We start from the raw sequence: 144,179 nt of genomic DNA on the forward strand, positions 1-144,179 counted from the left end.
AATGGAAAGGAATGGTGGTGTCAGTACTAACCTCCTTAATAATAGTGGCAGGAGTATTGATAACGGTGGGATGTTGCATAATCCCCTGTGTGAGGGGACTGGTCCAAAGGCTCATTGAAACAACACTAACCAAGAAAATGTCCGTGGTAGATCATGGAGAGAGAATGAATTTATTGGAAATGGGAAATGAACTGGATTATGAAGCAGATAAAACAGTGGAAAAGATGCTCCAGGAATGTGAAATGTAAGGATTTGTGATGGATGTGTTAACAGCAAGTTAAAAAGAAAAGGGGGAATTGTGAACAACAGGTAAAGATGCTGTTAACACATATATCTGTACACCATAGAAAAATAGCCTAAAGTTAGGTAGACTGGATATAGTCAGGCACATTGATAACCCACATTATGGAAACAACTGTGATTTTAGTCACAAACATAGGGCATAAAATTCGCTGCTGCTAACAGAGCAATAGTCAGGGACAATAAAAAGATTGCCTCTGGTGTAGGAATAACACCAGACGTGTGGTGTGCAGTGAAGCGTACACCACATCCTGAAGGAATGTACGAGGTCCAAGTTATAAAAAGCAAATGGTATACAAGATGTGTTGTTTCTACAACTAAGCATAAAAGGGGGGAAAAGGTCACTGAGATAGTCGGGACAGCAGTGATTAAGTTGGCGAAGGATTGATTACCGCCAATCTGAACTGGACATGTAACAGTGTTAGACAAGACGGATGAGTTTACTAATGCATTCTTGTGATAACAGGAGACATTGTTAGATGGGGAGTAGAGGGGATGGAAACTTGGGGCACCTCGAGCCAATAGGGGAATGACAACACATAGATGGGACAGGGACCACCAATTAGGCGAGAACAACACATTGCAAAGCCATTACAATGCTTGTAAAAAAGTATAAAATGTGCTGCAAATCTATGTAAGGTGTGCCTTTTTTTTGGACACCCGGTTTTGCAAGAACGTTAAATAAAATATCTTGCTCCTTCAGAACTTGACTTGACTAAATTGTTTGACTGTGAGCTGCATTTCTCACACATGTGTCACCTGAATAGGTTGCCTTTCATTGGCATCGTGGCCAAGGAAGGCAGGGAGAGCATACAAGTTGGTGTGCATATGTGACCATTGCGCACATTTGGGCAATTGCCATGAGTGGTACTACTGCATTGCCTTCCAGGCATGTGTTGCAGTTCAGGCACATGAGGCAGGGGACCACTTCCTTATCACAATGTAGGTTCCGATTCGCTGCAAAGTTTGAGTGTCTGTGTTAGCATGAGTTCCCCTAATGGAACACCAGCTGCCTGACTTGATGAGCTTTCAAGTAGCGCATGGTGCATTCTCTCTTTCTGAAAAACCCCAGCACTTAGTAAATTCCATCAACCCACAGCCAGAATAATGGAACATCCTTGGACCTGGGGACAGCATCCCTCCCAGCAATCAGTATACTTCCCCAGCCCAACGAACAGCCCGAATATTGGAATAAGCCCCAGCACTCAGTAATCTCCCCCATCCCATCCAGCAACTTTGCAACACCGGGTTCCATCATCCCCTCCTGCACTCCAAGTGCTGCAGCTCCGTTCCACTTATCTCTTCGCTCCTTTTCCGTGCCGTCAGGTCCCGACTTTTATTGAGGAGTTGTAAACAACGCCGGTGTGACATTATGGCGGGGCGGGGCGGGGGGGTGGTGGAATACTGCCGTTACGAACTCGCTAATTGTATGTAAAGGTTTGGAAACACATTTAAATTGCCACCATGTCAATTTCCAGCACAAACCCATTCGCACTAAATAACTTAGCCTGGGAGACAGCCTGAGACCTGGGCGCTTGGTGCGAATCCCGCTAAAGGCCTCCCACACTACTTGAGCAGCAGAACAGGCTGGGATAATCCTGGCCTTATACTTTAAATTATCTATCTAACTGCAACTTTGAATAGAGCTGGAGTATTAGCTAATTAGCTTTTCTACCTGGATGCAGACTCATGTTGTCTTAGATATTGCCAAGCAGATCTACTATAAACCACTATGGTATCAGCTTGCAGCATTTTCTAAGATTGAACCTGACAGAGACAGCTGAGTCTGCAAGAATCTGAGATAGAATCAGCTTGTCTTTATTTTTCACCACGCAGAATACCGATGGAATACCGATTGAAGAGGCCAGATTGGCGAGGATATAAATGATGCTGAAAGATTCGTATTATCTTTCGCGAGAGGGAGAAATGTCCAGGATAACCCTCACTGTGACAGTCAATTAGGGGATTCAAAGTTATCCTACTGGTCACGGAAAAAGGAAGCAAGTCATTGGGAGTTGAGAATAGCTTTGGACGGATTCCTGGAGAATTACTTGCTGACTTAGGGAAAGAATATCAACTATGGAGAGGAATATTTGGTTGTTTTAAAAGTTAAATGGGGAAACATTTTTGTAGTGCAGAGCATCATTTTGCTGCTGAAATTATCTCCAGCCCGTGTTGTTTTTAATTTGAGTTACAGTAAAAGTCTTAAAACTTGAAATCTTGTCACATGATCCTGCCAGTCAATCACTGGAAATGCAAACATTATTTAAAAGATATTGACGTCTACAGAGATCATAAATCTTGAAAAAAAATCAACAATCGGTACAATTCATACAAAACCTAAAATCAGAAGTACCGGATATTTAAATTTCATGATTTGTTTAAGCATCTTTAGCTATAAGATACAAACAAAATCACTTATCCTCTGCATGTCCTCATATGTTACAAATAAGATGCTGAGTTGATCTTTATGGTTATAATATCTCTAATGTGGTCAAACCAAGATCCAAAGACCCCACTGAAAAGGCAAATAAGTATGAAAAGTAAATGGCGCAGATGAGGTCAAGTATGTTTTTGCCTCTTGTTAATTCCCTCACCATCTGGCACAGTCCTGGTCTAGCTGCTATGTCCTTTAGGACCTCGGCAGCTCAGGCTGTAGTGGTACTACTAATCCACTCTTGGTGCTGGACATTGAAGTTCCCCTACCCAGAGTACATCCTGTCCCCTTGCCACTCTTAGTGCTTCCTCCACATGGTGTTCAACATGGAGGAGTACTGATTCATCAGACGAGGGGGGGCAAACAATACGTGGTAACCAGTAAGTGACCTGGTGCCCATAAGGTTATAGGGTCCAGAATCTAAGATGAAGACTCTGAGGATAATTCATCTAACTGTATACTATTGTTCCGCCAGCTCTGCTCGGTCTGTCCTGCTGATGAGAAATTTTCCCATTGTTCATTTCACCCAATCAAATTTAACCAGCTCTCTGCGAATACCTTTGCTTAAGATTTTTATTTGTGATTGGAATATGTTGAGGGGCTGAATAGCCTCCTCTTGTTCTATGGAGTCTGTAAACCCTTAAACAATCAATATCAACTTTATTGCAGAAATAAAACCTCACTAAAAATATTCAGTAGAAACTTATATATATCCTTAAGTATATATTGTGTTCAGTACCATAAAGGATTGTTTCCAAAATATATTTGACAATTTCAAACAAACTCTTAGCACGTTAATATTTTTGGTAAGAGCTGAGCAAAATTGTTACAAATAAGTTACCATTTCCTTCAACAAATCCTTCCAGAAAGTGAGGAAAACCTTTGGTGCCTTCAAATAACAACAGTATTGGTGATAGTAGTATGATGACACAATCACATCCTTGAGATTTTTGGCAACATAAATAATCTGGATAGGATAACAAATACAAAAACAGAACATTCAGATAGTTGGCAGCTGGATTTAGTACAATCTATACTGGATCATAATGGCCATTCAACTATAATGCCTGCTTGATAATAAAGCGAGGAAGCAGAATTTTCCCAAAAGAATTCCATGGGGTGATCATACAATCTCCCCCTAGTTGTTTAGTAAAATGAGGTGGTAAGATCACAAGAGGGAAAAAAATGGGAATTGTGCCTATTTTTCTGCTGGTTCTCATATTATCAACACAACAAAAAACAGAAAAAGTTAAATGCGGAAACACTTCCTTAGCTTAGATTATCACTTTGCTGCTGAAACTCTCTTTGTTTTTATTTTGAGATACAGAAAAAGTCTTAAAACCTGAAATCTTGTCATCTGATCCTTTCACTGGAAATACAAACATTGTTTAAAAGGTATTGGCCTCTATAGAGATCAGAAAGCTTGAGGGAAAAAAAACAAATTAACCATCCAAACAATTCCTACAAAACCCAAAATCAGAATGTTAATAGTATCAGATGCTTAAATTTCATGACTTATTTAAGCTTTAACTATAAGATACAAAAAAAACACTTACCTTCTGCATATCCTCATATGTTACAAAGATGCTGAGTTGATTTTTATGGCTATGCCAGTCTCTAACATGATCAAACAAAGATCCAATAAAGGCTGAGAAGGCAAATAAGCATGAAGAGTAACTGGTGAGGATGAAGTCAAGCATGTTTTTCTCTCTTGTTGGTTTCCTCACTACCTGTTGCTGCCCCAGTCTAGTAGCTATGTCCTTTTGGACCTGATAAGAAGACTCACAACACCAGGTTTAAGTCCAACCAGTTTATTCGATAGTAATCCCACAAGCTTTTGGAAACGGTGTTCCTTCGTCATGTGTGTGGAAGGTTCTGATCAGAGAAAGGCATATAAAGACACACACAGTTTACAGAATACTGATTAGAATGCAAGTCTTCGCAGCTAACCTGTCCATCACACAAGTCTCCCATCCATTAACTCTGTCTACACTTGCTGCTGCCTCAGAAAAGCAGCCAGCATAATCACAGACCCCAGACATACTCTCTTCCATGTCAGGAAAAAGATACAAAAGTCTGAGATCACATACCAACTGCCTCAAGAACCACCTCTTTCCTGTTGCCATCAGACTTTTGAATGGATCTAACTCACACTAAGTTGATCTTACTCTACACTTTAGCCATGACTGTAACACCACATTCTGCACTCTTTCCTTCTCTATGAGTTGTGTGCCTTGTCTGAATAGCATACTTTTCACTGTATACTAATAAGAACATAAGAAATAGGAGCAGGAGTAGGCCATCTAGCCCTTCGAGCCTGCCCCGCCATTCAATAAGATCATGGCTGATCTGTCGTGGCTCAGTTCCACATTCCCACCCTCTCCCCATAACCCTTAATCCTCTCACTTATCAAAAACCCATCAACCCGTGTCTTAAAAATATTTAGCGAGGTAGACTCCACCACTTCAACGGGCAGAGAATTCCAGAGATTCACCACCCTTTGAGTGAAGAAGTTCCTCCTCAACTCCGTTCTAAACCACCCCCCCTTTATCTTGAGGCTGTGCCCCCTAGTCCTACTATCCTTTCTGAGCGGGAAGAGTCTCTCCACCTCTATCCTATCCATCCCATTCATCATCTTATACGTCTCAATGAGATCTCCCCTCATTCTTCTAAACTCTAACGAGTACAAGCCTAATTTATTCAGCCTCTCCTCATAGCTCAACCCCCTCAACTCCGGTATCAGCCTAGTAAACCTCCTCTGCACTCCCTCCAAGGCCAAAATATCCTTGCGTAAGTACAGTGCCCAAAACTGCACACAGTACTCCAGCTGCGGCCTCACCAATGCCCTATACAGCCGCAGCAAGACCTCCCTACTTTTATATTCAATTCCCCTCGCTATGAAGGCCAGCATCCCATTCGCCTTCCTGACCATCTGCTGCACCTGCAAGCTGGGTTTTTGCGACTCATGCACAAGGACCCCGAGGTCCCTCTGCACCGTCGCCTGCTGCAGTTTTTCGCCACGTAAGTAATAATCCTTCCTACCATTATTCCTACCAAAGTGGACCACCTCACATTTGCCAACATTAAATTCCATTTGCCATTTCCTGGCCCATTCGCCCAGCCTATCTAGATCCTTCTGCAGACTCTCCACGCCCTCTGCACAATTTGCCGTTCCACCAATCTTGGTGTCATCAGCAAATTTCGACACCCTACACTCGGTTCCCTCCTCCAGATCATCTATATAAATGGTAAATAGCTGAGGCCCCAGCACCGACCCCTGCGGCACTCCACATGTGACAATAAGTCGAGTGCATGAAGCCGATTTTAATATTCATCATCTTATATAAATATCATTCATGAGTCCCAGACGCTATTGTCTGGACTCACTTATCTGCTCATTGGTTGAGGTCCTCAGCGGCAAATGTCACTATGGTCCTACCAACAGGGACCAGATGGGAGGAAGGCCATTGAAGCATCCTGGGTGGTCGGGAGCAGAGCTGGGGGGCGGAGCCTGAGGTGGTCTGAAGGGGGTGGATCCATGATAGGGGGAGGTAGGGCATGAGCTCCGTAGGTGAGGGGCAGGGAAGGGGGTTTCTCTGCAGAGGGGATTTGGGGATTGGAATCAGCCAGATGGCACTCGGATGGGGGGCGGGGTGGTGGGGGTTGGGGTGGAGCGATGTCAGTGTTGTGGTGACAGCAATGGTGTCCCTAGAGCTCAGCAGCTGACTTCCTAGTGATAATAAGTTCTACCCTGCCCCCTACAGGTGAGAATCACATCTGGATTTTTGTTTAATTAAGTGGCATACGATTGCAACCGGCAGTTCCCCCAACAATTCAGCAGGATCTCTCCCGTTTTCATGATAGTTTGGCACTCAGAATATTTTTGGTAAGATCACGCCAAGCGTAATGAAGTCTGAAAATGTTGTGTTCCACACCGGTTCTTTATGCAATCTTTCTCCAGTTTTTCTGATAGTAGGGGGATTTATGCCGGGTATTGGGACATCAGGACCCTCCCAATGAGTCGCCTGGTGGACCCTCTATGCTTTTTCCTTGCATGTTTCCCCCCCGCCCCCCACATGTCCACCTCCCTGCACTACCCCCTCCCACATCCCCGAGCTTACATAGGCATCCTCTTGCCCAGGCACTGCCTGGAAATGCCCTCGATCACCCGGGAACTTCAATTGCCTCCAATCTCCAGGTATGGTCATGACATCTGGTTTCGATTGGTGGAGACCAGTACTGATTCTCGTCATTGTGCGTCCTAGTGGCAAGGGGAAGATTCCAGGAGGCTGGAAATGCCATGCAGTAACAAGGTTAGTCCGTTTAACTTGCGTTAATCAGGGCCAGGAGGATAGCAAAGGATACGAATCAGATTTTTATCCTCACTCAATCTTCTCAACCGGTCGCCCTGTTCGACTGGCATGGCGATCCGTTAAGATCGTACCCAGGAACCAAGACCAAATTTCTGAGTTTTATTCTGATTACATAACAGACACTGGAAGCAGGAGTAGGCCATTCAGCTTTTTGAGCCTGCTCCACAATTCATTTTAATCATGCTGACCATCTAATTCAATATCCTGATCCCCCTTCCCCCTTATGCCTTGATACCTTTAGCCCCAAGTGCTACATCTAATTTCTTGAAATCAGACAACGTTTTGGTTTCAGCTACTGTCTGTGCTAATGAATTGTACATATTCACCATCCTCTGGGTGAAGAAATTTCTCCTCATCTCAGTTCTATGCAGCTTACTCCCTTATACTCAAGCTATTAGCCCTAGTTCTGGACTCCCCCGCCAATGGAAACATCCTTTCTGAATCTACCATGTCTAACCCAGTTAGAATTTTAGTTTCTATGAGATCCCCTCTCATTCTTCTAAACTCCAATGAATATTATCGTAAACAACTTAATCTCTCCTCATATGGCAGTCCTGCCAGCCCAGGAAGCAGCTTGGTAAACTTTTGCTGTACTTCCTCTGTAGCAAGGATGTTGGCATTTATTGCAAAGGGACTGAAGTATAAAAGTAGAGAAGTAATGTTGCAATTGCCAAGGGTGTTGGTGAGATTACATCTAGAGTATTGTGTCTAGTTTGGGTCTCTTTATTTGAGGAAGGACCTGGTGGCATTGGACGCAGTTCAAAGGCAGTTCACCAGATTGTTCCCAGAGACAAAAGGGTGACGTATGAGGAAAGATTAAACAGTTTGAGCTTTTACTTGCTGGAGTTTAGAAGCATGAGAGAAGATCTGATTGAGATACATAAAATTTTAAAAGTAAATGTAGACCAAATGTTTCCTCTTGTGGGGCAATCTGGAACGAGAGGTCACAGGTATAAATTGAGAGGAAGTAAATTTAAAACTGAGATGAGGAGGTACTACTTCTCACAGAGGGTGGTGAATTGTGGAACTTGCGATCCCATAGCGTGATGGAGTCTGAATTGTTAAATGGTTTCAAGAAGGAGATAGATACAAGTTTAAAAATGATAAAGCGATATGGAGAACAGGTGGGGAGGTGGATTTGAGACCAGCGAGAGATCAGCCATGACCTGGAGCAGGCTTGAAGGCCTGAATTTGCCTACTTCTGCCCTAATTCTTATGTTCCTATAATTACAGGTAGAGGCAAGATAGTCATCTAAAATTAGCTAATCTTTTCTCCATGCCTACATATCTTAATACTTTTCATCTGATTCTTCAGCAACACAATCACAATTTCTTTTCACAAGTTCGATGATTGAGAGTTTGTGGCTCAAGGCAAAAGGAAATCAATGTTATTTTGATCTTTCCCAGTGATCACAGCTTATGGTGGTGAAATAATTATGTTCTTCAATTATTAGCACAGCATCCAATTGACATATTTCATTGAATCAGTGTTATTGTGGTGCCAAAGTAAACTCCACACGTTGAGATGTTACTTTCTCAAGGGACTAAATTAACTTATATCAGAAGTTCCATTCACTTAGCAAACTGCACCAATACCTTTACATTGCTTTCATCAACCCCCACCACCCAATTACAAAATACCTCTTAATTATAATTAAGAACTACATTATAGAAAACAGTACAGTATTCACAATGTGTTTGTGCAAATAAACACATTAAAAATCAACTAAAAAGATAAACTATTGTATATTAACTGGACACACATTGTTGCCAATATTTGTTTTTAATATGTGTATTAGGAACAAACTACAAATGGATTGGACTATTCAGTAATCATTTCACCAGCAGAGGTCACCATCTACCATTTAAAAAAATACAGGTTCTTTTTGCAGATGCACAGTACAGATGAATTTTGAGGCACGTTTGGACAAATCCATCAGCACATGTTGCAGCTTATGTTGTCTGACTTTTTTTTGAGATGGAAGATAGTATGTCATAAATATCCCTAATCTCTTTCCCAGTTGCCAATAGTCTTCAAGGACTAATTTAATTACATCTGAAAGATTGGGCGGGCGAGTAGATTTATGTATTACACCAGATATGGATTTCCCATGCCATTATGCACGTGGAGTCAAAAATAAGTATACACTTCGGTGCCAAAGTTAGTGTACGAGAACTTGCAGAACGGCAGACATAGTTCTGCCTCTAGTCCAAGGCATACAATCTGTTTTTATATTTGCATTGTAAATTCCAGTGCTCACATTTTTTTAATGGAGCTGTGTAATCTTACCACACTGTAATTATACCCTCAAACCAATAATGGTTCAGAAGTTAAACAGGCTGGATGGAGGTGGAGGAAGAAGGTAGGGAAGACCCCATTCCCACCGCAATGTGGCTACATTCAAAAATCCAAGTGAATAGTCCAGTAGTGTAAAACAATTAGCACAACGTTGGAAATAGGGAATCACAAATAGTTCTGCCTTTGTCCGTAGCTGGTTGGTACAGATATCTTGTCTACTTCCTTTGTGGTGACTTGGCTGGATCGCTTATATAATGCAAAGGATGTTACATTACAGTACTTCGGCTGTGGAACTGCCTTAAATGGCTTTTACTGCTTCTTCCAAAGGATGTAGCCCTTTTTAATCAATCCTGAATTTTAAGTAGATAACTTCTGATTGAAGCGTTCTTTTCTATCATTTCAGTCTAACTCCTCCTTCCTAAACCATCTCAAGACTTCTTCTAAATTCAATGTGTGTTTTTCAGGCAAGCTATCAGTGATCGGCACATTGTTCAGATAAATGACTACGTTCAGGGACGTCTTGCAAGAGACTGTATCACACACTGGAAAGTGACACTGGCGGATAAGACTCCAAAAGGCAACTTTGCATATTGCTACAATTCCTTGAGCGTGTTGATTGACACCAGCTTTTGCGAATCCTTATCCAACTGTAGCTGCTGATAGGCATGGCTGAGATCCAATTTATTATACTTTAAACCTCCTGGTTGCTTAAGCATTGAGATCTTCAATTATGGATGGGGTGGGTACCTGTCAATCTGTACTCCTTTATTGACAGTTAATTTGTAATCCTACAAATTCTTACTGTTCAATCCAGTTTTAAAATGGGGACTATAGGTACAGCTCATTCAGAGAATTGTATGGATATTATTACCCAAATCTTCCAGTTTCTTTTGCTCTTCATCAGATGATAGAAATCAAGCTTAAGGCATGATGCAGACCTGAAAAAAAAAATTAGGCTTCACTCCCTGCTCCACATAGATTTTATCTCTAATGCCCCATATTCATCCTAATTGTCTAGGAAGATCTTGAATACTTTTACAGGTCCTGAAAACCTCCATCTCCCAGGTTTAATATTTCCAACTGGTTTAGCAGTATTTACTTTAACCAATCAGATCCCACTAAACAAGGTTTGTGACCTTGATTACCAGGAGTGGCAAGTGTCTGGTTCTGATATGTCACTGTTGCCGTGCCTAACATTTACAATGTCTCTCCAGTTTGCCTGCATAAAATGCCTGACTCACTTTGGCTTAATGGTTGGAATCCTTTTTGAAGGTAACAAAATGTTGTTCCTCTATGACTGTAGAATACTACCCTGTATCAACTTCCATCTTGCTTAGCTGGAGCTGTTTTAGGGTGAATGACTCAGATCCCTTGGCAGGCTCTTCATCCAAATTGTTTAAGGGAGTGAAACAAAGAGTTGCTGACTTTTTGCAGCCATTGTACTGGTTGATTTGCTTGGCATCATGCCTTTAAGTGACCTTTCTTCTTACACTTGAAGCACACAAAGTCCATGCATCAATAAACTTCTTGGGAGTGTTATCCCCAACATCGAAAACACACTTCAGCCCTGTTGTACCTATTCCTGGGCTATTCTGCACAATAGCCATTTCCTGCTACAAGCCATTTATCTCATTTGTAAATCTTGCAACTCTTACAACCTGCTCTGCACATTCAGTCCCCTAGGCCAGCTCCACAGATTTTTAAGGTGATTTTGGTCTCTGCCAGTAACGTATTGTTCATTATTAAATTGTTTATACTGCAGACCAGGCTGTTCCTTAACATTTCTGTTCATGCTGAGCCAAATTCCGAGTGTTCTGCCAGTCCCTTAAGTCTTGCCATGAAGACTGAGACTGTCTCCCCTGACTCACGGATTGCCATATGAAATTTGTATCCTAGCATACCACGGTGGTGGTGGTGTTGGGGGTGGGGGCATTTCAGGCAAGTGGTTAGATGCTTTTTTGACTCTGGTCGAAACGTTTTGGGGTGACCTTACCAACCTGCACCACCGGCTGATGGGCGGGATGAGCTGGTAAGATTGCAAGAGAGCCAAAACATAGGGCCCGTGCCCAATTCTCATCTCTTGCAATTGTACTGGCATTGGGTATCTGGCAGGATCAAAATATTTCGATTCTATTTCAAATCAAATTGGCCGAGGAGGGCAGCAATAGCAATGGGGGCAGGGAAAGGCGGTGGCAATTGGTCAGAGGGCAGGGGTAGCTGGGTAACTGACAGATCTCTTTGGTCTGTGCTATTGCACAGAACAGCGAGATCTGCATATGCACAATGGAATCATCTGCTGCAAATTGCTGGCTTTTGGCAAACTTAGGCCTGTCCCCTCCCCCAGCTGGTGGGAAAACTGATGTTGCTTCATTTTTTTCTCAAAGTAAACTCACCCAAAAAAAGGTATGATTCTCTCCTGTTTACATGCTCCTTTGGCACTTAGAATTTCTTTGGTAAGATCACAGCCTGTGTGTCTGGAGCATTTTCACTAAACTTCAAGTCTGTGGGCCACAAACTAAGCAAAATAACCTTTCACTTTTCTTCAGCAGTTATTGCATTCATTCCAAAGAAGCCTATGTATTGTCAGCCAAAGGGTTCAGTTTTTCCAATTATAGGCATTGTACTAAATACTACTTCTTTGTATTCTTGACACTCAAGTCTCCTCCCCTCTTGCTAGACATTGTGACCCCTTGATGTTCTGCCCCATCACCAATGTAATAGATCGAGGGCAACTCAGTGTGGCTTAAACAATAAAAGATTTTATTGCCAACAGAAGAAATATATATGTACAACAAGGTCTGACTAGATTACAAATGTGACTGCTCTGTTCAATTCCCTGGCTCCAACTGAAAGTCCCTTCTTGACCCATGGTCTGCCCTCTCCCACTGGTTGGCTCAGTTTCCCACCGGGATAATCCATAGGATCCTTGAGAAACACTTTCCTCTCAAAAAGGACCATGCTACTACACCCACCGAGTTCTAATTCACTCATAGGATTTGGGCATCTCCTGGCCAGCATTTATTACCCATCCCAATTGCCCTCAAGAAGATGGTAATGAGTTCTTCGTGAACTACTGGAGTCCCTGTAGCTTAGGTACACCCACAATACAGCTGAGGAGGTGGTTCCAGGATTCTGACTCTCAAATGAATGAACAACACTAGATTTCCAAGTCAGGATGGAGAATGGCTTGGAGGGGAACGTCCAGGTGTTCCCATGTGTCTGTTGCTCTTTACACAAAAGGAAAGCCAGGATAGTTATACATTCTTAAAACTTCATATTATTGAAAATGTTATTTTATCTTTTAGTGATTTTATCACCATTGGGGTACGTTTTCATCTTCACTACCTTGGCGGTAATCTGTCAGAGATATTATCCACTCTCTTTTCGTTCATTTATTTTAGTGAAATTTCTATGAAGGCCACATGATCCACTTCACACACTTACCACTCAAGCAGAAAAAAATTTATGCTGTAGGAATACTGAAAGATGTCAAATGCCAGAGACTGAATTTTTTCAGTTAGAAAAGAACACACTAAGAAGATCAGTAAAGTACGATGAATTATTTTCAAATGATGTGCCAGAATAAATGTCAGGTTTTATACTGAGACGGAAGAATGAAAATACAAGGAGTAATGACAAAATAAATTCCTTGGTGCCTCACCAAGTCCTTTGAAATCACAATGAAGTTATTACTGCTGTTGAGTAAAAATTTATGTTAATTGAATTTGTGTTCCAACACCAGAACAAGGTAGAAATGACAAGCTTCAAGAGATACAATGATTGAAAAGCAAAGTTTTGCTGATTTGAATTATATAGCCATCATACTTTAAAACATATTCCATTTGGTAAAGAAGAAATGATATCTTCCATATTGGCTCCATGGGCATTCTCTCATCTTGGTTCCATCACCAGTTAACTGCTTTCTTTGTCTAATTCCTACATCCATCCTAAGTGAGAGCTAAGTGGGATGAACATAAATACATTAAAAGTTCTGCAACCTATAAGTAAACCAATGTAAGCATTACTGTATTTCATTAATCCACCATATGATTAAGAATAAAGAGGCTTTTAAAAAGGAGGATGCCTGGTTTCATTCATGATTAATTACCACCCCCACCCTATCCCTCACCACTGCAGTAGCAAATTGACTGCAAACAAAATATGTTCAAGCCTGGGGGAAGCCTATGGTTCCCTGTTGCTTTCGTCTTGGCAATGCCTTGGCTACTATTGACTCACCAACCAATCGGTACTTTTATCTCCTGTAATATAAATTGTTGAGATGATTTGAAATTTGACATTGCGTTTGTCATGATGAATACAAGACAAACGTATTGAGCTATGTCTCTCTTTTCAGAAATATTAGATAGTGTAGGCCTTATTTGGGTTGCAATCGGTTAGCAATGCTCTCGCCGCTGCCAAGTCTGTGGAATTGGAATACATGTTGAGATTTATTAATTGAAGTTCATTCCAGCATGTTTTTAACTCATGGATGTACCTCTTAGCTCAGTATAATTTGGTCCAAGTATGCTATACCTACAAATCTTTGGCAATTTAACCATTCACACTCATTCACTCACTTCTTCAGACAAATTTACAGAGCCTAGATACACTTTATACAACATACCACAGTACACCTATCGGGTGTTATGAAGTTATATGCAATTTCAAGATTCATCTACAATTTGTACAATATATATTCATCATTCACACACATTTGAGATACGAGGCAGATGATAAAAGCACCGACAGTACTTAACACAGGTTGTTCTACTCTAAACTATCAGCTCCCCGTTATCAGCACAAACCTATTCAATTGACAATGTACAAGAATTGACACTGAAAAATGCACTGGCTAAACAGTATGACTTATTATCTTTTACTTCGTGTGTTATATAGTTAGCTTCTCAGCCGAGCTCATTCTTATAGGATCTTGCATATACGAGTCCACAGTTAAATCCCTACCCGAATGGACAGAAGCTTCCACCTATTTTGGAGGTGTTATTCCTCAGATACAAACATAAAGACAAAGCCATTAAAAAATGGATATTTGAGAGATGAGGTCTATTAAAAATCTCTATTGTAATGTCTCCAGAACTTTTACATATACTTAATTGGGGAACTTTCCATGAAATCCAATTATTGAAAACCTATAGGTATATACCACAGTATTTCAATGTGCATACCACAGTATTTCAATATGTGCAGCTGAATATCATGACAGCATTTCACATTCCAGCATGCTTTCCAAGCAAAAAGAATGATCTGTAAATTGCAGAAAGTTAATCCAGTCAGCTGAGTTGCAGCTCATTTTAGTGACAATGCCACCCACAGTTTTAAAGTAGTTCTTAGCCAGACTCATTGATGTGATAAGCTTTAACTTTCATAATCCAGTTTAACTAAAGTTCCCACAGCCAACTTTACTCTTGGGGCAGTATAGGTGTATGCGACTTACCATATTAGAAAAATGAACTTAAATCACATTTCAAACACAATTCACTCTTTTTAGTTTGGAAATTGAGCCTATTTTGATACATTGCACTCCAAAAAATAAAACATAGCTCGTGTTTAAATGGTATTTTGATATGCTTCACTTCTTTTGATCATAGATTTCACTGCTGACATTTTCACAATGTTGGTGCTCTAAGATTTATTATATATCCTCAAATTCTGGGCTGAAAAGGTATTTTTAATTATTGACAGAGGGAAGTAGAGCTGATTAAAATATAGTGGGTTTTGTGATGCCACAAATGACAGATGGGGAAAGGGGCTGTTTAAATTGCAGTATTTGGCTAACAAGCAACAAAATAATACAGAAACATGATTAAAATCAAGCAATAGTTTCAAACAGTTAGTGTTAGATGAATTTCATTCAAATAGCACGATTTTACCCCAGTGAAATTGTTGATCATATGTTGAATATCTCAAATGTTCAGTTAACTAAAGGACAGGCATACAAAATGGACTATTTTAAGGATCAAGGCAAAATGTTGACTCAGTCTGATGTGGTCTTTTAAAATATGGTTGGTGGCTTAACGTCAGAAAAATTGACAAACCAGATTGCTATCCAAATAATCAATGCTTCTGTTGTGTATAATCTATCAATGCAACAAGGATAAAGGATGAGGGGGAAAAATTGCACCAGATTATCACAGCAACTGATTTCTATCAAATAACTATGACTTTGTCTTTTCCGTCATCTTCTAGGGCTTAAAACAGGTGATAGTTCATTAAATATTAGACGACTCAAAGATTAACTTCTGAATTTCATTTTCATCTTAATTGTTTTCCAGGTTTCCTTTCCAAGCCACAAGGTTGATTTAGTGTATTTTGTTCAGTAAATTTTCTCCACACCTTGCCTTCACTTTGACTCGCCAGACACAGGTGAACTTGACACAGAGTCAAGGAATCCTGATGATTTTCAGGTCATTTGATTTAAAGCTTTATTGACACACAGTCTTCAGTATAAATGTTCTTTCTTGACACGTTATGATGCATCTTTCAGCTCTGGACTCTCTGTTGGCTCAGGTGGTACCTCTGTTGATGGCGTCTGAGTTCCTTCTGCTCCTTCTTTATTCAAAATAAAAGCAATGAGAAAAGTTAATAGTGCCTTTTGTCTACTAAACTGAAATTTGGATCTTAAACTAATTTGTTGTTGAACAGACTAGTGAAAACATATGTAAAAGCCACTATTTCTTTATTTCCATGTTCATTTCACATTAGTTGGTATGATGTGCAGTTTTATTTACTAAGAAATTACTACATCAATTTCACCCCATCAAATCAATAATCATTTATCCACCGAACCATCCTCTAATTTGTCAGCAAGAGCCACACTCAATCACATAAATCTTATGGGCATGAGATATGAGCATTTCTAAGATATGAACTACAGCATGTATATCATAGAAATATCACAGAAACCCTACAATACAGACAGAGGCCATTCAGCCCATCGAGACCGCACCGACCACAATCCCACCCACGCCCTACCCCCATTTCCGTACACATTTTATCCGCTAATCCCTCGAACCGACATCTCAGGACACTAAGGGGCAATTTAGCATGGCCAATCAACCTAACCCACACATCTTTGGACTGTGGGAGGAAACCGGAGCACCCAGAGGAAACCCACACAGACATGAGGAGAATGTGCAAACTCCACACAGACAGTGACCCAAGCTAGGAATCAAACCCAGATCCCTGGAGCTGTGAAGCAGCAGTGCTAACTACTGTGCTACCATGCCACCCTTACATTTATTAGACCGTAGGTTTTTAAGTTTGTAACTTTGGTAATGCCTATTTTCACTTCAATTTGCATCATTCTTTTCTTCAGATTCAGACTAGCTGGAGTTTAGTGTGGGGGTCAGTTGAGCTTAGATGTTTGGTTAGTGATGCCAACAGTGCAGGTTCAATTCCCATATTGTCTGAGCTTATTCATGAAAGCCTGCCTTCTCAATCTTGCCCAGTGTGAGGCCTTCAGGTTAAATCGCCACTTCAGAAAGGGGAGAGCAGCCAATGGTCATCTGGGACTTTGGCAACATTAGTTCAGTTATACATGCACCCGATGCTGATCAGTACCTCATCTCAAGCAATTCCAGGTTACGTGAGCCGAGACATTGGGTGTATGTAGACTATTTAACTGGAGGACAGATCTTTCATTGATCCACATGCAAATGTTAGCCCTTTCAGCAAAAATCACAGGATGGTGACCAGGAACGCTGGCTGACATTTTTCGACAGCATAAGAGCATAGCTCGAGTCAGGCTTGTTGGACCAAATAGTATTTATCATTACCAATCCAGCCATCATGAAAGCAGTCTTATAATTCAAAAAGAGAAAACAAATAAATATGAATTATAAAAAGGCCAACTGGAATAATGTGATTCTACTTGGGCTGGCATATCAATTGCCTATGACACTGACTTGAACAAATCTCTCTGAACTGTAACAGAAATTTAAGAAAGAATAAAGGATATCCATATCAGTGACGTGACACTTGAAGAAATTCCGGACATTAAGTTATTGATTTTTAAAATCTTATTTAATTCAGTCTTACCTGATTTATTAATACATGCAGACATGTAAAAAAATTGAATTAAAAAGTGAATTCATTCCACTTAATACATTGATATTCAGGGCATTCACAGACTGTTTATCTGGATTATTGACTTGTAGAATTGAAAAGTCTCTTCTGACTGCCATGCTATAAACAGTTCAACAGGGCAGATTCCCCTGAGTGTCTGTGCACACCTACTGTGATCAGCTTTAATATGCTATATAACAACATGTGATCGAGTTCAAATGAGGGGAGAGATTTTTAAAAGTTTGAAGCAGAAGGGAACTCGGGCAGAAGATTTTAACTCAAAGCATTACACTGTGCAATACATTATCAGGAAAGGCCACTGAAGCAAAGAGGAGTTCAAAAACAGTTAGAGATCAAGGGATATGATGAAAAATTGGGTAGATAAATTGGATAATCTTAACAAGTCAGGCAAATTGACTTTCCTGTTCTAAATTCTGTTTCATTAAATTGATGACCACCATTTTGCATAAAAGCAACATATTTTTAAAGTTGTGAAACTGCATTTAAGCCATTCATTTTAAGATAATCATGTGCAGAATATTACAATGAGCTAACAGACAAAATGAAACTTTTCATACTATGGTAACAAAGACTAAAAGTTAACTTATCTGGGGGCAGTAGTTTAAAAAAATACAATTGCTGAAGGAAAGCAAAAATTTATTAAGGTACTCAACTCAGTGACCGCTGCACGTTGTGGGCAGAAATCTACTGAGGACAGAAACACACTGCCATAATGCTGCCTTAATTCTTCTGTGCAGAATAGCTAGCTAACCAGAAGGCACCTATCCTTCATGAAACTATACACTGCAAAGTCAGTACTATTAGAGAGGGGGGGGGGGGGGGGGACAAAAATTAGAATACTGTAGAAGTAATAATACGATCTTCAAATCGCTTGTGTACAACATAACTAAAGATAAGGTACTTAGAAAACAAACAGTTCATTTTTAAAATAGGAATTTAATGTCTTGGAAGGAAAAACCAATTCACATGAGCAAACTTAGTTTGCTGCTCTTTGATCCGGAATAGTGACTTGTAAAACTATTGCTTCAGATGATGAAACCACTCAGTTCAAACAATGGAATTTTCATTTGAACTGGTAATTTATTAGGTAATAAATATCACAATATAAAGTAGTAATTACAAAAATAGCTTAAGCATATGTAAAATATATTTATCCGTGCCCATAGTTACACAAATTCCCCTCAAAAGCCACACACAATGACTGGACAGAAAGTAGACCATACCTGCATTAATAGAAAGTTCTGCCAATTTCATGGGAAGTTCTGATGGACTGACTCCAGCAGGCGAGCCTAGGATATCAGGCAAAGCATTTCTTCGGCCCGTCCGTCCTGACGTAGCGAAGTCCAGCACAGGCTCCACCTCAGTCATTGCAACAATTTGTCTTTATGTCACCTGAAGGTATATGAGAGTAATAAGTCCTTCTTATTTATTTAGGATCTTCAATATCATAAGACATTTCAAAGCATTTCGTAGAAGAAAAAAATAACCAAAGGCTGAGATGTGATGGTAGAATTACAAAAGAAAAATCAGAAATAAGCTTTTAGGAGACTTCTGAAGGTAGGGAAAGTAGTAATGGAACTGATTATTGCTGAAGACTGCCAAGGTGATTCAGAGAGAAAGAAAATAAAAGAGACAGAATCAGGGGAGGTGGAGGCACATACTGAAACAGGATTGGATCATAAATCTAGGCCTAATACTGTTCAACAGCCACAGGATATTAGATGCACCATCTATTCAACAAATACAACTGATTCACATTGAATCCACAGCCCCAGTATTCGCAGCAGCAAAATTATATTCAGCTGCAATCTATAATCTTATGATCTGGCATAACCTTTACTCTGTTATTAACTAGATCAACCCTAGTTTAATGAGTATAAGACAGCAGTAGTTCTAGGAATATCTAAAAACAGGCATGATTTAATACCCAATTCTCCCCAGCAGTAACTTTAAAAGGTGGGGCCATTTAATCAGCTATAAGTAGAAAAAACGGAAGGGTCCCCATCCTGCACGCACTGCCCTATTAACTACAGGGTGGTACAGCCTTCCCACCCAGCCACTAATTGGGGCTCTTAAAGTGAATGGTACCAATCGTATTACAGTAGGAAATTGAGTATTTATGTGCATATAGCACTTTCTGATATTAGAAGGAATTTTTACAGGTTATAAATTTTACAAACAAAATCTCATTTACAGACAAATTGGATCACTTCCATGGTTTCTTTCAGTCCAAGTTACAGCTTAGAGTAAAAGGGCACTCATGCAAATTATATCTATTTTTAGTCCAGGTTTTGAAAATCTGGATGACACTGCAGTCTTGCACCATTAGCATACAAGGTAATTAATAGAAGCTATCATTGATGGCTGTTAACCATTTAGAAGTACGATGCTTAAAGAAGGCATATGGTGATCATAATTGACGGCTAGATTTAAAATAATCAATTGTACAACACAAATTTGCTGGTTACGATGTAAAACATCATCATCTATGTCAGCAAGAATCTGCCTTGTTATTTTTAATTTGCTTTGGTGGACTCTTTAGCATTCTGCAAGAATTTGTTAAAGAATCTAATGCAAATTGATGTAAGCCTCCAATTTTATAGGCAGATACTCATCATTCAGTGGAATAGATTTTACGGTTTTAAGTGTCACTATGCAGGCTCTCCAAGAACATGCAGGCCATTTTCTCATATAAACATTAAAATAATAAGGCATCTTTTAAATGAGTCTATCCTCAGGTGGGCATAAAATATCTCAATCATGTTGCAGAGTTCTCCCAGTTTTTGGCTGAAGGTTTAACTCTCAAAGTCCAGAAATATAGGTCATTTTGTCATTCATCTTATTATGGGACCTTGCTGTGTGAAAATAATTGCCTTATTTGCCCACGTTGCAAGCAACTCAACTTCTAAGTATTTCAATGCTATGAAGTGCTTTGGGACAAATAAACCATGATGTGAAAGATGTTATATTTAATTTAAACTTGACACAAATCGAGTGTCATTAACAAGGTGCAAGATTGCCATTGTTTTCATATTTAAACTGAATTTGTTCAGCAAATACAAGACATTTAGAATTTGTATCATAACTAGATTGCACCAACGGTTGTTGAATTATTAATTCTGAAACATATTGAAAATGAGTAATGATATACTTTTCCCATTTCAAATCACCCAGTTACATGCACCAAGTCATTCAGTAATGATTAAAAATCTTCACAAAAATTTATCCATCGAGATGAATGAATTTTAAAGGCAGTCGATGTTCCCAAAATTGAATTGTTTTAAACCTATCAAGTAATCCAGTTGCTATCCAGTAGATAGAATATAGTCAGATCTTTTATGGCGTTGCGAATTATACTTGTAGCAGTGTTATGTCATTTAACACAACAAATATTAATTTGCTCAGGTACATAGAACCACAGAAAAGTTAAAGCACAGGAGGTCATTCAGCCCATCTTGTTCATGCCAGCCCAAGAATACCCAAGTGCCCTTTCTAATTCCACATTTCTGCACCCAGCCCATAGCCTTGCAGCTTACAGCATTTAAAGGTGCATATCCATGTATTTTAAAAACAGTTTAGAGTCTCTGCCTCCACCACCAACTCGGGCAGTGAATTCCAGACATCCACCACCCTCTGCATAAAAAAGTTCTTCCTCATGTACCCTCTACACCAACTGCCACTTATCTTGAATTTATGTCCTCCGGTTCTAGAATTCTCTATCAAGGGAAACAATTTCATCCCATCCACTCTCTCTCTCACCTAAATTTTGTACACCTCTATCAAGTTACCCTCAGCTTTCTTTGTTCCAAGGAAAATAGCCCCAACTGTTCTATCTCTCCATCACAGCTGTTCTTTTCTAGCCCTGGCGTCAGATATATGCTGACTCTGTATTACAAATCAGGAGATGCAGTTGTTCCTTGCAAGTCCATGTAATCTATTCTAATTGCTGGACATGCAGAAATGAATTAAGATCTTATCTGCTGCTAAAGAGATGTTCTTTGATAAGTAAATGCAACTATAAGTTAGATTCAAAAGGAACAGATTAGGCTAGTCAGGGGTCCTTTGCAGGAGAAAAAAATACATATACGTTTTGTAGCAATATACACACAAATACATTTCTGGTCCATGTCAAATGTTCTGAATTAATTTCTGGCCATTTGTCAATGTTGTGATTTTCTGGTTATCATGGTAACTGGCAAAATGTACTACAGAATGTAACCATAAGAAATAAGAACAGGAGTAGGTCATTTGGCCCCTCAAGCCTGCTCCGCCGTTCAATCGGATCATGGCTGATCTGACATTACTCGTTCCATTAAGTGACACGGTGGTTAGCACTGCTGCCTCACAGCACCAGGGACTCGGGTTCAATTTCTGGTTTGAGTCAATGTCTGTGTGGAGTCTGTACATTCTCCCAGTGTTTGTGTGGTTTTTTTTCTGGATAATCCAGTTCCTTCCACAGTCCAAAAGATGTGCAGGTTAGTTGCATTTGCCGTGCTAAATTCTCTGTTACCTGAACAGGCACCAGAATGTGGCAACTAGGGGATTTCCACAGTAACTTCTTTGCAGTGTTAATGTAAGCCTATCTGCAACACTAATAAATAAACCTTCTGCCCTTTCATCTTTAACCTTTGTATAAATAGCATGCATTGTGGGTTAATGTGTGAATTGCATTTATTACTTTGCTGATCTCATGTGTGTGCCATTACATTTCAGAAAATTACAAGAATCAGCTCTGAATCCTCCACAGCCTTTCCACTCCCAATGCTGGTGTTTTTCCTGCACCTTTCTCACATCCATGCAGAGCTACAGCCTTCTTTCCAGCCAGCTGACTGTGAGGTCAGAAATGTGACTGATTGAGTGAATTGATGCTGGTAGCAGCCTCGTTAGATGTTAGTTTATAGGAGCATTAGAAATGTCCAAGAACTGTGGGAGACATGGGTTCCAGGAAAATGAAGCATGTAATTTTTTCCAAGAAACAGGAGCACAAATCAATGGCACAAAATATTTCCATTAGTAACCGAAAACACACATTTAATGACGCTGAATTTGTAACACTCACTACCTTCAGATGGAATATGCTACAGTCAATCTTACAAACATTGCAACTATACATCCCACACTTTCATTCAAAAAAATGAGAGCAGACGTCATGTCTCTTCAGATAGCATACCCAAATGGGTATTGACGTGCTCTGCCCAGACATGGAGTTCCATGCTAATCTCACCCTGTTGGCACAAATCATTGTTAGTGGTGCATTCATTCAGCTTGCAAGGCTCTTTCAGAAAAGCTTGTTCTTTGTCTACCTGATTTCTTTTACCATCAATTTATCTCATCAGCATCAGACTTTCTAAATTCTGATTTCATATTAAATGTCCAAGAAATTCTAACCATCTCTTCCTGATCTTGGTCCGCAGAGTTAAGCCTCAGATTTTATCAGCACCTCTTCATTGGTAATGTGATCTGACCAATATGTGTTCATTATTTACCATAACTTTGCAGCCCGAATTCTTCTCTGTATTGCTTCACCGAACATCCAACTCTCACTTCTGCATGTCAAAACTGGTGCGATTTTCAGTTTTGTTTTCATGGCTAATCTTGAATCAATCACCATTTCTTTCATTCTTTGAAATTCATCTTTGGTCATTCCAATCCCTTGGTCTTATTTCTTAGTCTCACGTTCTGTCCAATAGAAATGTAAAACTAGCAGCAGGAGGCGGCCTTTCGGCTCTCCTCCACCATTCATTTTGATCTTGGCTGATTATCGATTGTTAATGTACTAAACATACGTAGGTTAAAAAAATGCATCTACCCGTTTCTAATTCTTCATTCTGATCTTATAGTGAAGTATGATTTTCTTTTTGAACACAACTAGACATTTTGTTTTCTTACAATTTAGGATCGTACAATCCTGGCAGTGCAGATGGTGATTATTTGGCCCATTGAGCCTGCACCGACAACAATCCCACCCAGGCATTAACTCCATAAATTTACCCCACAAATCTTCCTGACACTAAGGGGCAATTTGGCACGGCCAACCTAACCCAGACTGTGGGAGAACCCACACAGACAGTCTCCTAAGGCCAGGACTGAACCCAGGTTCCTGGCGCAGTGAGGCAGCAGGGCTAACCACTTTGCCACGTGCTCAGCCCTTTCTTCCCCCCTCACTTCCACTCAGCAAAAAGAACAGTGTCATTAGTGTATCTTATATTAAGGATGTAACTTCCAACTAATAATCCAGCAAGCTCTTTAATCATGCTTGGAATATTTTCATTATACAAATGGAATAAATGTGGAAGAAACAAACCTGTCTGACCCTCTCTTAAATTTCGCACTGTCCATCACCAAGAGTGGCTCAGCAGTGCCACTTCTGACTGAACTGGCTAATTCCTAATAGATATTGCTGCTAGACTGAGGAACCAACAAGAGAGAGAAAAAAAAACACAATCTCATCCTCATCATTCTACCCATCATAGATGCATCTGTCCATGACAGAGTCAGTGGAAGTGACCACCACATAGTCCCATCTTCATCCTGAGGAAAGCCTCCATCATGTCTTGCACTATCGTGCTAAACATGGTAGACTGCAAACAGATCTAGCAACTCAAAACTGGGCACCCATAGGACACACTGTGGGCCATCAGCAAAATTTTAAACAACCACAATCTGTAATCTCCCATTCTATCATTGCCACCAAGCAAGCGCATCAACCCTGGCTCAAAGAATGCAAGACAGCATACTGGAGCAACACCAGACATGCCTAATAATAAGGTGAAGCTACAACATAGCATATTTTTGTGATGCTGCAAAATCTGAACAGTCTTATGATTCATAAAAAAAGTCCTTGTACTATCAGAGATGCCGTCTGTTTGCCTAATATCAAAAGCATGCTGCCATTAACAGAAGCATCATTCTTGCTACAGATGGCATGCAATCAAAATAATAATGCCATTCATTTTTTGATGCTTAGATGCATGAGAGATGGCCAAAATGGAATGAAGGGGAATGGCTTCTGCATGATAAAATAGATACAGAATAATGAGTGATCACAAGACAAGCTCAAATCAATCCTTGTCACAGTGCACTGAAGCTCCATGATCCAATATCATCGGAGTCACAATCGAGAGTTGTTTTTACATCCTTCTGCAAAATGGGGTTCAGCTACATACAAGATTGCAAAATGTACACCAACTATGGCTCAATTATAATCAAAGAAATGCCGAATCATTAGTTATGTTTCCAATCAACAAAGCCTTGTGATGTTCCCACAAACTTAGGTTATAAAAATCAGTCAAAATTTTTTTTTGCTTTAACATTCACTGCCATACAGAGATACATACAACTAAAAACTCAAGGCTGGGAGGGGATTATTTGAGTCAGTACGTCGGATAAATAAGCAACTCAGGACAAAAGAACACTTCAATATTAGCATTTGAAAATGGATGTAAATTGCAAACTTGGAGCAGAAATCTCAATATATTTTGATAGCTTTTTCAGTTTGCCCAATGAGAAGATGATAAGCAAAGTTGTACATCATCCCGGGGGGGATAGCTCCTGTCGTTACCAATATCAAAGTGTTCAGTAAGTAAAAATTATTCGAATAGCAAGATTTGAATGCTTAACTGTTTGCCACTATTTCTTACCATAGCTACATTTATATACAATATATATTCACCACGCTACACAGATGCAAATAGTCACACCAGGGCACAGACAAACAAAGACAAATACAGATAATGCAGAAATGCTTGAGGGATAATTTTACAAGCTTGAGTTCCTGTTTATCCTGCTTGGGGTATTGTCTATGAGCAATGCAAAGTGAAAATCTGGACACACGCGGCCCACAGTTTACCAAACATTGAAAAGGGTGGTTGGCAAATTGTGAATAGCAAATATCAAAGTCTTGAATGTGGATGAGTATCTCTCCTGAGGCACTGACCTGTAAAATGACTCCTTAAACTTGTATTTATATTTGAGATTTTGAAGCCTTGCGTCTGACAGAAAATAAAGCTACAGCTCTCTGAAAATGATGGCATTTAACTCACTGCCCCATTCCCACCATCACTATATCAGGCAGCTAAGAGAGCCCATCTGTCTGGCAGTGTGTGATTTTAAAATGTACAAATCAGAATCCTTGATGTTATCCAAGATGTGACCACAGATCTTGAGTATCAGCACTAAAGTTGGTCTACGCATAAGCTGTGAGAAGACCTAGACAACAATGACTGATGGCAACAAGGCCCTCATATCACTGTTGGGTAATACTGCATCAGGAATGTCGACCAATTCCTCTACCTAGGGAGCAATATTGTCCTTATACGCACAAGAATGGGCAAAACAATTTCAAGGTCTTCCAGCAATTTCATACGGTCTGGGTATCCAACACAATACAACCATGATCTGTGACTTCATGTCTGCAGTAGCGCCAACTTTAGTCAATGCCAGTAACACACGGAAGAGAATGCAAAGGTGTCACATAAGTTGCCTATGTAAGATCCTGGCAATACATGGAGAAATAACATCACCATGAAAAAGTGCTATAGAGAACTGGCGAGGAGCACCTGCAGGACATCATGGCGAGAGGACAGATATTTCAACTTCTGGACGTACAGGCAGTAAAATGGACATCAAATGGAAAAAGAAGATGGAGACAGCCAAAGAAGACTTGAAGTACAGTTAAGAAGCAAGATACCACCTGAGCTAAAACAAAATAAATTGCAACAGACTGGGGCTGGTATTTCTGTAAGTCATTTCCTCTTCTCCCAAAACCCACCTTATGTTATGGTCAAGACTACTGCATTTGTTTACCCCACCTCCATCATGTTTTACATGGATAAACATTAATTTTTGTCCTGTGAAGCAAAAGTTAGAGTATGGAACGTTTCAACAGAAAAATAGATTGAATTTGGATATATGCTCAACATGAAACAAAATCAGAAAATGCTGGAAAATCCCACCAAGTCTGACCGCAATGATGGAGAGGGGTTAGAGGTAATATTTCAAATTTGGATGTCAGTATCTGGGGGAGGGCTCTGACGAAAGGTCATCCAAATTTGAAACATCTGCTCTATTCTCCCCACAGTTGCTATCAGACCTGAGATTTTCCAGGATCCACAGTATTTTGCTTTTACATATGCTCAAAATGTTGTTTTTAATGCAAATCGTTTAGGTTAACAGTCAAATCCCATTAAGTGCAGAACCACCTAAGTTTGAATAAGATCAGTAAGTCATGAGAAATAGAAAAAAAAACTGCAAATTCTGCATAGCTGGAGGTAAAGAAACAAAATGTTAGAAACATATGGTAGTTCCTTCAGCGCCTGGAAGCAGAAAGATAGATCAATCTTTTCAGTGTAGAACCTGCCAGCTTTTATAATGGAAGCTATCTTTTCAGTGTAAGAATGATAGATTTGCAACAGAAAGCAGGAAGGTAGTGTTGGGTGACACCCAGCTTGAGGTTTAAAAACCTGATTGCAGAAGATGCCTGGTGATTCACAAGATTGATTATAATTTAAACTATCATCATGTGGTAACAAAAAAACTGAACATCAGATAATGAGAGAAAGTGCTGGGTCAAAACAGAACTTAGAATCTAAATAACGATAATATTAAAAAGACATTAGATTAACATGTGATAGTATCCACAAGACAACACCAGTTTATTATTCTGGTTCTGAAAAGAGAGCTCACTAAAGTACAATGACATATTGTTCCCTACAATCTGATGAAGAATTTAATACTTGTATGCAAAAAAATTGGGTGCACAAATCATTATTTGTTTCTATGCTACATAAGACTATAAGACATAGGAGCAGAATTAGGCCACTCGGCCCATCGAGTCTGCTCCACTATTCGATCACGGCTCATAGTTTTCTCATCCTCATTCTACTGCCTTTTCCCCCACAACCTCTAATCCCCTTATTAACTAAGGCCAAGATAGATAGGTTCTTGAAGACACTCAATGACCTGGCCTCCACAGCTTTCTGTGGCAAAGAGTTCTACAGATTTACCACTGTGTGGCTGAAGAAATTCCTCTTCATCTCTGTTTTAAAGAATCGTCCCTTTAGTCTGCGATTGTGCCCTCTGCTTCTAGTTTTTTCTACTAAGGGAAACATCCTCTCCATGTCCACTCTATCCAGGCCTCGCAGTATCCTGTAAGTTTCAATTAGAACCCCCTTCATCCTTCTAAACTTCAATGACTACAGATCCAGAGTTCCTCATATGACGAGCTCTTCATTCCAGGGATCATTCTTGTGAACCTCCTCTGGACTCTTTCCAAGGCCAGCACATCCTTCCTGAGGTATGCGGCCCAAAAGTGCTCACTATACTCCAAATGGGTTCTGACCAGAGCCTTACACGGCCTCAGAACTACATCTCTGCTCTTGTATTCTAGCCCTCTCGACATAAATGCTAACGGTGCATTTGCCTTCCTAATTGCCTACTGAACCTGCACGCTAACCTTAAGGTAACAGAATATTGACCTTGTCATATTTTATGTCAGTTTAAACATTAAAAGATGTACTGGTACAAAAACAAAATACTGAGGATGCTGAAAATCTGAAATAAAAACAGAGATTGCTGCAATTACTCAGCAGGTCTGGCAGCATCTGTGGAGAGAGAAACAGACTTAGATCCATGACCTTCTGATGAAAAAAGTGAGTGACCTAGACATTCTATATACTGATGGACCTGCTGAGGTTGCCAGCATTTTCTGTTTTTAATCAGGTTAATCAGGCTATTTCCCCGGGTTGAAATGGTCGCTGCAAGAGGACACAGATTTAAAGGTGCAGGGAAGCAAGTACAGAGGTGATGTTAGGGGTAAGTTTTTCACTCAGAGGGTGGTGAGTGAATGGAATCAGCTGCCGTCAGTGGCGGAGGAGGTGAACTCGCTGGGGTCTTTTAAAAGACTTCTGGATGAGTATATGGGATTTAATGGGATTGGGGGTTATAGATAGGTCTATGGATTGGTAGGTATTGATGTGATCGGCGCAACTTGTGGGCCGAAGGGCCTGTTTGTGCTGTAGTGTTCTATGTTCTGGTGTTGATGTGGTATCAGTCTCTTCTTGACAACTTAAAAATGTGTTTCACAATTGCGAAACTTTCACCTTCTGTCCAGACATCATGAGGAACCCTCAGAATGAGGATCCTGCTGGGAAGTCAGAGAAACCAACGTTTTTTTTTTAAATCAGTATTTGACATTACAATTAATGAAAACACAATTCTTTGACCCATAAAAAGTCCCTGTGAAAGAAACTATGCTGTAGGAAAGCTCATTGGATTATTAAAGGTTGCGGGCAACATACAAATTTAAGGTCAACCCCTCCATTGTTGAATGGAAGGAGGCAAGGGGAAGAAAATAGCTCTCTGGCCCAGGGAACCACTTGTACAATGAAGAGCTTCCCACAGCAGGATGTGTATGTGCGACTTTGCTTCCCCTCATAAAACGTTCCAAGTCTTAGCTTTACTGACAGATTGCTTGCTGAAGAGGCAAAGCAGGTCAAACCAAAATGTACAATCTGCATAAGCTTTCAAAACCCAAGCTTCCTGTCATCTAAGCAAGCACCAATCTTATTTCTTGTTTTCCCTTTTCAGCCATGACACTGTGCTATACCATAGTATTAGGTCCTTCACAAACATTTCAGAATGTAAGTCTGAAGATAGGATCACTGGAGGATGCATCAATTGCAGTTTATGTCACATACTTGCCAGCAACTAGCTCAGAGGCTATAATTAGCATAGGCCTGGGAGCAAGGAGACTGCTCAGATTCTTGGTTAAAAAAAATGTATGCTATGGGAAAAATTCAAACAGTAGGAAACATCGAACGAGACAGAAAAGCAGGAATGTATGACTTAAAGACTGGAAATTGCTGATGCAAATTGTTCAGTGGTAAAAGATTTGAATAGCAGAAGACAATTCCCAATTGCAAATTAAGTTGGGGGGGGGGGGGGGGGAAGAGAAGAAGAGTATGCAAGAGCAGTGCTAAAAACAAATCATCCAGGAAGCATATTCAAACATACAGTATAAACTGTTTAAAACTGCGTCACTAAAGAGAAGGCACTGACACATTAAAAAGGGACACCAATAGTACCAAGATTAATCTAAAATTAATGGCTTCCTGGACTGAATAGTATTTGCTACTCTCCTGAAACAAGCAGTGTGTTCTGTAATACCAAAGATATTCATGTAAACTCATTACAATTTTTCCATATCATGTCTTCAAGTGTGCTATTTATAAAAAATAAAGATTTTTTTAAACAGCTTTCCTCGTGAAACCTTCTTATTTTTAAAGTGCCAAATTGATTAAAAAGACTAGTTTCCTCCTGAATGAAAAGACCCTCCGAAATTCGCTGTTGTTTTGAGCGTACACATGCCTAAAGTCATTAATGCAACACACACACACCCCTCAACCCAATTTTCAGCAAAAAACATTTTATATTTAGAAAGCATCTTGTATGTAGACAAAGCACTTCAGAGCCAAACCAAAAAAAAACAATGGACAGTGATCCAAAAGGAGAAACTAGGAAAGGTGAGTTGTAGGAAAGATTATAAAGGGTTGAGGGAGAGATATGGATCAGAACTCAGCTTGGGATCAAATAGGACATCAGGATTGCTAACAGTCTGACTTAGCTGGACAGAATTGTGGCTCTTGCAAAACTAAATGTTGAACTAGCAGTCTGACTGCAGAGCCAGTGGAAGGTTGAGCTGGGTGTCAGTGTACAGATGGAAGCTAATCCCATGCCAGTAGACAGTGCCACTACTGGTAACAAATGGAACAAGGATGTTATTAGAGTTTCAAGGAGAGATTTTCTTGGTAAATTCTGAAGTTAAATGATAGGAGAGCTGGGGGAAGAGGCCATTGCTGGTGTTGATGTTGCTACTATTAAATAGGCAGCAGAAGAGCAGTGTTGGTTGAATGTCAAAAGCTTTCGGAGATCAAGGAGGGATCATGCACCATGTTGACAGCCATAGGGAACATCATTAGTGACTTTGGTTAAGACCATTACAGTGTTGTGGGAGGGGCAGAAACCTGACTGGAGAGATTTGTACAGATTCAGAAGGCATCAACAATTTCAAACTCGGGGGGGAAAGGGAGTTTGTGGAAGGGATAGTAACTTGCAAGGATGGAGGGATGCAGGGTGAGTTTAGTGCCCATGAAGAGGTAACTATTCAGAAAATGAAGGCTGAAATGTTAAATTTGTTCTTTTAAAAAAAAGGGTACATGGGTATGTACGATTATGGAGACGATTGCCCAAGCTGTTAGACCTGTGCCAGCTCTGTAAAAGAACTTTACACCTGCACCCCAGAAAGTTCATTCAAGTACATATTCAATTGCTTTGTAAAAGTTCCAATCAAATCCAATTCCACAAAACTGTACTCTTTAATTAAGTATGACAGTGTAAAGGGCTATGCCAGCAGTTCCTTGAAGACCAAAGTTACACTCCTCCTGAAAAGAAAGATCACAGCTGTCCTTCCAGAAATGTCTCCATGATAAATGCAGATTCTTCAACTATTTTCAATTAAAAAGAAAGACTAGTACGAGTTTAAAGTTTATTAATATCACAAGTAGGCTTACATGAACATTGTAATGAAGTTACTGTGAAAATCCTCCAGTTGCCACAATCCAGCACCTGTTCAGGTACTGTGAGGAAGAATTTAGCATGGCCAGTGCATCCAACCAGCATATCTTTCAGACTGAGGGGAAGCTGGAGGACCCAGAGGAAACCTATGCAGACATGGTGAGATCGTGCAGAGTCCGCACAGACAGTGACCCAAGCCAGGAATCGAACCCGAATCCCTGGTGCTGAGAAGCAGCAGTGCTAACCACTGTACCACCGTCACATGGTGATCCCCATAAACGTATTGGCTAAATATTCTTACTATTTGGCATTTTTAAGTTTTGTTAATGCTTCTTCCATTTCAGCAAACTTCTAATTAAATGCCTTTTCATAACAATTTTCCACAAATTTCATGTTCATACAAGTCTAAATGTTCCCCACTGATATTTTTCTGTTTCTTAAAAAAGAATTTAATCACAATAAAACTTGACTCTGAAGGACCTTTGATAGTCTTTGCAGTGTCTTTATGCCTACAATTTGTCAATAAGATTTTCCCATCCTGCGGCAGTGAATGGAGACTAGGCTGGGTGCCAAATTCTTTGACCTCGCTGCAGTGGGATGGTGATGTGAACAGCCAGTAAGATTGCACCCAAAGAGTGTCAGATAATATCTCCATCTTAGTTGCTAAGATATTTTGATATAATTGGCACTGACAAGAAAAGAAAAACTTCAGTGACACTTTACACCTCAAGTCCATCAACGTTCTGTTCATTATCATTGCATATTGTCAGTGTTGCTTGCCTTTGACTCTGTTATAAACAGCTCTCAAGACAAAAAAAACACATGGGCCTTTCTCGACCCTCCTGACAGAGAAACCTTCTAGTTTGACAATGCTGGGTTCCCCAGCAGCACAGCTGGCAAGCAATGCAAATGCCCATTGTCTTTGACAGAACTGGAAGACCCCAGTGGTGGCCAATTGCCAGCCACCGAAAATCCCACTCTCTCATTGTGGTGTGTCTGGAAAATCATGGCCATTGTATTGATAGCACAAGGAAATGATCTTGAAGGATAAAGCATCAGACAAGTAAGATGCGTTTGGATCTGATAGGGTAACCACAGCCCTGCCACATCATTTAACAATTCATGTTGTCAGATGGACAAAATTGCTTTTTAACTCAGCACCCTCCATCAAATACTCTTGTTATTTGCTTTCTACGTCTGTTTATTGCTCAATACAGGCCTGGTTAAGTATTGCATTAGGCGGACCCTGATTGACAAATCCTCCTCCCTCTGTATTCAACTGTTGGCACCAAATGTGACAAATGTGCAGTCAACAGTTGAAAATAACGTCTGTTATGCTTATCAACTTATGGACTCAGAAGAACTGTAAATTTTAAATGGCACAACTTAAGTATCCCCACATTCCATTATTTATAACTGACTGTGGCTTGTGATTTTTGATCACATCGTCATTCTTTGAAACACTTCATAAATTTCAGTATTTCTGTCTGTGGAGTTCCAGTATTTCCAGCTGGGCTGGTGCTACATGAGCCTTAAGGTACTCTTGTCTGCAATGAAATTAGCAGTTAAGATATTATTTTCTTCACATATTTTATGCCTCCTCCACCACCTTAATTAAACATTTGAGAATTCATGGTTTTCCAATTTTCTCTTTTAAGCTCATCAGCTTTTTTTTTTTACACACCTCAGTTGGATCACTAAAAAAACAAATATAATGCAGCCTCCATTAAAACTGCGGATGTGTTGGAACCTCTGACACAAACATGCTGATATTTCTCCAAATTGCGATGATGGCATTCTCTCGATTATGGTCATTACAACGACTATAGAATGGCACATACATTTTCTGTTATAGCATTTAAATTGGAGGAATAAGTAGTCATGTTATTTTAATTATATAATCTCTCTGGTTTATTTACTGCTCATATACAAGGAACCAGTTGCTCATGAGGGATTTGGTAAACACATTGTGGGTTCATTCATTGAGACTAAGCACACGAGAACAGCAATACATGGGTATAAAACTTGAAGACATCAGGGTTTTGTGTGCCCTGCTCAGCAAAAATGAAAAAAAATCTGGATCACATGACATTGCGCTCTGATGACACCCCTGCTGATATCCCTTCAAGGCATAATTACAGCATAAGCAATTATTCAAAGCTGACTACAACTTCAACTCTATTGCACTAATAGCAGCATTGAGAGGGCATGATGAGGTGTAGAATTGATGGGCTAGTCTGAAAAGTAACAATGAAAATGCCTACAAGAGTCCCTGCAATGCCACAAATTTTTGATTGTCATTGGTCCTGCCATACGCAAATAACATTATTAAAAATTCGACTGATTGCTTCCAAATGTACAGTTTTATTATAGCAAGACTTTTACAATTCAACTGTGTGTCAGTCATTTAATGTAGAAGAAAACTACAAATGCATGGCAACATCTGACCAAGAGAAAACTTTGAAATTTATAGTATAAAGTCTCACAATACCAGGTTAAAGTCCAACAGGTTTATTTATTATCACGAGCTTTCAGAGCACTGCTCCTTCATCAGATGAGTTGTCCCCACTCACCTGATAAAGCAGCAGCACTCAAAGCTCATGATACAAAATAAAAATGTTGGCCTTTAACCTGGTGTGCCCACCCCAGTCCAACACCGGCATCTCTACATCTTTGAAATTTATGCCTTTAGGATTTTAAAGATTTCATAAATGTTATAATAGTTCAAAATTTCCACAATCACAAAAAAATTAACACCATTTGTAAATTGTTCTAAAACATTGATTCCAAAGCTACATTCAATATCTCATTTGGAGATGTATAATTTAAAATGATCATGGGACGATGCATTCTCCTTACTGTTTTGTTTGTTTCAAAGTACAAATAAAACAGAGTTGTTTGAATCTGTATGTTTCGGATTGAATGCAAGCCTTACCATAAGGCTAGTTTCCTATCTCCTTTTCTTTGGAATACCAGGGACCAAATTGATAGCCATCATGAGCAAGTGTATTTCCCAACTATGAAATCAGAGGTATCAAGATACCAGAGTCACAGTTTTACACAGTTTGTGATTAAGATCAGAAATAGGTCAGAAGCAAACCAACAGCTATATATATATACACTATGAAAGGTCTGACACTGGGAAGTTCTGAAGAATAAAAGGGACCTTGGCTTGTTTGTCCACATCTCTGGTGGCAGAAAGGCAGATTAATAGGGTCGTGAAACAGACATATGGCACACTTGCCTTTATCAATCAGGGTATAGAATACAAAAGCAGAGAGGTCATGATGGAGTTGTATAGAACTTTGGTGATTAATTTGAGACATCTGCAATAGCCCAAGCTCGACCTGGTCATCTTTGCAACTTGTGCAAAACTGATGATTCGATTTTATTTTTACAGTCAGCCTGTGTCATTAATTGCTGTCCACTCTGAAAATATGTACACAAAAATATGAACTTTGTCATTTTTCATCCACATTTATGCATAGCATTTTGACTGTTTGCTTACTGATTACAAAATAATAACCTCATGTAAAATTAAAGTATGCTAGACTCCAAACTGAGCGCCAAGCTGAAATCTTCCCGTAGGCCAAAATTCATGCAGGGGCTTTGTCTAAACAGTAAATTTCAGCTAGACTCAGCTGGACTATTTGAGGAGGAAGAGAAAATTAATGAAGCTTAATTAATGTTCATGACTCAAATAGGAATTGCTGGTGGTATCCGTGGAGATGCCTACAGGCTGGGCTTCCAGCAAAAACATCATGCCTTATTCAAATAAATGGAATATCTCAGCACCCTGTACAATTGAGCTTTTAAAAAAAAATCAACCAAAGATCACAGAATCAAAATTCAGGACAGCAAATCTAAAAGTTGTAAAGTGCCCTTTGGATGGCTTTTATCATCAGCACATATCCAGCACTCTTCTGGTTTTCTGGTCCTTCAGCCCCAATCACCACAGCATGGCAGACATAACTAATGTAATGTAACCTTACTCAGTCTTTCATATTTTATTAATATCTGTGCTTGTGACAGACACTTTGAAATTAGAAGTTACACCCAGTTTCATTCTGTGGATTCAAAGAAGTATGCAGCAACAGCTAACGGTTAGCTTTAGTACGTAATGGAGAACATGCCACTGTCTACATCAATGGGATGAAGTAGAAATGGTCGAGTGTTTAAGATTTTAGATGTCCAGATCACCAACATGTCCTGGTCCCCCGATGCCAACGCTATAGTTAAGAATGTCTACTTTCTCAGAAAACTAAGGAAATTTGGCATGTCAGTTACGACTCTCACCAACTCTTATAGATGCACTACAGAAAGCATTCTTTCTGGTTGTATCACAGCTTGGTATGGCTCCTGCTCTGCCCAAGATTGCAAGAAACTACAAAAGATCGTGAATGTAGCCCAATCCATCATGCAAACCAGCTCCCATCCATTGGCTGTGTCTACACGTCCCACTGCCTCGGAAATGCAGCCAACATAATCAAAGCCCCCATACACCCTGGACAGACACTCTTCCACCGGGAAAAAGATACAAAAGTCTGAGGTCACGAACCCACCGACTCAAGAACAGCTTCTTTCCCACTGCCATCAAACTTTAAATGGACCTACCCCACACTAAGTTGATCTTTCTCTCCACCCTAGCTAGGGCTAAACACTACATTCTGCACACTCTCGTTTCCTTCTCTATGAATAGCATGCTTTGTCAATATAGCATGCTAGAAACAATACTTTTCACTGTACACTAATAAATGTGACAAAAGTAATAAATCGGCCAATTAACATTCCGATCAAGTCATTGTTACTTTAAATAGTTAACAGTTTACAAAATCTCATGAACATTCTGGGGTTACAATTGACCAAAATCTCTGGAATTCTTCTATGAGCAACAATTCCCAGACTCCCAGAATCTCTCCACTAGTTACAAGGCACATTTCAAGAGTGTGACAAAATAATCATTTGCCTGGATGACTACGGCTTCAATTTCATTGCTATTCACTTATTTTTTTTTACAGTAAGAATTTGTGTTTATCTAATTTCAGTATATTGGAAAGTCACCATTCTGGATATTGGTTAATTAAGATGAACAAAGTTGCGGGGGGGGGGGGGGACAGAGAGAGAAGAGAAAACATTTCTACTCTTTGGAGTGTTTGGGACTAGGGAGCTTAATCTGAAAATTAGAACCTTTCAAAAGCGAAAAGGTGAAACCATGTTACAGTACATTGTGAACTTTCAGTCAATACTTTAAAAAAAATAGATGGCCAAGGATCACCTGATTTCCTGTGGATTAAAACATTCCACTGACTCAAGAGGAACAAAATGACCTTTCCAGATTGAGGTTCACTCTGACTTTTCCCGAAACAGTTCAAAAAGGCAATTTCAAATTGAATGGATCATTCAAACCAAACAGCGTCAGCTGTCTCAAACTCTCAAGATGTGAAAGTAGTCACACAGGATGTATTGTTGACTGAGCCGCCCACCTCACTTGGAAACAGACTTTGAACTTGCAAAAGTATACAATTTAAATCGAGAGAGATTACCAAATGCAGCAGTAAAGATATGGACATCCTGGTAGGCGAATCACAAAATGCAGATCCAGCAGGTGATTAGGGAGGCAAATAGAAAGTGGGCATTTATGGAATGGAATACAAAAGAAGTGTGCAGAGGCGAGAGCAAGCTGGGGATCGGATATTCTCGTGGATTGGCCTTTGGAAGGCTCAATTCCCAGTCCAGGAAAAGGCGAGCAGCAAATAGGTGACAAAATCATAAAGCAATAATTAAAGAATAGATTCAATTTCCTGAAAGGCTGGAGATGGCAAAATCAAAACATCTGAGGCATCTGGTATTGGGCTGGGGACAAATCAGCAGAAAGCCAGGCAGTCTGGTACAAAACCTAACAAATGGCAATCCCAGATTGGCCTCCTGTTTTACACTTATGGATGGGAGCCATTCTAAACCTGCCTATATCCTGACTTGCTATAAGGTTGGTTCACCATGACTCACTTTGCTCCCTGGCCTACATTGACTCCCAGGCCAGCAATGCCTTAATTTTAAGCAACTAATGCTTATACAATATAATAAAATGACCCAGGATGTTTCACATGAGCATTGTATAGCAAAATTGGATAACACATGGCAATATTTGGCAGGTGGCTTAGAAGGAAAAAGTCTGAAGGAATATTTTAAAGGAAGAAAGGAAGAGAGTTGGAAAGGTTTAAAGAGGGAATTCCTTCGAGAGATTAGAACTTAGATGAAAGTATGCCACCAATGATGGAGTAATTAAGATATGGGATGCTCAAAAGAGTAGAATTAGATAACAAAAGGTTATGAAACTAAAAAGGAGATTACAAAGAAAGGGAGGGACAAAACCATGGGAGGGATTTGCAAACAAAGATGTAAATTTTAAAATCAAGACATTACTTCATCTGGAGCTGCATCTTCATTTTCAAATCCATCCATGGCCTTGTCCCTCCTCATCTCCAGCCTCCCACAGCTTTCCGAATTCTCGGCAATCTTCCAATTCTCAAATCCCTCCATCATTGGTAGTTGTGCCTTTAGCTGCTTAGGTCCAAAGTTCTTGAATTTCCTCTCTCAAACCCTTCTCTCATCACCTTTAAGACACTCCTTAAAAACTTACTGCTTTTGCCATCTGTTTATAACAAGAGCTGTAGGCTGCCACCACATGTTGTTTTACAGGTTCTTTAGTCGTCTCAATTAGGTCTTGAAACTTGCATATTTAAACATGAACCGTTTATTACTAGTCTTTACTTGCAGTTCAGAGCTATACTCCTGCATGGTGCTGGTACTGCCATGCAGGTAGGCTGCTTACTCAGAAGTGGACTGTTCTTTCAGTCTATTCCCATGTGACTCTACACATCATACATTGGGCAGCGCACTTCTCCAGCCCCACATTAACTCTTGCTGTGCTGAACAATTTCACATTAGTGACATTTGGGCTCATTGCAACAGCACTTACCCAAATATTTCACATGATTAAATGTCAAATTTTGTTTGTACCCCGTAAAGCACTTTGGGATGTTTTATATATCATTAACACAGTAAAACAAGTTATTATTCATACCTCATATTGTACTGTGGAAAATATTGTTAAAATCAGTTTTTAAAATGAACTATGTAGTCAGTGAAAGCAATAAAATACGTATTGACCCAAAAGTTTGTGTTTTTAAAATTACGTGTTGATTTTTGCATCGATATCCAAAACACATACAGTAGATTGCAAAGAAATACACTTTTTTTCTTCTCAACATCAAGTGTAATTGACTTACTGCTATGCGTTGAACTAACTCTGACTCACCCCAGAAAGAACTAAACTTGGGTCATAATTATTTGAGGTGTGTTATAATGATTTGAAATACAAAGACAATCATTAAAGGCCTTTACTGTCCTATAAAAGAAGCTAAGTTAATCATTTGTAAGTATACGCAGATTGAGCCAACCAGCAATATTAAGTTGAAATGACTCCTTCTAAGCTCATGGTGGCCTAGATTGCGAATGTATGAAACAAAAAAAGGTATCTTGACACTCCTGGTAAATTCTGGTGTGGAATTGTAGCAGTTGTGATGATGATACGTTCTCCAAGCTGGGAATGGTGTGATCTGACATCGCCAAATATTTCTTCCTGCAATTTCTTTTTGTTAGTCCAACTAAGCAACATTGAGTAAACTTATCAAATTGAGATGCAGAAGAATATACTTATTGCAGCTGCTAGCAGAAGACTTTTCAAGCCATTTAAAGCAAGCTTATCTCTATTGTTCCACAAGCTTACTGTTCTTGGAAAAACCCAGCACATTCCCATTCCTCCAACTAAACAATAAATCAGTTCAGTCCTGTTAAATTATAGGATCTCTACACTGCAGAAGGAGGCCATTCGGCCCATTGTATCCGCACCCACTCTCTGACAGAGCATTCCACCCAGGCCTTATCACTGTAACCCCACATATTTACCCTGCTAATCCCCCTAACCTACACATCATTGGACACAAACACAATTTAGCATGGCCAATCCATCTAATCTGCACATCTTTGGATTGAGGGAGGAAACTGGAGTACCAGGAGGAAACCCATGCATACGTGAGTAGAATGTGCTAACCACTGTGGCATCATTCTGCCTTCTCATAGATAGAAATCATAGAATCCTACAGTGCAGAAAGAGGCCATTCAGCCCATCGAGTTTGCACTAACTACAATCCCATCCAGGCCCTATCCTCATATCCCTACATATTTATCCACTAATCCCTCTAACCTATGCATTCTGGGACACTAAGGGCAATTTAGAATGGTCAGATCAACCTAGCCCGCACATCTTTGGACTGTGGGAGGAAGCCGGAGCACCTGGAGGAAACCCACGCAGACACAGGGAGAACGTGCAAACAGACAGTGACCCAAGTTGGGATTCGAACCCAGGTCCCTGGAGCTGTGAAGCAGCAGTACTAACCACTGTGCTACCGTGCGGCCCAAAATATGTATTTTATTGCTATCTATATATGTCATGAAGTGTAAGCAATGCTTAAAATGTGCATTAATCAGTTTGAGACTTCAAGATGAATGCCACATAACTTTCTCATTCCTTCCAGGATAATAAAAATTGAGGTTACATTTGCTGAGTAACTAGGTGAAAAAAATTGCTCAATATGCACTGTCCTTTACTGGTACATGTAAGCTTCAGTAAATGGATTTAAGCTGTTAAGATTCAGAGTTGACTTAAAATGATATTTCCCACTAAATCTCAGCAGAGACATCAAGCTAAACCCAAGCAAATCTCATTTCGCGAGCACTGATTAGAAACAAGTTGTTTTTAACATTCACAATTATAACCAAAATATTTCACAATCAATTACCACCAAGCCTCAAATAATTATCCCTTTAAATAAACCACAGCCAATGATGATGCAGTTCCCAGCTGGAGAATAATTGTGCAAACAATTGTCAAACAAGGTTAAGAATTCAAAAGTTCGTAAACAAGATTTTGAATATTTATAAAGAATTGAAACCCATCCTTGAATTATATTTTTCTGCAGATAACTTGCGAGGCAGTACATTGGAGATCCAGTCCAATTCACCACAGATACAGGACAAGCACAAGGACAAGTGCTCGAATTGAAAAGTTTCAAATGGTGTCCCATAACAGGCCTATGTATCTTTGCAGCAACATCACCACGCAGGATGAAATATAGAACAAAGAAAAGTACAGCACAGGAACAGGCCCTTTGCACTAAGTCAGAGTCTATCATGATGCCCTAATTAAATCTGCCCTTAGTCTGTATCCTCCTATTCCCTCCCTATTCTTGTACTCATCCAGATGACTCTTAAATGTTACTAATGTACCTGCTTCTACCACCTCTGGCAGCGCACTCCAGGCACCCACCATTCTCTCCATATAAACTGCCCCCATACATTTCCTTTAAATGTTCCACCTTCACCTTGAGCCTGTGCCCCCTTGTAATTGACACTTCCACCCTTGGAAAAAGGCTCTGACAATCCAGCCTGTTTATGCCTCTCAATTTTGTAGACTTCTATCAGGTCTCCCTTCAATCTTTCCAGTGAAAACGATCCTGGGTTATTCAACCTCCCCTCATAACCTACATCCTGGTAAATCTTCTTTTGTACTTTCTCCAAAACTTCCATATCCTCTGGGAGTGTGGTGACCAGAACTGCACGCAATATTACAAAAGCAGACTAAGCAAAGTGTTAAACACAGAACATGCAAATTGATTCGAACATCAGAATGCCACCCTTTGCTAATTCCCGATACACTCTGCTCAATTCTGTTTCCACCCATTTGTAAAGAGGATTTGAGTATATACAGGAGGTGCAAAAGAAAATCTGGATGTCCGGCTCCCAGAATCTTAACATAACTGAACTTAGCAAATGTAATATATTCATTTTTTAAAATGCTAATCATCCTGTTGTGGCCATCTAAGATGGCAATTTGTAAAGCACACTGGGACAACTGGGCAAGAACTAAAATGACAGGCTGCAGTTTAAAGACAGAGACAAACAGGCTGCAATCCTGATGACTGAATAAACAGGATATGGGTCATCTCTAGGATGAAAAAGACTTTCTGGTCACACTGGCTTGTTTACCAGACATAAGGGCACAGTGACCCTTTATTTAGGAGGGAGGTATGTGACCTATGAGCCTCCAGCATCTACAGACACAGCCACTGGGGACACACCCAGAGATAGGTGTGGTAGCACCTGACTGGACCCTTCTCGATCGGGCGATCACATCCTGATTAGTTGATTGGCAATGGCCAAAAGGGGCGTGAAACCAAACAGGGTATAAAGGGTGCTGCGCAACCAGAAATCTCTATCTGACCCCACAAACGAACTACAACAATGGTGACCATCGCCAGCGACGACCAGCACGAGGAGAGCCACCACACCCGAGAAGGAAGAAGGAAGACCAGAGCCAGAGTGCCAGACCAGACCAAAGGACTAAAATACGCAGACAACTACTGAGACCAACACACAGATAAAGGTCAATACCTGCTTGGGTACTTGCCAGTCACGCAAAGTTAAGACAAGGTCTTGTATTGGACTTGAATTCTAGTATTTTCTGTAAGTTAACTTATTGTTGGTTGGGTGGGTGATTATTAATTGTGTGGGTTTAAATAAATATTAACTCTACTAACAAGACGTCTATTTGTAGTTATTTGTCCACCGTATAAGGGTTAAAACAAACTGTGCGGCAAGCACCACTGTAATTCCCTTCTATTCTGCAGGTGTGCAGATATGCAGAAGGCTATATAATCAACAGTTTCACTCCTGTTCAAGGAGTGCAAGTCAAAATCTGAAATTGATACCCTGCTGCTGAAAAGTAATGATTCTACAGTAAGCTGAAAGAAAAGCTCATCATAAGCAGCAACACAGATCTGTAGGTGTTGAAAATGAAAACATTCAATACCCAAGAGCTATAATTAGACAGCAGGAGCAAATCAATCAACTCTATTGCATGCAGAAAAGACACACGTCAACAAGGAATATAATAGGTATCCAAAGGAACAGAAAACCCTTACTGTTAAATTAGATGATACAAATCTCCAACTGAAGCAGTTAAAAAATGTTTCTGCGGAAGCTGGGACCTGTACAAGAAGGACAGGTTGTTCCTGAACTGAAGGGGCACCTATATATTGGACAGGAGATTTGCCAATTCTATTTTGGAGGGTTTAAACTAGTGTGGTAGTGAGGGGTTGGGAACCAGAGCAGGTCAGTAAGCGTAGAGACTGGGAAAAAAGTGAGACGAAGATAAACATAGCCCAAACAGCAAGAGTAGGCAGAGGGAAGCTGCAGGGTTCAGTGGGATTGTAGGTCTCGAGTGTGTTTGCTTCTCAATGCAAGTAGTATAACAAGTAAAACAGATGAATGTAGAGCCTGAATTACCAAATGGAATTATGATGTAATTGCAATAATGGAGTCATGGTTAAAGGACAGGACTGGCAGTTTAATATTCCAGGATAGTGTTGTTTTAGACGGGACAAAAGGGGAAACAAAAGAAGTGGGGGAGTTGCATTGCTGATTAGGGAACAGATCACACCAGTGTTGAGGGAGGAGACAATGGAGGAATCTTGTAGTGAGACATTATAGGTGCAGCTCATTAATAGGAAGGATGAAATTGCAATGTTGGCAGTACACGATAGACCTCCCTACTACAAACAACAGAGGTCCCAGCACTGATCCCTGCAGAACACCACTGGTTACAGATCTCCATTCTGAAAAACACCCTTCCACCATTATTTTGTGTCTTCCATAACCAAGCCAGTTCTGTATCCATCCAGCCAGCCCACCCCAAATCCATGTAACTTTAATTTTTGTAATGGTCTGTCACTTGGGACTCTGTCAAATGCCTTACTAAAGTCCATTCACAGCCCTTTCCTCAAATTTTCTTTGTCACCTCTTCCAAAATCTCAATCAAGTTGAAGAGACTTGACCTTCCCCGTATAAAACCATGCTGCCAGTCACTAACTAATCCATTTTCCTCTAAATGTGCATATATCCTGTCCCTCCATTTCTCCTCCAAAAGCTTCCCCACCACTGTGAGGCTCACCAGCCTATAATTTACTAGCTTATCCCTGCTTCATTGCTCAAACAAGGGAGCAACATGGGCTATTCACAGTCCTCTGAAACTTCACCTGCGGTTAAAAAGGATGTGAAAATATCTGTTAAGGCCCCAGCTATTTCTCCCCTTGCCTCTCGCAGTAATCTAGGATAGATCCTATATCTTGGGCACTCTACACTTTCTCCTTTGGCATATTGACGTTCTTTAGAGCATTCACATACATATCCCTGATCTCAACATCCATCATGTCCTTCTCCTTGGTGAATACCAATACAAAGTACTCATTAAGGATTTCACCCACTTCCTGTGGTTCCACGAAAACTTCCCTCTATTGTCCTTGAGTGGGCCTATTCTCTCGTGCGACCCTCTTGCTCTTAATAAATACATAAAAAGCCTTGGGATTCTCCTTGAGCCTGCTTGATAAAGACATTTCATGGCCCCTTTCAGCCCTCCTAATTCCACTTTTAAGTTCCTTTATACTTTTACTGTACCCCTCTCATCAGTTTTTACAGGCCAGATCTACCGTGTGTGTCCTTTTGACTAAACTTACAATTTCCCTGGTCATCCAAGGTTCCCAAATCCTGCCATTTTCATCCTTCGTTTCTGCGGGGACATGCCTGTCCTTAAAAAGCCTCTCACATACCACAAGTAGATTTGCCCTCAAATAGCTGTTCACAATCCACATTGCCCAATTCCAGTCTAATTTGGATATAATTGACTCTCATTCAAAGGCCATTCTTGCTCAAAATCTTACGGAATTATGGCTGCTGAGCCCAAAATACTTCCCTGCTGAAACACTGATCACCTGGCTCGGTTCATTCCCCAGTATCAGGTCTAGTGTGGCCCCCTCCCTGATTGGATTGCCAACATACTGTATCAAAAAGCCTTCCTGGACACACCTAACAAAACACCATCCGAGCCCCTAGCTGTAAGGGATTCCCAGTTAATAAGGGAGAAATTGAAGTCACCCACTACAACTACTCTGGCTATGAGAGGAAAGACAGAGGCTGGAAAGACGGAGGCTGAGGAGAGACCTGATAGAGGTCTACAAAATTATGAGGGGCTTAGACAGGGTGGGGCTTTTTCCAAGGGTGGAAGTGTAAATTACAAGGGGTCACAGGTTCAAGATGAGAGGAGGAACATTTAAGGGAGATGTATGGGGGAAGTTTTTCCCACGCAGAGAGTGGTGGTGCCAGGAATGTGCTACCAGAGGTGGTGGTGGAAGCAGGCACATTAGCAACATTTAGGAGGCATCTGGATGGGTACCTGAATAGGGAGGAAATAGAGGGATACAGACCAAGTAAAGACAGAAGGGTTTTTTTTTGAAGTTTACTTAGGGCATCATGATTGGCACAGACTTGGGGGTCCTGCGTTGTTCTTTTTCGACTGACCCTAGAAATTTTGACAGGGTCAGCACCGAGGCAGTTGGGCGAGAGGGAGTCTCTAATCATTCCACCCAATCTCATTTGCACCACTGGAGCCACAGGACATTTACTAAACTGGATAGATTGGCAGGCAGAGGGGCAGAAATAGGAGTCAAAACAGATGGAAGGATGTAATTATTGTGCTATCTTTGAAAGATCTCTATTTGAGACAATCTTAACTCTCATAATTCAGTCCGATGCTGAAGGATGTACCTACTTTGCTTCTAAAAAACTTGAAATCTAAGAACAAAAAAAGTAGAACTTTTCTCCAGACTCAAAACACCATGGAAAGGAAACCAGCAATTTTTTAAAAGACACAATATTATTTTTAAACATTGATAAAAGGCTGTATTCAGAAGCATTCCATGCAGCAGCACCCACTCAAAAAAAGTATTTACACTGAAACTGCTCAACATCACTGCCCTCCCAACATACATTTATAAAATTGTTCAAATGATACACAAGGCCACACTATCAGTGAAAATACATTTCATGTCTGACTTTGAAAAAACAGCAGCTCCCTCCAGTTCATTTATTTCCTCCTAAAGTATACAGTTCAAGCATGTCATCTGTTTCTGAAATGGCAGCTAAAGCTGTTGTCAGGTCAAATGAAAGAAACTGGAGCCAGGCCAGCTTTAAAGTTCACAGCTTAGTCTAATGTTTGCAAGATGAATTTCCACTTGAAATATTCTCAAATACTTAAGGGTGCAAATACAATTAAGCCACAGTGCTGATTTCATCAAACTCATTACTGCTGCTATCACCTCGCATATACACATGCACAGCAGACCAGATGCCCTGTCCTCTTGGATGGGTACAAGAGATGTCCTGGTATCTGAAGAGCAAAGGAGATCTTCACAATATTGTGATCAACATGCAATGAGAAACAGATTCTCTGGTTACTTATTGCTGAATGTGGGATGTTACTGTGTACATGCTGCCATGTTTCACTACATTATGATGTGGAGATGTCGGCGTTGGACTAGAGTAAGCACAGTGAGAAGTCTCACAACACCAGGTTAAAGTCCAACAGGTTTATTTGGTAGGACATACCACAAACTTTCAGAGCACTACCCCTTTATCAGGTGAGTGGGAGTTCTATTCACAAGCAGGGCATATATAGACACAAACTCAATTTACAAGATAATGGTTGGAATGTGAGCCTTTACAGGTAATCAAGTCTTAAAAAGGTACTGACAATGTGAGTGGAGAGAGGGGTTAAGCACAGGTTAAAGAGGTGTGTATTGTCTCCAGCCAGGACAGTTAGTGAGATTTTGCAACCCCAGGCAAGGCGTGGGGCACTCGCATTCCAACTGTTATTTTGTAAACTGAGTTTGTGTCTTTATATGCCCTGTTTGTGAACAGAACTCCCACTCACCTGATGAAGGGGCAATAATCTGAAAGCTTGTGGCTTGTGCTACCAAATAAACTGTTGACTTTAACCTGGCGTTGAGAAACTTCTTACTGTCACTACATTATAACAGTAATTGTACTTCAAAACTAAAGTGTGTGTGTGTGTTTATTTAGATGTCCTGGGGTAATGGGCAGTGATATATAAATGCAAGTTAGTAGCTAGTGACAGCAACCTGGAAATAGGTCACCTACTTGTCCACAAAAAGAAAATAAACTCAATTTAACATTTTTCAGAATAAGTGAGTGTTAGCAATTTGAGACAGAAATTTGCTTTTGTTAATATGGTCACAGTTAATGGGTACATTGATAAATGACATTTTCTAAAACACCTATCGACTGAATTTAAATTTGTTTGGTCACGTTCTATGCTTCTAAAAAGTGCATTGGGGGATGGACATACTACTTTTAAAAAGCAATATGAAATATGGACGCTGTGCCTTCACAAAATAGATTCCAGAAAGTCAGGTGATTTCTTCTGACATCTCTTGGAGCTGTCACAAAATGTAAATGGCTTTGCCAAGGACTTGTTGATTACCTTTCACCATTTCAATAAAGGAGAATTAAAGACCAGGACAACATCTAGGCTTAGGGTGAAGAATGGCAAGTAATTGTATGTCACACCAGTGCCAGGCAATGACCATTTCCAAGAGGGAAAATCTGACCATATCCCCTTGAAATTCATTCATTTCTGAATCTCCCACTAGCAGCCTGAGAGTTAACATTGACCCAGAAACTTAACACAACCAGTCGTATAAATAATGTGTCTACCACAGCAGGTCAAAAAAATAGGAACTTTTTCACCACCCACTCCCTAAAGACTGCCCACCTTCACAAAGGCATATGTCAGCTGTGAGACGGAATACTCCTCACTTGCCCAGATGAGTGCAGCCCCAGTGCTCAGGAAGCTATCGAGGACAAAACTGTCTACTTGATTAGCAGCGATCCACTACCTTAAACATTCACTCCCTCCATCACTGACACACAGTGGTGTACCATCCACAAGTGCACTGCAGTAATTCACCATGAGCCTTTCAACACCACCTTACAGGACAAGGGCAGCAGACATACCGAACAACAAAGACCTGCATATATCCCTTCAAGCCACACATCACCCTGACTTGGAACTATGTCACCATTATTTCAAAGTCACTGGATCATGATCCTGGAATTTCCTTCTAAACAGCACTGTGGGTGTATCGACATCACATGGACTGAATGGTTTAAGGCTGTGGTTCACCACCACCTTCCCAAGGGCAATTAGAAACTTAGGCAATTAATGATGGCCTAACTCAGGATGCCCACATCCCAGAAAAACAATTGAAAAAAACAAAAACTTGAAATCAAAAATGGCCCCATGAGGATGGTACTTAAGATCAGCCAGTCAGGATGATCATACCTAGAATTTTTGATAGGATATCAATATTTCCCGCGTGCCAATTGGTTGACGGAATACAATACCATCGTCACATCACTGAAACTGGCTGGAGGGGGAGCCAATACCTTATTAAGTCACAGGGCAACCCAGGAAGACAGCCTGGGACCAGCACCTCAAAGGGATGGATACACCACCCAGGAAAAGGAAACAGCCTTGCCTTGAAAATACAGTTAGCCTTGACAGTGAAGAGGGCTAAGCCATCGTATCCACAAGATTATATACAAGAGCTCAGCAACAATTTCATCTGAAGTAGCCAGAAACATCCCAACCTCCATCTGTCTTTAAAGGAGCCACGAGCAAAGCCTTTAGACATTTAACATTTTCAAACACTAAATTAAAGTGATCTGGTTCCTTTTTACCCTTCTAGTAACACATGTGCATGTTAGATCTTTGGAAATCAGCTTTTCTTGGGTGTATGCGGGTGTTACTAGCGCTTATATTCTAGCTGCTGCAAATGTTTATCTTTCTTTTAAAGACTTATGAGAATGTCTGCTCTCAACACTCAAAGGGTTGAAACATGCCTCCAAAAATACATCTTATTGCAGTCAAGGGATGAGAAACTTATCTCCCCCATGTGTAACAAATTGTTGAAAAACACAATTTAAGTGCCAAAGGTAACATATGAGAGCCAAAACTGCATTTCAGAGTGAAAATGGGATGCATTGGTTTTTAGTGTAGTGTCACAACTATTAAGCGTATGTAACCTGCTGCTAGAAACTTGAAGCTTTATGATTTGTCCTGGAAGCAGGTGTTTACACCTAACTCTCAAGGCTTCTTGACTGTCGAGTTTAATTTGTGAATTGCCAAGTTAAGTGTGTCAAAACTTTGCAGGGTTCTGAAGTTACATTGTCACTCCAGTAAGAATGTCGTGGAACAGTCACAAGCTGTGTTCTAATGAAGTCATATTTAAGACTCGAAAACGTTAACTCTGTTTCTCTCTCTACAGATGCTGCCAGATCTGCGCAGTTTTTCCCCAGCATTTTAATATTTACATTGCAACTTAAATTAAACTGGTCCTCACCTTACCTGGAACATCCCACGAGATAATCCTGAACGGTATCAAAGACCGAGTGAGAATCACAGACTTGGGGTGGATTTTCCCTCCACTGCGATCTCCATAGCGAGCAGGACACAAACAATGCAACGGTTCGTTGACCTTTGGTAGGACTTTTCAGCCTTGGGGCGAGCACGGCTAGAAAATCCACACTCGACGTCAAAAATGAAAGCGTCCTATTCAAGTACTAACCTTGACTAACACAAGCAATTTTGATTAAAATAATTAGCACCCCTCCATTGAACAACATACGTTTCAATATCACTCTTTGTTTTGTGACAATGTTTGCTCAGTGACATATTTTCGTGACTGTGCACCAGTTATTCATTAAGCTTTTTCATAAAGCATTTATATCCTAGCTAATGAGTGCATTTCCTGCCAGAAAAATGCAGAAATCCCAAAGAACAAAAAACAAACACAGCCAACTACCTTAAACCACTTTATTCAGAGATGTTTTAAACTTTAAAGTTTATTTATCAGTATCACAAGTAGACTTACATTAACACTGCAGTGAAGTTATTGTGAAAATCCCCTAGTTGCCACACTCTGGTGCCAGTCTGGGTACATTGAGGGAGAATTTAGCATGGCCAGTGCACCTAACCAGCATGTCCATCGGACTGCAGGAAGAAACCAGAGCACACGGAAGAAATCCACGCAGATACAGTGGGAACGTGCAAACTCCATACAGACAGACAAACAAATGACCCAAGCCAGGAATCAAACCCTGGTTTCTGGTACTGTGAGGCAGCAGTGAACCACTGTGCCACCATGCTGCCCCAGGACATCAATGCAAATTATTTCATTGCAGGGTTTTGGTTATTCTTGCAAATATTCTCTCAACGATAAACATGAAAGTAATCAGGTGAAATGCAATAAAAGGTCAAATAAAATGCCAAGTTCAGTAATCCAAATCATAAACAAATAAAAGGTTGATGATCCCAGAGCTGGCAACTATATTATCACCAAATTGAAGGCTGCAAGGTTTGGCAATAGAATTTAATTAAACATCACTGTTATTATTTGACAGAACGTGGGCATTGCTGCCAAGGTCAGCATTTATTACCCATCCTGAGATGATAGCACAATGGTGGTGAGTCACCTTCTTGAACTGTCAAAGTCCATGTGGTGCAGGTACACCCACAACGCTGTTCGGAAGCTACGTGCAGTTGTAGTTGAATATTCAGCTGCCAGGGAGTTCCAGAGGGACAGAAACAAGTAAATCTCAAAACAAAGACACATGAGGGGATATTCATAGGCGGTGAGCTAAAAAGCATTGCTATTCACTGGCAGTGGTCAAGAGACATGGCGGAATCAAACTTAGTAACTGCTTTTGCATTAGGGTCTAATTAGAGTGAGGAAATTAGTAAAGAAAAAGTACCGGAGGAATTGTGACAAAAGACCAACAAGTTCCTGGATCTGATGGCTTACATCCTGAGGTTGTAAAAACAACAGCTGCAGAGATAGATGGTGCATGATTGTTATCTTCCAAAATTCCTTACATTCTGGACGGTCGCAGTAGATTGTGGAACGTGGTAAAGCTAACTTCCATTCAAGAAATGGACAGAGAGAGATTGAGAGGGAATTAGAGACCAGTTCACTGGCAGTTTTTGGGAAAACGTTGAAATCCATTACTAAGGAAATGGCAACAGAGCACTTTGAAATATCATAATATGATTTAGCAGTCGACATTGTTTATGTGAAAAGGAAATTATGTTGGACAAATCTATTTTGAGGATGTAACGGGTAGGATTGATTAAAAGCAAACAAAAACCGATGGATTTTGTACATTTAAAATTTTCCAAAGGCAGTTGATAAGATGCCACACCTAAAGTTATTGCACAATACAAGGGCTCATGGTTTTAGCATAATTAGTATCTATACAGGAGGATTGGTTAAAGGACAGAAAACAGAGCAGGAATAAAACAGGTCATTTTTAGACTGATAGATGTTACTAGTGGGGCGCCATAAAAATTAGTACTCCGGCTGCAACTATTTAAATTCTATTACCTCTGTGGGATATTTACCTGAGTCCTTGGTGCTTTGGGACAACAGTACTAACCACTAGAAAAAATAGAAAGTGTTGGTCTTCAAAGGGATTAGATCTCCTTGCAGTTAACTTGAAGGTACATCAAGTTTAGAAAGGTAAATTGCATGTTGGCCTTTATTGCAAGGGGACAGGAGTGCAAGAATAAGGAAGACATATTGCAGTGGTATGAACTTCGGCGATACCAAGTGGAGTACGGTGTATAGTTTCGGTTTCTGTACTCAAGGAAGGATATACTTGCTCTATCTTTGGAATTCTGTACGGCAGCTGTGGATATTCATTCAAGACTGAGGTCATTAGATTTTTGGTCACTAAGGGAACAAGGATAGTGGGATAGGATGGAAAAGTCAAAGGAACTTCAACCATGATCTTATTGAATTGCGCACTCGAGGGTCTGTATTTCTTGTCTTGCACCTGCACCCATCCAAGCAAGTGAAGAGGAACAGCTTCTGTCTGTTCACCCAAGCACATTTTAGCCAAACGTAATGCAGGTGATAATGATTTGCTATAAATCAGTTATTTATAGCATGCAGCTTTTGCTTGTTTGGGCTGGCCTTCAAATTTATAGCTTTTAATTCATTATGATTAAAAAGGAAATCAGATTTGTGACACGGTCAATCTGTGGCTGACTTGGCCATTGACCACTTGCTGATATTTAACTGCAATATGTTCGATCTCCGCAAGTTTTGAAACCAATTGACATTGATCAAATCCTTGACCACCACAGTCCTGCACCTTTTGATAGCTAATAATCCCCACTACTAACGCGATTGCCATTTGTTAACAAATGCTGCTCCTTAATATGGCTTTTTATTGGAACACTGAACAACTTTGAACCACCAGATTGCCACGAGCATCATTTGTATTCAAGGAAGCTGAATGCAAAATGCTCACGTGCCCTTGCTGTAATTTTTGAAAAGTGTGGCTTTCAAAAGTTCTCAATCCATCAGGTCTCATCACCTGCACCAAACCAAAATGCCCTCATGAAAGATGAATTTTTTTTTTCAAAATCGGGCTGCTAAAGGAGCTTGCGTAATGTAATAATCAGTAGCATCTCACCTCTGGAATCTGCAGGTAAACCACAGAGTAATTAATGGGACAGTATTTGTTGGCTGATGGAAGCTTTTGTAAAATGATGTGGGCAATCTCAATCCAATTTCACAATTCAAAACAGATGATTTGGATTTGACAGAAACAGACAGAGATTGGTATTAACTTCTGTATTAGGGGTGTTGTGAGACCAGAGAAAAAGCACACTGTTGAAGCAAAGTAGAAAGGCATTTTACTCAATATTTTTTTTTACTGGTTGCATTCTTTTTAATGTGGAGATTGAGAACCTGAAACTTAATGTGTCATATTACTCCCCTCGCTTTTCTTTGGTAAATACCAACCTCACCTCAAAAAGATGTCTGACAGCTGAGTAAACACAACACAAAACCTGTTGGAACACGACTTAGGCTACCAGTGCAGGAATCACTTTTACATTTCAAATATTTGTTCATTTTTCTTTCAACAGGAATTAATTCCAATATTATTTGTGCAGTTAATTGTTTGACCATTTGAAAAGATTAAGACATGATGCTAAAGAAGAAATGCACAGGTTTTTAGATTGCCGTGCAATCCTACATGTTCTACAGAGGGCCACCAGTTCTTGGGCATTTGCTGTTATTTAATAATACTTGGAAATTTCAGATGGTAGCACAAGTGGAAACTGCACAGCATTTCCTCTACATGGTACCACAGTGTCAGAGATGTCTCATATATAAGTAGCTCAATTCACAAAATAGACTTGTAGTTATATACAACACCTTATTACTCCTCTCAATGCCAATTTCAACAAGCCATTTGTCTTAAAAGTAGTATTAGTCTATTTATAAAGGAGAATTCTTCAACTTTGACTTCCTGGGGGTCAGGTGAACGTTGAATCAGCTCATCTCATCTGAGAGACAAGATCTCCAACATGCCAGTACTGCACTTGACAGTCAACCTAATGTCACGTACTAAAGTGAACTTGAACTCAAAAGCATACGATTTAGGCTAAAGTCTTCATCAACTGACAAATTTATTGATAGTAAGAAGTCTCACAACACCACGTTAAATTGGTAGCAAAAGCTACTAGCTTTCGAAAAGCTGCTCTTTCACTAATTCAACGCCAGCATCTCCACATCAAGTTTATTGATTACAGAGGAAACTTGACTCCTCCTTTACATGCAAACCCAAGAGCAAATAATGAATCTCTCAGATTTTACATAACCATTTAAACAAATAACTTTTGTATTAATGCTAAAATTAAAATGGTTAACCAAAACGAACACTTTTCCCCCCCAAATCTACTGCAATTTCTTTGGTCGTCTTAACCATTTCAAATCGTACCTATGGATAACACTGTCCTTCAGAATGCTGATCTGAATGAATCCCTTGGTGAATCTCGATGACTGAGAACAGGTTACTAAAAATTCTAAATTTGCATAGAAAATCTATGTGTACCAGCTAATTTCAAACACACCAATGTTTTACAATTAATAAAAAATTAACTATAGTTAAGAAAGCCCACCAACACCTCTACTTTCTCAGAGGACGAAGGAAATTCAGCATGTCAGCTCCAACTTTTACAGATAAACCATAGAAAGCATTCTTTCTGGAGCCATAGAAAGCATTCTTTATAGCAGGAGCCATACCAAACCGTATCACAGTTTGGTATGGCTCCTGCTCTGCCCAAGACTGCAAGAAACTACAAAAGACTGTGAATAAAGCCCAATCCATTATAAACCTCCTATCCATTTACTGTCTACCCTTCCCGCTGCCTCGGCAAAGCAGCCAGCATTATTAAGGACCTCACACACCCTGGACATTCTCTCTTCCACCTTCTCCCGTCGGTAAAATGATACAAAAGTCTGGGATCATGAACAGCTTCTTCCCTGCTGCCATCAGACTTTTGAAAGGACTTACCTTAAGTTGATCTTTCTATACATCCTAACAATGACTGTAACACTACATTCTGAACCCTCTCCTTTCCTTCTCTAGAATGGTATGCTTTGGCTGTATAGCATGCAAGAAACAATACTTGTCACTAAGCTAATACATGTGACAATAATAAAAAGATCATCTGATGACTGAAGTACCTTGGACCAAGTTTGGCAACTCCCATCTGGACAGTATCACTGGCCTTTCTGCCTGCCATAATTTGGGGTGGAGAATCCCAGCCACAGTACTGAAATAAATTGACAGTGGGGTATTCAAATACACGAGCCAGATCATCAAATCCCCAATACTATGGCCGGGATTCTCCACCCCCATTCTGTTCCAGGAATTAGGCTCATAAGAGTAGATGGAGGTACCTCAGACATATACCCGTAAGTTTGATTATGTGGCGTCAAACCCAACATCAAAAGAAAGGCTGCCACAATGATCCACAAAGCCCTGCACCACGAAAGCCAGTCTATCATGTGACAGCACCAGCCAGTTGTGGGCTGTCAATGGGAATTGCACACATAGAAAAAGGTACAACTTGTCCCGTTCCAACACTAGGCCAGTTTCAAAATTCTCTCCAAAGTTTGTTCACAACAGTGCCTGAGAAATCAATCCTTAATTCCAAAAAACTTCCCATTGATCCAGGAAGGCGGACAGCTAATTGCAGGGACATTATGGGTGAGCGGAAACTACAATAGAAATTGTTTTGAGCATTTCAGATGAAAGTTGCCTGCCAGGTTGTTGATTTTAATTCTATAAACAGAGTGGTCACTGAGAAGTAGAACAGTAAATCAAGTTCACAGCGAGGAGCCAAGGAATTTACATGGATCTGCATTGATAGTTCTTAATTGATGTTTGCATTTGTTATTCCCAACACCCAATTCTCTGAAGGAAGACAGTTCCACCACCTGACAGAGGTGCAAGCCGAGGCTTAATGATAGCACAAATCCAGAGGGTGTTGGTTCCTCTATGACTTGTGAAAAGGGTAAACGATCCCTTCTCACCCTGTCTGTAGTTATTGGCAGTAAGAAGTCTCTCAACACCAGGTTAAAATCCAACCAATTTATTTGATAGTAAACTCAAGCTTTTGGGGTTTGCCCCTTTGTCAGGTGAATGGAGTGTTCTGGCCTCAGACAGAGCATTAAACAGCACATACAGTTTACAGATTACTGATTAGAATGCAAATCCATACAACTAACCTGCTATATGTAGTTAGTGGCCACATTATCCTCAAGGTCCTCACCATTATCCAGCTGAGCAAACTGCATTCACCTGCTTCAATTGGTCATATACATACAGAGAATTCCTCCTATTCCTACACTGTTAACTCCGGTCAGTCCGAGTGGCCACTTGGTAATTCAGGCAGATAACCGTAGCCCCAACCCTAATCAGCAAGCTTACAAACACAAACTTCCTGCTCCATTGAGATTGGACACAATTACAAACACAGGAATTCTGTGGTACGCGAAAAGACCATTACATCGATCATATTTTAACAAGAATTGCAGTACCGAGCTGCCTTTACATACATCTCTCAATCCTTTTCACCAAAAACACATGCATTGCTTCTCCAACCAATTTAGACAGTCCACTTCCAACATCCTATCTTGCAACAGGTGTTCTTGCTTTATTGGAAAGTAATGAGAGCTGAAGCTGTTTAGTTCCACTTAAGAGAGTACAAAACTGAATCCAAATGACCATTGTGACCTGCACTTATTGTTGTCATAGTGACAATTCTTCAATTTTGTCCTGTTAGCTTGGATGTTGACTATTTCTAGTGTAAAATTCATATCCCCCCTCCCCACAGGTGTCTAATAATGGCATCACATCGTGTTCTGACTTACATAGTCCAGTTACACAAGCAACTTCATAACATCTTACACTCCTCACAATTAAGGGATGATATTCAGCACAGAATTCAAATTACAAACAAATTAATTGTCCACTCCGGCTGCCTCTTTGGTGTGAAAATTTATCTCACACTTTTAAATGCTGGAATTGTGTTGCAATATACAGAATACTTGAAGTTTACCATTAGGAGCAGCTGCCCCCAATTGAAGTATTAGGCCTTTTTGGTTCAGATCCAGTGCAGCATCTGTTGTCATCAGTCTAATGTCCGATATGCCCCTTATCTGGGGACCATATATTAAAATGATCTTTTGGAGCAAGGAGATGGAACAAAAGCTTGTTTTGAAAAAGCGTACACAGTAGGTGTTGGGGAAACTGAAGGAGTCCGTGTACTTACTTGGCAGTTTTGGAAATAAACCTACCTGAATATACAGCCTGGTTTCACATACAAGGAGTGGTATTAAGAACATAAGAACATAAGAAATAGGAGCAGGAGTAGGCCATCTAGCCCTTCGAGCCTGCCCCGCCATTCAATAAGATCATGGCTGATCTGTCGTGGCTCAGTTCCACTTTCCCGCCCTCTCCCCATAACCCTTAATCCCCTCTCTTATCAAGAACCCATCAACCTGCTTCTTAAAAATATTTAGCGAGGCAGCCTCCACCACTTCAACGGGCAGAGAATTCCAGAGATTCACCACCCTTTGAGTGAAGAAGTTCCTCCTCAACTCCGTTCTAAACCGCCTCCCCTTTATCTTGAGGCTGTGCCCCCTAGTCCTACTGTCTTTTTTGAGCGGGAAGAGTCTCTCCACCTCTATCCTATCCATCCCATTCATCATCTTATACGTCTCAATGAGATCTCCCCTCATTCTTCTAAACTCTAACGAGTACAAGCCTAGTTTATTCAGCCTCTCCTCATAGCTCAATCCCCTCAACTCCGGTATCAGCCTAGTAAACCTCCTCTGCACTCCCTCTAGGGCCAAAATATCCTTGCGCAGGTGCGGCGCCCAAAACTGCACACAGTACTCCAGCTGCGGCCTCACCAGTGCCCTATACAGCTGCAGCAAGACCTCCCTACTTTTATATTCAATCCCCCTCGCTATGAAGGCCAGCATCCCATTCGCCTTCCTGACCACCTGCTGCACCTGCAAGCTGGGTTTTTGCGACTCATGCACAAGGACCCCGAGGTCCCTCTGCACCGTCGCCTGCTGCAGTTTTTCGCCATGTAAGTAATAGTCCTTCCTACCATTCTTCCTACCAAAGTGGACCTGGTCACAGAGGATGTACATTGACTGTTAAATAAGAGAATTTGTCTCAGTCTTCTGAGGGAAAAAGAAACTACTGCGGGCGACCTCAAGTACAGAACGCAGCTGTCAGATTGCAAGCTTTGACCATCCACCAGTTGTTTCCGAGTCTGACCTGTACGAGCAACGGAAAAATAAGGTGAATATGTGGACAAGAATTACCTCCTCATCCCAGAGGAAGCAAGGTGCAACCTTGACTTTGTCATTAGCAGAAAGTCTGTGATTAGCAGCAAAGTATTTTCTAAAATGGACAGGGAAAAGCTTGGATACAAAGAGGGATTAACCCTTCCAGTAAAGGTTTTGAATAAGTTTTACAAAATAGTTGGGTTGTTGGAAGCATATGAGGCATGGTCAACATCTGACAAGTTTTATGAAGAGAAAGCATTCAGTCCATGGGAATAGTACATTAGGGACTTCAAGTGGTATGAGACACCAAAAATGTTTTGCCTTGAAATCCCAGAATTCGTATTGGCTTCCAACTTGCTGGGCTGGGCATGCATCTCTCATATCAATATGCTTTTGAATTTGATAGGGTTCAATTTCATGGTGAAGACTCTTGTTAGGCTAAAACAGAGTTGGGGAGGAACTTCTTCACTCAAAGGGTGGTGAATCTCTGGAATTCTCTGCCCGTTGAAGTGGTGGAGGCTACCTCATTGAATATATTTAAGTCACGGGTAGATAGATTTCTAACAGACAAGGGAATTAAGGGTTATGGGGAGAAAGCGGGAAAGTGGAACTGATCCACTTCAGATCAGCCATGATCTTATTGAATGGCAGGGCAGGCTCGAAGGGCTAGATGGCCTACTCCTGCTCCTATTTCTTATGTTCTTAAATGCCTACAGCTCAAAAAAAAGAGCTTTTGGGAAAGCAGTCATTTCCAGCTGTTTTCCTATCAAAAGCAGGCAATTCTGCTATAAAGCAAAGGATGGACCAAGTCCATAGTTGCCCAAGTTTGAGATTACCAAAACATTAACTGCACACCTTCAGACAATTTGAGAATCAAGACAAAAGCCAGCCTTGGGTTGGTGATTGTAGGCACAAACCAGAAAACTGCAATAATCGCTGTGGTTCCAAACATCATTGCACAATGAATTACCCTCAAGGAATCGTGCTATTGAAACATAGAACAGAACAAATCATTTGTGTGCTGACACTTGGAGGCAACTGCCATGAAGGAATTGGTGTTTTTAACAGGGAACTGGAGTCCAGTGCTTACAGATAACTAGCACCTTGTGTATCATATAGTCATAATTTGTGGGGCAGAGCAAGGAGGGACAAGATACAATAGATTGGGAATCACATAATCTGATTCTGTTGAACAGGAAGACACTATTCTGTTCAGAGATCAGTTACTCAAAATGGGTCCCCAGATATCGTACCTTCCAGAAGGTTGGACAACTGGGGGGATGCGACAAATGTGGGATGGGCAGGAAAATCTAAGCAATGGCTAAGTGTTAGGATGACGGATAAGCATTGAAGGCCATGGACTGAGTGAACAAAGACTGGCAAATGAGACAGTATTGCCCAAAGATATAATAATGCATAGCGATGAATCCCAGCTGAGGGGACACATTCATGTACAGTGGATAGAGCCTCAGACAGGGTACATGGGTCAGGATGAATCCCAGGTAAGGACAGGTTCACTCATGGTGAATAGACCTCAAATGGAATCCAAAGGAGATCTAAAAAGTAAAAACCAGGGAAAACTTCAACAGGCAAGTGATAGTTGGAAATAATTAGGTACTTTTCAGAGATCCCAAATGGGGATCAGTCAGCATGATCACAAAAACATTACAGGCGGAGGATTACTTTAATTCATGCATGGAGGATGTTCACCCCACCAGTCAGGTGGGCTGGGTCCTCAAAGATATGGATGATTTCAGGGATGAGAAGGAACAACTGTAAAGTCTGGGTTAAACAGTTGGATTGGCTAGGCACATAAAACCAGACCCAAATCTTTGGTGTTCTTGGACTGAGTACTATATTTTCATTTGTTCAGGAGATTTGAACATTGCTGACTGGGCCAGCATTTATTATCCATCCCTGATTGCCCTTGAACTGAGTGTTAGGGCATTTAATAGTCAATCACATTGGTCTGGCTTTCATGGAACTCCAGAACCACAGCAGGCAAAGGCAGCAGATCTCCTTCCCTAAAGGATATCAGTGAACCAAATGGATTTTTATGACAATTGACCACGTTTCACTGTCATCACTCAACTTTAATTCCACGTTTTTATTTGGATACAAATTTCATTATCTGCCATGGTGGGATTTGAACCCGAGTTCCCAGGGCATCACCCTGGGTCTCTGGCTTATTAGACCATTACCAAACGCCACTGCCTCCCCCTTACAATGTAGCATCCTAAAGTCCAGGGCATCTTACAAGTGAAGAAAAAAAGTGCAGAAATATAGACGCAAATTTCCATCTTAGGGTAAGCCTAAGAAAATAAAATTGATTGCATTGAACGACTCCTCTCATATCATCAGATTGTTTCAACAATAGGATCACATAGTAAAATAAAATTAGGGGTATTTGGAGGCAAGTTCCAAAGATGTGATTTATTTCTCTGTAGTTACCCTGCAATCTTGGAAATAAACCTGTCTGGAGATACAGACTGACTTCAGACTCATTCTGTCCTCAGGCATACAAGTAGTGGAATAAACAGTACTAATCTGGAGAATTTAATTCATACCAGTCACCAAGTCTGACATTTGGAAAGTTCAGATCCTTTCCTATGGTGGTGATATTTCTATATGTATCATGAGCAGCACCAGGCGTTAAGTGCAGGCAAAAAAACAATAAGAACATGATCTGACACAGCACAATCGCCATGACTATTTACTGACTGAAAATTAACTGCCTCTAGCAACTGAAGACATTTTGTTCTCCCTCAATGGCTCAAGTATAGAGCAGTGAGTCGGCTATAAGGTTTAAAATGCTGTTAGCTGTTCTCAGTCAGGGTGTGAAAAATGAGAACAAGATTCTCAGCTCTGATGCCCTCTGGAATTGAATAATTCTGCTGGCGCACATTTGCCAACTCTCAAGACAGACCAGTTGTGCAAATATGCCAGAACACAACTGGCACCTGTGCAACTATATTGGAGTAGTCAATGGCTTCAGGTTTGCAGCTGGAGAGAGACAAAAAAAAACGAGGGGCCACTTTTCAAATCAGCGCTGTTGAGGATTGGATTTGGTTACAGAAACCACTATACTTTCCTTTTCAATCCAACTTGCAATTCAGTTCTTTACTCCAAAATATGCATTCAGTATTTCCTGTGTTAAACCATGACAATACTCCAAAAAGTACTTCAATGTCCGTAAGACATTTTGAGACATCTGGTGATCATGAAGAGCACTCTATATATGCAAGAATTTTTTTCTTTATATGTCTTGTGTAGGTATCATTTGCAAGGAGGGTAGTGAACACATTTGGATCCTATCACGGCACCTTTTAAAAAAGTTACTTTCAATTGCAGGAGTGACTCTGGTTAACCCAATTGCAAAATACTCCCAAGTTAGAAAGATTCCCTGAAATTATTTGGCATCAGTATCCAAACAAGCTGCAACAGGTATATCATTTCCATACTTTAGTAAAAAGTAAAGGCTTTTGCCAAAATCCCTCCAGCTTCACAGGCACATTGTGGCTTGCAAAAATCAGCCAATAAAATGCAGTAACATAGCAGTTAGCTGCTTCTCGACAGTTCCAACGTGCCACAGTGAAAAACCACACCGACCTCATCAGAAGACAAACACGGGAAACGATGGACAGAGTACCCTTCATCGTCCAGTACTTCCCCGGAGTGGAGAAACTACGACATCTTCTCCGGCGTCTTCAACACATCATTGATGAAGACGAACATCTCACCATGGCCATCCCCACACCCCCACTTCTTGCCTTCAAACAACCACACAACCTCAAATAGACTGTTGTTCGCAGCAAACTATCCAGCCTTCAGGAGAACGGTAACCACAACACCACACAACCCTGCCACAGCAACCTCTGCAAGACATGCCGGATCATCGACATGGATCACGTCATCTCACGTGAGAACACCACCCACCAGGTACATGGTACATACTCTTGCAACTCAGCCAACATTGTCTACCTAATACGCTGCAGGAAAGCATATCCTGAAGCATGGTACATTGGGGAGACCATGCAAACGCTACAACAACAGATGAATGAATATCGCTCGACAATCACCAGGCAAGACTGTTCCCTCCCTATTGGCGAGCACTTCAGCGGTCACAGGCGTTCGGTCTCTGATCTTCAGGTAAGCGTTCTTCAAGGCAGCCTTCACGACATACAACAGCGCGGAGTCGCAAAGCCAAGTTATGCACACGAGGACAGCCTCAAGTCACACTATCTGTAACCTGCATGACTTGCCTGGGCTTGTAAAATCTCACTTACTGTCCTGTCTGGAGACAATACACATCTCTTTAACCTATGCTAATGCTATCCCCACTCTCATTATCTTCATTTTTAAGACATGAATAGCAGGTTAGTTGTAAAGACTTGCATTCTAATCAGTATTCTGTAAACTGTGCATGTCTTTATATGCCCTTTCTCTGATCAGAACCTTCCACACACCTGACGAAGGAACATCGTTTCCGAAAGCTTGTGGGTTTACTATCAAATAAACTGGTTGGACTTGAACCTGATGTTGTGAGACTTCTTACTCTACTTGAGCTGCTCAGAGGTTATATATTCTGGGCTAACACTTGCAGTTGAGAATTCATTGCTGTTTGCTTTATGAGGCAGATAAATGTGCTAAGATTGAATAGGTTGCTCAGTTTTGATTGGGACTACTGCAGCCACATGCAGAGTTGCATCAGTTTATATTTTATTTAAAGCTCATCCATGAGATGTCGCATCACTGGCTAGGCTGGCATTAATTGCCATTGAGAAGGTGGTGGTGATTTGCCTTCTTGAACCACTGCAATCCATGTGGTGTGGGTACACCCCCAGTGCCGTAAAGAAGTCATAGAAACCCTACTGTGCAGAAAGAGGCCAAATGGTTCTTCGCATCTGCACCGACCACAATCTCACCCAGGCCCTACCTCCATATCCCTACACATTTACCCACTAATCCCTCTAACCTACGCATCTCAAGATACTAAGGGGCAATTTTTTAGCATGGTCAATAAACCTAACCCGCACATCTTTGGACTGCGAGAGGAAACCAGAGCACCCAGAGGAAACCCACGCAGACATGAGAAGAATGTGCAAACTCCACACAGACAATGACCCAAGCCAGAAATCGAACACAGGTCCCTGGAGCTATGAAGCAGCAGTGCTAACCGCGCCGCCCCCATTTAAGGGTGCAGTTCCAAGAATTTGACCCAACAATTAAGGAATGGTGATATATTCCTATTCATCTGCTGCTGCCGCTGCCGCTGCCCTTATTCTTCGAGATGGTAGCAGTCGTGGATTTGGAAAAAGCCAATTAAGGAGCTTTGATGAGCTCCTAGATAGATTCAGTGACATTTACAACACAGCAGGCCATTCGGCTCATTATATCCAATAATGGTCAAAGATCCGACTACACTTAACCCGTTTTCCAGTGGTTGGCCCACAGTCTTGGAGGTTGTGGCAGTACAAATGAAAAACTAAATAATTCCTGTACTGCATCTTGTTAATGGTACACACTGCTGCCACTGTGTATCTGGGGTGGAGAGACTGAGTGTTTGTAGATGGGGTGTTAATCAAGCAGGCTGCTTTGTCTTGGATGATGTCGAGCTTCATGACTGTTGTTGGAGCTGCATCCATCCAAACAAATGGAGATGGTAGACAGTTTTTGGGTGAGTTACTTAATGCAGAATTTCTAGTCTCTGGCCTGCTCTGGTAGGTTTCTGGTCAATGGTCACCCCCAGGATGTTGATAGTGGGGGATTCAACGATAGCCATTGAATATCAAGGGCTGATGGTGGTTGGATTCTCTTATTGGCAGTGGTCATTACCTGCCACTGGTATGGTGAAAATGTTACTTGCTACTTGTGAGCCCACATCCAAATGTTTTCCAGGTTCGCATAGTGGTTAGTATTGCTGCCTCTCAGCGCCAGGGTCCCGGGTTCAATTCCCGACATGGATCACTGTCTATGTGGAGTTTGCACGTTCTCCCCATGCCTGCATGGGTTTTCGCTCAGTCCAAATATAGGTTAGGTGAATTGGCCATGCTAAAAATTCTCTGTGAACCCAAACAGGCGCTGGAGTGTGATGACTAAGGGATTTTCACAGTACCTTCATCGCAGTGTGAATGTAAGCCTATATGTGATTGATAAATAAATTTTAGGTCTTGCTACATTTGGCTATGAACTGCTTCAATACCTGAGTCGTCTCAAATGATGCTGAACATTACGCAATCATTGACAAAACACCCCCACTTCTGAACTAAGGATGGAATGAAGCAGCTGAAGATGATTGGGTATAGGACATTACCCTGAGGAACTCTGCAGGGATGTCCTAGAACAGAGGTGATTAGCCCCCAACAACCACAAGCATCTTTGATTCCAATCTGTGGGGAGACACCTCCTTCTCCACCCTGATTTCCATTTGCTTCAGTTTTGCCAGGACTTCTTCATGCTATTCTTAGTCAAATGCAGTCTTGATATCACGGACAATCACTCTGGTGTTTAGATCTTTTGTCCACGTTTGAACTAAGACTGTAATGTGGGCAGGGACTGAATGATTCTGACAGAACTCAAAGTGAGCAGGTTGTTGCAAAGCGTGTGCCTTTTGTAACATTGTTGATGCCCCCTTCATTATTGATGGAGCAACAATTGCCTGGATTGGGTTTGTCCTGCTTTGTGTACAAGACAAACCTGTGCAATTTTCCACATTTTTGGGTAGATGTCAATGTCCTAGCTGTACTTAGAGGTGCATTGTTCTATATTATTGCATTACAGAATGGTCCTCCTTGCCATTTGTTGAATTGGATTTGCCTCAATCATTTAAAAGGTCAAAGACCTCATGAAAAAGAAAAGGTCTTTGTTGTTCTGTTCACATCAACTTCCTGAAGTAGAAAGGAGATCATGCCCCTGTCCACATCAATGAGGATGAAGTAGAAAGGGTCAAGAGCTTCAAACAACTGAGTCAATGTACTACTTGGCGTGGTACTAAACAATCAACTGCAAAATGTCCAAATATTCGAGTTATAGAGTGCTATAACTGATGACTATATTTTGATTCCTTCACTGAATGTGGACATCACAAGTCCTTTACTTATTGGTCACGTTGAATGGCCCTCAAGAAATTGCAATCTATGGGGTGTTGGTCGACCCATAATACTGTCAGGTCACTGTGTTTGATACAATGGAGATGGCCATTTCAGGAGAACAGCAAGCACGTACTGGGGGTTTGGAGCCACACTTGGGCCAGATGAATAAGAATAGTAGATTTCCTTCCCCAGAGGATATAAAGAACACCTCTGGCTCACTACAACTTTCCAGTAGTTTCTCGGTTACCATTACTGTCACAATTTTTTTTTAGATTATTTCATTGACTGACTTTATAATTCCTCACCTTTTCTGGAGAAATTTGAACTTCTGTCACCTGATCATGAACGCAGACCCCTGGATTACTGGCCCAGTAACAACTAACGCACCTTCAAACACTGGCAAAGACAAGTTGGAGAAAAACTATAGTTCTTTTTTGTGTATGGGTATTTCTCAAAAACTGGGTGGGTTGAGCTGTGATGCTCTCCATGGTTAAACAATCTGCCAATAACTCACTTTTGTGATTGACAAATGAATAATGCCATGTGCCATTAGGTAACGTGAAATTTATAATGGGAGAAATGAAAGCAGGATAAAGATGGGGAGGTGATTTTCTTTTTGCAGAATACAACACTATTCCATAGGGTTAACTTCTGCACTGAAATCAAAATTTCTTCCTGAATCTTACCAGCCAGAGGTGAAAACACCAAGATAGAACAATTGTGTGATACAGATCACACTGTACTTGAGAATGTTTCCAACACTTAATATGGTGATACAATATTTTCAGAAGACCTTTAGCACCACAGTGTTTTGTCAAGAGGTCCTAATTTTAATTTACAAGTGATAGGAATGGTTTTTGATTTTGTATACACAAGTTACAGGTGAGGAAACATCAAGGAGGGACAGGGAAAACAAAATTCTTTGATTCCAATTTAAATTGTGCATTTGTCACAGGAAGACAGACAAGTGGAAAGGGAAATAAATCTGCAATGTGAACAGACAGGGAACCAAAGTGGTGAGAACAGCAACCTACAGGAAACTGGATCATTGTCCACACATTTGTCTTCTGCATCTGTGGTGAGCAACAGAAAGGAGAGAATCTCACGAGACACATTCGGAGAGGGAAGCAAAAAAGGAAGTGACAGTTGGAACAGAAGACCTGAACTGCTGCGAAAGCTGTGAAATGGGTATTTTTATACTGTGTACAAAAGTCAAGAATTAGACCAAGCTCAATAATACAAGTTAGAGAGCATTCCATGGCTAAAGCACTAGCCAAATCTTCCAACAACACCACCACCTCTTGTTTAGCTTCTATGAACAATGGTGACTTTTCACAGGGAGGTGCCTGCACTCAGCAATACCACACACTTATACTGCTGTCACAGGTTCAACAATACCACACTTGTATTGCTGTCACAGGTTCTACAGTGAAAAATTAACTGAGGACGAATGTTAGATCCTCAGAATTGGATTCTCCTTGACATCACAGGGAAAATTCAATCCATCTAAAAGCAGGTTTCACAAATGTCAACACAACAGCAACTAAGTAGTAATATCTATATATTTTAAAAGTACCATCGAACATAGACCACACAGCATTAAATGAGGAATATAGGATCAGAACAGGCACATGGAATAAACACTGACATGTCAAATGGCCCATTTTTGTGTTCAAATTGCTAGCCTTTTATTTCAAAGAATTAAGTTACTAGGACAATTGAATTGAAAGAAGATTTTTTTCCCCATCTAATCTGCTTTTCAATTGTTTAATATATTTAATACTCAGACTCTCCAACAGCTCAAAGTTATTTCAGTGACTAAATTTAATCATCATTCACTCTTAAAATGCATTTTATTATGGTACATTGTATACAAAGGGATTATGAGCATCAATCAAGGTCCTGGAATATAACTTGAGATTCAGGTTGAGATGATTAAAGCAGATTAATCAGCATGGTTTTGTTCTTATAGGGGAGCAAAACAAAAAGAAAGACGTTTTATCTTTAAGATTTTGTCTTTGCTGTGTCTCAAACATAACAATAACATAGATAATGCACAAATTGGGAGCAGGGGTAGGCAATTCAGCCCTTCAAGCCCACTACACCATTTAACATGATCATGACTGACCTTATCCTGGTCTCAACTCCATTTTCCCACCTGCTGCCCATAGCCCTTTACCCTGCCTTTCATCAGAAGAATGTCTATTCTTTCTCGAATCTGTTGATTGATTCTGCCTCCACTGCAGTATACTAAAGAGGAGATCGTTTGCTTGTCCCTACATTGTCAGTCTTCAATCTTGGCTTTACAATTTTTGATGCAATCATATCAGTGGGTATTAGTTCTCAGAGCAGCTGACTTTTAAATCTTATCATTAACCACACTGTTTAAGTGATGAAGGATGTTCTCTCCATTTACATATAATAGCACAAGATAGGAAAAGAATAAAACAGCATGTGTGATGTCAACCCAGATGGTTCTTGCAAGTAGCAAGAATTCTTCCCCAGTGTGGGCAGCACAGTGGTTAGCACTGCTGCCCCACAGTGCCAGGGACCCAGATTCGATTCCCAGCCTGGCTCACTGTCCATGCAGACTCTGCATATGCTCCCAGTGTCACAAGCAGGCTTACATTAACAATGCATCAAAGTTATTGTGAAAACAATACTCCCAGTGTCTGCATCTGTTTCCTGAGTGCTCCGGTTTCCCCTCTGAAAGACGTGCTGATTAGGTGTATTGACCATGCTAAATTCTCCCTCAGCGTATCCGAACAGGCACCAGAGTGTGGCGACTAGGGATTGTCATAATAACTTCAATGCACTGTTAATGTAAGTTTGCTTGTGACACCAATAAATAAACTTCTAAACTTGAAGTTTTCGGGCTACTTAGTAACCTTTATGTAGATACTCAGCAGCACCATAAAAGCAAACTTAAGGAACTGGAGGTTGACAAGATAGTAACAAAAGCAGTTTGCAACATAGATTCAAATATTGGATGCTGGGGCAAAAATGGCACAAAAGTTTGGGTGTAATGGCATGTAATATTTCAGTAAAACATTCAGCTTACTGTCCTTTTCAAGCAAGATCCCCACAGCCACTATCAAGCATACATCAGATATTATTCTGTTCATCAGACCATATAATCAGCCACATAAAAAACCAATTCATTTTTAATTAACTTCATTCATTATGTGCAAAGAAAAAGACAGCAAGAAAATTTCAGCTACAGAATAAAACTGTAAAAGCAGATAGGAGTGTGATAATAGATACAAAGCATAAACTTAATGGGAAATTAGGCTTAAAGAGAACAAATTAAGAAAATGTGTTAATAATTCCATGGTAAAGCTACGAAGACTCCTGCAAAAGCACCATTTTAGAATATTCATTGGACATTACACAAAAAACATACAAAATTCAATCTGCTTGTGACACAGAAAATGAGAACAGTTAATCCAACAATTTTTCTTTCTCCCCATCAACTTCTATTTTACGACCATTCCAATGGGATATCTTTTCCACCTACCAATTATTAATGGCAAGATAATGATTCTTGCATCTCCTTTTGGCTGGGTATTGATGATGTATGTTTTTAGCCTTATCAATAGAAAACTGTTAAATAAGGTCAGTTTCTTTCAGCCACATCAAGGGCCTTCCAATGCATCTGAACTGGTTATGAACTCAGCTATCAAAGGTAAAAAGCTGGGTCTAAGCTAAGGCAAAAGTCTCTCAAACTCTAAGGCAACAGTGCAGCCAGGGTTGATCAATTCTAAAAGTGCTGCACTTTCACCTGTAGTGGATGCTTTGCAAAATAAATACTTGGCTGCTGCGATGCAAAGAAGCAAATTTTATTTCAAAAAGAATTTAATAAAATCCACGCTTGCTACTCAAATTCTGATAAATAAAATGATTCCTGACCAATATGCTGTCATGCTTAGGGACAGCAGCTGGTTTTTCTACTTGGGAGATAATGCTTCGATGTCTGCATTCATAGAATGCAGAATCTAAATTAATAGCAATAAACATTCAGTGGCCAAATCCAGTATGAAACTGAGCACAAACTAATACAAAACACTAGCATGTTAGATCATTCCAAAAAATATTTATTAAACAAAATTACTTCCTCAATTTTTAATTAACAATTGCACCCAAGCATCTCAGGTGACTACATGTTCAATTCATATCACAAGAATGCAAAACAGTCAATTAGCCCACCCAAGCTTCTCACTCAGACCCCAACATTCCCACATGATTTATTCTGAATGTTCCTCATGTATCTCCCTCCAATATCCATTAGATGTACATTCAGATGCTGATGCTTTCAAAGCAGAGTTTCAGAAAGGAATTAATTTTCATAGAACCCTACAACGCAGAAGGGGGCTGTTTGGCCCACTGAGCCTACATTGACTCTCCAACCGAGTATCTTTCCTGCCCAACCTCGAAACCCCACCCATTTATCCTGCTAATCCCTCTAACCTACACACGTTAGGACAATTTAGCATGGCCAATCCACCTAACCTGCACATCTTTTGACTGTGGGGAGAAACCAGAGCACCCAAAAGAAACCCATGCAGACATGGGGACAACATGCAATCTCCACACAGACTGACAGTCACCCAACGCTGGAATCGAAGCCGGATCCCTGGAGCTATGAGGCAGCATTGCTAACCACTGTGCCGCCCACTTTGTTAAGTACGTAATCAGCAAAGCTCAGATTCCAGGACATTGGATGTTTGAATCTAAAACCCATTAGATTTTGAGGTACTGCAAGAGAGAAAAATGGCCAGGGCTATAGTTTAAATTGGGATACAATTTCATAATGTAAAGTTAAAGTTGTTGGTGTCGTGTAAACTGGGATAGAGGTTTGGTGATATACAGTTGAGTATCTCCTTAAGTCTTGTAGAAAAGAGCCTCTAGGTTTTAAAAAAAAGACTATTCATAAATAGTACTTCGCATCACCGCATGCCACTTCTGTTTCACAACAGTACAGTATAATACTGTGAAATGAGAGAAGTGCCTATTTGCGAGTTCACCATGTTCCAGGGAGCTTACATACCAACTAGAATTTAAATAGTCGATGATCTCTCTATCAACTGATAACACTATAATTGTATGACATTTAACATATGTTATCATAGGGAGCAAGACTATAATTTACTTCAGCATCAAGTATTTTTAAACAAGATTATTAACATGTAGAGGTCTGCACTATAATTCACTTATTCTTTCATCTCCAACTCTACTTGCTCTGCAACAGTAGAACAGTGCCAGACAGGAGAAAACTGAGCGTGGGTTGCTCACAGCTCCTTGGTTGCAGTCAATGCCACTTCTGTGATCAGCCCACACTCTGTGCATTCTCAATTGATATGCTTTCTAGTTTCTGTTCCTTCATAGTCCCTTCCTCCTCCTCCAAGCTAGAACTTAGTGTTATCGTACTCTAGCCCATTTAGTGAGATAACCAAGTGATAAAACCTTGTAGGTGGATTGACGGGACATGCTTATCTTCCACTTCACTTGCATACTGCCACCTGTGCCATCTACTGTAGCAGTGGCTTTTCTGAAAAATAGCTGCACAACTTGGATAACAATGTCATAGATTTTCAGCCCAGGGGGATGTCAATTGGCCCATTGTTTTGTACTAACTCTGAAAAAGATATCCACTTAGTCTCATTTCCCTGTCTTTTTGTTTGTTCTTTCATGGAGAGTGGGAGTCGCTAGCAAGGCCAGCTTTTGTTGCCCTTGACTAGAGTGGGACGCTAGACCTTTTCAAAAGGACAATTAAGCGTTAACTGCGTTGCTGTGGATCTGAAGTCACACGTAGGCCAGACCAGGTGAGGACACCGGATTTTCTTTACTGAAAGACATTAGCGAATCAAACGGTAGCTTCAAGGAACCATCACCAAGTCAAGCTTTATAGTCCAGATTAATTAACTGAATTTAAATTCCATCGGCTGCCCTGGTGGGATTTGAACGCAGAGCATTAGCCCAGTTCACCATCTCTCCCTTATAACATTTTCCTCTATTCCTCATAGCATTTGCCCTCAAGAAGGTGGTAGTGAACCAGCTTCTTGAACCATTGCAGTCCATGAGGTATAGTGCTGTTAGGGAGTGGGGAGTTGGGGGGGGGGGGGGGGGTGCGCGCGGCGGTGGGGGGGGAGGTGTGTGCGCGTGGTGTGTGTTCCCGAGCGACAGTGAAGGAAGTCATGGTTTGTCTTGCCATCACCGTAGAGCATTTGATGTGCACACCAGTCCCCTTTGTAAAAACGTTTTTTCTCATCCCACCACTTTTTTTTAAAAAAATGCTCTTAAATGTGTGCCATTTTGCTATTAAACAATGGCAATTTTCCTCCTGCTTTTATCTTGGAAATACCTTCAGAAGTTTGGAACAGATCTTATCAGATATCCTCTGAACTATGTGCAAGATGAAAGCAAGGATATGTAACTAAAGGAACTTGGGTAATTTTGCTAAAGCAGACAATCTCTTTTGCTCCTCTGGAAATAGACCACCTGCTGTGGCCAGAGACTGATCTCAGGGCCAAATAAGATACCAAGGCTCTGAATAATCTGGAGTAGTCTCAGACAGTTGCCAGGAAGAGAGACAGAAACAATGGATAATGAACAGATGGGACTGAACAGTCTTCCAAATATTTAATTGGAGGATATTTTGCTCATTCAGTACTGGACATCGGCCAAATCGCCTGACAACTTTAGAGTTAAAAGGAGGAATCATGAGGAGTGATGGCAAGGAAGAGCCAGGTGCTGCAGTGTACATGTGGAAACTTACATATTTTAATACGATTCAGAGGGTAGCACGTAGATGAGAAGTAGAACAGGACCAAGCGTAGATTCTTCAGGGACGCCAGAGATAACTGTGTGGAAGAAGACGACTCATGCACAGTGAAAAGGAATTTGCATTGGACAATCTTTGGACATCCCATTGTGCCTCGCAGCTAATCAAGTACTTCTCATAATGCAGCCATGTTTGGTTGCATAAGAACCACAGTGGCTCAGCAAAGCAGACCTCCGAAATCAGAAAGAGTTAGGAAACACACAAGGATCCCAAATATCACTTGGAAATTATTTTGCTTTAAACATAAGAACATAAGAAATAGGAGCAGGAGTACGCCAACTAGCCCTTCGAGCCTGCCCCGCCATTCAATAAGATCATGGCTGATCTGTCTTGGCTCAGCTCCACATTCCCGCCCTCTCCCCATAACCCTTAATCCCCTCTCTTATCAAAAACCCATCAACCCGCGTCTTAAAAATATTTAGCGAGGTAGCCTCAACCACTTCAACGGGCAGAGAATTCCAGAGATTCACCACCCTTTGAGTGAAGAAGTTCCTCCTCAACTCCGTTCTAAACCGCCCCCCCTTGATCTTGAGGCTGTCTGGGCACTCTTCAAAATCTTCCACTTCTATTGGAACACAAAGCAACATTTCTGAAAAAGCCAGTTATTTCTTGCTAGTTTTTTTCTCACCTCAACAGTTGCAAATTTACTACTAGCAGCCAACCTACATAGTATTAACATATAATCAAACCCACAAGATGTCTATTTGCAGCTATCAGATTCTGTGATCCAAAAGATATCCAACTTATATGCTGCATAGTGTAATGCCCCTCCTTTATCACAATGCAGCATCCAATTTACCATGAACAAATCCAATGTGAATGTCAGTTCACTTATTGTAATCGAAATTAGAAACAAGTTTACATTTGATTTTTTCAGATGATTTCCTTGTCTTCGTCAACCATCATGGGCTACATGATGATACAGTGGTTAGCAGTGCAGCTTAACAGCACTGTGGGCGCACCTACACTTCAGTGACTGCAGCGGTTCAAGAAGTTGGTTCACCCACCATCTTCAAGGGCAAGTGCGATAAAGATCAGAGGACAATGCTACAAAGGGGAGATGGTGGTGTGGGACTCAGCTCCAATTCCAGCCTGTTTGAAGGTTGCACATTCTCCCCGCATCTGAGTGGGTTTCCTTCGGGTGCTCCAGTTTCCTCCCACAGTCCAAAGACTTGCAGGTTAGGTGGATTGACCATGCCAAATTGCTCCTTCGTGTTCCAAGATGGGTAGGTTAAGTGGATTAGTTGTAGTAAATGTGTGGGTTTGCACGAATAGGGCAGGGGAAATGGCCTGGAGAAGATACTGTCAGAAAGCTGGTGCAGATCTGATGGGCTGAATAGCCTCCTTCTGCACCGTAGGGATTTTATGATAAAGAAACAGAAAAATTACAGCAGAAAAGTCAAAATTAAATAAAAGTGACATAAGAGAAACAATTTACATGATCAATATACTCTTAATGTTATTCTTGGAAAATTTCCACATTCTGTTTTTCCACTTCCCAAGAAAGGAAATTGAAATAACTAGGCAAGTATTGCAAGTATCACTAATTTTTTTATTGATTGCACCAAGCAGGGAGTCAGCCTTGGATACTTATGTTGCTGATTCGGTCAAGTCCTTATTAGCAATGTCTGCATATATACAGACACTCAAGATCCTTACGATACCTCACAATTGCCTTTTAATCCATTGAAGCCTCTAATGAGATTCCCAGAAAAGGGCTGCATTCATTACAGTTTACGCTCATGTGAAGTGTGCTTGTTATCCAATGAGCAAAGACATTTCAGCCTGACTGATCAGCAGTGAGTTATTTTAGGTGATAATCTCTTTAAATTCTCATCACCAAACATCCCTGGATAATTGGATTGATTCAGGAAGGAGTCAATGCAAAAAATCACCTCTTCCATCAAGAGAGAAAAACTTCTGGTGAAGTAACATCTGTGCAGTGGCAACAGTTCTGAGTTATTTCCCTGGCCACTGCAATGAAAAAAAACACCACATCCCCACCAAGTTTTTAATTGTCCATGTAACATTTCCAGTTTTATTGTTCTGAGATTTAAAGGACCATCTTCTGTGCTGTCTGAAGCACAGTAGTGAGGGTGAAGCGTGGAAGTGTAAACATGCATCAGGGACTCAGATGAAACATGTCCACATTCATCCAATACCACACAACAAAAAGAAACATTAAGTGCACCTCTTGGAATGCTTGATGTCAAATTATCATTTACTGATCCCTGGATATATAATTACGCTATGCGGTATAGGCAGTCTGAAACACCCCTTCCTTTCATATTTGTGACATATCCAGTTATAAAAAATAGATTTTAATAATGCTTGCAGAAAATTATTGTTCCTTTCTAATGTTCCTATTCACCTTGGAAATGATTTAATTTAATTTTTGTAACATCTATCAAATGTTACTGGCAAAATAAACCCCAACAATTCAATATTGCTCTCAATTCACTCAACCATGGATCTGCCTCAAATTTGTTTTGACCGATTTTTTTTCCTTTATTCCTTCCTCTTGGGCAACATGGTGGCACAATGGTTAGCACTGCTGCCTCACCACCAGTGTCCCAGGTTCAATTCCTGTCTTTGGTCACAGTCTACAGCAAGTTTGCACATTCTCCCCATGTCTGCCTGGGTTTCCTCTGGTTCCCTCCCATAGTCCAAAGATGTGCAGGTTAGGTTGATTGACCATGCTAAATTGACCCTAGTGTTGGGGGATTAGCAGGGTAAATGTGTGGGACTCTGGGAATAGGGTCTGGGTGGGATTGTGGTCAGTGCAGGCTTGATGGGCCGAATGGCCTCCTTCTTAACTATAGGGATTCTATGATTCTTATTGTGGTCCTATCTGGACAGCATGAATCCTCTTGCACTTCACAATCAGTAGCCATTCTTCACCTGCACAGTGATTGTTATTCGCTGAGAGAATCATTATTGCCCATCTGTTCATATCTAATGTTAACTGATTAGCAATCAGATCCAATTATTTTTATTCCTCCCCCCACCATCCTAAGCCAGGGAATTTTTTAAATTGGTATTTTATTTCTAATCAAAAAAGCCAATTCCAATTTAACCCAATCATGGTCTTCACATGAGGGACAAACCAGATTCAAGCTGACAAGACAAGATTACACATCCCACCTTGGACTCGATCAAACTTGGTACATTGCATCCCCTCCCAGGCTTGATCTAACGCTTCATCTTAGCCAAAAGGCCAAGATGGTTTTGAAAAGTTGCATCAGGTAAAGCCTTGATTTAACCTTGTTGGTTATCCTGGCCCTTCACTCTACCCTACTATGGGCAAACCACGATCCCAGGCAGTGACACACCCCCATACAATGGGTCAGTCTTGTCCCCTGTCTGATCACAGTTTCACCCCCCTGCCAGGTAGGCATCGAAACCAATTGTAGCGCTACCAAAACCATTGCGTGGACTGAGATTGGATTGAAAAAAAATCCTAACGTTTTTGTGCACTGCCCCATTAAACCCCTTAAATAGCAGTGAATGTATCAGTTAGGTCACTCCAGCCTAGCCTCATAACTTAACCCTTTAAGCCCTGGTATTTTGTTGAATCGCTATCATAGAACAATTTACTTTGGCTTGATTATCTGTAGTGGAAAACAGTGACAATTTAAATCACCTTATCAAAGTAATGTTAAGCTCATGACTGAATTGTCAAATCTGTTGAAGGGTGCATTTGTTTTGGTTGTACAAATACTCATCGGAGCTGTTGGCCTGCAGCCAAGGCAGCTATTTAGCACCCGGTTACACACATGACCCCCAGGAACATAAACTGCGAAAATTTGACAAGTGTTGCTTGATAGCTGGTTGTTTCTAAATATATACTCATTTAAAAGTGACAGAATCATCTGTGCACACAAACACACGGAGATAATCCGTATGCCTGGTAAAGACAGCCAGATGTCATGTCATTTCAGAAAACGCTGAGGGATAAGAGGTGGTGGCTGCTGCAGTGATTTACAGGCCAAAGTGCAAGAGCGAACTGTAGTACAGTCACCGTGGTAACAACAGAAAAAAGTGAACAAAAAGCCTGAGACTCTTATGACCCATTGTATTTCAATATTGTCCACTCATATTCATAAACACAATAAAGCCTTCATTTTACTCTGCTCTTAACTCCAACCCAAAGGATACTTGGGTTTGTGGAAAGCAATTCAACTCAACTACTGAAAATGACAAAAGTAGAACTTGGACCAGATTATGTCCATTTTACTGGGTGTAACAAGACCCAATTTTGGGGAACTAACATCCTTCCCCCCTTCAAAGATCTATGAAAAAATATCCAAAATTGGATCGGATCAGTTTGCCACCTGAAATACCTTGCTTTCTAAAATGACAAGTTAATACCAGTTTTAGAATCCCCTCACCAAACGGATCTACAATAAAGAGTAGTCAACCTCGGTCCATTCCCAGTTGTTCAGAATATTGTGGAGGGCTGCTGCAGTTCCATCCTCACCTGCTTTCAGCCAGGGGACTGTTTCTAGTGAGGTAGGCGACATGAATTTCAAAGCAGCATAAGGGTGAGATGCCTGTGGAGGTACAATGAGTGACAGTACTTAGCCCCAGTTCACATCCAACTTGGGACACACCTTGGGTCTCCCAGTTTTGGGTGCGCTGCAGCTGAATTTCACAACTAAAATGAGCAACCACCATATTTCCATTCCAGTTTCCTAGAGGCCAATTCCAGCGATTTCACCCAGCACAAATCAGCTGCCTTTGCCTTAACGTACATCCTCGTCATGTGAGATAAACGGGTCAAAACTGTTCAGTATACCTAAGATACGTTCAACTTAACTGTTAAATATCACCAGTTATTGTCTTTGCATCTTACATATTTTAGTTAAAATGATTAAAGAGCAGTACTTTTAATTTTGCTACCTTTACAGGCAAATTATATTGTAATCCATACTCTACTTAATTTTGCTCTCTAAGATACCCAGACCACATTTCTACCCCAGCCAAAAAGTGGGGCATGCAATCTTTTTTCCCCACTGTCAGGGTCAGATGTTAGAAAATCTTGGAAAAAATTTCTATTGACTTACATCCCAAGAGGTAACAAGTCAGGAAAGATTGACCAGGCTGGGGGCTTTCGTTTCTCGAAGAGATAGGCCAAAGGTGACCAGATTAAGAAAGGGTTTAAATAAGATAAACTCAGAGCAAAGAATACAAACAAGATCATTGTGTTACTTATAAGGGATGATGGTTGCTGGGCAATGATAAACATACAAAGAGCACATTGTAAACTGCAGCAATTGTTTACTCCTGTCTGATACAAAAGTAAAACGGGAAAGGTGGCCAAACCATGGTTTACAAGGGAAATCAGAGATTGTATTAGATCCAAGGAAGAAGCGTACAAATTTGCTAGAAAAAAAAACAGACCTGAGGATTGGGAGTTATTTAGAATTTAGTACAGTAGGGCCAAGAGACTGATTAAGAATGAGAAAATAGAGTACGACAGTAAGCATGAGGGGAACAAAAAAAAACTGACTGTAAATGTTTCTATAAGTATATGAATTTAAAAAAATTGGTGAAGTCAAATGTAGGTCCCTTACAGTCAGAAGCAGGGGAATTTATAATGGGGAACAAAGAAATGTCAAACTAAATACATACCTTGGTTCTGCCTTCACAATGGAGGACACAAATAAGGTACTGGAAGTGTTGGGGAACACAGGGTTTAACGAGAGGGAGGAACTGAAGGAAGTCAGTATCAGTGGAGAAATGGTTTGGGGATTTTGACGAAATTGAAGGCTGATAAATTTCAAGGGCCTGATAACCTACACCTCAGTAGTTAAGCAAGTGGCCCTAAAAATACTAGTTATCTTCCAAGATTCCTTAACAGTTTCTATAAATGGAGGGTAGCTAATGTACCCCCACTATTTAAAAATAATAGAGAAAAAATGGGAAACTTGTAGATGATGCAAAGCTGGGTGGATGGGTGAGCTGTTAGAACGATACAGAGATATATTTGGACCAGTGTGGAGTAACTGGGGCAAATGCAGTATAATAAGTGTGACGTTATCCACTTTGGTAGCAAAACAGGAAGGCAAATTGTTATCCAAATGGTCATAAATTGAGAGGGGAATTTGCAACAATACCTAGGCTGTCCTCATACACCTGTTGCTGTACCTGCATGCTTGCCTTCAGCAAACTGTAAAGAAGGCAAATGGTATGTTGGCCTTCACATCAAGGGGATTTGAGTACAGGAACAAAAATAAGAAATAGGAGCAGGAGTAGGCCATCTAGGCCCTCAAGCCTGCTCCTCAATTCAATAAAATCATGGCTGATCTGAAGTGGATCAGTTCCACTTTCCCGCCTGCTCCCCGTAACTTCTGAAATATCTTGCTCCAATTATACAGGACCTTGGTGAGGCCACACCTGGAATATTGTGAGCAGTTTTGGTCTCCTTATCCGAGGAAGGATGTTCTTGCTCTAGTGGGTGTGGAGCAAAGATTTATCAGACTGATTCCTGGGATGCCAGGACTAACGCACAAGGAGAGAGCGAGTCAAACAGGATTATACTTGCTGAAGTTCAGAAGAATGAGGGCGGGATCTCCTAGAAACCTATAAAATTCTATTACGACTGAAAAAGAGTAGATACAGAAAGGATTTTCCTGATGGTGGAGTAGTCCAAAACCAGGAATCACAGTCTAAGGATAAGGGGTAAATCTTTTAGGACTGAGAGGAGGAGAAAGTTGGGGAAATTAGAATGTTCAGCACAGATACAACCTACATAAATATTCAATATTCCTCCATCTCCACTAGAAAGGATGTCACTCCCAATGGCAAGGCTGAGCTAGTTAAAGCATTGTGTGGGGAAATCAGAGGTTAGAATCTGTTCCCTATCACTGTGGGCACAGCACTGCTATAATTAACTAATAAAAGTAATACTTCATAATAACAACACATATGGAAAAATAAAGTAGGGAGGGGGGTGGTGAGAGAAGAGAAAGGGGGCACAAAATCATTATTGCGACCACCATGAAACATGTATATAATGTTAATGTACATATCATCCAGGAGAAATACTTCCTCCATTGTGTCTCTTGGAAACTTGGTCTAAGGAACAATGATAAGGACTAACAGAAACAAGCAACTGCAGAATGCTAAAAAAGACTTGATTTGCAGTCTAGCACTGGTGCATCGAAAAAAGGAAAAATGTGAATCCTCTCAAGCACTACATTGCACAGCAGCAAGGAAATAAAAAACCTGTCTTGGAAAGCAGATTAACGACACCAGAAATGTTGTACTGAGAGAATTTAGAGGACCAGAGGGCATATGGTTAAGTTAACAATAAATAAATTTAGCACAAGTCATCAGTTTTTTTTTATTAAACTGAATAGGGTGCCGACTGTTCAAAAGAATTATCTGGTACACAGGATGACTGAGGCATTAAATGAAATTTGATGCTATCCTGGGAGATTTAAGTTGATTTTATCCTGGCCTTAAAGTATCAACTTCCATAACCCCATTAGCTTTGCAAAACCATAAACTTGACATCATGTGTCCTGACTCACACCAAATCCTATTCACACATCACCCCATGCTCGTTGACCTATATTCTGCTTCCAGTTAAACAACACCTTGATTTTAAAATCCTCATCCTTATTTTCAAATCCCTCCATGTCATCTCTGTAATCTCATCCAGCCTCACATCCCTCCAAGATGTCTGCATCCTTGTAATTGTGGCCTCTTAAGCATTCCTGAATTTAACTGCTGCACCGTTGGTGGACATGCCTTCAGCCGCCTGAACCCCAAGCTGTTTAGGTCAATATCTAAGCCCCTCAACCATCTACATTGTTTCCTTCCCTTAAGACTTAACTAAACTTCTCACTATCTGCCCAAATATCTCATGTGACTTGGTGCAAAACGTTGTTTTATCTGACTCCCTCCCATTAAGTGCCATTGGACATTTCATGACACCAAAAGGCACCATATAAAATACAGGTTAGTGTTATTGAAAGGGTACTGTCGGGACAATGGGCAATTATGCTAAGACCATTCAGTGAAACTAAAAATGTAACAAGTATTTGTTCCCCCTCCCCACCCTCCATTTCTTCGTTCCAAATGTGTCTTTTGAGAATTCTTCAGTTGAGCAAAGTATCCAATTTGAGAAAAATCACAATCTACCTCCTCACAGATTCACGATTCTGAACTCTCCAAAGTGACTCTGTCCCGATCTGTTATGCTCTGAGATTAAACTCTTTCCATCTTTATAGCAACAGTTCCCAGCCTGTGAAAGAAGTCGGATAGAAAAATTGTTAGTGGAACGAAGTGACGCCACTGATACAGTTTCTTTTCATTCAGTTCTGTTTTTCTTACCTTCATTCTTTAATGTGTTATTCTTGCAGTGTACCATTTTACAATCATGAACTGTGCAACGAGTGTATGAGAAATCCTCAAAGGTGTACTGCTGCACCAATACACTAATAACAACACATCTTTAGAGTCAACGATGGACATATTTGTAATATTAACTCTTGCATCGTCAATTGTGATATGATTAAGACAAATCTGTAAATTTGAAAAAGGATTCTCTGCAGCAGCTAGTTGCTGGTTTGATCCAACATTTGGATTTGCACACAGGTTTCCAACACTGCTTTCTATGATTGCAATTTACAGAAATGCAGCAAACCCAAGATTTTCAAATGTTTTCAGTGCACATATTGGAATGCCAGTTGTATTCAAATGGCAGCCACCATGTTCAAAAATACATTTCAGCTCTGATGATGTGGATGTGACGTAATGGCGTTGTTACTGGACTGGTGATCCATAGACCCAGGGTGATCCTTTGGTTACTTGGCTTTGAATCTCACAATGGCAGATGGTGGAATTGAAATGCAAAAAAGTGTCAATTGTCAATAACTCACATCTGGTTCACTAACATCCTTTAGTACAAAGGACAGTACAGCACAGGAACAGGCCCTCTGGCCCACCAAGCCTGCACCAACACAATGCCTTTCTAAATTAAAGACCTTTTGCCTCTACATGGTTCATATTGCTCTGTTCCCTGCCAATTCATGTATCAGTCAAGATGCCCCTTAAGCATCACTATTGTATCTGCTTCTACCACCTCCTCCAGCAATACATTCCAAGGCAGGAAATCCTTATCTCCATGTGACTCTAGTCCCAAGAAACGTGGTTGAACCTCAACTGCCCTCTAGCTTACCACGCCATATCATTCAGTTCAAGAGCTATTAAGAATGGGCAATAAATGCTGACCCAGCCGAGATACCCACATCCCATGAATGAATTATTAAAAAAATTCTTTGAACTATTCCCTGATGAATTCTAACATGGGCTACCAAAATCCAATCTTTACATGGCGCAGTATAGACTAATGTGCAGTATGGATTAATGTGCTAATACAGAATTATATTAGCAAAAACTTTCCTTATGTAATATTTGCTCAAATGATGATCATTTTTGTCCTTTTCAAAAATCGCTTTGCTTTCTGCTTTGATCTTCACTTCTGGTTTGTTCCTTTCACTGATTTAACCTTCATTTTAGCTTTTGTTATCACTTTATATTTCTGTTTGTCTCTCTTTCTCTCTCTCCCCGTCTTTCTGTTTCTGTATTTCTCTGTCTAGCTTTATCTCAATTTTGTGTCTCTCTCCAGTACCTCAATTTTAAAAAGCCTTTCCTGGGATATTCTTTCTCCTCCGTATATGCACTTCTCTTATTCCCTAGTATAAATTGATCCCTTTCAGATTGTGATTGCTGAAACGGTCTTGTCACGTGTGCAATAATCATCTCCCTGTGGCATTGCTTATGGGCATTAGAGGATATTGGATGGCTAGTGGAGAAACTAAAGAGCAAAGGCACAGAGCATTTAAATAAGGAATGGAACTGGTAGGAAGACAAAAACTGAACAATGTTGCAAAACCTCTGGATCTGTTAAAGAACAAATTCTGGATACAGGAACCACCAAAGCTTCTACTTTCTCAGAAGACTAAGGAAATTTGGAGAGAGTCGTAGCTGACATGCCAACTTTTACAGATGCACCACAGCGTGATATGGCTCCTGCTCTACCCAAGACCACAAAGAACTACAAAAAGGTTGTGAATGTAGCCCAATCCATCACACAAACCAGCATCCCATCCATTGACTCTGTCTACACTTCCCATAGCGTAGACAGGGAAGACCCCATGCACTGCAGACATTCTCTCTTCCACTTTCTTCCTTCGGGAAGGAGGTACAAAAGTCTGAGGTCACATACCAACCGACTCTAGAATAGCTTCTTCCCTGCTGTTGTCCGACTTTTGAATGGACCTACTTTGCATTAAGCTGATCTTTCTCTACACCCCAGCTATGACGGTAACACCACATTCTGCATTTTCTTGTTTCCTTCTTTATGAACAGTATGTTTCCTCTGTATAATGTGCAAGAAACGATATTTTTCACTGTAATGTTACTACATGTGACAATAAATTAAACCAAAAACATAGCAGAAATGAAGCAAATGGTGCCATTAATGATGTGGCACTAACATTACAAACTGAGATCTTCAGGGCAATAAGAAAGAGGACAGTAAGTGACAGGTTCATAATAAAAAGGGGGATATTCAGATAGGTTTAGTTCAGTTGTCCCAAATTGCATTGGCATGGATTATTATTATTGGATTGCATTATCATGATTCATAATGATCATGAATCATTATGATGCATTACATTCAGTTCCATTTATATTGCTTAAATATCATGAATGTACTTTATTAGATTATTATTAAAAAAGGACCAGGCAGCAATCCTCTCATTCAAAAGCTCAAATCCTACATTGCAATGCCTATACTTCCAAAGTGTAAAGTGCTTTGGAACATCCTGAGGTTTTGAAAGATGTTGTACAAGTATACATCCTTCTTTCTTTTACCCAGCTGCTGGAGGTATTGGTGTGCGTATGGACTTGGATCCAAGCGAGGTCAAGCACAGAAGAACGGCTAAACCATGGGAGGACAAATATAGCAATGACACCCTGAAGACAACAAGACCAGACAGATGCTCTCAAATCGCTGGCTCAAGAGTTGGATCATTCCCAGCTGCTGCAAGTGTATCTTTTTCCATCAGTCTAAAACCCACAGGTAACTGACCTTCCTTACAGCTTCTTTTAAGTTCAGTTAAGTAAATACATCAAGCTCAGTGGTCGGGATTTAGCTCTCTCCACTCCCTTCCTCTCACCCGTGATTTGCCATTCCAAGCCCCAAAGCACTCGCGAGAGGTAGTTAAGCCAGAGTGTTCAAGGTCAGTGTGGTGGAAACGGAAGGTCAACACTTCGAGTTGCTCGTGGGAGGGAAGGATTGAGCAGAAGGTCACAGCTGGAGGGAACTAGCTGTCAAGCCTGGATCAGAGTGCAGGCAGGTTACATTCCTTCAATTTAAGTTTTTGCCAGGTAAATTGAGCACAGTGCTGAATTTAACGTGTTTATTGAGAACAAAAAGAAAATTCATTATTGAACAGGAGGTTGAAGAGGAAAGCCCAGCAACTGAGGAGGATGCCTGCAGCCCTGACAGATGACATTGCAATGGCAACAGGGCTGGGAATAAAACTAGAAGTAAACATCATTACCAGATGAATGTAAAATCAGTGAGTAGCCGCACAGTCATAGATTGAATGCTTCCCATATTTAAACTGGAAGTAACATGGCTTGAGCAGTACAGCTGGATGACTACAAGAAACACAAGTTAAATAGATTTAGTTTTATAGTTGGAAGGGGGGTGGGGATTTATTTTTGTAGTTCCAATAAAATATAAATCTGGTATTGCTTTAGATCATTGTACAAGGATGATAGAAGGTACAGTCTTGTGTGTTCAACTCCAAAACTTGCAGTTTATCACAGTATTAAAACTGTCAAACTTTGGATTAATGTCTTCAATACATAAATGGAGTAACTGTTGTACTTTTTAAATTGGCTGTTCCCAATCATCTCATTCTCAAAATGCAGTGTTTTAAAAATACACCCCCTCAAAATTAAGGTCTTACGCACTAGGTTTTTCAGAAATTTGGCAGATATTTCCTTTTCTTGCTTGGAAGGACCCAATGATATGATAGTTAAGCACAACCATCACCTTCAGAATTTGACAGAACGGTTCCTCCCATGAAAAATGTTTTCGTTCTAACTGTCGAACTGCAGCAAGTTCACTGTCAGCTTCACGGGAAATGCTATACTCTACTTCCAGGTCCTTTCAAATATCTCTGGATATGCTGGTCCGTTTCAATACACATGGCTGGCAGAATAAGGGTGTGTCATAACTGAACGTGTATATGTCCGTCTGGGTGCTTCCTCAGGCTGTCAATACTGGAGGAGGTTTCATCACATGACCTTCACCCTCTAATTGTCCACTTCTCATTTTGACCTTCTGAATCCTGACCTTAACTGCTCTGCCTTTACTCACTCCCACAAGTGCTCTGGGAACAAAGTGGCAAATCACTGGGGAGAAAGTTGACCGGGGAGGTAGTGGGGGGGGGGGGGGAAACAAAATTCCAACCACTGAGCTGTGTCCAACATGTCCATTCTTGCAGTGTGCACCTTCCCGTGCCAATTGAAAACAAACATGCTCTAATTAGCCCAATGATTGATGCTTGTCTATTAACCTTTGTCGTATCTCCAATATTTATCTGGCTAAAGATTCAAAGAAATAACATCCCTTTTTGTTACGCTAGTCATTTTTCTCCCAACTCAAATCCCAGAGCTTGACGGGCAACTCGAGGCTTGTTAATCCCAGTGTCACCTCAATCCTATTCCTGCTCCAAAATCTGCAAATACAGCAGTATGCCCAGAGGGGATACTGCACTGATGGCAAAAATCAAATATTCTAAGAGAAACAGGCATAGCTAGAGGGTTGGAGTATAGTTCAAAGAAGCTGACTATGTGTTGCTTCATAGCAAAACAGCTAACAAGCAGCTCTTGCAGTTAACAAAACAACATTGCAATTGGTAGGAAAGTACACGCAGCAGCAAGGTCAAGAATCAGGTCAATTGAAGAGCAATGGCTTTCAACACGGAAGATGGGGTTTCTTTTACATCGATTTGATACATGCTGTGTTTCTGGAACAATTCTCAGGTGCTCTCAACAGCCAGGGCATTGAGTTTAAAAATTGGCAAATCATGTTGTAGCTTTATAGAGCCTTAGTTAGACTGCATAGAATCATAGAAACCCTACAGTGCAGAAAGAGGCTATTCAGCCCATCGTGTCTGCACCGACCACAATCCCACACAGGCCCTACTCCCATATCCCTACATATTTATCTGCTTATCCTCTCACTTACTTGGAATGTGTTCAATTCTGGTCACCACACTACCAGAAGGATGTGGAGGCTTTGGAGGGTGCAGAAAAGATTTAGTAGGATGTTGCCGGATATGGAGGGCAATAGCTACGAGGATAGGTTGGAGAAACTTGGTACGTTCTCACTGGAACAATGGAGGTAAAGGGGTGACTTGATAGAAGCCTGCAAGATTATAAAGGACATAGACAGAGTGGATACTCAGAAGCTTTTTCCCAGGGTGGAAGAGTCAGTTACTAAAGGGATGTAGGTTTAAGGTGCAAGGGGCAAGATTTGAAGGGGATGTATGAGATTTTTTTTTATATATAGAGAGTGTTGGGTGTCTGGAACTCACTGTTGGAGGAGGTAATGGAAGCAGATACAACAGTGACTTCTAAGGGCCACCTGGACAAATGCATGATTAAGATGGGAATAGAGGGATATGGTCCCTGGAAGGGTACAGAGTTTTAGTTCAAAAAGGCAGCACGGTCAGTACAGGTTTGGAAGGCTGAAGGACCTGTTCCTGTGCTGCAACTTTCTTTGTTCACTGTACTATGAGCCAGGCCTAACTCACATATTTCTCAGTATGTTACTGAGCAGTAGTACTCTAGCATTGCCCTGGAGTCTTCAGGAATTAAGAAGATTAATCTCTGGAACACTGCTGTTGCAAAGAATTTTTTTCACTAATGGACACGGAAAACAAGGGTGAACGATTGACAATTAAGAATCACCCTATTCGATTTCCTGGCATTGTCCTGAGAATGGACAAGTTGGCAGTCAATGGCAGGGGAGTGGGAGTGGGACAGTTGGAGCCAGGTGGTCATGTGTTGCCATCTCCAGGAATATGATTAAATAGAATTGACAACCCTATACTACAGGCACCTGTGGGAAGATATATGTATACATGAAGACTTGAGAAAAGTATCAGGGAAGAAGGAAACTTCAACTTGGATGGGCCTACTTTAGGTTTGAGGACAAAAAAATCTTGCGAATCAGGAGCCAAAAAGGAGAAATCCAGAGATGGTGATCTAGAAAATACAGCTGCAAAAATATCCAATTTACTTAATGCTGACCTTTGTTCCTACTCAGTAGGACAGTGCAAAGTGGCAACGTGGTAAAATGCCAGTACGCTCATTCTGGGAGTTGTTTGAACATAGAACATAGAACATAGAACATTACAGCACAGAACAGGCCCTTCGGCCCACGATGTTGCGCCGACCAGTTACAAAAACAATGACCCACTAGCCTATACCAATCCCTTTTCGTCCATAAACCTATCCAGAGATCTCTTAAACGCCCCCAAACTAGACGCATTTACAACTGCAGCAGGCAGGGCATTCCAATCCCTCACCACCCGCTGGGTAAAGAACCTACCCCTGACATCCGTCCTGTAGCTACCCCCCCTTAATTTAAAGCCATGCCCCCTCGTGCTAGCTTTCTCCATCCGAGGAAAAAGGCTATCACTATCCACCCTATCTAAACCTCTAATCATCTTATATGTTTCAATAAGATCCCCTCTTAGCCGCCTTCTTTCCAACGAAAACAACCCTAAATCCCTCAGTCTCTCCTCATAGGACCTCCCCACCATACCAGGCAACATCCTAGTAAACCTCCTCTGCACCCTCTCCAACGCCTCCACATCCTTCTTGTAATGCGGGGACCAGAACTGCACACAGTACTCCAAGTGCGGCCGCACTAGAGTAGTGTACAGTTGCAACATTACACTGCGACTCCTAAATTCAATCCCCCTACCAATAAACGCCAAGACACCGTACGCCTTCTTAACAACCTTATCTACTTGATTCCCAACTTTCAGGGATCTATGTACACACACACCTAGATCCCTCTGTTCATCCACACTATTCAAAGTCCTCCCGTTAGCCCTATACTCGACACATCTGTTGCTCCTACCAAAGTGAATTACCTCACACTTCTCCGCATTAAATTCCATCCGCCACCTCTCGGCCCAGCTCTGCAACCTATCTAAGTCTCCCTGCAGACTATGACACCCTTCCTCACAATCTACCACACCTCCAATTTTGGTGTCATCAGCAAATTTACTAATCCACCCAACTATACCCTCATCCAGATCATTAATAAAAATTACAAACAACAGTGGCCCCAAAACAGATCCCTGAGGCACACCACTCGTAACTGTACTCCATGATGAATATTTACCATCCACCACCACCCTCTGTCTCCTATCTGATAGCCAATTCCTGATCCAAGATATACATCTAATATACCCTGCATTTAGTCTCAAGTTTTAAACTTAAACTTTTAAAAATTATTTACGACAGAGGGCAGGCAACAGATTTCTGAACATTATAGAATAAGCAATTTTTCTGTCCTCATTTTCCATTCGCCCCTCTACCCTCCTTTCCAATTCATGGACTCAGGACGATAGAATACAAGACAAGGTTTAAGGTTCAAGTTCATTGGCGTCACAAGTAAGCTTATATTAACACAGCAGTGAAGTTACTGTGGAAAATCCCCTGGTCTCCAAACTCCGGCACCTGTTCGGATACACTTGAGGGAGAATTTAGCATGGCCAATGCACTTAACCAGCACTTCTTTCATAATATTTCAGAGATACATCCTTCCTCAAAACTCATGTCCAGCGTTTTGTTAACTCAGTTTTACTCCGTTTGTTAATTCTGTTTCTCTCCCCACAGTTGCTGCCAGGCCTGTTGAATATTTCCTGTTTTTAGTTTAGTCCAAAATCTGTTATTTTGCTTGCCCTGCTTATTACACTTACTTATTTGGAATTCGTCAGAGACGGCTGCCAGAAAACCAAGCACCTCCCATCTCACGGCAAACTACACAGGGACCCCTTCAGAGTGTTTATCCAGTCAGTAACTGCAGCGCACAGACAAGAAGAATCCTGGTGTTAGTCAATCCCAACCCAGGCATTAGGAGGAACGCAAGTTGGTCTTAGTGCTGGAGAGAAAAAGGGAGTCAAAAGGAGCAAATAATAGTTTAACATAAAATCTTTCTAAACAAATGATGACTGATGGCCTATGGAGGACCATTTATCCAAATGGATACTTTTGAGGAAGATAGTGCATGGGGAAAGAAGAGGGGAAGTAGTAAATTGAACCTCGGGTTTCCAATTGGTGACTGTCGGTTAGGGGTATGGAGTGATGGCACAGTTGTTAGTACTGCTATTTCACAATGCCAAGGACTTGGGTTTGATTCCCAGCTTGGGTCAGTATATGAAATCTGCACGTGTTTGTGTGGGTTTCCTCCGGGTGCTCCAGTTTCCTTCCACTGTCCGAAAGCCAAGCTGGTTAGATGGATTGCCATGCTAAAGTCTCCCTCAGTGTACCCAAACAAGTGCCAGAATGTGGCAACTAGGGGACTTTCACAGCAACTTCAATGCAGTGTTAATGTAAGCCTACCTGTGACACTAATAAATAAACTTTAAACTTAAGGGGGTTATGGATCCACATGGTTGCTGAAAGGCTGCAGGGAGGAAGGGAAATCATGCTAACTTGCATGGTTCAAATTTCTGTGCAACATCCAATGGAACTGTACGGACCCAGAGGCTTTAGTGCCAATGGCTGGCTACAGGTGGAATTTTTTTAACAATTTGTGGGGGATTGTTTTACAATAAGAACCTAGTAATTAAGTCATGATTGTGGAATGACCCATGCAACGTCAAGCTAACTACACTCACCTTTCCTTGAGGGCAGCATGAGAGATATGTGGCAGCATCAACCTAATTCGACAATATCAGGCTGACGACAAGCAGACACTGTAGCAATGATGGTACTCTGGGGAAACGGAGGTCACAGCCACACCAATAAGCCGACATTCACTCAGTTCTGCCACATTTCCACAGACTTGTGCATCCGTTGGTGCCATCAGGAGGGCTTAATCTCGTCTTGGCTTTCATTAGGGACATTCAGCTTCTGATTGGATTATTGTAGGCACAGAAAATAAAAACGAACAGAGGCTTATCGGAAGTTAAATTCCCAACAATGGGAACTGGATCTTGTAAAATCATTAATAATGTCCGTAGCTTCCTGTCGAAAACAAATGCAATCCTTCCAGCATGTTATTTTTGGCACCAAAAGGACAGAGTTCCAGAAGAAAATGCAGCTAAAACAACAAAACAGAAATATCAAGGACAATCGGAGCGTGGACCCAGAGGCAATGTTAGAAATAAGTTATTTTCAGGGTTGATGCTCCTAGATCAAAATCTCGCCAGAAAATAAATCCTTGTACCTTTGCTATTTTAGGCTTTCATAAACATCACAAACCGCTCTTTGTATACTTCTGCTCTTATTTCTTAGGCTATACATCTGCAATGCTGAGAATTCCTGGTGCTCAAGTTGCATTAAAACAGCATTTTTTTGCATGATAACCATCAACAATTTTCTTGGTGTTTGATTGAAGCCCATTTGAGGGTGGTCCATACGCTGCTGATTGACATGAAGTTTATTCTTGGTAAGTGGCAAGAACATTATGTCAAAGTGTCACATGTAACCTTGTTACCCATGGGTTGGCAAGTAAGACTAACACACAAAGTGGGCCGCGAGTGTGGAGGTTTCAGACAAAGGCAACACACAGCTGCGGACAGACAGAAGGCTGTCAATCACAATCCAAGAAAACATTGTGATAAAACAAAGATCAGGTCCTGGAGATAACCTGGATGACAGGGCAAACTAGGCAGACTTATTCTCAGCCTACATTCTTAAAAAAATTCTCCAATTGTCAATGTTGACACACTAGTGGGAGGCACACAACCTTGTCAGTTGCACTTTTACAAAGAATTGTGCACAATACCTTGGGAGGTTTTTGCTAACCAAAGTACAAGAAGGATAAACTTTAAAAAAAATTAGGAAGCAATAGACAGGCAAGGCCCATATTGAAGGGCAGCACTGAGGTCAAAACAAGAATTACACTTTTACACGCAATGATTAGTGCATAACTGAATATATTTCGCATAGTTTTCATATGGCTGGTGGACTGATATTTCTGTAGCTTTAGTGCAGCAGTAAATGTAGTACCCTGGGTGTACATTTGCAGTTCCTAACTCTATGAACAATATAACAATTTTATTAAGGGCGAGATCATAATATAACTTGGAGATTCTGAAGTTAGCCTTGGCCCCAACTATTTTGTTTTGGCGTTAAGTGTGAGCAAAAGGTATTTCACTCCAGGTGTGATTCTACTGACCAACTAGGAAGCTTTTATTAGAAACAAAAAAAAATTAACAATAGAGTTAAGATATGACAAAAAGATGAAGTCTCAGATCAAACCCAAGATGGTGTGCAATACCTCATCCTGTCAGCTTGGATCTTGTTTGTCTCCCTTGTGGGGATTATGAATTGGATCCAATTTGGAGTGAATAAGAATTGGAAAAAAGTCAAAGAGGATTAGCCTAGCTTTTACCAATTGAAATACTTAAACATGATAAGGTATTTCCATTGTTTAAAATGGAACAATGTTCCCACAGACGTAAACCCCTATTCAGAATCAGTTAGCAAAAACAAAGGCTTATATGGGGTGCTCGTCTACTAGCCTGTTAACACCTTAAGACAGAGATAGAGCCACACCAGTTTTCTGACTTCAAGACATCACTCTCCAGAGAAAGATCTATCTTCAGACAGCGGAAAGAGACCTATATTCTGGCAGGTCCCAGACTCCAAATTGATAGAGAACGCACGAGACAGCAACTGCAACTGGATGCTGTTTTTTTTCCTGGAAACCTAGCTTCACCTAGTCACACGATTTTCCTGTCAATCTAATCAAACCCTACTCCAAAAACCCCAGGGGAAAAACACATAACCAAACTGCATTATCCCAGATTAAAGCAAACATTCCATCAATTCGGATCGATTATGCTTTTGCAGGTTCAGCACCTGGGTTGCCAGTGTAGACAAAGCAGGACCAGATCAATAGAACTGACTTCTAAACAAAAATTCTTCACAAGAAATATGACAAATAAAAGGCACAGTGTCACCACAAATCCTAACAAGTGATGAACAGACTTGCACTTAGTGCCTTTGATGATAATTCAACTCCAAGTCCTTCACAACCAAAAGAAGCTGGAAATGTAGGCATAGTTACGTGTTGGAACAAAGGTAAAAGGGAAGTGAAAAATTAGGCAATACCAAATGGGCTTTTAAGATTCTGCAGATTATGAGAAGGGAAAAGAGGTAAATGGTTTGAGGAAAAAAAATGAATTGAAGCAGTGCAGTGAGTCTCAAATTTTAAAATGGATATGCAATCTATTCAAACAAGTTGTTAGAAATGCAAGGAGCAGGGTCAGGAACACTCAACAGATGGTCAGGATACTGTCAAACGTGGAGTTATGGTTAATAAAAGTAAAGGATTAAACAGGCTGATTGTTATGAATTCCAGGTTGTTTGTCTTGCTGACTCGCTCAACCAAAAAATAGTTTCCATGTGCAAGTAACGCATCTTTCTAATCAATTCCTTCAATGCCAGTGAGACTAACATACACAAGGTTGGCAGGCACAAAGAGAAAATCCAAGTTATATATTTTTTTTTAAATGGAGCACAAGTCATAATTTGCCAAATCATGGGCAATTTTAGCACCCACATGTTGTGTGAATATTGTGCACGAAATGTACCAAAAGGAATAAACGGAAAAAAAAATTGCTTCTGAAGTACAAAAATTCAATGTCATGTTATCATTGTCATGGCTCTTAGGTGGTTCACAATCTGGACTTACAGATACTGTTAGAAGCAAGGTTGTTGGTAAATGTTTTACTGAAGATTATATTAATTACATACAAACAAGGCACAACTTAACTCTCCATGCTCTTGTGAGTTTGTGCCATTGATGATCTAAACTCTAAAATGTACAGACTTAACATCTGCAGTTCATGCAACATATCACATACCTCAAACCTACTAAAAGAAATAGAATGAAAGCAACAGTGCATCTGGCACAGATAGTGTCTTTTGGAGGGGATTTCCAGGATTGTGATCCAGTTCCAGCAAGGACTTGGCAATATAATGAGTGGTTGGGAGGGGAACTTGCAGATGGTGACGTTCCTATGCATCTGCTGCTCGTCCTTCTAGATGGTAGAGGATCACAGGTTTAGAAAGTGCTAAGTTAATGCAGTGCACCTTGTAAATGGCATACAAGCTGCCACCCACACATTGGTGGTGATGTGAATGTTTTAAGATGGCAGATGGGATGCCAATCAAGCAGGCTGCTTTAACCTGGATAGTGCCGATAGTGTTGTTGGAGCTGCCCAGACAAGTGGAGAATATTCACTCACACTCCTGACTTGTGCTTTATAGATAGGTGGTCAAGCTTTGAAGCATCATTGGCCATCAGTCTACATTCAGACCTGCACTTGTAGCCACTGTATTTATTTTGGTCCATATTGTTGGTCCAGTTCAGCTCCTCTCTTTGTTGAACTGGGGCATTTTCTTTGACCTGTCTCCTCTGGGAGTTTTATTTGAGAACCACTTCCAGTCCCCTCTCTCTTGGATCTCTGTCTCCTGCATGGGACACTAGGTGGCCACGACGGGCCGTACCCAGTCACCTGACTTGGGTTTCCATTTTCCTTCGCCCCTTTAAAGACAGGCACACAGCCTCTCCTGGGCAGAACACAGAGCACGACTGCGTATTTGCAGGTTGCTCCAAGTCTGCAACTAGTTCTGAGCACAAGTCTTTAGTAGCGGATTGTTGTCAGGGTGCAGTTTTTGCAGTATCTGGCACCTTCAGCTGTTTCTTGGTATTACGTGGTACGAATCAAATTGGCTAAGACTGGTGCTATTTATCCTGGGGACCTCAAGAGGTGGCAAAGATGGATCATCAACTTAGCACTTCTTGCTGAAGATGATTGCAAATGCTCCCACTGTTTGGCATGTAAGCAGTCCTCCTTTGTAACTTCACTACGTTGACACCTCATTTTCTGCTTTGCCTGGTGCTGCCCCTAGCATGCCCTCGGTATGCTTCATTGGATCTGAGAGAGTGGAGAATATGTTGCGCCACGTGGTTGGATTCTGTTCTGCTGCTGATGGCACACAGTACCTGCTGGATGCCTAGTTTTGAATTGCTAGATCTATTTGAAATCTATCCAAATTTGTAGGGAGGTCGTGCCACTCAGCCCAATGGAAGGTATCCTCAATCTCCACAAGGACTGTGCCGTGGTCACTCCTACAAATACTGCCCTGGACACATGTATTTATGACAAGTAAATTGGTGAGGACAAGGTCAAATAGGTTTTTCCCTCAATACCTGCCTAAAAGAGAGCAGCTCTCTCTTTTAGAACTCAGCCAGTTCAGTCAGTAGTGGTACAACCAAGCAACTCGTGGTGATAGGCATTGAAGTCCCCCAGCCAGAGTAAATGCTGTGCCTTTGCCAGCTTCAATGCTTCTTCCAATTGATGTTCAACATGGAGTACTGATTCATCAGCTGAGAGGGGTGACAGTAGGTGGTTTCCTTGCCAACTGATGGACTTGATGCCAAGAGACTTCATGGGATCCAGAGTCAATGCTGAGAAATCCCAGGTAATCCCCTCCCAGTTGCATTGCACTGTGTCACCACCTCTAGTGGGTCTGTCCTTTCGGTAGGTCAGGATATATCCACGGTTGACAACAGTGGCGTCTGCAGCACTGTCTTTAAGGTATGCTTCCACGAGCATCATTATCAGGCTGCTACTTGATAGTTTGAGAGACAGCTCTCCCAATTTTGGCACAACTCCCCAAATATAGTATTTTATATATATACACAATAAGGAGAGCTTAAGGGTCAATGGCTGGGTATGTCATTGTGATTTTCGGTGCCTGGATCAATGCCAGGTGATCCATCTGGTTTCAGTTCTTTTGTATTTTGCAACAACTTTTTCATCTTAGGACAACTGAGTCACTTGTTGGGCCAGTACAGTCAACAATTAAGAGTCAACTTCACTGCTGTGGGTTTGGAGTCACATGTAGGCCAGACTAGCTAAAGACAGGAGAATCCTTACCCCAAATAACATTAGAAAACAAGATAGGTTTTTAAAGTCAAATGACTAATGGTTTTAAGTCACCATAAAACTGGGTTCTAATTCTAGATTAATTAATTGAATTTAAGTTCCATCAGCTGCTGTGTGGGATTTGAACCACTGTGCCCATAGCATTTGTCTTGGCCTTTGGATTACTAGTTTAATGAAATTACCACTGCACCATATATCATACAAAATGTACAATTAAGTGAACAGTGATCAAGCTTTTGTAACTATCCTGTACCACAATCTGAACACAACACTGAAGACATGTATATTAAATCTACAATACACACTCCTTATTTGGGCACTGCCATTCTGCATATGCCTACAGAGGGCAACTCAATGAAATGTTCCCACTATAAAACTTCCATTCACACACTTGTCTCATTAGGTGCTGTCATTAGCCTCTGCATGTTAGATTATTAACTCCCCCCCCACCCCGAGCAGCCATAGGATGTGTGGGTGGTAAAAATGTAGGTAGACAATTCATCCAACCTTTTCTCACTGTTTTGTACCTATCCTGATTTTAACCTGTTCTTCTGAGCAGGCAGCAAAAGCACCCACTCACCTCCAGTCAGTGCCCCTTAGTGCCAAGGGAATTAGCAGGGTAAATGCATGGGACTCCAGGGATAGGGCATGGGATTGCTGTGGTTGCAGGCTCGATGGGCTGAATGGCCTCTTCCTGCACTGTAGGGATTCTGTGAACCTCACATCTTTGGAGTGTGGGAGGAAACTACAGCACGCCAAGAAAACCCATGCAGACATGGGGAGAACATGCAAACTCCACACATTCACCCAAAGCCTGAATTGAACCCTGTGAGTCACAGTGCCAAGAAGATAGGCAAGTGAAAGAGACAGAGTCTGCAAATCTCCATTTCAGCTTCACTCTCCCAGTATTCCAACTTAAAACAAAGAATCCCAAAGCCTGCTTTTGTCAACATAAAAGCAGCACGAGTATTAAATTCAGCCATTTTGACTTGCATTTCCTTGTTAACAATCAGGCTTTCAGCGACCATCTCAAATCTGAACAATATAATTGTCACCTCTTCTCTCCTTCCTAAGGAGATTAAAGCCTTGATTTTACCGGCATGCCCATCCTAATTTCGGGGCAGACAAGGCTCGCAGAACAGCATCCTCCGTTGGTCTCGGCCACAATCTTTCGAGCTTCAGGTGGGTGTGCCGGTAAAATTCCAGCGCTAAATATCTGACTTTTAAGTTCCTTCACAAACAAAAAGAGGACAGAAGACAAGCTTCCAAATTCAGCGAAAGTATTGACACTTCGCAACAGTTTCACAATATAAATGGAACAACAGATGGCTGTACCATTTTCATTGGCATTGACTCATAAACACAGGTTGAGCACACAACTAAAGGTGTGCGCCACCCTTAACATCTAACAGAGCAAAGCAAGTCCAACAGCAAATTATTACAGAATTAGTCGCTGAAGGCATATTCCACATGGAAACCATAGCATATTTTCATTTTTAAATATTTAATGGAGTAATTAATAACAGAAATGTTCAGTTGGCACAGTCCCACTGTAAACTCAACAAAAATTCCCTGGCTCACAGAAACAGATTGTGAGCCAATGAGACCAACAAAAGGGCAGTTCCAAGTTATCCTGGACTGTTAAAAATAGAGGAAGGAAGCAAAAAACCTATTAGGCAGTTACACAACTGGTTAGGTCAGGAAATGAATTACTTAGTAATCTAGTACTAAGCTGCAGATACTTCAGTCCTGAAACAGCTGAGACACGTCTGCTTTGTCAGCACCACTCACAGCCAGTAGGAAGTCAGTAGACCTGTTGTAACTTTACATTGAGTTTCTTTCAAAGGAGAACCGGTTCAGTGAAAATTTCCCAACCCTCCCCCAATTTTCTTCTGAAGCTGTTTACAGCATCCTGTGGTAGAGTTCCACAGGCACAGCTCACCTGCAGTACATCTGCCCAGCAGCCAATCCTTGTGCAGGGTGTAAATGTTGGGAAGTGGAAGTATAAATGGTATCCTTTTCCAAGAGCTACATACACACGTGGGCAGCACAGTGGTTAGCACTGCTACCTCACAGCGCCAGGGACCTGGGTTCAATTTCCAGCCTGGGTCACTGCCTGTGTGGAATTTGCACATTCTCCCCATGTCTGCATGGGTTTCCTCCAGGAGCTCCAGTTTCCTCCCACAGTCTGAAAGACGTGCTGGTTAGGGACATTGACGCAAATATGTCAGGAGAATTTCACATTAGCTTTATTGCAGTGCTAATATAAGTCTTACTTGTAACTAATAAATAAACTTTTTGTTTTAAAACTCTTTCCCACAGTTAACACAGGATGTCAGAACCAGGAGCCCACCCCCATGACCTTTTCTCTCCCTAATCCAATGGCCACATTGTAGCCTTCCATGCTGCCCTGACAGAGATCAAGTAACTCAGCACAGTGAGGATGGGAATTTTTGTTTTACTGGTGTGCCAGAGTGCATTTACCAGCTAAACCATAGGGGAAGCTAGGGAGTTTTTGCTTACATGACCTTGTGATTCTTAAAATATATTATTTTACCAGTAACGCACAACACTTCATCAGCGGTCTTGTTAAGAGATATCTATGTTTGCAACCAGTTTAATGCCAAGCAACGCAAGTCACTTCATCAGGCCATCAATATCCACTTAGCAAATGCACTAAAAATCTTTTCAGTAATCACAGGGCCTGGTATATAGCAATTCCACCAATATTTCCATCCCTAATGTTAGCCAGAAGCCATGCCCAACATTACGAGCTACTCTTAACAGGCATTAATGCCGGAAACATTGCCAGGCCTTGCTGCTAATTCTATTGGCTTGCGCTAGATTAGTTTTTCTGTGACCTAATGATAGAATTCTCCATAAGCTGCTTCGTTTTCAGTTGTTATGATTGCAAATCAATCTTAAGAGCACAGGAGATAGTCATTCAACCCATCAAACCTGTGTGTTCCAGTTCTACACAAAAACTACACAATTTAACCCTGCTCTGTCATTCTATGAAGCTACATTCTATTCTACGCTATGTGGTTTAATTTTCTTAATAAAACTCATATGTAACACTTTATTTAATCCTTTCACTGCAGTATCATGGAACCCAAAACATAATACGTGAACTGACCGACACTAAATTGACATTCAGACAGCTCACAGGATGGTCAATGAGGTAAATGGAAAAATTGATGGAGTATGCATATCTTTTTAGATTTTAAGCTGAAGTCACTATAGGGCAGAGCAAAGAGATCTTTGCATCTTACTTTATTGTTAAACCTTAATGACTCACACTGGATTAAAAAGCAGGATCTATTCACTATGGGGATGTATTGAAATTCAGTAATTAGATATTTTTAAAAGTTGAAAGATGAGATCACAACCAAATCAGCTGTTGACTTCTTTCTCTCCCTTCCCTTCGCAAACCGGGCCAACTTTCCTCCAAGATAACGACCCCCCCACCCCGCCTCAGCATTTTTTTGTGGTTCCATCTTCCCTCATGCCCACTCAGATGTCAACTTGTCAATGACACCCAACTCCTACTCTCCTGACCTTATCCCTGACTCCCACAGGGGCTATATTTTCATTTGAGGAGAGGTCCAAAGAAGTGTTAAAAATTTGTCTGGGAGAACAAATGGCTCCACCGCCAAATCTTCCCCTCCTCTACCAAATTCTTGGGCATGTTATCACTTCTCAAAACCAAACTCATCCTCCCAGACCTCCACGTTTGAATCCGCTAGTCAGGTTCCTGACCCTGCCACAGTACCAAAATCACTCTTTATCAGAGTCATAAATGTCATCCTTTATGATTGCAACGGTCAAGTTCCCTCACACTTCTCAACCTATCTGCTGCCTTTCACACATTTGTCAACACCATCCTCCACCACGGTCTAATTCCATTCCCTATATAAATGCAGTCAAAGCAAGAAAATTACCTGCAGTAGTTTCCCTTTCAACTGTTGTCTCCAGTGACCCTCAAGGATTTATCCTGTGTCTCCTCAACATGCAGTCTCTCAATGACATCATCGGAAACCCAGCTCCACTTCACCATCACTAACTATCCTCTTAAGTCTCTCCACTGTTTCTAAATTACAAGATTGCTTGTACTCGATAAGCAGAAATTTCCAACTAATTATTGGTGAGACACACATTGTCATTTTTGGTCCCAGCCACAAACTCCACCCTGCTCTCTGGTAACAGTCTGGAGGCAAAACCAATTTGTCTGCAACCTCAGTGTCATGTTGGACCAGGACAGGAGTCTCCCATTCACATCTGTGTCTGCATATAGACTGTGTACTTCCATTGTCCAACTCTACCTCAATCTATTTGTTGCTGACACACGAACCCATGCCTTTATTACCTCTCGACTTGGCTAATTCAATGCTCTTCTGGTCCACACCCCAGCTTCTATCCTCTATAAATTTGAACTCACCCGAAACTCTGCTTTGTATATGCTGCCTCACACTAAGCCCCAATCATACATTATTCCCATGTTCATTGAGTTACATCGGCTCCTGGTAAGGCAGTGCCTCAATTTAAAGATTCACATCCTGGTTTTCAGTTCCCTGTGGCCTCATCCCTCCCTATCTTTGTAACCTTCTCACATCCACAAACTGTGACTCTAATCTCTTGACCATCCGGATTTTAATTGATGGCTGTGTCTTTAGCTGCCAAGGCACTAAACGCTGGACTTGCCTCTCCAAACTTCTCCAACACACTCTTGCTTTTTTCTAGAGAATGCTACATGGGCAGCACGGTAGCACAGTGGTTAGCACTGCTGCTTCACAGCTCCAGCAACCTGGGTTCGATTCTCGGCTTCGGTCACTGCCTGTGTGGAGTGTGCGCATTCTCGTGTCTGCGTAGGTTTCCTCGGGTGCTCCAGTTTCCTCCCACAGTCCAAAGATGTGCAGGTTAGGTTGATTGTCCATGCTAAAATTACCCCTTAGTGTCCTGAGATGCGTAAGTTAGAGGGATTAGCGGGTAAATATGTAGGGATCTGGGGGGAGGGGCTGGGTGGGATTGTGGTCGGTGTAAACTTGATAGGCCAGATGGCCTCTTTCTGCACTGTAGGGAGTCTATGATTCTCTATGAACAGTGGATCCGTGGAATGGATAACTGCTACACGAGGTGGGTGCTGATCCCATACCCAACTTCAAAAGAAAGCTGGTGAGTTAGTGGTTGGGGTAGAGATTATGTATTTAAGTCAACCTTTTATGAGATCAGGCTATCTTAACACTGTCAGAGTGGCCCCTAACTACAGACTTCAATTGAAATTTCTTTCCCCTTGCAATCCAATTGCATCTGGTTTTTGTTGCTCCTCAGAGATGAGACATTTATGTGGGTAAAGAATGTCTAATCAAAATGTTTGGCAGGCTTGATAGGCTAGATTGTCTTTTCCTACTTATTTCCACATCTGACATGGGAATCTTTGATATTGTAACCAAAACTGAAACCATCCCACGCCATGATAAATGCAAATATTAACAAAACAGATATAGTTTTAAAAAAGGGTCCTTAATACAATTTGAGTTCAATTACAATATTTCTTTGAGTGTACTTCTTCAAGTTAAAACTGCAGAGAACCAAGTTGTTTTGCAAATGCAATGAGAAAGTTGCTGGGATACTAACGCAATTATTCCAAGACCAGAGAGGATTTAATGCACAAGTTAAAGGTGCAGTCAGTTATTACATTGGCTAGACTCTATCGCAGCAAGGTTGTTGCCAAATAAAACCAATCCTCTCATCTGAATAGGAACTTTCTCGTGCTGTGCTTAATACAGACTTAATTCAGTCCTTTCCATTACTGCTGGTATTAAGTTTCTCTGTAATGCCAGCTAATAAGCTGCAGGGACATGAGTATTAAAATGAATATTCCAGAAGGCTGGCCTGTAGGTCACTCAATTTATTCTGTAAATGCATATTTTGGAGAAGCTTTAAAAACATCACACCTTGTGAAATTATCGTCCACTTTCTGGAGCAAAGTGGCATTTCTGCCTCAATTTTGATGCCCAACCTCATGGTTTTATTTGAAAGCTTCCTGTCCTTTTTCCTCGAATTTCAAACTCAACACAGTACAGCATGTTAGTATTGAAGAAAGTAACACTTTCCATTTCAGGCACAAAACACTTAAGTACAGCATTGTTAGATATGGAGCACAATCAACTCTCCTCAACGTGCTTCAGTTTCAAATCACTAATGTATTCAAACCACTAATGTATCCATGACAATTTATATTTCCCACATCTCATGGCCTTTCTGTGGGTGATTATCACTTCAGTACTGAATTAAAGATTGGTTTGTGCTGTTGGCCAAATCTGGGCAAACTCAGTTGGACATTTCTACCCAAAAGGTGTGGGAGTGGAGGGCAGATAGCCCAGTTGACTCGATGGTTAGGAATCAGATTCAAGCATCAGTACAGGATTCAACAGTTCAATCCCTGTCCTGGCTAAAGGCTCGAGGCCCACCTCCTCACCTTACCTGTAGCAAACCGTCCTGTGGCACAGCAAATAATCGCCAAGGACCTACTTCCCAGAGAACTCGAGAAGATTTCTAATCAGCCAGATGTTAACCTGGGCTGGAGATGACCCACACTGCAGAAGTTACAGATCATTTAAGCTACTCTACACCCAGCCCTTAATTGTTTGATATCGTAACATCCAGTCATTAGGCTTCTCAATCACCAATTGATTCATCCTTCATTACAGTCTGTCAAAGTAAAATACTGTAGTACAAAAACAGCGTGCATGTCAGTGCACATTGACACCCATTTCACTGCGTGGGCTGGTTTTCTATATTTTAAGTACTGGCTAACTGCAGGTTTGTTGCAGTAGTCTACTTCTCATATTCTACTCTTCATTCTGAGCACATCTAAAATAATTAGTGACAGCAATACTTCTGATAAACACTGTTACAAAGTCACCCCAGGTTATTCAGCTTTTTGACTCTCCTGCCTCCCCAGTAAAAAGAGTTTGTTTTGGACAGGATACAAGGAACAGTAAAGGATGACCAAAATATTAATAAAGGGGGGAAAGAATTAAGAGTACAAGAGAAAGCTAGCCAGAAATGTAGAGACAGATAGTAATAGTTTCTAAACACATATTAAAAATAAAGAAGTTAACAAAGTGAGCAATGTTCCATAGAAAGTGAGTCTGAAGAATTGACAATGGAAAGCAAGGAGATGGCAGATGAATTGAACAGGTATTTTGCATCAATCTCCACTGCACAGAATGCAAGTAACATCCCAGAAATAGCTGTAAATCAGGAAATGGAAGGGAAAGAGGAACTCAGGAAATTACAATCACCAGGGAAGTAAGTGGTACTTAGTACATTGTTGGAACTGTAGGCTGACAGCTCCTTATTTTCTTGAGTGTGTTGTGCTGATAGACTCCCTGCAGTGTGCACTCAGGTTCTCAAATCAAACCCCATGTGAATAGATTCCACTGTTTGCACCACTAAGAAATAAGCCAACCTTGGCCATTAGGAAGCAACATCGAAGGGCTCGCTCAGGATGAAGAATTTAAGTCGCAAGCGAGATAATTGATGTACTGGTTTTAATTTTCCACAGCTCCCTCGATTGGGGGAACAATCTCGTTAGCAGGGAAGATCGCAAATGCAACTCCATTAGAAGCCATAGCAGAATAAGTTCAAGGTAATCAGATAGAGTCAGCATGGTTTAGTGAAAAGAAAAATCATGCTTAACCAATTAATCAGAGCTCCTTGAAGTAACATGTGCTGTGGATTGAGGGGAACCATTGGATGTACAATACTTAGAATTCCAGAAGGCATTTGATAAGGTGCCACATCAAAGATCGTTTTGGAAAAAAAAAATCACAGAATCGGCCCATTGAGTTTGCTCTGACATCAAGAAAAATCTAACCTACCTGCCTAATCCCATTTACCAGCACTTTGGTCCATAGCTCTGAGTGTTATGACGTGCCAAGTGATCAACCAGGTACTTTTTAAAAGGATGTCAATCAACTCACCTCCACCACCCTCCCAGTCAGTGCATTCCAGGCTGTCACCACCCTCTGGGTAAAAAATGTTTTCCTCACATCTCCCCAAAACCTCACTTTGACCTGGTGTCCCCTCATGACTGACCCATCAACTAAAGGGAACAGCTGCTTCCTAACCACTGTGTCCATGCCCTCAATCAGGTCGCCCCTCAGTCTTCTCTGCTCTATTAAAACAACCCAAGTCTATCCAACCTCTCTTCATAGCTTAAAATGTTCCATCCCAGGCAACATTGTAACAAATCTCCTCTTACATCCTTCCTGTCACATGGTGACCAAAACAGCACACAATATTCCAGCTGTGGCCTCACCAAAGTCCTATACAACTCCAGCATGACCTCCTTGCTTTTGTGATCTATGCCTCGATTGACAGAAACAAGTTTTCACTAGCCCACTAACATTCCCTTCTGCCTTTAGAGATCTGTAGACAAAGATGCTAAGTTCCTCAGAACTGCCTAGTGTCATGCTGTTCACTGAATACTTCCTTGTCAAATTATCTTTCCAAAATGTATCACCTTACACTTTTCAGGGTTAAATTCCATCTGCCACTTATCCACCCACTTGACCATCCCGCCCACATCTTCCTGTAGCCCAAGACAGTCAACCTAACCTCATCTGCGCACTTACTAATCCTACCCCTACATAGATGACTATGTTGTTTATATAAATGATGAATAATTGGAGACCCAGCACAGATCACTGTGGTTTGCCATGAGACACTGGTTTCCAGTGATTAAAGCAGCCTGTTATTACCCTCTCTTACAATTTTTATAAAGAAACAGAAAATCAAAGCTAATTTTGAATCCACCTTATCAAATTACCCTGTATCCCATGTGCATTTGCCTTTTTTATAAGTCTCCCACTTGGGACCTTGTCAAAGGCTTTGCTAAAATCCACACAGACTACATTAACTGCACTACCCTCCACACTTGGTCATCTCCTCAAAAAATTCAATCACATTTGTGAGGCATGACCTTGCTCAGACAAAAACCAGGCTGACTATCCCTGATCAACTCTGCCTCTCCAAGTGGAGATAGATTCTTTCCTTCAGAATTCTCTGCAGCAGTTTCCCTCCCACTGACATAAGACTCACTGGTCTGCAGTCCCACCCCCACCCGCCCCGGTTTATTTCTACAATCCTTGAGTAGCAGAACCACATTAGCTGTAGCCACTCAAGAGCTTCAGAGGAATGGCCAGGGTTCCCATCCAAGGTCCTTTCTGCCCTATGTGAAATTGTGTCTCGGTCAGGGGAATCCCACCCATGTAATTTTACATGCCCGTCGTCTTGTAACTCACTTGAGTGGGTGGGAAATGGCAGGTGATGGGGAACATAAAAAGTTTGACCCTACTATGGGTGAGTTATCTAATTAACAAAGGTTCGATGGAATAGAAAGAGGCAACTTAATTGATACATAAAATCATGAGTCATCGTGACAGGGTGGATGTGGACATGTTTCCTCTTGTGGGAGAATCCAGAACTGTGGGTCATTGCTTAAAAAGAAATTTATTAAAAGAGATAAGGCTTTTTTTTCCTCTGAGGGTTGCAAGTCTCAATGTTTAAGGCAGCGGTGGATAGATTCTTGGTAAGCAAGGGGATGATGGTTATTGGAGGTAAGTGGGATGTAGATTTGAGGTTACTTGATGAGCTATTTTATTAAATAATGGAACAGGCTCAAGAGGCCAAATAGCCATCTCCTGCTCCTGGTTTGTATGCTTTACTGAAGTACACTTTATACAAGTGTTCTGCTGTTAGATGTAGTGATACATGGCCAAGCCTCAAGTTTGCGGTGTATTTTAATATAGTCAACATGATACTAACTAGCCAGCAGTCTATGCGGTAAACCAGAATTCTGTCCACACTACTTTTAGGCATATCAGAGATAGTCATTGTGTCAGTTAATTGCAAGGTCATCTTGACAATAGCAAAATTTGCCCTAATTTTTGAAGCAGGTAAGATTTGCCAAATCCTTAAAAGATATTGACACTGTAAAAACTTCCCCATCAAAATTCACATCTTGAAGCAAGCTTTAGAAACTAAATTTACCTCCAGAAATTAAACATGTTTCAAATACACGTTGATTGATATGCAAGACCTGGGTTTGATTCCTGGCTTGGGTCACTGTCTATGTGGAGTTTGCACGTTCTCCCCGAGTCTGCATGGGTTTCCTCCAGGTGCTCTGGTTTCCTCCCACAGTCAGAAAGGTGTGCTGGTTAGGTGCACCGACTCAAACAGGTGCTGGAGTGTGGCGATTAGGGGAATTTCACAGTAACTTCATTGCAGTGTTAGCCTACTTGTGACTAATAAATAAACTTCAACTTTTGTATTTCAAAGGACAAATCCTGATGCACCTTGTGATTTTTCTGTGAAGGGTCACTGTCAAATCAGACCATAGGTAAACAATTCAGCCTGTTGTGTCCGTCCCTGCTCTATGACAGACCTACCCAATCAGTCCCATTCACTGCTGTTTCTTCCATCAGAGCTGTTTCCAAGGCTATACACCAAGCAGGCTTTGAACCAAGTAATGTTCGTGCCAACTGTTGTCAATAAAATTAGACTGTTGAAGTTTTTAAATAGCTGCCACAAAGCTGTACTTGACGGTGACATAATGCCAATATGGCAAGGTAATTGGTTATAAAACTTAAGAAAATCAATATTATACTTGGAATTTATCTGTATTTGCTTTGGGAATTGATGCATTACCACTTGGATTGGGAAAAGAAGGGTTAAATACCTTGGAAGCCTATTTTCAAGATGCTGTTCAAAGAAAACATTCTTCACAAAAGGTTTTATTTCATTTTTCATGACCTTTATCTATTTTCAAACTATTCAGCTGTCAGTCCTGTCCATGCGTCGTCTCCAAGCCAACAGATGAGGGGACAGGCGCACGGATGATTAAATTAATCTAGTTTCAAAGCTCTTGCTTTTATCAATCCTGTACTATTTTTATTTAGGATGGTAAAAAACAAAGGGGCTTTATTGTCTTAAATCTGCCTGGTTAGTTTAATCAAACGAGAGAAGGTCTTGCAATTATCTTGTGTCTTCCGTGACCTGAGGAGATCCCAAAATGCTGTAGAGCCAACTAAATGCAAAGGGTACAGACACTTCTTGTAATGTGGGGAGTTATACATAATGAAATTGCAGGATTGAGAGAAGACTCGCATTTATATTTGTACTCTCTCAAGACCACAACATGCCTCAAAGCGCTTTCCAGCCAATTATGTAGTTCTGAAGTGTAGTCACAGCTGAAATGTAGGAAGCATGGCAGTCAATTTGTATACTACCAACTCCCACAAAGTATGTGATAATGACCAGACCGCCTTTACTTTTTGTGATATTGATTGAAGGATAAGTATCCGCCAGGGCACTGTAAATAACTCTCTTGCTTTCCTTTGAAAGGTACAGCATTTTCCAGCTCCCCTACAGCATATTTCCAGAGACTGCCTGCCACTGGCTGACGGCGGGATCTTTGCTGCTGGGGTCTTCCAGGGAATGCACCGTGAGGGTCCATCATCAGCAGGCCTGGAAGATCCCGCTGGCAGGAAGGGCCAGAAAATTTCAGCCATTATCTTCTCATCCACCCAAGTAGTCAGATGGAGCCTCTGTTTAACCTCTCTCCTGCTAGGTGGCATCTCCGACAGCGTAGTAATTCTCAGTACTGCACCGGATTGTCAACCCTAATGTTTGTGCTCAAACTCTGCAGTGGGACTGGAAGCCAGAATCTTGTGATTCAGAGGTGAGAGTTCCACCAACCAAGGCATAGATGGGCACCATGTATTAAATTTCCTTGCACAGATTTGCAGAGAATGAACCAATTATTTTTAACCATTCCAGGTAATGTCCTTGTTTGAAAAATGGAAACTGAGAACAACCATAATGGCAACATCAACAACCATGCCACTTATCACTTCGATAAAATAGATAAAAGGTAAAGTCACCATAGTCCCAGATGACCATAGGCTGCTCTCGCCCTTAAGGTGAAGAGCTGACTGGTGGTGATTTAACCTGAGGATCACCATACCTCAGGCAAGGGGCAAGGTTGAGAAAGGCCGTCATGAATAACCTCAGCCAGTACAAGAATTGAACTTGGGTAAATACAGGATTGCCGTCAGTGCAGGCTTGAAGGGCAAAATGGTCTCCTTATGCACTGTAGGGATTCTATGATCTCCCTGGCAGTTCAGTCAGGGATTTCCTGTGATCTACACTCACTGTTGGTGTTACTTTGCCCTAACTGTGGTGGAAATCACTTCTGTGCAGGTCAATGGGCTTCTCACTGTGGTTCTGATAACATAACACCAGTAGAATTGGAAAGGATCCAAGCAATTTTCTGGCCATGATCTGAGCCCATTCATGATGGCTTTCTTCCTGGATGGGAAAAGAGCAGCAACAGTAGAGGTCTGGGAGGTAATCACCTGATAATCTTCTGCAGTGAGGAGTGACACAGGGTGATCAAAAAGATGGTAAAGAAGCAAACATAGGTAGAATTTGTAAAATAAACAAATTCAAATAGCGTTTCTCAGTTTATTTGTTCAGAACCAAAATCAATTAAATTTGGTATTTTTGTGCTTGCTATCAAATTAGCACTGGAACACTCTAAAGGATCATATCACTATGGGGACTTATTAGGAGATAATAACCTCTGTATGCTTTACATAAGAGACGTGTAGAGAAAGTTAACATCTCTCAGATAAGGATGATTAATTTAGGGCAGCACAGTGGCTAGCACTGTTGCCTCTCAGCACCAGGGACCTGGGTTCAGTTCCAGCCTCGGGTGACTGTGTGGAATCTGCATGTTTTCCCAGTGTCTGCATGGATTTCCTCCAGGTGCTCCAGTTTCTTTCCACAGTCCAAAAGATGTGCAGGTTAGATGGAATGGCTATGCTAAAATTGTCCCTTAGTGTCAGGGAGATTAGCAGGGTAAATATATGGTGTTACAGAGATTGGGCCTGGGTGGGATTGTTGTTGGCAGACTTGATGGGTTGAATGGCCTCCTTCTGCACTGTGGGGATTCTACGATTACTATCAAAGAACTGGAACATTCACATTCAGAGCTATTGACATTCCAGTGTCATCTTTTTGTCACCCATCATAAAGAGATCCCTATTAAAACTACGTATTTTGAATCAGTTACATATTTGCCCCACCAGACTATTATCATACTTGCTCATACCCAGTTACCTAATGGAACATGACTTCCACTAAACTACACAGTCTGAATCAACACGCCAACCTCAATGATAACGGTCAGTCCAGTGACACTTGTAATACTGAGCTGTAGCACGAAACTACTTCTTTGTAAGCTTCCAATGGCTATGGCACTTCCTCTCAAGCCACTTATGCCACAAAAATGTCTTTAATTGCAGTACACTATTAGCAAGAAGATCCATTCTCATGGTCCAATGGATATAAAAATGAGCTGTTCTCTGCAATAACTTTTGAATTTAATTAGATTTCTGGTGCAAATCATGTTGATGCAATTGTGAATGGATCACATCCAGGAAGAACAGTTACAACTGAAGTACAGTCAGCAAAAATCACAGTTAGGGCTGCTGAAGATCACTCAAGTGACTTTCCAGTGAAACTCTTCTACCCATCTGTGGTTCATGATTCTTTATTTTTCCCAGTTTACTGAATATATTTGCAGAGATTGGAGCTCAATTTTTGCTTCCATTGTCATTTATGACAGGCTGCTACTCCCACCTCTGCACAATTTCACTACCAACCAGCTGGAAAGGAAATAGATGAAAATTATCTGAATGGATCCTGGCTGTGAAGCTATAAATAGAGCAAGCTGGTTGAAATAAATAGTGTTTTACTTAATACAGTACAAAAGCACTCAAATTGTGATGAGATTGGAACACCCAGCCAAAAAAAATTGATAGCCAATATTTCCTTCTCTGAAGTTAGTGAGGTACTCATATGTTTTGTGTGATAACTAGAATAGAGAGGCTTCATCACATTGCCCAAACATTATATAAGCAACTCAAAACTCTACTCCAGTGACAAATGACACTCATTATCAGGTGGGTCATATAGCAGACTGATGTGTGATACCCATCGGTGGTTATTTAGGATCTCACGGTGACATTTTCCCCTTAGCAGAGGAATCAATAATCAGGGGCATAGATTTAAATTAAAGGGGCAGGAGATTTAGAGGATTTGAGGAAAAGCCTTTTCACCCAGAGGGTGGTGGGAATCTGGGAGTCACTATCTTTAAAAAGGGGGTAGTAGAGGCAGGAACTGTCACAATACTTAAGGAGCATTTACATGAGTTCTTGAAATGCCGTAGCATATATGGCTGTGGGCCAATTGCCAGAAAGTGGGGTTAAAGTAGATAGGTACTCAATGACCAGTGCAGATATGATGGGCTGAAGGGCCTCTTTGTGCTGTAAACTCTGCCTCTATTTACAGCGTCAAAGGACCCACAAAAGGAAGGGGAAGAGAAGGGTGCGGTTATCATGACTACCTGAATCGCCAATCTAAGGACACCAGGGACAATTTTACAGCCCTCACCACTGAGATGAACTTGAACTGATGCAACGTAGACCAAGAATCAAAACTAGGACTTTTCTCCTCTATACGGTTGAGGATATGAACCGGTTTCTCCAGCTGAGTCATCCGAGTATCAAATTTACTCTAGCTTTTTAATGGAAATTCCCTGATCATTGGTAAAGGAAAAGGTGTCACCAAAGCTAATGTCATCACAGGCCTGGAATCTCCCTAACCCAGGGAGATCAGGCCACATACATTGCTCTCTGTATACCACCTTGCTGTTTCTCTACCACAGCAGGCAGGAGCTGAACACCGAGTTCAGTGCCAAGGGCGTGCTGAAGCCAAGTGCCAAGAGCATATGGCAACCCAAGCGTTCCACCCACCCCCTCCACCAATCACCATCTGCCCCACCTTTGACAGAGACTGTAGATTGGGCAGTGGACACATCAGTCACACGAGAACTCATTTTCAATGTGAAAGTAAGTCTATCTGAGAGCAAAAGGAACAGCAGGCAGCAGTGTTGTGCAAACACCCATATCAAGGAGAGAAAAGTGTCTAACTGGGGTGGCACAATGATTAGCACTGTTGCCTTACAACGCCAGAGACCTGGGTGGCTATGTGGAGTTTGCATGTTCTCTCACTGTCTGCATGCGTTTCCTCCCACAGCCCAAAGATGTGCAGGTTAGGTTGATTGGCCATGCTAAATTAGTCCATGGTGTCAGGGGGATTATAAGGATAAATATACAGCGTTACAGGGATAGAACCTGGGTGGGATTGTGGTCGGTGCAGGTTCGATGGGCCAAATGGCCTCCTTCTTCATGTAGATTCTATGATTACGAATCAACTCTCATGTATGCTATTACATTTTTCTGTTGGCAACTTTGACTACCCCTAATGAGTGAATGCTAAAATTTCATAAAAGTAAATGTGATGATATAAATGACCACAACTTTTTCCTTCCATAGCGTTTCCAACCTGGATACGTTAAATTTGAGCGATGGAAGTTAAACTCCCAATAGTAGTACAATGAAGCTTGCAGGAAAAACTAGTTGTATTGAATTTATTTACACTTTTTCCAATCAACAAATTGCGTATATAGTTTTTTTTCCCCCAGAGAATATTCTTGTCCTCTGAGCAAGATGATTCTGTAAAGAACTCTACATAAATAGAACCATATACATGATAGTGATGAGTTTTATTCACCAAATAGGCTTCAAACCACAATGCATTGGAGTCAAAGATTGAGTGCAACCGGTTTCCCTCACATTCAAAGATGGGTTAACTGAATACCCATCTTTTAAAAATGAAGTCTTGTGGAGGCTGGAGTGAAGCTCACAGCTTTAAGCATTACAAAAAGATTGAGGCAGGGGAACAACTTGCCTTATATGTATCCCTTATACCCCTGAAATGCTATCAGAATGTTTCAAAGGCAATATCACAGCACAGTACTATAAATGGGGTTGCTACATTTAACACCCAGACTGCCACCCTAGTGCAGTACTGAGGGAGTGCTGCAGTGTCAGAGGTGCAGCGTTTCAGATGAAACATTAAACCAAAGCAACAGTTGCTCTAACTGGTGGTGTAAAAAGATCCGATGGCACCATTTAAAAAAAACAAACCAAAACCGGCAAGTTATCCCCGATGTCCTGACCAATACTTATCCTCTTAAGCAAGATGACTAAAATAGATTATATGGTCATTATCGCATTTCTCTTGCGGGGGCTTGCTGCGAGTTTCCGATAACAGGAACTGCATTTCTAAAGTACCTAATTGTCTGAAAAGCTCCTGGGACGTCTTCAGGTGACAAAGAGCTTTCTATGAAATGCAAGTCTTTGTATGAAACGACCACTATTGCTGTTACGAAATCGTCTTTTGGATCATCGCACTCATCGCTGCAAACTATTCCCTTGAAAAAGACCTGTGCTTATCGACTTTCGAAGCTCTTCACATACAATTATTGGTGAAGTGCCCCAGCTGAAAGTAAACACCACACCAGTGGGTATATAAATGTTCTTGTCAGCTCAAGAACAGGCTACACTACAGAGCTCCACACTGCCCAGGAAAAGGAGAATATCAGTCAAGGGCAGGCCCACACCTCCTTAAACTGATTTTATTTCTGGGAAAATCCCGATTCTGGCTCTTCCAGAAAATCAACCCTGCCAGGAAATTCCCAATAAAGACTGGCCTTTTTTTAAGCGCCACTCGCATCCCAAGAACAAATACATAAATAAAAAGAAGAAAAACCAACATGATATGTTGAATTTCGAGAAATAGCTGGAAATGTGGATGAACCAATATTTAGTCTGAGTACGAACATTGGCGAAGCCAAGAGATTAACTCCGTAATCACAACAAAACCAAGTGGGTCAGTGGGGTGGGTTCACTTCCAGACTAAAAAAAATGGCCAACTAAATAAATTAGCAACTCAACGCGATGCTTTAAAATCGACAATTACAAAACTACGAGTTAAAATACATGAAAACCTAACAACTTCGTCCAAGATCTTGAAAGATCCTTAACGCCAATACAAAATATACACCGACGCGGAATATTTTTTTCCCTTCCTCGCTCTCACCTCCCCCCCCCCCTTTCACTTACCCTTTAACATAGCAACACCCGCTTCCTTCAGGGGCAACTTAAATCCCATGATTTACATTGCATGTGATTACCACGCAGTCATAGAGGGGAACTCGAATATTAGTTGGAGCTATTTCGTGTATCGTAGCAGAGATTTATTTGGCGGCGGCGAGGGGGGAAAACGCTTTTAACTTTGCCTCAAAGCCATTAAAAAAAAATCCACGCCTACAATTTCTTCCAAAGCAATTAGTCCTCTCGGCAGCACTTGGCCCCACCGATATATATAATTACAATTCGTTGACTCGGCTCCCTCGCTTCTAAATTAATCCGAGCCAGGAGACGCTGTCCTGGATTCAAGAAACTGACACCAATTCGACTGAGATGAGCCGGCTGTACGACTGGCGAAACAGGGGTAAATCGTGGGGGGAAATAATGTCCTCGTTTATGTCGAAGGAGGGGGTAAAAAACACAAAAGGTTTGACAAACAGCTTGCTAAATCTGAATGCAAGTTTGGTAGCTATATATTTATGATAAAGCATTGCGTCGCTTACCCCCGAGTGATGAAAAGGAAACAGCGAGGAAAATACAATATTTGTTGAGCCGGATAGGGACTGGGTTCAAAGCAAGTCAAAGGCAGGAGGAATTCCCTTGTAATTCACACATCCACAGCGCGTCATTCTGTGCAAGTTTCACCACTGACACAATGTATCGGGTACCAGCGACTTCAGCGTCACCATCGTGAAAACGGGGGAGGCGCGGTCACAGTGGAGGAAGTTCATCCCAATTGAAGCAAGTGCCCATCCTTTACTCCAGCAGGCGTTTACCTCTGTTAGGTCACGACTGTTGTTCGTGCTGCAATCCTAAAAAAAAGGGCTCCCCCCTCCGCCCGATTGCGATGTGTGGATCTGCCGCCTCCCCCTCCTGTCTGGAACGAGTGGCTCGCCCCACAACAATGCCCCCGTGTATTAACATTCTAACAACGTTGCCAAATACAATCCACGGAACAAATGGCCAGACAATGGATGGGAACCTGGGATTATAGCACACATTACACATCCTCACACACTGGGACCAACAAGTAGCCTACTTTTGTGAACGTACGTGCAAAAACAATAAATAAAGCAAAGGTTGCACTGTGGGCTATTTTAATCAGTTTTTTAAAATCTTGCCTTGAATGTGGCTGGACTGTGGAATCTCTATTTTCTTGTCTTGGTAGTGATCGTAGGCGTCGAACCGTGATATTGAATGGAGACCTTGGATTCCCGGCATGGCTGCTGTCTCCAGATCGGGGAGGGCGGGGGGAACAAATTCTGCAGGTTTCCCTCAATGGCTGCACAGCGTTCGATGTTTTGCAGCTATAATGGGCTGCAGAGGACGACCGAGTATTAGAAACCCATGGAGATGAAGTCTAATTTTTCAACTTTATAAGTTGTGGTAGTATTTTTTGACATACCCGCCCCAACATAATTGGAATTCACATGTTTCATGATATGAGAGCTGAAGTCTTACAATAAAGAACAAAGAAAATTACAGCACAGGAACGGGTCCTTTGGCCCTCCAAGCCTGCACCAATCATGCTGTCTGTCTGAACTAAAACCCCACACCCTACCAGGACCACATCCCTCTACTCCCATCCAATTCATGTATTTTTTTCAGATGCCCTTTAAAGTCACTATGGTATCCGCTTCCACGCCCTCCCCTGGCAGCGAATTCCAGCATCCACCAACCTATGTGTAAAAACCTTGACGTGTACATCTCCTTTAAACCTTGCCTTTGCACCTTAAACCTGTGCCTCCTAGTAATTGACTCTTCCAAATCTTCTGACTATCCACTCAGTCCATGCCTCTCATAATCTTGTAGACTTCTATCAGGTTGCCCCTCAACCTCCATCATTCCAGTGAAATCAAACAAGTTTCTCCAACCCTTCCTCATAGCTAATGACCTCCATACCAGGCAACATCCTGGTAAATCTTTTCTGTATCTTCTCCAAAGCCTCCAGATCCTTCTGGTAGTGCAGTGACCAGAATTGAACACTATATTCTAAGTGTGGCCTAACTAAGGTTCTATAAAGCTGCAATATGACTTGCCAATTTTTAAACTCAATTTCCCAGCTGGTGAGGGCAAGCATGCCGTATGCCTTCTTGACCACCTTCTCCACCTGCATTGCCACTTTCAGTGACCTGTGTACTTACACACCCAGACCCCTCTGCCTATCAATACTCTTGACCAGAATTTGTTGCCCATCCTCAATTGTTCTTGAGGAGGTGGTGGTGAGCTGCCTCCTTGAACTGCTGCGGTCCATGAGGTGCACTTCAGTGTTGTTGGGAAGGGAGTTCCAGGCTTTTAATCCAGCAACAGGGAATGAATGGTGATACAGTTTTACATATGGATGATATGTGACTTAGAGGGATACTTAGAGGTGGTGGTGTTCCCATGTATCTGTGGCCATTGTTCTTCAAGGTGTTATGGGTCATGGGTTTGGAAGATGCTGTTGAAGAAGTCTTGGTGAGTTCTGCTGTCTATTTTCGAACTTCTTGAATGTTGTTGGAGCTGCACTCATCCAGACAAGTGGAAAATATTCCATCAAACTCCTGACTTCAGCTTTGTAGATTGTGGATAGGCTTTGGTAAGTCAGGAGTTCAATTACTCACTGTATAGTTCCTTGCCTTTGACCTGCTCTTGTGAACAGTATTTATAAGGCTAGTCCATTTCAGTTTCTTGGGAATGGTAACACCCAGGATGCTGTAATTGGCTGGGTTGGATTTGTCCTGTTTCTTGCACACACGACATTCCTGGGTAATGTTCCACATGGTCAGGCAGATGCCAATGTTGTCACTGTACTGGAACAACTTGGCAAGAGGTAAGACAAGGTCTGGAGCACATACCATTGCCAGCTACGGTGATCTGACTTGCTATGGCCTCCCAGGCCAGAGAGGTGAGGTTGGCATGCTTACAAGAGCCATCTTTCGGTTGCAGCATATCCCAGTGTTGGTGCACCCCTCTTATCAAGGTCACGGCTAAACCTCAGAGCAGACTTTTTTTTTCTTTTGCTGTGCTGACATCCCCGCAGTTATCCTGAAAGACAGCTGAGGGAGTGAAATGTATTTGCTTGGGTGGTGTTCAAATATGGCACCCAGACCTTTGACCCATTATGTAAAGGTGAGATGGACAAATCAGATCCCAGTCCCCAAATGATTTGAGGACTACTCACCTCAGCACAACTAATTACCTCCTAAACACAAGGTTGGGCATGTTTGACCACCATTTCTATCACTGGGAAATGAGCTGCAGCACTTTCCTATCACAGGACTTAGTTTCAAAAATGGAAAAAATAATTCCACCCATACACAAGGACCAAGTGATTCCTGAACGCCATGTATTCATGACCTAGACGTAGATGGCTTTTCAAACCTTACACTTTCAAAAACATTAGAGATTTCTTTCCCCAGAAAGGATGGTGCTGTGCTGACATATGAATACAACATGGAATGTTGAACTAATATAAGCATAAAATTTAACTGTGGTGACGCAATGCTGAAGGAATTTGACAATTGAGCTCTTTGGTTCTGTCTCCCTGAGGTCACACTTACATATATTCGACAGTTCTTTAAAAGCAATATTGAAGAATGCCAAATAGCTGCATTTTAAATACTAATATGGTCAACAGATCTCTCAATATCATCATAACCTTCCATGACAACAGCAACTTGCATTTATATAGCACCTTTAACATAGTAAAGCCTCCCATGGCACTTTACAGGAGCTTTACCAAGAAGTACAGAATGAGCAACAAAAGCAAATAAGGGAACAAGCTTGGTCAAAGAGGGAGGTTTTAAAGGGCTTCTTAAAGGAGGATAGTAAAAGGCAGAGAGGTTTAGGTAGGATGTATTGTAATTCAATAATTCCTAATCCTGTTATTACTTATGACTTGGCTTCAATTGGATTGTATAATATTTTAAAATTATGATTCCCTTTATGAGTCACAGCTTCCTGAAGTGGTGTATGATAAGCAAGTGTGTGCATGATGGGCGAAATTTTACTGAAGAATAGCAGTGTTGGTTCTGACATGAAAAAAGGAGTGTTTCCCATCAAGAGGGCCAATGTGTTTTCAGACTGAATTTTATACCTCATTAGTAATAATTTTTATGCCACAAGTTTCATGCCGCTTTTGTGGCATATTCCCTCTGATTTGCCCGCCCTGCTATGATTTAACTGTTGCAAGTGCTGGACCATATAACCGGCTCCCCAGCGCTTGTTCCACGACAACTGCAGGGAGTTCCTGCCAAGAAGGCAGCACCAGGCCCTCACCAGGATGCTGGATGGAGTAGATTGGAGGTGGGAGATACTCTATCCCCGCATGGCGTTCCACCTAAGATGCAGTGGCAGCTCTGGTCAGTGCAAGTGCACTTCGGAAAAGGATGGGGTAGCAGTGTCAGAAAAAGAATGACCTTCTTTGCTCAGCCAGGGTAAGTGAACCATCTCCGGTCTCCCACTGGGTCCCGTCGCACACCCCTTGCACCTTCAACCCTTTCTCTCACTGAGCCACCTTGGCCTCTTCCAACACCAGGCACCAGATTCTGACTCCCCCTCTTCCCTCCCACAATCACCATGTTCCCCCAGAATCAGCTCTGCTCCTCATTCTCCAGCTTCCACCCAAGCCCCATACCTGCTGCATCTCATCACTATCTTAAATGTCAACACTCCCATCTACACTTTCCCTCTCTGTGTCATTGCAGGACAAACACAACCACAACAGGCATTGGTGGGCACAGCCAGGTGGAGTCATGCCCCAGCTGAGAACCTTCACAAGTTTTGAGGAGCGAGCCTTCGATCTGACCAGAGAGGAGGAAGAACGTTCCTGCACTGCTGGTGAAGTGGGGACAGCAGAGAAACATGAGAATCCTCAACACACGGGCTATCATTCCTTAAGTCTCAAGTAAGTAATCAATGTTCCCTCTGTATTCACTGTAATGCACTGATGCAACTTCCCTTCTCTTGCAGGCTGAACAGCAGAACAGGCCAGTCCATCCTCATGCCCCCTGGATCCACCAGACTCCAGCAGCTCAGAGGGAGAATTCTCCAACCCCATCATTGAAGAGGTGGGTGTCACAACTGTCACCTGCACCCGGCACCAATGCAGATACTCCTCTGGGACTACCATCCAATGGCAGCAGACTCAGTAGGTCTCTCAATGCCATCACTCACACCTTCCACTCGGACACTATAGCTGCATCTTCACATGGGTCCCCATCAACTCCAGCAGGATGCGAGCATGGATCCCAGAGTTCAATGGCACCAAATGCCCACATTCCCCCAGCCCCAAGCCTCCATCAAAGAAACCTGGCATTATGTTAGAGGACAGGTGAATGGCTGCATGTGATCATTGTTTGCATCCTGATGGGGCTCCTCACCAATGCACCCCACCATGTCCCCATCACACCTTGCATAATGGGGCACATCAGTGTTATCTGTGTGATGTTGCAGCCTTTCTGGGAATGTCAGCTCAATGCTTGGGACATCGGCTTGCAAAGAGTTCAATGGTGGCCTCCTGTAAGTGGCAGGGCTTTTTGGCTGCACATCAGTTAATGGCATAATCATTAGTGAGGGGAGGATGGGGTGGCTGTTCAGCCAAGTGTCCTGCTCCTGTGGCAGGCGAGACAGAGCTGAATTGTGTGAGGCCAGCAATTAGCACGTCCAGCTCATTCCCAGAGGGCACCCAATTTCTCACAGGTCATCAGAGGTGCAGAGCTGAGCAGCCTTCCACGTTCCATTGAGATCTACTGTTACACATAAGTACCCTGACAAATGCTTAACCTCTTCCAGGCGGCTTCTTCCCTTTGTCTTCACACTGCTCCCTGAGTTTGGGTTCCAATCACACTGCAGTCAGCAGCCCCCAAGTGCAAGGCTTGTCAGGCTGCATGAGGGGAAACGCAGTCCATTCCTGATTCCCCTACAATGTCAATTCGGCCTCCCATGGGACCCGAGTAACTCACAGTCACCCCCATAAAATCCCTACAGTACAGAAGAGGCCATTCAGCCCATTGAACCTGCACCGACTCTGGGGGTCTCTAATAGAGCATCTTACCCTGCCCTTTCCCTGTAGACTTGTGCGTTTACCCACTAATCCCTGCTAATCTTTGGACACTAAGGGAGAATTCACCATGGCAAATTCAACTAACCTCCACATCTTTGGATCGTAGGAGGAAACTGGAGGGAACCCACACAAACACAGGGAGAATGTGCAAACTCCACAGAGACAGTTATCCAAAGCTCGAATTGAACCTGGGTGCTTGGAGATGTGAGGTAGCAGCGCTAATCACTGTGCCACTGTGCTGTCCTTGTGCTGAGCCTCTTGTTTCCAAGCCCTCCCGCCCTCTTCCCAGCTGACACTAAGGAAGGGCACTCCTTCAGGAGGATACAGGAACCACTGCCTGCACTAACTTCACAAGTTCTTTAAAACAAGGGGCACCCTGAATTAGGGGTAGAGAGGGCCTGCAAAGTGACATCCCCCGACCTCCTCCCACATTGATGATTCTGGGACGTTCACCCCCGACCCCGAATTGAACTTATCTGTGTCCCCTGAGGGGGAAGTCCCAGAGAGAGTGCTCACTGATGACATGCTCATGAATTGAAAAGAGCTTTCTGTGCTTCACGCTGCATGCTTCATGCCACTCAACAGGCGAGGGGCTAGGAATCTCAGAGCTTGGAAACTCGCTAGCATGAATCGCGCTTTCCAGATTTTGAGTGCATGGCACCGTTTCCACAAATGAAGAGTGCAAATTCAAAATCGCCCTCAATGTGCTGAAATCAAAAGTTGTTAAAGTCATTTAACTTAGATCATAAATGTATCAACCTACATAATGGTGCTGCAATTGAATGAAAAGCATTGACAATATAAGACTATACATAAAAACAAATTTTACTAGCAATATCATCATTGAGAACAAGCCCTATACAGGACAAGATCAAAATAATTTAATTCTATCAATGGTGCATTTGCAGAACAGATTCCTAGATAAGGAAGTTAATATTGAATCAATTCACTTCCTTTTTAAAAAAAAAATGATTGGAATTCTGTTTAGGATTGAGTATAGCAAGAATAACTAATAATTCAATAGCTCCCAATATGCTGACGCTTTGGGAAATATGATACCAATGGAAAGCGAAGAATTACAATCCATGTTTGTCTTGGTTTAATTTTCAAGGGCACAGATTATTTCCTCAGGTGAAACATATTCAGTAGACAGATAATGGTTATATGGCCAATTTTTTTCTCATTTGAGGTTTTTTCATGTCCTGTATTTTTATGTAAAATATATCAATTATGACACCATTGAGAGAACCTTTTGCAAAAATATAATGAATTTTAATGTGAAAATATAATGCATTGCACAAGAAAATAATTTCAGTAAAATTAAATTGGAATTGTTAACACCATAGAGAACCCATATAATGAGGCCAATGGAATGTAGATGTGTCATTGATGACATCCCAGTGCTATTATCTTGTACTATATTGGAGCAAGTCTCCTGAAGGTATTAAGTTTTAAAACATTCACCCAAAGTTAATAAAGAAACTGATACTATCCACATCATAAAATGTGAAGTCAATTTAATAGTCGTTTCTGTTCCTGCTCCCACACCATTATCTTTGGTATCCTCTACTTCCTTTCCCCTCTGGCCCCACTCTTATTTTTCTTTGGATGCTGTCCCTTGGTGACATCATTTGAAAGCATGTAACATTAGTTTTCACATGCATGCTGGCACCAAGCCCTCACCACCATCTCTCTTGATTGTTCCACAGTTGTGAAATTATCAGACTGCTTATGAAACATCCAGTCATGGATGAATGGAAATTTCCTCCAATTAAATATCAATAAGACCAAAGACAAAGTCTTACCTTTATACCTCTGTCAGCACCTTCTTTAGTCTTTAACTATTAATACTCCCTTTGTCTTGTGCCCATGTCACCTTTGTCAAGTCTCTCCTAGATCCCATCTAGTCCTGACCTAATTTATCCCAATCCCTCCTAAAACATAGAAATTCCATCACATTCTTTCCTCCCTTTAACTTTAAAGAAGAGTGGATCGATATTTTATGACCTCGCTTGATTGAGGCTCGTAAAATCCTGCCCGAGTCCAATGGGAAAATTCCATTCTGCGAGCCGTGCCCACCCCAATTATGGGACAGGCGTGGTGATAAAATTCCGGTCACGGATTCAAAGCATTGGGTGAGATTTTCCAGCCTCGGCCACTGACCAGAAACTTCCACCCGAGGCCAACAGTCCTTCTAATGGTCTGTTAAAAGGTCCGTCCTACCCGTGATGATTCCTGCAATGTACTGGATTGGAAAACTTACCCCATTTACTCTGTTTCTCTCTCCACAGATGCTACTAGGTCTGCTGATTTTCTCCAGCATTTTCTGTTTTTGTTTTGGATTTCCAGCATCCTCAGTATTTTGCTTTCTGCCTCTCCACAAGCTAGCCACTGACTCCATTTCTCTCTCTGGCAACTGTGTGAGATTTAGTCAGATTGTCATGACCTGGATATCATATTTGATCCTGAGATGAGCTTCTGACCACATATCCACAGAACCTTTGCAGTGCAGAAAGATGCAGCTTTCCCATCGAATCATTATTCAGACTATTTTTTTTCTGTGATGTTACCCAATTTTTCTCTTGCCTTGGCTCATCTGCTGCTGAAACACTCAATCATGCCTTTGTTATCTTTAGATGATGCGGATACACTCCATGATTTCTGCCCTCCAGAAACTTGAGGTTATCCAAAAACTCTATTATCCATATCCTGACATTTAGGAAATTTTATTCACCTAAAACCTCTGTGCTCACTGATTTACACTGGCCCCTGGCCAAGTAACTTTGATTTGAAAATTCACATCTTTGTTTTCAAATCCCTCAAAAGTCTCAAACTCCTCCCAATCTCTGTAATCTCCTCCAGCTCCAAGATATCTGCACTCATTGAATTCTGGTCTCTTGAGGATCCCTGATTTTAATTGCTCCACTGCTGGTAGCATGTGTCTTCAGCTCCCCAGGTCACAAGCTCTGGAATTCTTTCATAGAATCATCGAACCCTACAGTGCAGAAAGAGGCCCTTCGGCCCATCGAGTCTGCACTAAACACAATCCCATTAAGACCCTACCCCCATGTCCCTACATATTATACCCACTAATCCCTCTAACCTACACATCCCTCGACGCTAAGGGGCAATTTGTTAACATGGCCAATCAACCTAACCTGCACATCTTTGGACTGTGGGTTTTCTCCAGCGTACCTGGAGAAAACCCACACAGACACGAGGAGAATGTGCAAACTCCACACAGACAGTGACCCGAGTCATGAATTGAACCCAGGACCCTGGAGCTGTGAAGCAGCAGTGCTAACCACTGTGCTACCGTGCTGCCCACAAAAGTTTCCCTAAAACTTGCTGAATGTCTACTACTCCTTCTTCCTTTAAGTACTCCTTAAATCTACTTTCTTCACCAACTTTTGGCCACTGGCCTAATATTATCTTTTGTGGCGCAGTGTCCAATTTTATTTTGTAATGCCCTTGTGAAATTGCTTGGGATAGTTTATTTCATTAAAGGTGTAACTGGGGGTTAGGTTAGCTCAGCTGGCTGGACAGCTGGTTCATGATACAGAGCAACGCCAACAGTGGAGGTTCAATTCTGAACCTCACCTGAAGTGTGGTGATCTTCAGGTTAAATCACCACCAGTGGTCATCTGGAACCATGGTGCTATGGGACTATTTACAACACAACCAGGTGCAGAATAAAGTCCTTAAAAATATCACAGATGCAACCTCAGAAAAAACACCCACTCCGACACTTATCATCATTATGGCTTCTCTAAGTGGGATTATGAATTGTATCTGTGATAAACACTGTTGAGTACGTACTTTTTAACATTTTCCGGTCTCATTGACCATAATATCTGTGCAACTGACTGGATATTTTCAACTCATTGATCTGGGTTAAGTTCAGGTTAGAGAAAGGTGAATTTGAGTTATGATCATTTAGTGTTCTTTCTAATTCTCTTGATCTAATTCATCTTAACCTATAATTTAACTGAGAGGATAGTAGGCTTACGTTAACACTGCAATGAATTTACTATGAAAATCCACTGGTTGCCAAAACTCCAGCGCCTGTTCGGGTACACTGAGGGAGAATTTAGCATGGCAAATACATCTAACCAGCTCATCTTTCAGACCGTGGGAGGAAACCAGAGCAGCCAGAGGAAATCCACACTGGGACGGGGAGAACATGCAAACTGCACAGGTAGTGACTCAAGCCAGGAATCGAACCCAGGTCCCTGGCACTGTGGGGTAGCAGCACTAACCACCATGCCACTGTGCCACCCTGATAGATAGATAAAAACCATTTACAGAACTCAAATCAATTAGTTCAATAGGAGTTCTGATTCTGAGTAAGGGGTGGATTCCAGCCTCACTGCAGGAACTGAGTACTCCATTTTCGCTGATCCTTTACCGCAGGATTGAGGGAGTGCTGTTGTGTTGGAGGTGCTGTTTTTTTCAATTAAATTTTAAGGTGAGGCCACATATGCCTGTTTAAGTGAATGGATAAAGAGCCCATAATACTGTTTGAACAAGAACTGGAAGTTACCTGGTGCCTTGATCAAGATTTATCTCTCAACCAACACAGCAATCAGATTAATTGGCCGTTTATCTAATTTGCTTTCACAGAACATTGCTATGCACAAGTTTGTTATTACCTATGCTTATAAAAATGGCAGTGATTATACTTGTTATCCGACTGGAATATCTAAACCTTTTCCCCAGATATTTTCTCCTTGTCAGACCAACAAAATCTGAGTTAACTCAGATTTCACTTAAAGAAAATCTTTCTCTTTATTCAACAGTTATACTCAACATAAATCTACATGAGTTGCAACACTTATTTTAACTTAGGCAACTTAATTCATTGAACATTAACTTTAACTCATTTAAGTTTAATATTTTTAACTCTAACTTTGCATTTAAGTTTTTGACGGAAGACAAGTACTATCCCCCTTAAGTGAACTGGCCAGGTCTGCCTTGGATATTAATCTTCCTCTTGTCTTTCTATGAAGCTATCTCCAGGGCACAAGTTACGAATGTGATTCTTGAGTTTCTGCTGAGAACAAAGAATCAAAGTTCTTTCTTTATCCTAACCTTTGCATATTTCTCTGCCAGTCAGCCAATGTGACCTGATCATATTGTTTGATTATTGCCAATTGAGTTACTTGTAAACAAGTCCCAAATGTTTATACCAAGCTGCACGTAAATTACATAGCCTTTCCATATATAGAATAAGATCATAATCAACAGTTCTGGGATGTCTGAAACTCATCTGAACAACCATCCTTATTTGGCCAACACAGGAAGTGTCAAGTCACATCTCACAGATCAGGTCATGACTTGCTGTAGCCTTGTCTGACCTGCATCTGTGTTTAACACAACTTGGCCAAAATCCCACATGCTTGACTGTGGTTCTTATCATTGACACTGTTATCTTCACCGGTGCCATTGTCTTTGGCCATCCAGCCACAGCCTCAAAACTAATTACGTGGGTGTGGAAATCCTGAGAAATTGAGGGTGTTACATTCTTCCAAATGTCAAGGCAGAAGTGGGTGGCACAGTGACACAGTGGTTAGCACTGCTACTTTGCAGCACCAGGGACCCAGATTCAATTCTGGCCTCAGGTGACTGACTGTGTGGAGTTTGCACATTCTCCCCGTGTCTGTGTGGGTTTCCTCCGGGTGCTCCGATTTCCTCCCACTAAATTGCCCCTTAGCAGCAGGGGGACTAGCAGGGTAAATACATGAGGTTATGGGGGATAGGGCCTGGGTGGGATTGTTGTTGGTGCACATACGATGGGCCAAATGGCTTCTTTCTTCACAATAGGAATTCTATGATCAGTCTTTATTAGAAGGATCTGGCAAACTCTTCAGCTAAGGCTTACCAAAAACCTGTTGCAAGGATGGAATTTTTGGTGAAACAAGCCTGCTTTCTGTGAAGATATCCCAATTCACTGGTGAAGGCCATCATTATGAAAATGATGTAAATAGTCCAGCTCTTCCTCCTGTTGGTAATGAGGAGAGTGCCCTTTCAGACAAATAGTGAGCTTATTGAATAAATAACGAATGAATAAACTCAATCCAGTCCAGTAAATTAGACTATAACTCAGTCAGATTCTCAGAACTGCTTTTAATTTTCTCCAGTGTGGTAAATATTATTGTCACTTCAGCACAGGATTTTTCAGGCCACTTAACTGATCATCTTGTTTATTGGCAGCATTTTATTCACCAATCCGACTGGATCTGTGGTCAGCGTTTACAAAATTCCCTGTCAGCTTCTTAAGAAGACCCAGATGTTTGGCTTACCATCAAAAGACCATGTTATTCCAATTTTCTATCCTCCTCTATTCTCTTCCCCCATAGGTGTTGCCTCCTTAACATTGAAAATGTTAATAAATAAGAAGACCAAGGTCCATATGTGCAGGTTAGGTTGATTGACCATGCTAAATTCCCCTTAGTGTCAGGGGGACATAGTAGGGTAAATACGTGGAATTACAGGGATAGAGTCTGGGTGGGATTGTTGTCGGTGCTGACTAATGGGCTGAATGGCCTCCTTCTACACTGTGGGAACTCTATGATTCTATATTTTGCTTCATATCAGCCTGTCTCATTTTCCAGCAAAATGGACTTCATTTTATGGATAATGAATGCTCCTCTCCAAAGATTTTGCAATCATCAACAGAATTATGAATCATATTCATCTGTTTCCTTAACAATATTCGCATTGAGAGCACAATTTATTCCCCCACTGTAGCATCACCAGCTCCCAGTTCCACCAGGATATCTTTCTGAAATAAAGGCAGAAAATATTGGATACGATCAGCATCTTTGGAGAGAGAAACAGGGTTAACATTTAAGAACATAAGAACATAAGAAATAGGAGCAGGAGTAGGCCGTCTAGCCCTTCGAGCCTGCCCCGCCATTCAATAAGATCATGGCTGATCTGAAGTGGCTCAGTTCCACTTTCCTGTTTTCTCCCCAAAGACCATATTTCAAGACCATATGACCATTCTACAGAATTGAAGAGGGTAGAAATGCAATGAATTATATAGCAGGGCAGCATAGAAGGTTAGGGATAGATCAGGCCTAAGGAGAGATTGACAAAGATGTCATAGACGTAAGATAAAGGGTGTGTTAATGGTAGCATTGAAGACTGAAGAAGGTAAGATATCGGACAGTGTAAATGGGAGAACCAAAGTCAGTGTTCAGTGAAAGCAAAACCGATGGCCCTGTGGGGAGAGGGGGTGGGGTTGAATTAGGGCAAACCAAGGGAACCAAAAGGCAAAAAGGCGGTTAAGACAGAGGGGAAAGCTGTTGAACTCGATGTTGAGTCCAGAAAGCTGGGCTCGAAATGTTAGCTGTGGCCAAAATCTTGCTAACGTTTACAATAGCAGGAACCTATGGCCCCATCAATGGTAAACCCCACAGCTGATTTCCTGGTTGCGAGAGGTAAGATCAATGGGAAGTCCTGTTGACAATGGCGGGACCATACGATCCTGTTGCCAGCGAGCAGCGTGCCACCTCCTGCTGCCCCAAAGACACCACGCACAGGGAGGAAAGTTCCACCCTCTGTTTCCATCTTCACAGAGGCTACCAGAGCTGCAGAATTTATCCAACATTTTCTGTTTTTATTTCAGATTAGCAGCATTCGCATTAATTTGCTTTTATTTGAGGATGCCTTTTGGTCCTTTTTTTAAAAAATTAATTCTCATGCATTAACAGAAACATGGAAGATTCACATTTGGCTGGTGGGGAAAGGTTAAATGCATCACTTAAACGACAGATGATTATTGGAGTAACCCCAGGCAACTCGTAGTACCATCTGCTTTAACGTTCTGGTCACTGTTTCAGACAAAGTCAAGTTTTCAAGTGGCTTCAATTAGCCCTTCATTCCGCTATAATAGAGTGATTAGCTTAATCATTTAATTGTGCAGGCAAGCGACTTTTCATCAGAATTGATCCACATCACCAGTTCTGATGAGAGGCCATCGACCTGAATCATTAAGATCAAAGCAAAATACAGCAGTGGATGCTGGAAACTGAAACAAAAAACAGAAGATGCTGGAAAATCTCAGCAGGTCTGACAGCATCTGCGGAGAGACAATGGAGCCAACATTTCGCGTCTGGATGATCCTTTGTCAGAGCGTCCAACTCTGTTTTTGTGACCTGAATTATTAATTCTTTCTCTCTCCACAGCTGCTGCCTGACCTACAGAGCATTTTCCAGCATTCTCTGTTTTTAATTCTGATTTTCAACTGCTGTGGTTTTTTTTGATGTGTTCATTCTCTGCAATTACCAATTTATTATTTTATTAATTTCGGGTAAACTCTGGTATTCCAACACATGCTCAGTCACTCTTCACACCTTAAAAAGGTGACCGCTTAAATCTGGGCCTGTTGGTCAACATCCAGAGCAAAATTCCCCTTTCCAGCAAATGAGGTGTGTGTAGCTGTTCACCTCGTAACTGGGCAAGCGCAACCACAAGTGTGAAGTATTGCACTTTGGAAGGACAAACCGAAGTAGAACATACAGGGTAAATGGTAGGACTCTGAAGAGTGCAGTTGAACAGAGGGATCTGGGAATACAGGTACAGAATTCCCTAAAAGTGATAGGGTCGTAAAGAGTGCTTTTGGTACATTGGCCTTTATAAATCGGAGTATCGAGTATAAAAGTTGGAATGCTATGGTAAGGTTGTATAAGGCATTGGTGAGGCCGAATTTAAAATATTGTGTACAGTTTTGGTCACCTAGTTACAGGAAGGATGTAAATAAAGTTGAAAGAGTGCAGAGAAGGTTCACAAGGATGTTGCCGGGACTTAAGAAGCTGAGTTAGAGACAGAGATTGAATAAGTTAGGACTTTATTCCCTGGAGTGTAGAAGAATGAGGGAAGATCTGATAGAGGTGTGTAAGATTTTGATGGGTATAGATAGAGTGAATGCAAGCAGGCTTTTTCCACTGAGGCTAGGGGAGAAAAAAACCAGAGGGCATGGGTTAAGGGTGAAAGGAGAAAAGTTTAAAGGGAATATTAGGCAGGGCTTCTTCATGCAGAGAGCGGTGGGAGTGTGGAATGAGCTGCCAGATAAAGTGGTAAATGCGGGGTCACTTTTAACATTTAAGAAAAGCTCGGACCGGTTCATGGATAAGAGGGGTGTGGAGGGATATAGTCCAAGTGCAGGTCAGTGGGACTAGGCAAAAAATGGTTCGGCACAGCCAAGAAGGGCCAAAAGGCCTGTTTCTGAGCTGTAATTTTCTACGGTTCTATGGTTCTATGAGTAGTGGAACTGAATACATTCTTAAGGCAACCCAAGACAATGTCAATAGTAATACACCTTGCTGCTCCCTCCAGAACCATGATCGAATTTCCCTTTTCCCTCACTTTTCACTCCTCCTGCCAACCCCAAATTTCACATTCAACACGTCTGCCATTTCCCCCCACTTCCAGTACAATGCCACCAAACACAAATCCCCCTCAGTAAAGGCAGAATCCTGTAAATGATGTAAATCTAAAATAAAAGTAAATGCTGGAAAAATTCAGCAGTTTTTGGTGTATCTGTGGAGTGAGAAGCAAAGATAACAGCCACAATTTCCTGGCCTCACTGTGCCTGCCACGGATTGAGCCAATTGCAGAAAATTGCATGCAGGCCTAAAAATGGGATCTGTGCCTGGTGCCAAATGGTTTGTGATTGTCCCGGTTCCGTCCGACTGGCGCAAACTGGAGCTTGCCCATTAAGGATGCAAGGTCAGTTAGCACATTTAAAGTAGCATTTAAATACGCTTAGCCTGCTCAACACCAGGTCCTGGGATCTTCTGATGCTCGGCTGCGGCGAGAACCTGGTGAGATTCACTATTGGTCTCCGCTAGCAGAAACCAGGTGTGATGGCCATGCCAGGGGGCTCGGAGGCCACTGAAGCCCTGGGGTGGTTGGGAACATGGCTGGGCAGTGCCCATCTGGCAATGCCCACCTGGCACACTGGCAGTGCCCACCGGTGTCAGTTGGGCATTGTCAGTGTGCCAGCGGTAGTGCCAAGGAGTTGGGGCCTGAGTGGAGGTGGGGATTGAGTGGGAGTGGGGACTGTGCGGTGGAGGTTGTGGGGGGGGGGGTTGCAATGATGGGGGAGCTATGAAATGGGGGCACAAAGAGTTGGGACATGGGGGGGCATTTCATGGGTCATAAAGGGGGACCCATTGGGAGGACCCCGAGGCTGGTGATCTATGTTAAGGGGTGGATGGGGAAATATGCTGCTGCCTAACTTGCTGAGCATTTCCAGCATTTGCTATTTATTTTATGGCAGTACCGACATCCTGACTTCAAATATTTCATCAACCAAACTTCATCTCCTTACCACATATTCCACGATCATTCCTGGGGGTGGTGTTGAAATATTTTGCCTGGCTGCTGACAACTGGCATGCTATACAATGAGTAAAGATTTTTTATTTGTGCACAGTTTCCAGCAAGATCACAAACAAGGGATGAGAATCTCTGGCCTCGCTCGCCGCAAAACCAGAGAATTCCACCCAAGGTCAATGGACAGGGCGAGGTCCGCCCCCGGCATCCCCCCACCCCTCCCTCCTGCCCGTTACGATTCCCGTGGTGGGTGGAATAGGTGGGTTGGAGGTGAATTCCTCCAAGATCTGTACAAAATAGTACAGAAAATAAATACAGGAAATCTTCACATTATGGCTGGAATGTTACCACCTTTCACTCCGGTGAGATTTTTTCCCATCCTGCTGCAATAAACGGAAATTTGGCTGGCCGCTAAATACTTTGACTTCGCTGCAGCAGGAGTGCGGCATGAACAACTGGTATGATCGCACCCACACTTGTACAATCTCACCAATACTCGGGCGGTGACTTTGAGTCGGCAGTCGATGTCTGCAAGAATGGTGCTCAAAATCTGGGAAGCACGAGTTTCCGAGTTCCGATCGCTCAGGCCCTCACTGCTGCGATGGATGCCAGAAAGCTCATTGTAACACATTAGCATGTCATTAGTGAGCACTCTGTTTGGGCTACCACCTCCCCCCCGCCACCCCCACTGGATACACAGCGGGCACTGTTGTGACGTCATGCCAGTGCCATTTACAGTAGGTTCACCTAGATGTGAAGCTGTTGTGGGGGTCTTCCCAGGGGCGTAAAGATGTGTATATCCCCCAGGCTAGAGGGGATATGGCCAAGCAGTAGCCTGGCAATGCCCTCTGGCACTGCCCCTTGACGCAGGTTGGCACTTCCAATTGGCATCTTGCAAACCTTGTAGTACCAACCTGTGCCAAGAGTTGGGACCCAAATGGGAGTCTCATGAGGTAAGGTGGGATTCATTTGCAAGTGGTGGTGGGCCGGAGTGGACGGAGGAGCAGGGAAAGCCAGCGATGGGGATGGTGGGATGAGGGGGTAATGATTGGGGTGAGGGGGTGAAAGGGCCAATGATCGTGTGGAATGGAGAAGCGCTGACTCCAATCAGGTATGGGGAGGGGCACATTTGAGATCCTTTAAAGATGGTACCCAAATCTCTGTGCAGCCTGGTTTTGCCAATGTGTTGATGTCCCCCCACCCGCAACCCTGCATAACAGTGTGAAATACACCCTCTTGACTTGTTTGACTGAGTGTTGTAGAATCTGGAGAGAAAAGCAACGTATTTCTCTGGAGAGAAACGTACCGGCTTTCTTGCCGGAAACCCCACTCTGCCATTTTTTGACAAGTTTCCCCCCCACAGTGACAGCTGGAAATCTTGCGCCGGTGTTTGAACAAGGGGATACTTACAATGTGGTGGCGTCTACTAGGCTGAGTAAGAACCTATGCAGAGTTTCCCTATATTGTTTGGTCTTGGCACAGATTCCCTGAAAATGCGAAACCCTTCTGCACACAGGCTAATTGGAATCTAGAAATCTCTTCTCCAAAAATGTGTGAAGCTGGGGATCGATTGTAAATTTCTCTCAGTCCTGCCGACTGCAGGCCCCCTCAGCAGGTTCCCAATGGCACGACCAGCGAGCAAGGCAAATGGCTATTGACTTTGGAAGGTTCAAAAGGTTCCACCGGTGGCCAATAGTGAGCCATCCTCGCTGTTTGAAAACCTTCCATGGCTTTGGGGTGGGAGGGGAAACGTGTGGGGTGGTGGTTAGAGAATCCCGGTCCTTCATGCACAGCATTTCGCCTCTATTTTTATCTGACCTGCCCTGGTTCATGCAAATGCAGGGCATCAAAATGAGAAGTATATTCCATATCTCATGCATTGCCATTCTTCAGCTTAATAAGTATATTGATTGAATTAACATTCTGTGGGTGAATTTTGCAAGTATCTCAATAAAAGATCTTAGTGTAGATTGTATTATAAATTTCATGTGATGAGCTCACAACCACGAGGAGCCGAATCTGGCTGTTCAAACACATTCTACATAAAGAATGTTCATTTATAACATCTTTCAGAACGTCAGGATATTTTGAAGCATTTTACAGCCAATTTCATTGAATACTTAGAATTTCATAGAATCCTGACAGTACAGAAGGAGGCTATTTGGCCCATTGCATCTGTACCAACCATAATCCCAATCCGTGTGACCCCACACATTTATCCTAGCTAGTCCCCCTAACACTAAAGGACAATTTAGAATGGCCAATCCACTTAACCTGCACATCTTTGGACTGTGGGAGGAAACCAAAGCATCCGGAGAAAACCCATGCAGACACAGGGAGAAAGTGCAGACTCCACGCAGACAGTGACCCAAGCTGGAATTGAACCCGGGTCCCTGGCACTGTGAGGCAGCAGTGCTAGCCACTGTGCCACCCCCTTGTCACCATGCCACTCCCTTGAAGCATAATGACTATTGTAATGTAGGAAATGTGGCAGGTAACCTGTGCACAGCAAGCTCCCACAAACTGCAATGTAATAATGATCAAATAGCCTGTTTCACTGACACTGACTAGGGGGATAAATAGTGGCTGAAGACAGCAGGGTCCTCTTTAAACATGCAAATCAAACTTCAAATTTTCTTCAGATTGTGCTGGGAGATTTTAATATATTTGGGATCTCTTTGGGGTGGCCTCTCAGCAAACTTTAACTTGGTTGGGAACCTTAAACTCTGGAAATACTAGACAAAGTAGGACTATACTAAATGAACTAAATGACTGTACTAAATGATGATACTAAAGTCCAAAGATGTGCGGGTTAGGTTGATTGGCCGTGCTAAGAAATTGCCCCTTAGTGTCCAGGGATGCGTGGGTTAGAGGGATTAGTGGGTATGATATGTAGGGCCTGGGTGGGATTGTGTTCAGTGCAGACTTGATGGGCCAAAGGGCCTCTTTCTGCACTGCAGGGATCTATGGTTCTATGGTTCCTATGGAATGAAGGAAATAGAGTCAGAAATGGGCACAGGAAGCTGATTTCAATGTTAAAATGAAGCCTGCATTCATTTTAAGGGGGTACCTATGCCTTAACTAAAAAGACCCATTTAGCAATGACTTCAACACCCATGTATTTGGAGTGGCTGCCTCTGCCACACTATTTCAGATTTTAGTTGCGCCCATTTTACACCTTGTAGAAGAGGCACAAGGTTTTGGAATTTTGGTCCCACAATGAATCATTATCCATATGGTTTTTGGGGCAGAGTTTTGTAAATTCCAAGCAAGCAGTTTAGTATCTTTTTGCATTTACTTTTGTCAAACACTTTCCTTTGACTTAGGCCTGGCAATAAACAGTGCTGTGTGTGGAGGTTTTACTGAAACTCTTAATTTTGCCAGTTATGTCCAGATAAAAATAAAAGCCTAATGTCAGCAGTTCATGACAATGCTCCGACACATGAAACTTGTTGCTGATGTGTTGCAATCTTGTTCCTTTTGAGGAACCAGTAAATGATTAACTAGCAGGCTATTTATAAATCTGCAAGAAGCCTTTTTAGTCATTTTGACTGTACAAATAGACTCCAGTCTAGTTATATTTTTTCATCCATATAAATAAGTAGCTGAGTTCACAGTCATAAACTTAAATCAATTAAAGTAATTGTGAATCATTTGCTTCAATTGATCATACCCCATTGCTGTCAATATACTATTCTATTATTGGACTAATCAGCATACTAAATGTTTTGAACATTAATGATTCTACTTATACTTGCATACAAATACTCCAATTTGAAAACAGCACAGATTGCAAGGGAGTTACAAGATTAGCAAATTACTATCAAAAATGGCTTTTTAGACAAATATTGCAGCTAATTTTAACTCCTCTGCCCATTTGGTGGGAACCAGGCTTGTGGGCAGTTAAAATTGGGTGAGGGACTTCCTCCATCTTATTCCCGCCCCGTATCTGACCAATATCAATTTTAAATTATAGGTAGCAATGGCACCAGTCTTAAGACAGCAGGGTCCTCTTTAAACATGCAAATCAACGTTCAATAGCATCATCACCGTTTTAGCCTTAAGTGTGGGACCAGTGGTGGTCTCCCTGTCAGGTATTGCCATCTTTCAGATAAGACATTACATCAAGGCCTCTCTTGGCTGGATGTAAAAGATACCATCACATGATTCAAAGAAGAACAGCAGGCCGGCTGACATTTATACCTCAACTAACATTGCTAAAGGAACAGATGATATAGTCATTACAATGCTATGGTTTTCTGGGGCACAAATGGGTTACTGCATTGCCACCACAGTCACTACACTTCCAAAGTACTTCATGGGCTGTCATATGTTTTGGGATGTCTTAAATTTGTAAAATTTGTTATATAAATGTAAATCTTTCTTTCTATCAAAATATCAGGACAAGGCAGGCAAGAAAAGACGAAGGCCAGAACATTACAGCAGTTCACATTGGCAAGTTTTACCCATCTCGCTGCAGTGAACAGAGATTTGGCTGGGTGCCAAATTCTTCAACCTCGCTGCAGTGGGAGCGTGGTGTAAATGTCCGGTAAGATTACAGCTTACATCTGGCTGAATAAGCCTGACCTGATTCATAACAACGATCACCAAACAGCAGCTTGTCTGATCTCCCAGGAGAGACAAAAGAAATTAAAAATCATAGAATCCCTAAAGTACAGAAGGAGGCCATTGGCCCATCGAGTCTGTACTGACCACAATCCCACCCAGGTGCTAATCCCATAATCCCACACATTTACCCTGCTAATCCCTCTGACACTAAGGGTTAATTTAGCATGGCCAATCAACTTAACCAGTACATCTTTGGACTGTGGGAGGAAACTGGAGCACCCGGAGGAAACCCATGCAGACACTGGGAGAACGTGCAAACTCCACACAGTGATCCAAGCTCAGAATCAAACCTGGGTCCCTGGTGCTATGAGGCAGCAGTACTAACCACTGTGCCACTGTCCCGCCTCTATCCCATGGCAAATCTAGGGGGAAAGGCTGAAGCTTACATATCTCTAAAATACATAGACCCAACTTTTTAAACCTATTTGAATAACTGCTTTGAATTAGAAATCATTCTTGTGATCCTCCTCCAAGCAGATAATGCCTACTGAGATATTCTTATCCACTGCTTTTTTAAAATTTTAATTAGTAAAATACAAGTTATTTTCCTCCCAAACGAAACGCTATGTATCTATGTAAACTCCATCTTGATCCATGTGATCAAATAGGGTATTTCTTATAATGATTTTTTCCAGCATCTTGGCTATGATTGAATAGGCCTGTATAGACCAGATATCTCAAGTTCAATCCCACATCTGTGCTAAGTTAGCCCATCTTAGCAAGATAGCGTCTGACGTGGTACTGTTGGCCTCAGATATGCTTTTCACTCCAAATGTTATCCTAGATCTCACTTTAAAAAACCATTTGCAGATGTTGGCTTAGAGTAAGATCAGACTCAGTTCTACAGAATCTGCTGACAGTGGCTGCCTGGGCTAACACACAGTGAATTATTGTTTAATTGAGTATTCCAGTAATCATCAGAGATGGAAAGGAGCTGAAAAATATGGGACGCTTCCAGTACACAAAACTGTATTTCTCTAGACATGGGATAAGTACATTCAGTGCACATTTTACAGATAGTAACGATTTTTAGTTTTAGGTTTTTCTTGTTTCCTCCATTCTTTTATATCTCTTTATTGCTGAGAATAAAGAGATGTAACAGATCCTGGGACACATGCAGTAGAAGGAAGTGTTGACTTCTCTTCCAATTTCATTGCTTCCATGTGGGAGACTCACATTCATTGGTTGATCCCATATATTTCTATTGGGCAAAGTTGCAGCATACCACCTACTGTACCAATTGACAAGGACTCATTTCTGCAGGAATAAGTGGCACAAATTGACACAAACATCATCTACCACATCAGTGTGACTTGTCTTTGTTTCCCTCTTGTTGGTAAGGAACACAAGTTTAGCTGATGAAGGGGGAAAACAAAGACAAGTTACACTGATGTGGCAGGTGATGTTTGTTGTGATTGAATGCCATATATAAGGTGCTTGTGTAAAGGTCTACCCCTTGATATTTGGCCTAAGCAAGCTTTATTTTTTCCTATATATCGTGTAAAACTTGCCCATAGCGGAAGGCAGTATGATGGCACAGTTGGTAGCACTGCTGCCTCTCTGCTCCAGGTACACAGATTCAATTCCCGGCTTGGGTCGCTATCAATGCGGAGTCTTCATGTTCGCCTCGTATCTGCCTGGGTTTCCTCTGGGTGCTCTGGTTTCCTTCCACAGTCGGAAAGATGTGCTGGTTAGGAGCATTGGCCATGCTAAAATTCTCCCTCAGTGTACCTATACCTGAACAGGTGACCGGGGCAGTGGTGGGCGGTGGCAGGAGGGGCGGGGGGGGGGGGGGGTGGGGGCAGGAGGAATTTCGTAGTAATTTCATAGCCGTCTTAAATGTAAGCCTAATTGTGACACTAATAAAAAAAACTTTACGGTGAGGTGATGACCTAGTGGTATTATCGCTAGACTATTAATCTGGAAATTCAGTTAATGTTCTGGGGACCCGGGTTCGAATCCCGCCATGGTAGATGGCGGAATTTGATTTCGATTAAAAAAAAATCTGGAATTAAGAATCCACTGTTGACCATAAAACTATAGTCCATTGTCAGAAAAACCCATCTAGTTCACTAATGTCCTTTCACTAAATATGTCTCTGATTAAGGAGTCAATTGATGGACCAATCAGAGAGTCTTTTCCTTGAATTTAACTGGGAGTGTCAGTTCATCTGGGACTCCTGAAAGTAGACTGCTGACTGATTGCACTCTGTGTACTGCTATTGCATTGTAAATAAAGGGATTTTGGTGAAGGGACTTCTGCCTTGGAAGTCTTATTTCATAGAGAGAACTGGTGTGGGTGTGGGCACCACTTTCCTTCACATTATGGATTCTTTTCGGACCCATCTGTCGGGCAGATGCATTTTAATTGAAACGAAACCCCCTCAAAAACATTATCCATGTGAAAGTCAATCCCTTAAACATTTTGGCTAAAACATTGGTTTCAAAAATTAAACATTTACACAAGTATAGATGTAGCTTTGCTTTGTGGGTTACTCATGGAACACCTGACCAGACCTCTTAACGTTGATTGAATTCAAACATTTTACAGCACCCGACATTGATATCCCCTTGAACAGGGCAAAAAAAAATGCAATGAAAAATAATTTTAAAATCCCTGTGAAGATGCATTTTGAAAAAAGCAGGTTGGATAACTGGACGTAATCACTTTGGAGGAGTAATTTTGAAGATGAACCATCCAAAGCACTCAAAGGCAATATGTTAGAAAAAAATCTTGCAAGCTTCTGGAGTTGAATGCTCTAAAATAGACTCAGAAAGCTATCCAGCGACATTATGAATGTTCCCTGGTTCACATTACATTACATTTATGGAACAACCTTGAGCTATCAATACGGATCTAATTGCAATTCTGTTACAAAGGAGTAAAATCTATTCAAGGTGACTGGTAAACTCTCTGAAGGGAGAAAGACATTGAGGTATAGACAAAACGAAAAACAATTGGAAGCCAAACTGGAGTGACAAAAGCATAATCAAAAGTTGTCAAAGAAATACATAGAAAACCTCGGACAGGAGCAAAGACTGACCTAAGCTTCTATATTAAGTTCAGGTTGGTTTTGACCCACGCCATTTATAGAAACAAACAAGCTGACTTTTCAAGTTTGACATTATAAAACATCTTAACAGGTGGATGTAAATGATCCAAAAGCACGGTTTCATAGAAGAGCAGGGAGTTCTCCCCTGTGACCAGGTCATTATTTATCTTTCAACCAACAGATGGACTACTCATTATCGCGGTGCTGTTTGCAGGACCTTGTTATGTGTAAAATTGCTATCACTCTTCCTACAGTGTGACTGACTATGGTTCAAAATAATTTAATTGATTGTAAAGAGTTGTCAGAAGCTTAGATGATGGTTGATGGAGGCTCACCAGCACCTTCTCAAGGACAAATAGGGATAAGCAACAGATGCTGACATTATAAGTAATATGATGCACAAAATAATAAAAAGAATCATAGAATCCCTACGGTGCATAAGAGGCCATTCTGTCCATTGAGTCTGCATCAACTCTCTGACAGAGGATCTTACCCAGGTCCTTTCCCCTGCCCTGTCTTCGTAGCCATATTTATCATGGCTATTCCACCTTACCTACACATTTTTGGACTGAAGGAGGGGGCAATCGGAGTACCCGGAGGAAACCCACGCCATATGGTTGACTCTCAACTGCCCTCTGAAATGGCCTAGCAAGCCATTCAGTTCAAGGGCAACTAGGGATGGGCAACAAATGCTGGCCACCCAGTGACACCCATGCCCTACGAATGAATAAAACAAAATGGAGAGAATGTGCAAAACTCCACAAGGTCACTCAAGGCCAGATGTTATATAAATATAGGTTCTTTTCATTCCAACTAGCCATTTCTAAGCTGGTTTGACAAAAAAACACTAATTACGGGCCGGATTTTACCATTTGGAGTCTAAGGGCCGGATCCGGGCATAATACAGATCCGAGCCCGGATCCTCTTTACAGCGCGCCCATATGCTTTTTGCTGGCTCCAGTCCGATTTGCACTGTGGGCAGGGCTGAGCATTGCCGAACAATCGGAACTCTGAACTGTGCACGCACACATTGGAAAAGAATTGAAAAAGCGCGCTCGGGTCGGGAAAGAAAAGAAAGCAGAGAGAGTGGCTCTGTGACACAGATCATTCTCTGGGGGTGTGGGGGGGGAGCGGTGGTAGGAGAGAGTGTCTCTGTGACACAGATCATTCTCTGGGGGTGTTGGGGGGGGGCGCTGTGGGTGGGGAGAGGTGGGGAGGAGAGAGCGGCTCTCTGACATAGATCATTCTCTGGGGGGGGGAGGTGGGTCAGATGTATCTCTTAGTGGGGGTGTGTGAGAGGGCTGATTGTTGTCTGGTGGTTGGGAGGAGGCTCAATCGCTCACTGATGGGGGGGTCGGGGGGGGGGAGGTGGTGGGTAGGGGGGGTGGGCAGGGGTGTCTGCTGCCACCCTGCGGGTGACCCCTCCTCCCCACTGGAGGAATGACTCCCTTGTCCTTACTGTGACAGTGTGTCAATTCTTGCCAACTAAATGAATGCACGCTTCAATGAGCCTCAGCTCTGACACTTATGAATAAATTCAGCGAATCAATTTTTAAATGACATCTCGTGGATATTTTTCATGTATTATAGAATATAGAAACATAGGACAGTACAGCACAGTACAGGCCCTTCGGCCCTCGGTGATGTGCCAAGCTATGTCCAAACCCAAGATCAAACTATCCCACTCCCTATCATTCTGGTGTGTTCCATGTGTCTATCTAATAATCGCTTGAAAGTTCCTAAAGTGTCTGACTCCACTATCACATCAGGCAATGCATTCCACACCCCATCACTCTCTGAGTAAAGAATTTACCTCGGACTCCCTCCTACATCTCCCAGAATGAACCGTATAGTTATGCCTCCTAGTAACAGCTACATCCACCCGAGGAAATAGTCTCTGTACATCCATTCTATCTATCCACCTCATCATCTTATAAACCTCTATTAAGTCACCTCTCATCCTCCTCCGTTCTAAAGAGAAAAGCCCCAGCTCCCTCAACCTTTCCTCATAAGACCTACCCTCCAAGCCAGGCAGCATCCTGGTAAACCTCCTCTGCACTCTCTCCAACGCTTCCACATCCTTCTTATAATGAGGTGACCAGAACCACAGACAATATTCCAAATGTGGTCTCACCAAGGTCTGGTATAGTTGCAGCATAACCCTAGACTCTTAAACTCAAATCCCCTGTTAATAAATGCTAACACACTATAAGTCTTCTTCATGGCTCTATCCACTTGAGTGGCAACCTTCAGAGATCTGCAGATATGAACTCCATGATATCTCTGCTCTTCCACATTCTTCAGAACCCTGCCGTTGACCTTGTCATCTGCATTCAAGTTTGTCCTACCAAAATGAATCACCTCGCACTTATCAGGGTTAAATTCCATCTGCCACTTTTCTGCCCAGCTCTGCATCCTATCAGTGTCTCTTTGCAGCCTACAAGAGCCCTCCATCTCATCCACTACTCCACCAATCTTGGTGTCATCAGCAAATTTACTGACCCACACTTCAGCCCCTTCTTCCAAGTCATTGATAAAAATCACAAATAGCAGGGGACCCAGCACTGACCCCTATGGTACACTGCTGGTAACTGGCCTCCAGTCTGAAAATTTTCCCTCCACCACCACCCTCTGTCTTCTACGAGACAGCCAGTTATTTATCCAATTGGCCAAATTTCTTTCTATCCCACATTTCCTTACTTTCTTCATGAGCCTACCATGGGGAACCTTATCAAATACCTTACTTAAATCCATGTATACAACATCAACTGCTCTATCTTCGTCTACACACTTACTTACCTCCTCAAAGAATTCAATCAAATCTGTGAGGCAGGATTTATCCCTCACGAAACAGTGCTGCCTATCCCGGATTAAACTGCATCTTTCCAAAGAATATATACATTAAAGCAATAGGAAACCAGGAGGAAGGATTCATTCCTCCGGTGGGGACGAGGGATCGCCCATAGAGTGGCAGCAGACCCCCCTGCCCCCTCCACCCCCCCCCGCCCCTCCATCAGTGAGCGATTGGGCCTCCCACCCAACATCAGACAGCCATCAGCCCTCTCGCCCTCCACCCTCCCCAGAGATACAGCTCATCCACCTCCTCCTCCTGTACCCATCCCGAGGATGCTCGAGAGCCATTGGAGGCTCTGAAACTGCTTCAGAGGTTCCCCTGCAAAATAAAAATTGGCTTCGGATTTTTATTTTGCAGGTCGCTTACAGCACGGGTCTGGAATAGACCAGAAGGTAAAGTGGGATTTGGTGGGAGAGTTGGGCGCACGGCTCATTAAATCAATTTAAATGCATGCTAATGCATTTAAATAGTCAGGCCATCCCTTTTGGGTGCGAACTGGACCCGCGCCAGAATTGGGTGTCAGTAAAGCCACACTCTGCTGAGATTCGGGTGCAGATCGTGTTAAAGGCCGGACGCCCGAATTTACTGCGATTTCGCACCTGAAAACAGGCGTGAATTTGTGGTAAAATTGGGCCCAATGTGTCCCGGTCTATAGCCACCTGGGAGGCATATGGAATTTGTCCAGTAAAACTGATAGATAGTGTCTCAGCAGATCAGTCCATATTAGTCGGATGGTATTTCCAAGTACCTCTAACTGAATCTCCAATAGCAATTCCAATAACATATGCTGCGAGGGCTGGCTATGTTTTCTCTGTGGATGCCTGAGGGGAGTCTTTCACTTTAGTGTAAAGGATTGATTCATTAGATTATTACAGTGAAGCCTGTTTTCCTGAAACACGACTGCGGTTGAGCATTAATTAGATAGCTTTTTAAGAGCGGTTTGAGGCTCATTTTATGCAATAGGTTAGTACATTCTCTTTGACCTCTTGAGAGCTAATCTAATGCAAACACCTCTCACTGGCAGCTTTCTAACCATAGATTAAATATGGGTGGGTAGTTTTAACACACTCTCTATTCAGCGGAAATCTGCAGTGCAAACAGCGTCCATTATTTACATTACCATTACATTAATAATCTCACTCAGTGAAGACCATATATGGTCTGGTGTAAAGAAAGAAAATGTCATGTCATTCTTAGCATGGAAGGGTTCCATCCTGAGGTTGCAGAGTAAGACATGTGGGGTAAAGGTTTGACTTGCCTGTCCTGACTTATCGCTGACTTATCACAAACTCAGGCTGCAGTTTTCCAGTTGCTTGGAATACAATAGCTGCAGGTTAGGAGTGGTGTTAAATTTCAACTCTGTTTGAGCAGATTATCCTCTAAAGTACTGGTACTTGTCCCAGGAATACTTGATATTGACATTGGGTTCCTAAAGTGGCTTCCAAACCCATGACCACTTCCAACTCGAAGGACAGCAGATACATGGGAACACTGCCACCTGCAAGTTCCCTTCCAAGCCACTCACCATTCTGATTGGAAATATATCGCCATTCCTTCACAGTTGCTGGGCCAAAATCCGGAAATTCCCTCCCTAATGGCATTGTGGATCATCAACCCACAGAACATGGACTGCAACAATTCGAGAAGGCAGCTCCTCACCAGTAAGTGCTGGCCAGCCAGCAATGCTCGTGTCCCACAAATGAATGAGAAAAAAAAAGATAAGTGTTCCATTTCAAATTGCTGATGAACCCAACCTTCAGAATAAAAAAAATTAAGATATACTTTTCGTTAAAAAATAATTATTTTAAACCAGGATGGCAAACCTGTTACACATTTCAAATTTTATTTATTAGTGTCACAAGTAGGTTTACACTAACACTGCAATGAAGTTACTGTCCAGATTCCCTAGTTGCCGCACTCCAGCACCTGTTTGGGTGCGCTGAGGGACAATTTAATCAGTACGTCTTTCTGACTGTGGGAGGAAATCAGAGCACCCGGAGGAAACCCACGCAGACTCGGGGAGAACATGCAAATTCCGTACAGTGACCCAAGCTGGGAATTGAACCCGGATCCCTGGTGCTGTGAGACAGCAATGTTAACCACTGTCCCGCCCATATTTTAGAGCCAGATTTGATAATCTTAAGGCATTTGAGCACTGCAAGATAAGGACAACATTAACAGACATATTTTTATTACTGTTGCGCAAACTTCTGAGGAAAATTCAGCTTTTTCCAGCTCTGACGAAGGGTCATCTAGACTCAAAATTTTGGCTTTATTCTCTCCCCACATTTTGCTGTCAGACCTGCTGAAATTGCCCAGCATTTTCTGTTTTAGCTTCAGCTTTTTTACTTTCTAATCTTCCAGGCTTCCTTTACACAGCTTTTTCCTTTACTATCTCCCAAACAATGCAGCTTGTGGCAAAAATAAATCCACTTCACTGATATACATCAGAGCTAGCCTATACTCACTGCTTAACAACAAGGGAAATCAATCAATAGGTTGACAAAAAGAATATAGAACATAGAACAATACACAGAGGAACAGGCCCTTCAGCGTGCGATGTTGTGCTGAACAAGACACCAAATTAAACTAATGCCTTCTGCCTGCCCTGGGTCTATATCCCTCTATTCATTGCATATTCATGCGCTTATTAAAAGCCCCTTAAATATCTCTATTGTATCTAAATCCATTACCATCCCTGACTGTGCACTCCAGGCACCTACCACTCTTTGTGTAAAAAAACTTGCCCTTCATATCTCCTTTGAACTTTCCCCCTCGTATGGATTGATTTGATTTGAAAGAAACTGTAACCAGATTGAGCAACAAATGTGAATGAGAGTACCTATGTCCAAACACTGTACAAGAGGGGACTGGGGCAGGGTGGGGGGAAGTGGATTTTCTCCCCCATTTTTGGGAGTGGGGCCAGGATTGGAGATGGGCGCAGTAAGTAGCATGGGACTCCCAGAATGCGGCTTATGCTGGAGGGATTTCCCGTTACAGGAGGGTCATGCCCAGGCACTGCCCTGGCACTGCAACCCAGCGAGTGTGAGGGGTTAATGCCCAGGCAGTGCCAGGAGGCAGTGAAGTGGGCCAGTGCCAGGGTTGTGCTCTGCGGGTGGGTGTTCCATGGGGGAGGGTTCTATGAGGGGCAGGGCCGGTGGCACAGCGGTTAGCACTGCTGCCTCAAAGCGCCAGGGACCTGGGTTTGATTCCCAACTTATGTCAATGTCTGTGTGGAGTTTACACATTCTCCTCGTGTCTGCATGAGTTTCCTCTGGGTACTGTGGTTTCCTCCCACAGTCTGAAAGGTGCGTTGACCCGAACAGGCGCCAGAATGTGGCGTCTAGGGGAATTTCACAGTAACTTCATCACAGTGTTAATGTAAGTCTTACTTGTGACTAATAAGTAAACTTTTTTTTACTTTTTAGGGGAAGGTTCTGTGGATGGACGGTGGGTTATATTTTTATTTTGTAAATTGGGATCCCCTTTACAAACGGGGCACTAATGTTTTACAAACTTAGTTGTTGGTGGTGCGGGCTCAATCAGAGCATACCCCTTCAGCGTGGGACCTGCCCCTTCACTTTTCTTTTCAATGACCCTAAAAAAGGAACCGCCCATTGGGTCAGTGGCTTCTGTGCCGGCTTTCCCACCCACTGCGCCACTCTACCCAAAAATAAGAAAACTCCTCCCTAGATTCTCACAATTCTGTTCTGTATCAGATTGTTTCCTCCCTTTCCAGGTAGAACACCTTGTTGGAATTTTCCACCATTCATGGCCTGTTGCTGTTGCAAGCGAGGATGGAGAATTTCAGCCAAATCTCCATTAACTGCAGCGGGACCAGAAAATTCCACCGGCGGGAACAGCCGGAAAATTCCCTCTGCAAGTTGGAGAGTCGGCAGCGAGGGGGTAGTTTAGGCAGTGAGAGATAATGTGACTGAGGGGCATGTGACCCCATGTAGGACCAGCGGAAAACTACAAACAGAATCTCACAACACTGCTGGTATGAATCTTTAATCCTGGTTCCCCTCCTATCTTCCAAGTGCTCCGGTTCTCCCCTGTGGAGCTAAAGCTTTACCCGACTGCTTACCTCCCTCCAATGCACGATTTAACAGGTTTCACAGCACGAGGAATGAGCTGCACTCTGTGTGCCAAGAAAACACATGCAGCTCGTGACTCAGAGTTTGGCCTACCCTCTATTAAACAATATGGAGATATTAACTGTGGCTCGGTGGGTGACATGCAGAGGGGGTGGGTTTAATTAAGTCCCACTCCAGAAAGCTGAGTGCAAAATCTAAGCTGACAGTTTGAGAAAGTGAAGCACTATCCAAAGATGTGTGGGATAGGTTGATTGGCCATACTGAATTGACCCTAGTGTCAGGGGATTAGCAGGGTAAATATGTGGGGTTGTGGGAATAGGGCCTGGGTGGGATTGTGGCCAGTGCAGACTTGAAGGGCTGAATGGCCTCCTTCTGCGCTGTAAGGATTCTATGATTCTATGATTCACTGCTGATGGTTCTGCCTTTTGGATGAAGTGTGAAACTGAAGCTTCATCTACTGTCTGAGGTGGATATAAACAATAGTACCATTTTGAAAATAAAAATGGGGCAGTTCTCCCCAATGTCCTGGATGCTATTTATTTTTCTAATCATAGAAATCCTACAGTGCAGAAGGAGGCCATTTGGCCCATTGAGTCTGCACCAACCACAATCCCACCCAGGCCCTACCCTCATATCCCTACATATTTACCCACTAATCCCTCTAACCTACGCATCTCAGGACACTAAGGGGCAATTTTAGCATGGCCAATCAACCTAACCTGCACATCTTTGGAACGTGAGAGGAAATTGGAGCACACAGAGGAGACTCACGCAGACACGAGGAGAACGTGCAAACTCCACACAGACAGTGACCCAAGCCAGGAATCGAACCCAGGTCCCTGCCACTGTGAGGCAGCAGTGCTAACCACTGAGCTACCATGCCACCCTTAATGAATAACCCAACAGCTCGAAAGGCCACCTCCTGCTTCTAGTTTCTATGACCATCGGTTGCTATTGCCCTTTTGAGAAGGAGAGCTGACTAATGGTGATTTAACCTCAGGCATGGGAAAAGGTTGAAAAGACAGGGCCCTCATGAATAAACTCGGCCAGTATGGGAATTGAACCTGTTCTGTTGGCATTACTAACCAATTGTCCAGCCAACTGAGCTAAACCGTCCCTCAATCAACATCAAACAACATCAATAAAAATGATTTGATCATTTTCTCATTGCTGTTCAAGGGAGCTTACTGTGCACAAATTGGCTGCTGTGTTTTCCACATTGCAAGAGTGTTTTAAAAGTGCTACAATGGGAGTGAAGCCTTTTGAGGTTGTGGAAGGCTCAATTCAAGTCTTTCCATTATTTCCTGTCTTGTGAAACACCCGACATGGCACAGCTTAATTAATCTAAAAATTGAACAGTGGTTTTCACAACATCACTCAGTTAATTAATCACATCTGTATACATCAAATAAGAAATAACACAAATGTGTTTCTATCATAGAGACCAGAAATGGAGCTGTATACTCATTTTACAAATGGTATGTCTATCTCAGGGCAAATGCTGTGCGATAAATTAAATATCAATAAACTTTAGGCTGACCAGCATTTATTGTTCATCCTTAGCTGCTTGTGGGCAGTTGAGAGTCAACCATATTGCTGTGGATCTGAAGTCACATGTCGGCCAGACCAGCCAAGAACAGCAGATTTCCTTCCCTAAAGGACATTAGTGAATCAGACATTTTTTTTGACAATTGCCATTAGTAGATCCTTAATTCCAGACTTTTTTTTTCATTGAATTCAAATTCCACCATCTGCTGTGGCAGGGTCCTCAGAATATTAGTTGAGTTTTTGGATTAATACTAATGACCTTTGTTTCTAACTTCTAGTAATATTTTTTCAAATTTCATTTGTGCATATTCTACAGTGAATACATTAATCAAGTGATCATAACAGAAAAACAGAACTCATACAACACAATGAAAATAAAGCGCAACTAAAGATTTCTCATGACAGACAGCTGACAAGGACATATAAACCCAGCCAGATATATAGTACAGTTAATTGTAGGGTACAACTGTTTTTTCTCTGCATGAGCCATATTCCTCAACCATCCCCTTAAATTAGGGCCCTCCTGAATTCTCCTGGGCTGAACGCTTACCTGGACTGCAGACCTTTGCAGTTGCATCTGGAATGAGAGTAATTTGCTCTGTGCCAAGTTCTTTCCTGACTCAGTAACCCAGACAGCAGTAGAACTTGCTCACTTGACACAATAGAGCAATTTCAGCGACGAGGATATTGTGGATATCCAGTAACCACTGATGCCTTGCATTTTTTTTGGTATTAGAAAGTGCTTCAGGGACAGCTGGGGAGATGGGGAGTTCATTGGATTCACTATCCACAGTTAACCCATGAGAAAATCATTTGTGACTGAGAACCAGCGATTGTGGCTATCTCTAACACCCTCCTTGCCCAATGATATACTCCAGTGAATTCAAAACATCACTCATTTTGTCTAAATGCTGGAACTGCTTCCTACCCCTATTCCCTCAAGGCCTGCCATGTCCCTTCCTATCAAATAATTCATTTCCTCATAGAGTCATAGAGATATACAGCACAGAAACACCTTCAGCCCAACTCATCAATTCCGACAATGTTTTCTAAACTGAATGAGTCCCATTTGCCTGCATTTGGCCCTTTCCTTCTAAACCTTTCCAATCCATTTACCTCGCTAAGTATCTTTTATACATGGTAATTGTAACCGTCTCTACTATCTCCACTGGCAGCTCATTCCACATACACACAACCTTCTGAGTGAAAAAGTTGCCCCGCAGGTCTTTTTTAAATCTTTCCCCTCTCAATTTAAACCTATGCCCTCTAGTTTTGTACTTACCTACTCTGGGGAAATGACCTGGGCTATTCATCTTATCCATGTCTCTGATAATTTTATAAACCTCAATAAGATCACCCCTTATCCTCCTATGCTCCAGGGATAAAAGTCTCAGCCTATCCAGCGTCTCCTTATAATTCAAACCTTCCAGTCCTGGTAACGTCCTTGTAAATCTTTTTTGCACGCTTTCCAATTTAATAACATTCTTCCTATAGTTTCTCAACAGAACTCTCAACAGTTTTTGA

The 144,179-nt window shown here is 41.8% G+C and overlaps 1 protein-coding gene and 1 non-coding gene across 5 annotated transcripts; one reads left to right on the plus strand and one right to left on the minus strand.

The window, feature by feature from the left end:
- Positions 1-12,146: 12,146 nt before the first annotated feature.
- Positions 12,147-110,847, minus strand: LOC145357905 (cAMP-dependent protein kinase inhibitor alpha-like). Of its 4 annotated transcripts, none has more exons than XM_080211467.1 (4): positions 110,590-110,847; positions 78,865-78,967; positions 18,736-18,904; positions 12,147-15,976 (listed from the first exon to the last, which is right to left on the minus strand). In XM_080211467.1, the coding sequence occupies exons 3-4, from the start codon at positions 18,878-18,880 to the stop codon at positions 15,894-15,896; spliced, it is 228 nt and encodes a 75-aa protein (XP_080067593.1). In that variant the 5' UTR covers positions 18,881-18,904; positions 78,865-78,967; positions 110,590-110,847; the 3' UTR covers positions 12,147-15,893. The 4 variants fall into 4 exon arrangements, with proteins under 4 accessions (XP_080067593.1, XP_080067594.1, XP_080067595.1 ...); XM_080211468.1 differs by lacking the exon at positions 110,590-110,847 and adding an exon at positions 110,060-110,199; XM_080211469.1 differs by lacking the exon at positions 110,590-110,847 and adding an exon at positions 86,748-86,766.
- Positions 55,560-55,759, plus strand: LOC145358053 (U2 spliceosomal RNA). The gene has a single exon (XR_013889423.1). It is a non-coding gene; the product is annotated as a U2 spliceosomal RNA (small nuclear RNA).
- Positions 110,848-144,179: the final 33,332 nt, after the last annotated feature.

The sequence above is a fragment of the Carcharhinus amblyrhynchos genome, chromosome 24 (genome assembly GCF_965287045.1).
Source record: "Carcharhinus amblyrhynchos chromosome 24, sCarAmb.v2.hapA, whole genome shotgun sequence".
Classification (NCBI taxonomy): domain Eukaryota; kingdom Metazoa; phylum Chordata; class Chondrichthyes; order Carcharhiniformes; family Carcharhinidae; genus Carcharhinus; species Carcharhinus amblyrhynchos.

Coding starts and splice junctions, on each gene's coding strand:
- LOC145357905 (XM_080211467.1), bottom strand. CDS start 18,880: ATGACTGAGGTGGAGCCTGTGCTGGACTTCGCTACGTCAGGACGGACG. Junction 15,977..18,735: donor AGAACTTTCTATTAATGCAG/GTATGGTCTACT, acceptor TTTTGAATAAAG/AAGGAGCAGAAGGAACTCAG.